The sequence below is a fragment of the Saccostrea cucullata genome, unplaced genomic scaffold, assembly GCF_032062105.1.
Source record: "Saccostrea cucullata isolate Sc308-1 unplaced genomic scaffold, CSIRO_AGI_Scuc_v1 ctg746, whole genome shotgun sequence".
In the NCBI taxonomy this organism is placed as follows: domain Eukaryota; kingdom Metazoa; phylum Mollusca; class Bivalvia; order Ostreida; family Ostreidae; genus Saccostrea; species Saccostrea cuccullata.
In genome coordinates, this window is record NW_026938715.1 from 77,827 (window position 1) to 222,005 (window position 144,179).

The following is a 144,179-nucleotide window of genomic DNA, read 5'->3' on the forward strand; positions in this document are numbered from 1 at the left end:
CTCACATACATGTAGTTCTTAACAATGAAACACGTCTTTGTTTTGATAGTATATTAATTTGTGAAGGAAGATGGGTAACCAAGAACTCATAAATAAATGACCTGCCATGAAAATTAATGTTTCCACCGACAGTTCTCTATTGTTCTCTATTGCTCATAGAGTTCATTATTCAGTATATGATTTTAAAAAATCATAATCGTTTCAATTTGCAAGGAGCATTATTTTATCCAATTTAAATTTTTAAAAATATTTTTTTGGTTGTAATTTATAAGTAGATTAAGTGTTTAAACGTTCCTTTCTTTTCAGATATAAAAGATTCTGAAGTGGATATGATGAGAAACTTATTTTCCGAACGTTTTCGAAAATGTGGGTGATTTTTGTAAAACATTTCTATTTGTTTTTGCCTATATATATCTCCAAAAAGTTACAATATTTTTCCCATTTTAAAGAAAAATAGGTACTTTTAGATATTTTTTTAAAAAATAGCCAATTTAAATTGAAATCATTAACAAAATATCCATATCAGTTCAAATTATTTGGAAAAGACAGACTAATATTTCAGTCGTATTTTTATTCCAGTGTTTGTGAATCTAAGACTGTGGTTAATTGTCGCCACAGTGCTGTTCCTCAACTTGATCATATTAGACTCTCAAAAAGAGGAACTGGTTAATTATTTCCCATCACTCAACATGACCATCTACCCATACGCATCAAAAACAAAATCATTGCCTGAGATCTATGTCTGTCCAACTTTTAAGGGCAGACTTGGCAATAATTTATTCCAGTTTGCGTCCGGATTTGGAATCGCTGTCTCCAAGGGTTTGAAATTTGTGATAGGAGAAAATGACGTTGTATACAAGATGTTTCAACTAAAAAATAGTAAAAACCTTTTGATCAGTAAAGAGAAAAGAGAATGTATCGAAGCAAAAGTTCGAAAAGCGCGCCGAATTTGTGCATACGATAAACGTCTAGTGAACTTTACACCAACTGAAACCTTCAGAGTTGGAGATTATTTACAGTCATGGAAATATTTTTATAATGCCTCAAGAGAATTACAAGAACAGTTTAAATTACGGGATCATCTTAAGAATAAAGTGGATCATATCATTAAAGATATTGTTGAAAAATTCAACACAACTCGAAAAAATGTGACATTAATTGCAATCCACATTAGACGAGGTGACTACTTAAGCCATGCTTCTACTGGCTATAAAGTCGCAACCAAGGCATACTTCCAGAAAGCTATGAAACTTTTCAGTTACTTTCCTAATTCTCTTTATATTGTTTGCTCCGATGACTATAAGTGGTCAAGGGAAAATATTAATAAGAACTACAGGGTGGAGTTTATACGTGGGAATAGTCCGGAAGTTGACTTGGCTTTGATGGCCTCGTGTGATCACATGATATCATCTGTGGGTACGTATAGCTGGTGGGCCTCTTGGTTCAATAAAGGGATAGTGACTTATTATAAATGGCCCGTAAGAGAAGGATCTAACCTTCGTAATCATTTCAGCTCAAATTATATGGATTATTTTTATCCACACTGGTTAGGGATATGATAATTTTCATGCTCCAATGTACATGAACATTAATCGAATGGATACCTGGATTGTATATACGTATTTTTGAAGATATTTAAATTGGAAATGTCGCATTTACATTGTATTCCATTGATTTTTCTTGAAAAGTTTAAAGAAATTCTTATCTTCTTTTAAGGACATACAATACAAACAAAAATTGGATGCCTGGTTTGATTTATATTTTCTGACTTATTTTGGTTGTAAATGATGTGACTAATGAATTATTAAATTATTAAGAATTTTTAAACCTTCTATAATGTTCAAAATGTCAACCTCTCTACGACCTTCCTAATTTATCGATACATTTTTGTTGCTTTATATTCCATTAATGTGAAAGTTTGAATGAAAATTTTCAAGCAGCTGTGCGGTTAAACGTTTTAATTTACTCTTATAAATACATGTATAACTGCTAATTTCAGGATATTTGTTTATAAAAGTTTGTTTGTTTCGTCTGTCTTAAACATAACACATTGCAGTTTATTGCATAATTTTGAACACTCATAAGTCATACATTTGCATTTTGAAAATTTCTTAAAATGTGTATATATTGTACATGTATGAGAAATCAAAATAAACAAAACAAAATATAGTTTCAAAGTAAGTTTTTGATAAGTTTAGTTTTTAGGACGTCACAAATTATTCGGATTTTGTATCATTTTTCAGGAAGAGGACAATTAAATATTTACATTCTTTTAATAATATCTTTCTACACATTATATCAAAATATTGAGCTGGTTTAAACCTGCACTCGGTAAGTTTTACTCAAAATATCGACAGTAATATACCCCCATTTTCTGTAGAAATCATGAAAATTTTAAGAACATAATTATATACTTCTCCATCAAAGTGTGATTCTGGTGGAAAATATTGGTCAATTCAGCATAGACACCTTAAAAGATATTTTCTTGTAGTCATCCTTATATATCTAAATAAGATTTTGCTAGTTTAAATCACATTATTATTATGAACTAAAAAAAAAATAAATATATGCTATAATATTTTATATATTTCACTGATATAAATTTTTTCATAGATGTTATGTTATTTGTTATTCTCCTGATTTTAGTAATATAATATAAATATTGGATGTAGTTGAGTGTAACATTGATAATTTTCACCCCAAGAAAACCATTGTCAACCGAGGCCCAGAAGTATTATTATATAAATATTGGATGTAGTTGAGTGTACATGTAACATTGATAATTTTCACCCCAAGAAAACCATTGTCAACCGAGGCGCAGCCGAGGTTGACAATGGTTTTCCAGGGGTGAAAATTTTCAATGTTACACTCAACTACATGCAATATTTATTATATTATACTGAATGTTTTATACAAATACATATTACAGTGAACCGTACGCGCAGAAATTCCGCGCAGTCGCTATTTTTTGTAATACCACCCGTCGTCAAGCAATGTTGACTGTTGCTACGCAGGAGGGCGTGGCTTCATTATTCAGCGGGTAGTAGTGTTTTTATCAAATGTTTCTCGACGAATCAGATTCAAGTAATTTACATTCAGAATAATATTATATTATACTGAATGTTTTATACAAATACATTAAACAGTGAACCGTGCGCGCATAAATTCTGAACAGTCGCTATTTTTTGGAATACCACCCGTCGTCAAGCAATGTTGACTGTTGCTACGCAGGAGGGCGTGGCTTCATTATTCAGCGGGTAAAAGTGTTTTTTTAACAAACGTTTCTCGACGAATCAGATTCAAGTAATTTACATGAAGGCACAAATATTCATGGGGGATTGAATTTCGTTTATTTCGTTGTTATCAAAATTCAACGAAATTAAATCCCACACAAAATTTTATCTGACTATATGTTGAATAGGGTTAGTTTTAAAACAACGAAATTAAATGCACACAAAATTATTTTTTATGACAAAACAACGAAATTTTATGCCCATGAAAATTTGTGCTTCTACAGTATAATATTTACATTAACTGTGCAAAGAACATGGTTCATTTTCGCCTTATTTGGCCCTGTGAGTTTCTGAAAAACTGAAACTGCATAGTTTTAGTTAACAATGCATTAAATATCACTTAGATCTTTGGTGACTGCGTATACATAAAAATGACGTCATTTTCTGGCTAGTCAATTTGATTAAAACGTGAAGATATCCCTTTATATAGTTTTTCTTACTACTCCAATTTACAGGTGAACAATATTTTAAAGTTCACTGAGGTAAACTGTTAGTAATAAATAACATGAATAAGAATGCAAAATATTACTTTTTTTCATTTATGAAACTACACGTAGCCTTCATCTCTCACGTCACGTTTTTGGTTTAAATAAATATACAAAAATTAGATCGCAAAAATAAAATAGCTCATAGCACAAATAACAATATTATCGATATTTTTTCCTAGGATTTCCTAGAATACAGGCAAGTTTGTTTTACTACAAATCATAAAAAAATAGTTAAGTAAGAACTGAATACTTTATTTTATAGTAAACGTAAGCCAAGCTATAACGTTCTTCATATCTACTTAACTAGTTATAACTAGAAAACAAAAAAAAAAATTCAAAAGTCACAACAAATGAGTCATAACAAGTAAGTCAAATTCCCTCCAGGGCTTCAGAACGATGGTAATCGTGAAAACATAATATGGTATATGTTCGTTTTTAGTATTTTATTGATTCAAATGACTACATTGTACTTTCTTCGTATAATCCTGTTTTTATTAATAAAAAATATTTTATTAAATAAAGATAAGACTTTAAGTTAACGAAGTACGGCGTAAAGACGAATAATGACCCCATAGAATAACAACGACAGAAAATGACCCTCGGTCATTATTCGATCTTAACTTTTTGAAAACCTGGCATTAATAAAATGGCATGGTCATATATATTTACTATGTGTACTTATTTCAAATTATCCTAGACAGGTTGCGAAGATTATGTTTAATCCTGAATCATTATTTTCCTCTGAGGTTGGAGGTATAAATGTTGATAATAAAGCAATATGAAAGAAGATGGGCGTATTTGGCGTTTGATCTGCAGGAATCATTTGTACGAAACATTTATGGTTTACATGTCCATGATTTGGTTGGCTGAACATAGCTGGTCAGATTTTACAAACACGTCCACAGGTTTTTTTTTTCATTTAGTTTGAAAGACCATTTGAGATTGTAACATTTATGTCAGGTTTTTCTAGGGGGTACTATATTATTGTAATGTTTTACAAAAAATAATCACCTAAAATATTTACCGAATATACTCGCCTATAAGTCGGTTGTATTTTTTGACGTTATTTTGGTGGAATTTGCTATTGACCCGCTTATAAGTCAGTACAATTTTTTGCCAAAATTGGGCGACAATTTCAAGTAATTCCATTGTTGTTTGAACGGTTCCAATTAACAATTTTCGAAATGACACTGATATTTAATTTTAAATCATGAAACAAAAAGTCAATCATCACTGAAAATACAATTAAAATTATTAAAATATATAGATATTTGTACTTTAAGTACTCTAAGAATACATAAATAATCACATATATTCAGACATTTTCTTTGATAATCGTCAGAAATGCAAATACTACATTTCAGCCTCCAGAAAAATACCAATCTCTTTATGACTCGCCTATAAGTCGGACAGAGAGTTTTAGACCAATATTTAACTCCCAAAATACCGACTTATAGGCGAGTATTTACGGTAATGCATAGATGCATGACACGTGTACATGTACATTATAAAATAAAAGATTGGAATTGATTTCGCTCGATATTGACCAAACTGATCCAAAATTTATCTAATTCAAAATTTTAATACATCAGTACATAAAAACGAATCTGACAAAATAAATGGTTGTTTGCATAAAAAAAAAGTAACGCCCCATGCCAGACTCGAACGAAACTTTTCACTTCGAGTGCACGGAATAGGTAGCCGTTCTTTCTGAGCTATTACAGCTGATTTAAAAAGGACAAAAAAAGCACCACATTCACACATTTGGATTTTTGGGGGGAAAGTTTTCGTTTCGTTGAATTAAAATACACACAAATAACGTTTCAAAATCATGGAGAGAAGACCCAGAGATAGAAAAATTTTAGAAAAACGTTTTTTAAAATGTATCATTTTGTATCAAATGTCTGATCTGGCCAATTTTCAAGTTATTTTTTTTGGCAAATCAAAGCTCAATTTCGGGAAAACCAGATAATTAAAAAAAAATTATAAAATGTCATGTGACATGTCGATCAAATTTTCATTTTTTTCAATTACGCCCAGATTCCTGCCGAATGCCAATCAAAAGCGCCCTCGTTCTTTTAATATTATACAATTTTCTAGCACTTCAGGTCTTTATTTGCGGCCCTCTGCCAGTTAAGTTGGCTTCGCAGAATGGGTAAAAAGTACTCAAAGGGACGTTGAATGAGAAACAAATAGTAAGGTATCAGCAACAATCTATAAAATGTAATCAAATATAATTGAATAGAAAATGTCCTTTATCTACTCAATGTTATGAAAATCCAATTACATGAAATACAAATTTAAGATGATTATTTTTTAATTTCGGTTCTACTCTGATTAATGTTTGGAAAGGAAATTTGGTTGTTTTTAAGCATTGTAGGTGGCCAAATAAGGAGTGTTCATTCATTCAAAAGAATGGAATTCAGTACCAAAGTCAAAAACAAAATAAAACTAGAGGTACTGTGAGCGATGAGCTCACTAAATGATACCCCCGCCTCCTATAGTTATAATGACAAAGTCCATGATTTGCTGTGGCCGTGAAACCCAAAAAATGTGTCGGATCAAAAAGTAAAATAGGAGGTGCACAATGGCAATAAGGAATAAAGATTCTGTGAAAGTTTCATCAAATTTCATTCAGTGGTATGAGAGGAGTTGCGAATAAGAGATGGGTACCCCAAAGCGTAACAGACGGACGGACGGACGGACGGACGGAATTAACTATTACTATATACCCTCCCGCTTTTCAAGCGGGGGTATAATTATGCTAAAATAAAAGGTGTATTATGGGAAAAAAATATGGAATGAAATTTAAAGTTATTTAGTTATGGAAAAATTTGGATGACAAAATTTAAATTATGCTACAACAATGATAAAAGAAACACCGCTGATTTAACGGTCGCAAACTGAGTTTTACCGGCGACGCGTAGCACCGTTGATGTCAACATGCATCAAAAGAAAGTAGATTGTGTCCAAAAAAAATTTTCTATTTGCATTTTTGAAAACATTATGTGACAATTGCTGGAGCTACATAGAGAAAACTTCTGACTGAAAGTTTAAGACCATGGGATCTCTTTTTTCGGTGGCAGAAAAGAAACACGTGCTAACGTTAGGCCTAGGGAAGTTGCAGATTCATTGTTGATCCATGGTAAGTTAAACCTTACTAGGTAGGAATACGTGGCATAACATAAGAAAGCATTATTGAAGATGTTAACGGAATCTTATAACAACTACTTAACTGCTCTTTACTTTTTTCTGAAAACGATTTAAGGGGGGGGGGGGGGGGTAACATCTGTCTTCAACTAGCCAATACAGGTTCCTTGATAAAATAAGAAACTTCTTTGACACATGCGAGTCTTTTTCTTGCTTTTAACGATATTAGTGCCCTTAATCATTCATTTTATAAGGGCAACAATTTTCAAAAATAAAAGTTTCAATAAAATAAAATCTTGAAGCAAGTGATCGTGTCAAAACCGGAAGTGCTATTGATAAATCATTTACCAGTTGATAAAGCCTAAGTTTATCCAACGGCCTTATCACCAATACGTATGAGAAAAATAGAACATCTATAATTGTATGATTTGATATTGCCTTATTTGATATTAACGAGCTGAAATGGTGTATATTCGCTTGGCAAGCCTCACAAATATATACATCAGTTCAACTTGTTGGATAAAGCCAATATCAAATCACACAATATAGATATCCTCTATATATATTCACATATTTTGCATCTTTAATTGAAAAGTTGATAACAAATCGTTTTGAGAGAAACCTTTAAAAAAATGAAGTACATTTACTTTCTCCGCAATTAGCATAAAAGGGCAAAAACTAATACGAGCTACATCTAATTATATAATTACAGATTTTTGTATATTACATCGATAATTATACATTTAGCAATAGGTTTCACTGTTGAGAATTACCGGGATACATGGTCAGCTAATTAATGATTATCAGAAGTAGAGAAGTAGATAACGTACAGATGACAAGCATTCTGTTTGACCACCCTGTCAATCAAATGAGAGCCCTTGTTGTTGAACCAACGAAATAAGGAGAAAAATTTAGAATTATAGAAAGCAGTGCACGTAAACACCCAATGTCATGTGTGATATGGCTTTTGTATTTAATTATGACATCAGAAGACACTCAGCTTCAGACTATAAACTAAAAAAATGTTCTATATATGATGTATATTTCAAGATGGAGGGTAACGGAACAAGGCAGAGCACTCTGGTCCTTCAAAATGCAGTGGTACCATCAATAGTGGGATTCTTGATTGCCATGATTAATTTATCAGCGATAATTATCCTTGCTCAGAGTAAACGGATGAATAAACAGATTAGGTTTTTGTCTATAAATTTGGCCGTCACGGATTTTTGACGGGGTTGGCTATTTTAAAAGATGCATTTCTACCTACGATGTTAGAGGAAGGATTGTGTCGATTCCTGATGTATTTTTACTGTATTTGCGTGGTGGTTTCTTTTCTTACAATTACTGGTATTCTTGTCGATCGGTTTATTGCTTTGTATTTTCCATTTCGGTACCTTGAATTTCTTCGAAAAGAAAGGAATTGCAGTATAATTTTCGGAATTTGGTTCACAGGTTTTGTACTTACTGTAGTTAACTTTCTAGGTGGATTTGAAGATTACAATCATCAACAATTTGCAGTCTGTGCTGCATACATTATTAGGGGTAAAACAGGTCTATCCATTGTAACTACTATATTTTGCTTCTTGATGTTTCTAGATGTTTTTCTCTATGTATTGATGTTCACAAAATTGCACAAAATATCTTATGTAACCTCTGGTTTGAATGATGTAACCCGGAAAATGCAATTCAAATATCAAGCAAGGATTTTTATCAAACTATCAGCAATTCTGGGATGTTTTATGTTATTTTACTCACCATTGTTGATAATGAACATCATCGACCTCATAAACACAGACCCAGCCAATAAGAAAACAATTGTGACGTGGCAAAGCTTCACGGGACTTCTGCTTCTTCTGAACTCTTTAATCAACCCCTTTTTGTTTGTGTGGAGGTACACAGAATGTAGATATACTTTTCTGAGTATGATATGCTACTGTAACAAAGAAAAGAGAGAAAAGTACGAGTCACTGAAGAAACGGTTTTTCGAACCATATTTGGCAAGGACTACAACGACCAGAATAATAAGTAAATTGTTTTTACTTGTTTAATTGTGTTTTCTTAATAATTCAATTTGATTCTTAATTAATATGCAAGTACATAGATAACCAAATTTTAAGTATGATTATTTTAAAATAGCTGCATATTTAAAGATGAAAAGAAATACTACGTATCCCTTCTTAAAACGCAGAAATAGACAATCCCACAGAAAATGACGCCTCAGCAGTATAAATGGATGCACCCAATTAGGATCAAAACAGGATGCAGGTAACAGTTTACATATAAGATCATAAGAATACACTGAATTTTTTTTTTTATCGGAGACAAGTAAATTTGTTGTAATTAAGTCTTAAATTTTATTATTTTAAATCGCATTTTTTTCGGTCTTTTTTTATCAATTTTAGTATGCAGTAATACTTTGACAGTACTACGTTTTGTAAATTATTTTCAGTATGCCAGAATACCCTCTTTTTATACATTCAGAATACTCTTTCTAATATGCCTACATTGTGTAGGAAAAATTAAAGGCTTGTCCTAATAATTATTTGAAATTCCAAAAAAAAAAAATTCAAACGGTTAATCTAAAAAAAAAAAAAAATTGTCTTTGGAGGTATGGAAAGTTATGGTTATATAGCACAGGCACTTGTTTCTCTAATAAATTTTTGACCCATAGTATAATATTAACACAAGGTATCTAACTCCGACTTACACTGAGTATCCCCTCCCTTATAACCGCGCTCATTTACACTTTCAGAGGAAATGTACGGGTAAACTGTTTATACCTATGTCTTCTACGATAATTTATCTACACAACCATATCTGCCATGCTTGTCTTTATTTTCTTTTATCTCCGTAATCAGTTCCAAAACTCTGCTCGCCGAGTGGAAAGTGAAACTCAACCATAGAATGATATGTTCTAGTCTCGTACAAAGAATTAGACCTCGAATTTGATTGGCTAAAAAATAGTAAAAATCTGTTTCTAAAATTACATTGGAAAAACATCGTAGTGTTTTTATGGAAAATAAGACACTATGAAATTTTATTTATTCATTGCAATATTTAAAATCTGGAATTGAATTTTTAAACTCACGCATTCTTTTATTTTTCTCTTTGCCCGAGATTAGTACATACCGTTTTATTGTTTAATTCGACTTTTCTTCTCAGCGAGTAGAGTTTTGACGCTGTTTACGGAGATAAAAGAATACAAAGACAAGCAAGCCATGTTACAACGCACTTTGAAAAATTACGCACTTTGAAAAAAATTTTCAAAGTGCGTTTAATTTTGGGACCAAGTCAACGCACTTTGAAAAAATAAAATTTCTTTTCAAAGTGCGTTAATATGGACCATATTAACGCACTTTGAAAAACTGTGTATGGATTTGTTAATATTCCTGCAAATCTTAGGTATGATAAATAATTGAACCTGTTTGATAATTCTTCTGTGAAGAGGTCACTTCAGGATGTGAAAGTGAGCGATTTAGATTTTTCCATACTTTGAAAATTCTTTCTCGCTTAAATGCTTTACTGTACTTATTTTTTTTCAAGTTTGCATGCATTTTATGTAAACTTAAATTTATTGAAAGTTTTCAACGTCATACCAGTTATGTAAACACATATATTTGAGAGTAGCATAGTCATCAGTACCGGAAAGGGAGGTTACATGTAGGCATATAAATATTTTGCAAAAATATACATAATATATTGTATGCATTACGAATTGGGGCTTACCTGTGGGGTCAACTTTCAATTTGCTACCGACGGCTATGTACAATGTTTAAGAAAAAAAGAGTTTGGATGAGAGACCTTCTACTCGTCTTCTCCTTGTTCTCAATGAGGTTAAATGAGTTCATGTAAATTTTAAAAAGTTTTTCGAAAGATATAATTATTACAATTTGATTTCCTCTATTACTAAAATCTAAGTCTAGAATTTTTATTTTCATATATATCTTTTTTTCAAAGTGCGTTAAATGCCTCCATGGTAAAAAAAAATGTTTATGTGCATTCTTAACGCACTTTGAAAAAAAATTTTCAAAGTGCGTTGAGTGTGTCCAAAATTTAACGCACTTTGAAAAATTTTACGCACTTTGAAAAATTTTTTCAAAGTGCGTAATTTTTTCAAAGTGCGTTGCCACAAAGCCATATGTGGTTGTGTAGATAAATTATCGTAAATGATATAGGTATAAACAGTTTGCCACTGCCTTTTCTCTCAAAGTGTAAATGAGCGCGATTCTAAGGGAAGGGGGTCGTCCGTGTAATTTGGAGTTAGATACCTTGTGTTATTATAATTATAGTACGGGATAAAATTTATTCCCGAAACAAGTGCCTGTGTTATATAGATAGAAAGATATCCCTGCAGTACAACAGTATGTAATAAAATCTCCTTTTTATTCTGTTTTTAGGTGGAGACTTCTTAAAAAGTTGATGCTACAGGGTCGCTAAATTTATACTAAATTTATACAGCAGAAACACCGTGTTTGTTGAACCTGAAGAGGAATGAACAATTCTTTATTCATATTTAAGCTCAGAATTTAAAGTCAATATTGTATTATAATTCAAGCCAGAGAAGCATAACATTTTGTACAACAATTTTTCTTGTACTAACTTTCATTTAAGAATAAAGTTTTTATAAGTGATAAAAGTATGTTGAACATGTTATTTTATAAAATTTTAACTGTATTCTAGACAAAGTTTTCAAATAATATATTATTAGGATCAATATAATATTGTGCTTTTGTGCCTATTTTTCCACAAGTTATTAATTTTTACCCTCGTGACGTAATTCTTAGAGTAGGCACGCGTCACAATTGTTTCAATGGAATGTTAAGCTTGAACTATTTTATCTCCATATTTTGCTCTATTAACTATCATTAAATTTTTACGTATGCTCTTATGTAGTTTTTTTAAAAAAGATGTTTTGCTACAAAAATTAATGTCCGAAAAGTGCAGGCATTTAAACTATTTACAACTTTCAAAGGGGCATAGACACAGTTTCGGCTAAAAAAAATTGCAAATATTTAACTAAGGTCTTTCTAATGATCATCAAAAATTTTAACTTCAGTTGTCGAGATACAAGACAGATTTAGAGCTCCAAACCTTTGTTATGTAAACAGGGTCCGTGTCATGTTTTGTTTACATAGATTAATATACTAATATATGTTCGATCAAAACAGATAATTTCAAAAAAGAAGTTAATTATAAATACGATGAGACAGTTTTTAGTGAATTGCTGAATTTCATTTTGTTATATATATGATACTTTCTTTATGTAAACAAAAAACAAGGCACAAGCCTTGATTACATTTTTTCTGTCTCTTATTTGTTAATTAATAAATGATATTCAAGTTTTTGCTAATCATTAGATTATGCCTTAGCTAGGAATTGTAAGCATTAAAATTTGTTTTAAAGATTCAGTCAGTTGAAACTGTGTCCATGTCTCTTTAAAAAGAAACTTGAACTTTAAAGCTCAAATGCAAATTGATAGTTTGAATAACATGACATATATAGAAATATCGAACAGTATTCAAGTTTAGAAGTCTATAAAACAATACGAATTAGGAGCAGAACAAATACAGACCTCTAAAATATCAGAGGTGAAATCAGGTACCATGGAGGAATGAGCATGCCCCCCGCCCCCCCCCCCATTGGGGGGTCATCCTATTTATGTAATTACTAAAAAAAGCACATGGTCATTAATAATGACCGACTTTACGTGTAAAGACATCGAAAAACTCGTTGTTTTCTGGGAAGGGGAAGATGACTTATGGAATATACATATATCAAGCAGTACCTACCACAAGAAAGATGCTAGAAGTAGAGCTGTCAGCAGAATTCAAGAAGTTCTGAACATGCAGAGAGACGGGAAGAGAGTTTTCAGGTTCTAATAATCTTTCTCAAACAAATTCTGGAAAGTAACATACTGTTTAACCTATCTTCCATTTTTATCATTTTGGCAGAGAGAGAGATTGGCGAGGGAAAACACATGGGAATACGTATGGGGGTCATCTCTACTAGATAATATAAAAATCTCATTTTCTCACATATACAGGTACCAATAAAGAAGTTAATTCTAAATACAATTAGTTTATTTACAATGTTTTACAAGAATGTGTCATAATACAAAAGTATTATAATAATATATTATGTAATTATATATCATAATACTTGTATTATACTAAAAATGTCATCGTGTATACCGGCCTTAAAGGTGGGACAGATATATACATCGGAGGAGTGGTCTTATCCCATCACGCATCCGGTCACACACCCGTGAGCACCATGGATTGAACAGTTAGACGTAATTTTTTGCGTACTCTAATTTAGTATTAAAATGGAGACTAAACAATTCTTATCAAGAATGTTGGCCTAAATATGAACCAGTGATTAGAAAATATTTGCTGACAACGTCCATATAGCAACTAAAGAATCATTGAATGCTGTCTTAAAATGCTTACTGTTGAAATTCCCGTAGCGACAACTTTTCTGTCAGTACCCTACCTCGACTTAAGGTCAAGATCTAGTAAATGAAAGGTGCCTACAGATTTATCAAACTTGAGAAATAAATTCAAGAAGCTCTGAACAGAGAGACGGGAAGAGAGAATCTTTCTCCTTTCTCAAACAAATTCTGGAAAGTCATTTTTCCTTTCTTCCACTTTTATTAACAGAGAGAGAAACAGTTTACAATCTTATACAAGAGTATTAACCTTTATTAATGCTTTACAACTTTAGCTTGGTCAAATAAGGTGTTTCGGGGCATAATTTGTAGGTATACAAGATGAAAAACTGTACTTTAAACTGTCATTTTCAATGAAAAATTAAGAAAATCAGTCATGAATATGGGAGTTTTTTTTTTGTATTCGGCAAAGGAAATGTATCAAGATTGCCTACAGTCTCTCAGAAAACGGTAATTAGTATGTTCATGGCCTCTTCTTTAAATCAATATCAAATTCAGTATAGGTATCCAGTTTACTTTTCATATGATTTCAAATTGAATGACATGAAAACACCTTATTTTCTACATAATTCTGCAAAAGCCGTAAAGTACGGGAAAAAGAAAGTCGAAATTGATTATGACGTCATAATGGATCTAGCATCAAATAAAAAATAGTCTCAAGTTATTTAACTTATCTTGACCTTAAGCCAAATAGGCTTAGATGCTATTAGGGAAGGAATGAAAAATAATAATAATTTTAAAAAAATAATGCATCTTTTCCACTTTTTAACACTTTACATACCATTTTACATGAATTTTCTATTTAAATTACAGCTTTCTTTATGAGAGAGCTACAAGTTTGTTTGTTTGATTATTGTTAAACATCCTTCTATAGAATTTTTCACTCAAATTTTTAAGCCACCACTTGCCGATTGAGAGCTGGGATATTTTTTTTATCTATATACGACACCCAGGGCCATGGAGAAGTGAAGGATCTTTTTCTTGGCAACATTTATTGTGACACAGGACCTCGGTCTCATCCGAAGGACCGGACTCCACGTCGGACAGTCGGATTCGAACCTGCAACGTGAGGATCAATTCCTTACTTTGCGACTCTTCCGCAGACGCTCTAACCACTGCGCCATGCGAACAACCACACTAAAGCATACAATAAATCTTCATCAATTATTTTTCTGAATTTTTTCGTAACATTTTTTTTCGGTATTTGTGAGCCATTTTGACATCATAATAAACTGGAATGTAATATAAGAATATACATGTATGTACTAAACACATTTGTAGGTCATCAAGTGTCCATTGAACAGGTCATTATTTCAAAAGCAAAACCAGTATAATTAATGTGGCTTGTAGACTTATTTCGGACAGTTTCTATCAGAAATATATAATTATACAACACCATTTTCCAACTACAGCAAAACTCGGTTATAACGAAGTCGCTGGGACCTATGAAATTACTTCGTTATATCCATAATTCGTTACAACCGTATAAGAAAGTCATAAAATATATATAGCTGGGGATCCAAGATGACTTCGCTATATTCGTAAATTCGCAATATCCGTGTTCGTACTAAACGAGTTTTACTGTAGATGGCAAGGAGGCATAAAGATAACATTTCCATGGTGTTTCTGACATAATTAGTGGTAGGTTTCAATGTAAAAAAGAAGTTTTAATTTATCACATTTTGCTTGTACCTCATTATCACAATTATTTCATTTTCTGTGCTTTCTTTAGCTAGTGAAAACCCGACACTTTCCTTCGGGCCTGAGACTTCGAAGTAATAGCATCCCTTTCAACCGTAGATATTTCATTTTCACTAAGTCCTTTTTAAAATGAGGTTAACTAAGTTTAGATCTGTTGTTCAAATTTGTTTAAGATAAATAAAGACCTTATATTTGGTATGAAATGTAAAATGAAATTAGGGTTATGAAATTAGTAGTCTTCAGTTCAGTTAGATATATCAAAGTCATCTTAACGATCATAAAATGTTTGAGAAATCGTTTGACATCAATTTATCTAAATCGGATTCAAATCGTACTCGTATACAATGTTATTCTTTTGTCACTCCTGCAATGACTTTTCTAAGTCTTTGATTTCTTAAATTTATAAGAGTATTTGGGCTATGATTTTCATCTGAGCCCCCTGCACCTATAAAAGCTTACATTTTCAGCAATGATCCCATCAAATTAAAAGGCTCAATCCCCCAACAAAACGTGATGGAATCACTTGCAATCTACACATTCTTGGACGAAACAAGTTCTAACACACCCACATAGACACAAATAACTTGATCTACTCCTGAAAAGAAGAAAGAACGTTTTATTATTTGATTTTATTATATGATTTGATTTTCTTGTTATGTTACACAATTATTTATTTATTCATATTATTTCTAAATTTATTTTTGTATGATCTTTTAATCCTTCAAAGAAAAATGGACAAAAAATTTGTTGATAATAATTATGTTTATTTATCAAATTTGATACTACCATCAATGGCAATGGCAAAAAATAAGTTGAATTTTAAAATTAAGTTAAGGAATTCATAAAAAAAATTACAAACAAGTGGAACTTTTTGTTACATTTTCTTTTGATGATTTTTTTTTTGTTTTTGTGTGTGTGTGTGTGTGTGTGTGTGTGTTTGTGGGACAGACATGTATCAATCATCATAAAACAATCATTACTTGTTTAATTAATTTCCAAATAAAAGTCATGTTGAATAAAAATAGAGATTTAGAGCGTTTAACGTTTAGCACCATTCCTTCAACACGATTTGCACTCTAAATTCCTGAATTTATTCATTTTGATGTAAGTGTGCATATTTTATGCAAACAGTTTTCTATTCATTGTTAAAAATCAATCTTGTTACATCCAGTAACAACATTCCTTGTCAACATAAGGAGGTTATCTCTGCTGAATAAAGAGGCCCTACAATGAGAAATTTGATTCTTTTTGCAGTGTTTCTTGCTTTCATTCTTCAATTGGAATCATGTAAATGTCTATCCAAACATCCTCAAAGGCATTTTTGTAACTCGAATTTTGGTAAATAATCATTAATGTGAGTATGAAATGATAAACTTGTTTGAACTGAACCGTTGTTCCTTTTATTGATACAAACAGAGTAAAAAAAAAAATAATTCATTTGTATCCAATTACCTTTAAAGATATTAATTACATATACTTTTATTACCTTTATCATGACTCTATGCAATTGTGTTAGTGGAGCTAATTACTTTTTGTTTTGATAATTAAATCTTATTTCCTGTCAGTTGTTCACGCAAAGGTGATTAGTCGGTCGCAAAGGATCGTGAATAATGGATTGAATGTGCGTGTTGCATACACTGTTCAAATACTCCAAGATTTCAAGGTTAATAATTTATTTATTTCAAATCATAACGCACTATTATTTACATGTAATAATCTTTGATATTTTTCGCATTTAATACTCTTTAAACACTTTTTAGATATACAGCATTTTTAATTTCAAAATGGAAAAAAATGACAATTTTATAATGCTCGAGCTAAATCGAATTTGTTTATTTGTTACATTACATTATTTAATTCTCTGTTTTATATTTTACTCTTCAAATGTCTTTATCTTAACAGATTGACGAAAGAAGATTAAGACAGCAGAAACCAATCCGAATAATCAAAACCAGTTCTAGTTCATACTTTGAATCCAAACAAAGAATATGTCATTTCAGGTATTACTAAAACAATATTTTTTCTGAGTTCTTCTTATACCCCATTCATACGACGAAAAACTGCTTATGTATGCAAATATACTCATGTGTAAATTTACACATATATGTAAATTTACACACATAAGTAAAAGTTAATTTGCTATGCGTTCATACGAGATTTATGTACCATAAGTAAATCCTTAAATTGTCATAAAACATAAGGAGATGAACTGATTTAGAATCGAAAAAGGGTATTTTCTTTCTATTAGACTAACTTTTAAGTGTTCCATAAAGAAAGTAGAAAAAATCTGATCCACTAATTGGTATGACGAAACCAAACTTAACGACTTTAAGGATTAGTGTGGAAATTTTCACTGAAATAATGAAGGAAGATGTCTTAAAATTTTGCTTTAAAATGCTTTTGCCTCGTCCTAAAAGACTCTAGAAGAGTAAAGAAAAAGTTAGTTATTGCCATCTACTGGTTGGCATCTTCAGAGAAATATAGGACAACTGGAAATCTTTTGGTCTGGGGAAATCTACAATGGATGATTGATGGTAGCCGAGGGAAATATTCAAACGGAATACATCATGCGAAAAATAACTACTAACGAATTCAAAATCTTACCTCAAACAAGGTTGTCAAAATCTTTGTAACATCAACTTATCTGTCAGTAGCTTGCCTCGGTTATCAAGAGCTAAAATGTGGTAGGGCTGTATCTTTAGAGACATAAACATATGTTTGCCAGGAAGGGGCATGATGCCCATGTTTTTTGAAAATTCGAAAAAAATATCTAGGAGGAAATAATGGCTTCTTGTTTCCAGAGTGGAGATGGTCGTTTCGGGGATAATATTAAGTTCTGCGACCAAGCGTATCCTTGAAAGACTTGGCTTTTGAAGCCACATACCAACATATTTACCCTTACAAAAACTCAATTCACTAAAAATTATCGTTTGAGTAGAACAAGGATTCCCATTTAAAATCCGTCTTTTTAGAGCATTGATATCTAGCCGCCATATTTAACAACTGATATTTTACACTCCATGCAATGCATATACAACAGTAACAATGCTTAAGATGGGGATTTCTGCTATAAGCAATACAAAATACTTCAACAAATAAATTTGCTGTGTTCATACGACAGAATAAACACACAAGAACTAATAATTTGCAAAAACATGCATGCAAAAGTTAATTCGCACCTAGTCCTGACCAGGTGCAAATTTACTCAACTGTGCAGAATTTGCATGTGAGCAAATCAGTTCATACGACAAAAATTGCACATGTATGTAAATTTACATATGTGTAAAATATACTGAGGTATGCTAATCACTGATAAAAAATGGGGTAAAAATTTAGTTCCTATTTGTAATCCAGATTACCTTTTTTTTTTTTTTTTATATTACGAGAGTTTTAAATTATCGAAAATATTATATGTTTTGTACATGTACGTATGTATTGCATTATTATATGTCTTGAAATGTATAATTGTAAATATTGTCTATGAGATGTATGTCTCTTGATTTCAATGAACTGAACTGAAGAATATATGTACTAAACACATTTAAAGGTCATCAAGAGTTTATTTTACGTGTCATTTATTTATTCTATAAAATCAGTATCATTAATATGTCTTGTTAACGTCTTTCTGGTAGATACATCTAGAAATGATTATACAACACCGTTTTCCAATAAGAGGGCAAGGAAGCACAAACATAACACATTCATGGTGTTTATTGACACAATTAATGGTAGGTCTCACTGACGAAAAGAAATTTTAATTAATCACATTTTGTTTGTACCCCATTATTACAATTACTTTATTTCCATGCTTCAAGTTGAAGTTCATTTATTTCACTCACACAAACATCAGTGGTACATATGGTATATAAATTATATAAGTAGCTTTCTCTAGCTACTAAAAACCCATCAATTTTCATAAGGTCTGAGGCTTAGAAGAAATAACATCCTTATCAAACGATGACATATCATTTCCACCTAAGGTCTTTTGTAATATGCAGGCAAAGGAAGTTTTATTAGATTAGTTTTGTTGTTCCAATTTGTTAAAAATAAATTAATGCGTTACATCTGTCATATTTGCAATCAAAGTCATCTCAGAGATCATAAAATGTTTTAGAAGTCGTTTGACATCAATTTATCCAAATGGGTTTCAAGTTGATTGTACTCGTATACAATGTTAATCTTTTGTCACTCCTGCAATGATTTTGTTTCATGTCTTTGATTTCTTAAAAGTTTACATTTCCCAATGAAACCAGAAGTCTCTGTCGAGACTGAAGCTCTACTGGTCTGTACGTACAGCAAATGAGGAGAAAAGTTTTTAAGCAGTTGGGAATTGAAACTTTACCACAGCAATAAAAAGAATAATGATCCTTGATTAAGTCTCTTTATGTCCTTAATGTAGTCTACTTGCATGTCACATTATATTATAATAATCAAACTGTATTTGGAGTGGCATTTTGAGAGTATTTAACAGAAATTTCTATTTTTAGTTACCACGGCAACACCCTTCATCGAAATCAAAAACTGATACACAGAATTATGTGTTTTAGTGTAGTCTACTTGTGCGTCAAGTTATATTGAAATCAGACCAAAACTGTAGGAGGAGTAGCATTTTGAAAAAATTTCAGAAATTTCTATTTTTAGTAACCACGGCAACACCGTTCCTCAAAATCAAAAACCTATACACAGAATTATGTATCTTAGTGTAGTCTACTTGTGTGCCAAGTTATATTGAAATCAGACCAAAACTGTAGGAGGAGTAGCATTTTGAAAGAATTTCACAAAAAATTCTATTTTTAGTAACCACGGCAACACTGTTCATCGAAATCAAAAACCGATATAAAGAATTATGTATCTTAGTGCAGCCTACTTGCGTGCCAAGTTATATTGAAATCAGACCAAAACTGTAGGAGGAGTAGCATTTTGAAAAAAATTCACAGAAATTTCTATTTTTAGTAACCATGGCAACACCGTTCATCGAAATCAAAAACCGATACACAGAATTATGTATCTGAGTGCAGTCTACTTGTGTGCCAAGTTGTATTGAAATCAGACCAAAACTGTAGGAGGAGTAGCATTTTGAAAAATTGTTTACAGACAGACAGACGGACAGACAGACAGACGGACAGACAGACGGACGGACGACGGACGCATAACTATCGCATAAGCTCTTCTGGTCTCTGACCAGTAGAGCTAAAAAAAACGGAGAAAGTTAGGTCTTGCTTCTGTGCATTTCTTTTTCTTTTCTTTTTTTATATTCTTTTTATTTATGAATGGTAGAATCTATTGTTAATTGAAAATACATACCTACAATGTACCTTAATGAGTTATCTGGGCTATGCTTTTCATCTGAGCCCCCTACACCTATAAAAGCTTAAATTTTCAGCAAATTAAAAGGTTCCATCCCCAACAAAAAGTATTATAGTTACATGTAAGTATAGATTACTATAGTTAAATATACACAGCACAGTTAAGGTTACAGTAAGGAGGAGGGGCCTAATTTATATGGGAAATATTTAATTTGACGTCACACAAAATATAAAGTCTTCAAAATACCATAAAATGAAATTATTTGCTATTTCAAACTGCATCGATCGCAATGCATTTGTCAAGTGACGTCATCTTGCAAAAATGATGCAGTTTGTACACAGTGATAGGCTGATCTAGTTACTTTTACATTGAAGAATGTCTTGTTCTCAAATAAAATATTATTTGCACTTAAATAAAAGGGCGTTAACTTGGATGCGATGTTTATTTTACTATTTTATTTATAAACTGTCCGTATATTCTCCAGACAAATGAATCTGTCGTGTGTTTGTATGCAGATTCATTGAAAAATTAATAGAAGGGTCCTGATAAATCGACTTATTGCATACCCTCAATGTATCTTGGCAAGTTTTTACACATAAACCCAAGAAGCATTAAGATAATTTAAAGGTGCTGCGAACCTCATGAAATCTTGCAAAGAAATTAATTATAGCTATATTTAATGTAGTTGACCAGCAAAATATTCAATCTGCCGTCCAACAAATTAAATTTTAACAATTAAATAAGGGAATCTATACAGGTTCACAGCACTTTTTACAAACTACATATAGTGTTAAAAAGGATTATAAATTCAACTAAAATTTTTAAATTGGTTATGCCCTTGCAATATTGGAATTTATAGATGACCTTTAAACTGCAAGTATAATTGATAAAATCGTGACATCGACATCACGTGACAAGTTTAAATAAAAATTCTGAATGTCCTCAACATGTAGACTTGAATCACATTACATTTTTCTGATATCAGTGAAGTCCTAAAAAGAATCGCCCATCCTTATAAAGTATGTATTTTTTTTATCTTAAAAAAATTGCCAATATTTTCATTTGTAACCTTAACTGTACTGCGTAGTAAATCAAAGTTTCCAGATTTGCGCATCAAAGTATTTTTACTATGGATTTCATTTAGATATATTTTACTTTTTTAAAATTCCTGAAAGTAATTTTAAACGAACTATTCCTTTGAATTATTACATATTTATTCTCGTTAAAAAGTATCATTAATGTGTAATTTTAAAAATATAAAAGCTCTAAATTTAATTTTCAAAAGTAACAGAATTAAGTTTCATAGTAAATCAAAGTACTTTCTATAATTAGCGATAAAAAATTACATGTATAGTTAACTATGGTAAATTTTTGTTATGGAGGTAAAAAAACTGAATCGTCACTGCATGAAAGAACCTAATACTCTGCACTTTCGCCCAATTTAAATTTAGGAGGAGTTCATTTGTTTTTGTTTTTTTACTCACAAAAGTAGCTTATTTAGAAAAAAAATCATAAATAAATTTTAAAATCATATACTTATCGAGAGAATATAAGTCTATCGGTGGATTATCATCTAAATATTTCTTTTGAAAATTATTTCTTACAAACTTGCAATCTGGACATGCTGAATATTTTTGGAAGAAATCCATTAATGAAATGATGCAGTCACGAAAGCTTTTCTGAAGCATATTCTAATATATACTAGACTAAATAATAAAATAAAAATTGATCGAGGCAAATATGGATAACGATCAGAAAAAGTTATTTGATGATTATATTTTGATCCATATGTTGACTGCCTTTTTTATATACATGTACATTGTACTGGAAAGTTGTATGCTACCTCCCCGTGTATGAGTTGCAATGCATGCAAATATACCTGGTGTCATTTATTATTAGCCATCACTGTAAAGATGTGTAGAAACAGAAGAATTCTAGGATGAAATACAATATTTCCTTTGATTAATCCCCAGAATTCAGATTCCCTTGTTTTCAATCCTTCACATGTTTACCAAATCTCAACTTTGTTTCTGAAAGGGAAATGAAAAAAAAAACTTCATAGGTTAAAATATTTGCAGGAAAGGAGTAAATTATACACGTGAATGAACTTTTGACGCGTAAATACAATATGATAAGAATTTTTATACAGAATGTAACACACACACACACAATCTCTCTTTTATTACACACACAAATTGATACTCTGAAAAGAAGAAGAAATTACGTTAAGTTCAAACACACATTTTAAGTACGCTGTAAACACATTTTATTTTATAATATATTTTCATTTCATCTCTTAATTATTTCAAGGAAATATCGATGGAAAGAAAACGTTTCTGCTGGCAATATGATTTTTTTTATATTAATTTAAATTTTTAGAATTAGTTTGGAATTCATGGAGAAAAAATTTACATACAATTGGAAATTTTGGGGGACATTTACTTTTAACATGTTTTTGTGGAGCAGACATGCATCAATAATCTTTAAACAATGACTTCTTGTTTAATTAATTACTTTAAAAAAATCAAGGTGAAAACATATAAAGATTTAAAGCATTTAACGTTTTGTACAATTCTTTTAACACAATTTGCACTCTAAAATCTTGAATTTATTCCTTTTGATGTACATGAGAGTGTGCATAATTTATGTTAACAACTTTCTGTTCATTGTTAAAAATCAATCTTGTTAAATCCAGTAACATAATTCCTTGTCAACATAAGGAGGTTACCTATAGTAAGTTAAGGGGCCCGACAATGAGAAATTTGATTATTTTTGCAGTGTTAATTCTTGCTTTCATTCTTGATTCGGAATCATGTAAATGTCTACCCAAACATCCGCAAAGACATTTTTGTAACTCCGATTTTGGTAAGTAATCATTATTGCAAGTATGAAAAACACAAACTGGCTGGAATTGAACAGCTCTTTCTTTTATTCATATTTAAAAAGGGTTAAAAATTAGTTTATCTGTATCCACGTACCTTTGAAGATATTTTATTTAATTATATATATTTTGTTACTTTATATTATTTATAATTATTATTCTTTTATTTGGTAACCTTTATCATGACTTTATATTCTTTTGTGTTAGTAAAGGTTATTAAGTCTTGATAATTAAATCTTATTTCCTGTCACTAGTTTTCAAAGGTGATTAGTCGGTCGCGAAGGATCGTGAATAATGGATTGAATATTGCTTACACTGTTCAAATACTCCAAGATTTCAAGGTTAATAATATATTTATTTCAAATCATAACTCACTATTATTTACAAATTATAATCTTTGATATTTTGGTGTTTTAATACTTTTTAAACACTGTTCAAATACAGCATTTTTTTGCTTCAATATTGAAAAAAATTGACAATCTTATTTACAATTCGATATGATGCTCGACCTTTATTGAATTTGTTTATTTGTTACAATGTATTATTTAATTATCTAATTATATTTTACTCTCTAATTCTCTTTATTTCGACAGCTTGACGATAGAAGATTTAGACAGCAGCCGCCAATCCGAATTATCAAATCCAGTTCTTCTTTTGCTGCCTGTGGTTCATACTTTGAATTAAATAAAGAATACGTCATTTCAGGTATTACTAACGCAGTATTGTTTTTCTTAGTTTATTAAGAAAAAAAGAGAATATCTACTACCTCTTATTATGATCATATATTGTATCTTCTGAATGACGTTATATTCTGTAACTTGTAATATATAATTCAAATATACTTGATAAATATGAATCTAAAAATAACGAATTGCATACTTCATGAAAGCCGAAATCTTGCACAAATGAATGCACAGTACTTGAGGCCTTTTTTAGATTGATTTCTGAATTCTTGATGCACAAAATAAATTATACAGCCACTGCTTACAAATCAATTTTAGTGAAACATGTTATTTTTCATGAACAAAATCATTAATTAGTGCCCATAATGTACATCCACATGCTTACAGCTGCTAAGACATATATCGACTGAAAAAAGAAGGATATGGAGATAACGAAATGTATTCAATATCAAAGTCCATAAAACAATACATACATGTTTATATTATTATAACAGTAACTTGATTCGAAGGTTCGTATCACGTCGAATTGACAGGCGTGGATCATCAGATCAAATCACACGCGAAGTAAATTAAACCTAAAAAAGGTACTTGTGTTAATACACATCTTTGGGCTTAATTATTCTGTTATAATGATAAATTATTATATACTAGTACCCCCTTATAACTAGCTAAATATAGCAAAATAAAACTTTAGAGATTCATTGTATAATATTTATACATAAAACAAAGCTTATTCACGATGGACTTTTTAACGTGCAAGAAAAATAACGTCATGTATCTGCGTACTACGTCTTCAGTTTCAGAGAAAACCACAGTGCGGTGATCCAGAAAGTAGGATCACAAAGTTACATGATTGCGTAAAATCATCAATAAATTTGAATTATTCGCATTAGGTATATGATAAAAATAGGAGCAGAGCAAACACGGATCTCCAAAACAGCAGAGGTGGGATCAGGTGGCATTGAGTAGTGAGCATCCACTGCCTACCGGTCACACCCGCCGTGCATGTGCTCCTTGTCATGATCGGGAAATAAAAATCCTATAATATGTATAAACACGGCGGGTATTATTTTCTTTTTCGTGTTATGAAATTGTCTTTTTAATAAATGACTACGTTATAAATAATTACGAAAATCTGCATTTGCAATTTTAAAAGTGATAACAGTCAACATAAAGCACACAGAAACCTGTGGAGTGCAACAGAATACTTAAAGGAGATATCTTTGGGTTTTACAAAATAATTTTTTGTTTAAATTTATTTCTGTACAAATAATAGTCTAAAGTGCTATGTTTCAATAGATTAAACATCGTAATACTAATGTACATACATCCGCCATTATTCATCATTATTGATTGTCACAAAAGATCTACATCGAAAAAAAGTTTGGTAACTAAAGTTGACATACATAATATTCATTGGAAAATGAAAAAAAAAATCTCAGCTCTACATAGAACAATTAGAAAAACATTTATTTTCTTAATGATAAATCTTGTTTTATGCTTTCCTACCTATACCTCTAGATATGTTTTATATACCTAGTACATGTATGTAAATAAATAACTGATCATGCTTAGGTTAATTTAAGCAGCTTTTAACAGATTTAAGCAAGCTTCGCGTGAACATTCCCTCAGTGGAATATTCTAGTTGGGAAAAGTCCTAGTTTTCTTTTGTTAATTCTCTTCATGGTCTTTTGAGATTTTTATTGCAGCCCGGAGGACCGGGCTGCTCTATCCATATATATATACGTTTCAGTGTTGGTGTATGGGATTGTGGTAGAAGTTATTCAGAATTAAAAGTTAACTTATCATTTTAAAAAAATTAAACGTTAGAATGGTGTTTACCTTTATAAATTAGGAGATACACAAAATATTTACTTCCATAAAGTGAATCTTTAATATAATTTTTATATTTAATATATAATTATAAAGTTGTTTACCATTCACTATCGAAAAAAAGACAGGCCCCTCTTTCATATTTTATGCAGCCAACATTTACTTGAGGAATTGATAAAGTTTAAAAGGGTATCGTCTATACATGTAAGTGTTCAAGACTATTGTCTCAATTTAGACGCATGTCATTTTCACTTATTTCGAAGCTGTTTTTGCATTGTCCATTGTTTACTACATTCATTTCCTAGGCGACAATTAATGGTTACATCAATGTTTTGTTGTCTTACTTGATATTCATTTCATTCAGGTTCCAACATTAGGGGCGAATGGGAAACAAATTTATGCGCATGGAATGATGAAGTAGATTTACTCACACAATACCAAAGAAATGCTCTGGATCTCGGCGTTTACAAAAACAGTTGTAACTGCCAGGTAACACGGGCGTTATTCTTAATTAGTCGTTAATACTGTCAAATGATAAGTACCCAAGTGAAAATTTTTTCAAACAAATCACTTACAAATTGCCTACAAATTGCTTTAAAATCACTTAAAAGTGATTTGTTTCAGTGATTTGTAAGCAATTCATTTAACAAATCATGCTTAAATCACTTTCTACCAAAATGATGACTATGATTTGCTTACAATTTGTTATGAAAGGGTGATTTGCTTGTGATTTCTTTCCCATTTCAGACAATTTCTGAGTGATTTGTTAAACTTAGGAAATTGTTACAGTGATTTCTTCATGATTTGTTGAACTTAGCCGTTCTTCAAGGTGATTTGAAAATGATTTCTGGAACTAGTCTTTCTTCAAAGTGATTTGAAGATGATTTGTTAACTTAGTCTTTCTTTTGGATGATTTGTAAATGATTTGTTGATCTCATGGTCCTTCTTCAGAGTGATTTGAGAGTGATTTACTTCACAATTTCCGCCTGGCTTGCTGATTGGTCAGTATTAGAAACTCTACCGCCAATTTTCATTTATCAGATTTGAATTGAAATGAAAGGAGCTAGATTGTGCTGTTCTAGATTCATACCTCTTTTCTTTTGTTGAAACTGATGTTTTTTCCATAACCATGCAAAATATAGTTTTAAGGTATGTATAACTGTATTATGCTATCATTTCCTCCTTAGATTCAGTTAATATTCCATATGTTTACATGCAATTTATTGTTCTTCAGAAGACCAACAACAAAGTCGGTGGCAATTAATGTTTAAAACAAAATCTATGTAAAGCTATAAGCTTCAGCAAAGTACTGGCTTTTTCAAAGTGTCTACACAAATATTAAATTAACATTTACCAACTTCTAAAAGTCAACAGTTATATGCTTATAGTATATTCTGAATTTGGAGCCAAGTAGTCATTTGTGTATATCTAAAATACATGATGCCATCTTAATAAGGACACATCCTAGTAAAAGTTTATATTTTAAAATACTCTTGCCAAAAGTATTTTTTGTTAATATACAACAAATATGCATGCATGTGATTTTTAAATAGTTCAGGGATGGTTACATGAGCATCATGCACACACGTGTGTATGCACCTGGAGTGATTTGAAAGTGATTTGTTAAACTGAAGTGATTTGTTTGCAATTTATTTGAAATGATTTGTTTGCAATTTATTTGGAGTGATTTGGTTGCGATTTGTTCAACAGAAGTGATTTCTACACAATTTATTCAAAGTGATTTCGTTGTGATTTCAGGGTGATTTGCTTACAATTTGTTAGGAGTGATTTGTTGGCTCATTTGCATGGGAATTTGCATCACTTACAAATCATCTTCAAATCACTGATTCATAAGTGATTTCTTAAAGTGATTTGTTTGAGGATTTTTTTCACTTGGGTACTGTATCCAGGGAAATTTTCACCCTCTTTTATTTTCACCCCTTTCGCCCTAACCTTGGTTGGGTGAATTTAAAACGGGACAAATTCAAGCAATACATTATAATTTCTTAATCAGAACTGTGACTGGGCGAATTTAAGACGGGACAAAATTGTTTTCAAGTGTGAACGGGCGAATATAAAGCGTTGCAAAAATAACCCTTTACACAGTAACACTTTTAATGAGGATAGTATTGTTTCTTTATAGGTTTTGGAGTGCGCACCTGACGTGATGAATTGCCCAGCTGCAGGTAGAAATGAATGCGTCATCAGATCAAATTTTAACTGCCACTATGGCATAAATACTTGTAGAAGAGTTAATTCGATGTGCATGTGGACTTCTCCATGCAATCTGTGACATGCCTTTGCGGTTTTAAAATCATGAAACAATGTGCTTAATATGCTTAATAAAACTTAATATATTAAAAATCAAAATTTTGACTCAAATCTGTATTGACGGCTCGTAGTCTTGTTGCAGGGTCTTTGACGCTGTTGAGACATACGAAATACTGACACATTTCCTTTGTGGGGGCATCTGATAAAGGAAATGGCATAAATACTTGTAGAAGAGTTAATTCAACAATAACAAACAAAATATTTATTGACTGTGTTATCGGCTAAAATGCGTTATGTCGACTCTCTAACCAAACTGTTTGACTGAGGCCTATTGGCCCCGGACATACCGGTATGTTTCATTCTTGGGTCCGACAAAACGCACGTTGCCTTCTAACCCAGTCAATAAATGTATAATATTCTAACGGAACAATGATTTCCTGATGTTAGTAAGATAAAATTATTCTCTGGGTACGGAAGAGACGGTTCGAGCTTAAGGTTAACAATTATATACACTAGTACTATAAAGGAGCATATGTGTCTACACTGTACAAATGAATTTTATATCAGCCACAGCTCTAATAACGTCATCTAATTATAGTTTTGTCAATATTTCTCGCGCTAGCCGTTTGATTCTGACGATTTGTACTTTTCTCTAGTATACATGTATTAGGAATAACAAGTTGCTACAACACAAGGACTACAATACGTGGACCATATGCATGTATTTCTAACCGAAATTATATTCAAGACAATTTCTAGGTTTAGTGAATATTCATATAGGTTCGTTCACATTTTCTATTATAATCTGTCTACTTTGACTGATAGTACATGTACGTACTTTCATAGCAAACTTGTTAAATGTAATCTCCGATTGGCCTATATAGTTTTGTCATTTTAAAAATCGGGATATTTTTGATGCATTTACCCCATAATGGCTGGGACTCCACATCTGTTCTGGCTTATAAGGAAGAAATCTATAATTGACAAAAATATATCTGATTTTTTTTCAGAGCCCCCCCCCCCCCTTTTCCTCCACATGGAAAACTGTTGCTACAAGCCTGTGTCACGCTGTACCTGGATTGCTGTATTTCAAACTATTTTTGCAAGTTTGATGCACAAAAAAAATGCCGATGAAGACGAGTTCTTCTTACTTTTTAATATGCATCTGCCTTTCAGACTGGCTGAAGTTGTTTTTCCGACCTCTGACGGAAAGACCCGATATGATGCGATTGCAAACTCTCGAGCATTCTCGCGCATGCGTAGCCTGTCGTTTGCCCATGACATCCGGTTTAACCTCGCTTATATATTTACTGCGTGGACCGCAATGACTTGTTACTTTTTTGGTACATATATAAAGTTTGATATGTGTGCACAAGTACAGAAAAAAGTGAAGAAGAGGAGAAATACTCATTAAAAAGAAGAAAAGATTGTTGTTGTTTTGTTTTTTGATTTTTTTTTTTACAGATACATTGCATTTATAAAGTATAAAACTATATAACGCTTAATATTGATTATGATAAGCAATTATATATTGCAAAATTTAGTAAAAATATGATGAAAGACATAAACAGAATATTTTTTAAATTATGTTTTAGAGTAATGTATTATACCTCTATTAATTTTTCACTGTATAAGAGTAAATAGGTATATATATTTGCTGATTTCCTGAAAATCACCGTAAAAAGACTGATTCCCTCCAAAAACGTGCTTGTTTGATGAACTGATTCACACTATGTTCAGACATATATGAAAAGCATGTGTTCCAAATGATACAGTAAAACTCGGTTATAACGAAGTCACTGGGACCTATGAAATTACTTCGCTATATCCGTAATTCGTTATATCAATATAAAAAATTCGTTAAATTTATATAGCTGGGGATAAAAGTTAACTTCGCTATATCCATGAATTTGTAATATCCGTGTTCGTACAAATCAAGTTTTACTGTATCATGAATATTCATAATGTAGCTCAATTAAAGTATACACTACACAAAATTGCTTACGCACCACTTGTTCATTCTTTTTGTGAATTGAACATTTGCCGGATCGGTACTAGTATATACATACATGTAGTATGCCATTACGAAACAGTCGTTGACTATCATACATTGCCTAGTAATCATTTCGTGCTTAAATGTCCATAAAAATAAACTAAACTTCCGGTTGACCCAGTTTTGTGGAGCAATTTTCGAATTTTTGTATTATTCTAACCTAATCTCTTGGCTATCTATAGTAAACATTTTTATGATTTTTAATCTATTTGCAACAATTTTTCATGAGAAGAATCTAAAATCTTTACATTGTTTTCTTTTTTACGGATTCCTGAAAAGGAACCCTCTGCAGAATGAGACGTCATATACTGTCTGGTTAAGCACGCTCTTCTAGCGTCAAACACCGCATAAGGTGTAACTTTTTTTCTGAGTTTTTAATTAGTACAAATGTAAAGAACATAAATACAAAGAAAATTTTTTAAAAAGAATCTTTAAAAATGGAATTGACACAATTTTAATATTTTGCCTATGAATTGGTAACGCTACAGTAAACTTTGAAGTTATTTTTAAGGTTTGACAAATTTACGAGGGGTGATCAAAAAGTTCGCGAACCAATTGAATAACTTCCATAAAAGAAACAATATTTGGTTTCAGTGTTGATTATATTTTTCATTAGTCTTCTTTGATTTTAATACACATCTGCCACCATTCTACTCATGCGCGAATCCCCTGCGTAGCGTTCTGTCACAAAAGCATAAGGTTTTTCTGAGTTTTAAAGTTCTCTCTATGTACGTTAATTTTCATAATAAGAACAATTCATTTGTCAGAAATGGTCAAATCTCGACAACAGAATGGGTGGATTAGAATATCCTTTCCAAAAATAAGCATGGCGACCATCAAAACCCGGATCTTCTGTCTCGGGAGAGACGTTTATTCAAGGTGGATAGCGAATGGGTTCCTCCTTTTTATCATATCTAATATGTTTAAAATCTAAAGTAAACGATATCTTAGGTATTAAATAATTATATTATTATTAAAAATTCAACTATTTTTCAAAGTGTACATCGGATGTCTTTGATAGCTAATTGCTTTATTAAAAGCACATCACTTTTCAAATTTGCTTTCACTGGACAAAATAACAAGTATCATTTTTAACCATCTGCCTTCCTTCACTAAAACGATCAATCCAACCATTAATTGAATTTATAGGAAGGCATTTGTCTTAATACACTGTGTACAAATTATTATACGCTACTTTAAAGGGATTTCTAAGACATGTAAGATATACCATAAATTGTACAGTCGTTCGTTGAACGAGTACGACTGAGACAACCATTTTTCGTCACAAGTGACCTACATAGTGACGTCATTTTTACATTGTGACGTCACAAACAAGGAGCAGAACTTTATTCAGTATATGCTATTTATAGAACTTGTGTATGACTATGTGTGTACCAATTTTTTTTCTAATCTGAATTGCGGTTTTGTAGACATAGAGATAGTTCGCGAACTTTTTGATCACCCCTCGTAAATACCGGTCTTTTTTTTTATTTAAGTATCATAATTATAAATCAAATACACCATAAACAAGTTTTTCAAAGTAAAATATTAATTCTGGCGGTGCGTTATAGCAATTTGTCTAGTGTATATAAGGAGGCAGGATCTAAGTTATACTGGAATGGGTAACTTGTAAGTGTTGTGACGTCAACATGGTAAACTAATGTGCAGAGCGAGCTAGATAGAGCACGGTGTTTTGAACAGTGTGAACTGTTCATAAAATAATTAAAACAAAGTTGCTTTTTACATTAAAATATTGTATTTTACAGACTCTTGAATCTATGGTGGCATATTTCTGCCCCTTGTGTGCAAGTTATTTTTCTATCAAATATGTCGACATGCAAGATAGATATGTTGACATGCAAGATAGCTATGTCAACATGCAAGATAAATATGTTGACATGCAAGAAAATTGCAATCAAATAAAAATTATAAAAAATCTTCAAAAATCTAAAATATTGCCCACATGTGACATCCAACATGCTAGATGCTACTTATTTATGCTAACATGCAAGATAAATATGGTGACTTGCAACTTAGATATGTTAACATGCAACTTATTTATGTTGACATGCAACTTATTTATGTCGACATGCAACTTAGATATGTTAACATGCAACTTATTTATGTTGACATGCAACTTATTTATGTCGACATGCAACTTAGATATGTTAACATGCAACTTATTTATGTTGACATGCAACTTATTTATGTTGACATGCGAGATAAATATATTGACATGCAACTTATAAGTTGCATGTCGACATAAATATGTCGCATGTTAACATAAATAAGTTGCATGTCAACATATTTATCTCGCATATCAACCTTAGTTGCATGTCAACATAACTAAGTTGCATATCAACATAAATAAGTTGCATGTCTACATAAATAAGTTGCATGTCGACATAGCTATCTTGCATGTCAACATAACTAAGTTGCATGTCAGCATAAATAAGTTGCATGTCAACATAAATAAGTTGCATGTCAACATATTTATCTTGCACGTTCACATAAGTAAGTAGCTTCTAGCATGTTGGATGTCACATGTGGGCGATTTTTAAGATTTTTAAGATTTTTTATAATATTTATTTCATTGTAATTTTCTTGCATGTCAACATATTTATGTTGCATGTTGACATAACTATCATACATGTCAACATATCTATCTTGCATGTCGACATATTTGATAGAAAAATAACTTGCACACAAGGGGCAGAAATATGCCACCATATGAATCAGATGAAAAGATCCTTAGTTTACTTAATTTATTTATATGTATACATTCTGCGTAATAAATATTTCCTAATCTTATATTAATTTTGCGTTTAAAATTGATTACAGTTACGGGTTTTGAAAATGTCGAATTTTGTCATCGGTTTAAAAAAAAGTTGATATTTGCGTTGTAATTGTACATACAGAAAACACTTGCCACTATAATAAACCATTCTTACTTAGTTACTTATACTTACTTACTTATTACTTACTGATTTAAGCACCTTAGCAAAGATGCTGATCCGTGTGGTAACCGTGATTTTGAAACTTCATAAAGCATTGCTAAATAAGAGTGTTTGTTCCTCCTTGTTTGTCTGTTATATCACATGAGGAATAGATAAATAATTGAAACTTCTCTAAAACCATAAACCAAACTTGTCAGTTTGGAAAAGAGTGTTCCGAGGAATATTTTTGCCCTCTGCTTTACAGCATCATAAGAGAGGCAGCAAGTCAATGAAACATATGGAGATAAAAACGCACAAAATAATGGACTAACGATTAGTATGACTGAGATATATACAAACTCCGTATGCAGGTGATGAAGGTATATTGCTGCATAAGTAAGGGAAGTTGACGATGGAAAAGTTAAAAGTCATCACGTTTATCATAGAGCTCGGTTGTTAGATTACCCTTAACGGCCTTTTCAAGTAAAATATCCAAATATGAAACAGATGTGTCAGATTCTGTGGTATCTGTAATGAGTGTACCCCCCCCCCCTTATGCTTTTTATTTTTACAATAATGTTATATGATGCAGTGTAACTTATTGTTTCATCCATGACAGAAGTTACTTAACCATACTACTATCAATGACTGTAATATTTTGCTATTTTTGTACGTACTTGGAGCGGGTTGATTTTTCTATCGAATAGAGTCAATGACTGTAATATGATATTGTACATTGTAGTGATTTGGAGCGGGTTGAAGTAGTTTTCATACACCCAGTGCTTATAATTAAGATAATAAGATGTAAACAGTTTGTTTTTCAATAATACGTTTGTGTTATGACATGATATAGAAGTCTTGAATACGAGTTATAGTGTATCAGTATACGTAAACAATGTCGAGGAAATTCGGACTGTGCATGAATTCTTCTATTTTATCTTTTGTTTCGTCTTGATTGTTGGTTTGAATGATATTATTTTGTTGTACTTAATGTGTTGTTACATTTAATCTAACTTAATTAATGTTACCTTTGTTATTTGGCCTAAATGCGAAGTGTATGTGCAGCCACATGTTTTTCTGTCTGCTCGCTTCCGGTTAGATCACTGTTAATGTAGTCGATAAATTTACGCTCGAATGTTGATTGTTTGATGTGGTCAAAAGTTGGTTTAACGTTATGTATTATTGAAATTATCGATTGAAAGTTGTTTAATACGTATATTATACTCGATGATTTCATTATTGTCTTGTTTATATTGTACTATATACGGAGAATTAGAAGATGTTGAATATTGATAAGTTTATCATGATAAGTTTATCACTTATTTACAATGATTTCTTATATCACACGTTAGGTGGCGCTTTTCCAAAAGCGATTTTTTTATGTTATCCTATCACATGTCACAATTTTGATCACATGATTGATTATCGATATTGCCGCGATATTTGACTATCGTTTGGTATTTGGTATAAATACAGAGGTTTGTCATTTGGCAGACACTTTTTTACCATTGGTTTTAGGAGATTAGTTGGTACGTTTTACGTTCCAATTTTTTTTTTTTTAGTTTTTTTTTAATTATTTTTGTTTAGGATTAGGTTTTTATTTATTTAAATCGTAGGGATAATGACTGATGCAGTGATTTAAGGTAGTCCGATCCTCAGGTTTATAATATTAGCAGTTAAGTTATCAAAAGTACTCATAAAAGTATCTCTGAATCCACAAAGTTATGTAAATTTATCCACAGTGTTTCTTTAAAGTTCAAGATTAAATTTAATCATATTAATATAGGGAAAATCGTCAAATCTCCAATATTTTTGCAGAAAAAGCCAATAGGAATATCGCCTATGCATTTTCTTATTGCAACTTGATCAACAAATATATTTTAGGTTAAAAAACGATAGGTATCCAGGCATTCAGAGAAATTGTCATGCCTTTTATACTTATTTGGTATTTTTTGTCTTCTGTTTCCGTCGTGTATTCTATAATACATAGTGTAAAAGGCTTTTGCTATCACTGCAAGACACCACAAATTGCTTCTTATTTCATATCATGCTAATAATCATTGGCATCTAAGGCTAGATTCAAGAAAATCTTATTTCTCTAAAACTGTATCAATTTTTTTCCTTTTATAGGGTACAAATGTCAACTTTTATAAAACCTTTTCTAAGACTTCCAAAAACCTTGAATCTTATAAAGATGAATATAATGAAAATTGTTGCATGAAAAAAATTCATTTTCAAGCTTCATTTTGATGCATTTCAAATTAAATATGAATTTGTGGAGTTATCCTTCCTGGCTGAGGATCGGATATCCTTAACTGCAAGTTATTTTTTCCTTGGTTATTTTTTTCTTAGATGGGATATTTTTCGGAAATTGACTGATTTTTATAATTTGATTGAAATTCATTGAAATTTTTATTGATTTTTGATTGAGAAATCTTTCAAGATTGATTCAGAGTAAATATAATTATTTTGAGTAAACTTTTGATTTTTATTTTTAGTCATATTTTTCTGTTTAGAATATTTGACAAAGGACTTACTAATATTAACCATACGTATATCAATGCAGTAAATAAACTGTGATATACACTGTGGTCTAGTTGTTATTTATTATTTAAGGAGGGATAACCATGTGAATAAAACAGTAATTTAACTGTATGTTCACTTTGGTAATTATAGAATCTGTAAACGTATTTATTTATTTCTGATAGGTAACCATAGTGAACAATTGAGTAATTTAACTCAGTTCACAAATGGTGTTTATTAAATCCTGTTTGCATTAAATAAAATGTTTTATTACGGGATTATTCAAAGAGTTATTCCCCTTTATCCAGTCCCTTTATTTTGGGAGGTTTCATAGAAGTTCTGGTGATACACAATTTCAATCCTTATAAATAAATAGATTTAAGGAATAACTGTCTTATTTTTCGAATTCATGAAGTGATCAATGGATTGGCTTGTGTGATAATTTTTTGCATAAACGCCTTCGGCGTTTATGCAAATTATCACACAAGCCAATCCATTGATCATCGTCATGAATTCGAAAAATCTGACAGTTATTCCTTATATTTACATGCTTTGATTCCGCCAATCCACGGGCTCCAAGCCTGCTTCTCTCTAGGTGTTGTTTCGCCCTACACGTGGTTTTTTTGGAACCGCGCCAAAACATTCATGAGGAAATAAATTACATTTACAATTCGTAATTTTATCTCGGACAAAGACATTGGAAATGTAAATATTTAATTATGAATGAGTGTGATGTGTGAGAGAATATTTGATCTGTTGTTGATTACATATAATTATATGTTATTGAATAAATGAATTATATTTTTGAAACGTTAATTAATCTTGATTATATATTGAGTTCATGGATTCTGCACAGGTCTGAGAGAATTGACATTGATTATATTGCGCACAATTTTTATATCTTACAAATTTAAAGAGCTGCTGCGCTACTTAAGAGCTTATTAGGTTAGCTATAAATTATTGCTATCCCGGAGCATTACAATATCCTTTTTCTCAAGCTCACCATGATAAATCTTATCGACATAAGAATGAAAATTACCATAACTAATTGACAATGCATCGTCGATATATCTAATGTCGAGTAGAAAGGCCACAGCAAGTTCTTTTTTTTTCTTTTCACGCATAAGATTTTGCACGAATTCTTATACAGTACAGACAACGCAGATCCCGTATTAGACCGTGTCCCCTTCATATATTAAGTTAACTGTTTGTTTTTAGTCACCCATTCGCGTCCTTGCCTACTCTCCCTTTCATGACTAACCCAACTGGTATGTACATGTATTGTATATACTGTACTAAGTCTTTTAAAGTTGCCTCCTGTAGAAAGAGTCTGGTGACTAAAAGTTTGCATTGGAGACTTTCACCCATTCTCAATATAAGGGCTCAAATAATGTCGCCTCATTTTCATTTAAAAGAAATACCACTGATGTAATTTTTAAATCAACATTATAAATAGTCATATAACAATGAATAAGAATTCATATAATTATCGATCTGAAAGGGTGTTTAAGGAGTTCCAAATTCAAATATAGTAGCCTATTTGAAATGTACGTTACTGTCGCCGAGGCAAATATTGTTCTGAATCCCCTCTGTGTAATATATAGTTTTGATTCTTTAGTAAAAATTTTCTGATAAGTTAAACCTTGTATCATATATATTTCTTTTCATAACAATAAATACATTTTCTTTCTGATAATAAATAATTTTTATTGTGCAATGTCCCTGTCGCTTAATTCTATTTCAACCACATTAGAAGCAAACACAAAGATTATGCACCTGATAGTTTTGTTCTCCTTTATTTATTGCTGGGCTAAATTTGAAATTTCAAAGGATTAATTACTCCTACTTAGATAATGTAACATGAAATTGAACAATTTGAGCAACTTTTATAAATATGTTTACGGAATGAAAGACACTTTCAATCGTAGAGATAAGAAAGAAATGTACGTTACCTATATTCTTCCTTTAAGAATATATATTAAGTAGAAAATATGAGACGACTCTGAATAAGCAACCCCTTGTATCCTGTAAACTGGCAAAGACGTTTTGCTTAACACAATTAAAAATTATTTTTTACATGAAAAGTGATCATTTGAAATGTACGTGACTGAAATGTACGTTACCATGAAATTCAAATTAAGTGAATCTCGCACGAATTTTCATGTATTCTTATACTTTCACACACTCGAATGTGTACACAAAGGAAAGTTTCAAAGGTTGGAGGTCGGCTAAATCCCAAAACTATTGAAAAGAAACGTTTCTGCTGAAGAAAAAAAAATATATTAAGGTCAATTATATGTAATATAATTTTGATACCTGGTATATATTTCTGAATACGAAACCTGTATGATGCATTTCTTATGATATGCAAGTTCAAATAAAATCAATATATTGCGTGTCTAACGTACGCTTTTGGAAGAGAATTGATTTTTATATTTGAAATGTACGTTACGTATGGTAACGTACATTTTACGTATTTCTAACTGACATTTTTTTTCTTTAGTTAATGAATTGCGTTTACACGAGCGAAACAAAATTATCGTTACAATCCATTTGACAACTGGCCACATAAATCCATCTAAATGCACCCCCAATCCTCGTAAATGTTTTAGACTGTTACCACATGCTAGAAAATTTATTTCTAAGTGTCTTAAATTCATCTTTGGCAACCTTTTTGCAGTTTGTTTACTTTTAATATGCGACCATTCGTCAATATTAATTTAACTTTTTTTATAATTTAAAACAAGGTATGCATAGGCTTATAATTGGTAAAAAAAAAAAAAAAAAAAAAAAGAAATAGAAACAAAACAAATTAACCCAGAACACAAGACGGTCACGTACATTTCAAATACTGAAAGGCACACGATACTCAGTCTTGTTTGAATCATTGCATTTTGGGTTATATTTTTCCAGATCTGCTGAAAAGCACGTATGTTTGTGTTTTAAAAACGATGTTGCAACATACTAAATGAAATTGTTAACAAACTGTCGATGGATATATTCGGAATAGATTTATGTTAAGTTTCAATGGCCAAAGACGAACATTTGTTAGATCATAGCAAAAAACGTCTGACTCATATTTTTTTGTCTGTACCCTTGCACACAGGTAGAGGTAAATAGGCTACGACCGGTGTCAATTTCAGCGAAACAGCACAAAAGAATTGTAATGAACTGAGGTGGAGGGGACTCCCCAATAATATGTGAAATGAACGTTACCGAAGTGACGTGACATTCATGTAGTTGATGACAAATAACCTCGTTTGTTACATTATGATTTCTTATATTACTGCCTTAAAACGCTTCATTGAAATGATTTTCATGTCAATAATTGCTTTTTTTCAATATTTTCTTATAACTAATTTACATATTACAAGCTTGAAATGTACGTTACCTACTCATATTCTGAGGCGATCGTGTCTTTATAGTGGTGATTGTGACATATAACACAATGTGATTACAAAGAGAATCTTTTTTGGAATAAACTGAAACAAAACGATGAATTTTTAGATGAATTTTAAGCTTTTTATTAAACAGAAATTTATCTTGAAATGTACGTTACATTTACGTAGTTTTCTAAATCGGCATGGATATATGTTAAAAAAGACAGTAACTAAAAAATAGAAGTTTACTACATGTACATGTTAGGATCCAGTATCTATGGAAAATGACAAGATTCCAAACTGATCGCTCTAAACAAAACAGAGAGAAGAATTTAAAGCATATATTTAAAAAATGTTTTTATACATCTGGATCAAAAAGTAACCTTTGTTTTTTGAAAGGAAAAATCAAACGCACGTTCGTATGCCGAGAAAATATGTTGCTGACAGAGTTGGTAGGATGTGCTGGTGTTAAGATGAGATATTCCAATTGTGATTTTAATGACTACATTTTTTTGACATATCTTTTTGGACATTGAAGAAAGAGTAACGTACATTTCAAGCTACATTTCTGAATAGAATCACCCTCTACTTTATCGTCTTGTAATTATTCCTTGTATTATAATTTGATGAAAAAAAAATCTGGAAACAAAATCTTCAGATACTTTCTTTCAAAGGTATTTAATAGAAAAATTGTTATCTTGAACTTCATTTTTTATTAAAAAATCAGAGAGGCATTTGTGCCCTTATATTGAGAATGGGTGTTTATATCATTGGGAGCCAGCTGCCACCAAAATTTTAAAGGTCTTACAAACAAGGTCTTCTATTAGCTCATTGACTTTCAACTTCCGGACCATATCTACACTTCTGGGGAACACATGGTCCACTACATTTCTAGCGGAACCATAGCGGGTTAACTTCTGCTTAAGTTCTCATATATCTGAGCATACTTAAAAGAAAGCATAATCATAACCCTTTAAAACTGACATGGAATCGAAATTCATTTCTAACTGATTTCTTTCTTTTAAAAAAATGACATATTATTTTTTATGTTATTCACACTGGCCTGGGGGCCATACATCTTAGACGAGCTCACTTTTGATCCCAGTCTCACTTTTACAAAAGGAATATATAGTTGAAAAGTGAGACTGAGATCAAGAGTGAGCTTGTCTAAGTTTTATGGCCCCCAGGCCTGGTTTGGATAAGTGGCACAGCAAATGTTGTTGATATTAAAGGCTAGGTTAAGATTATTTTGGATTTTTCAGTTGTGATACTAAGTGAATACCCTTTAAGTCAGTCGGCCGGGAGAGGACAGGAATTTTTTTTTCCTCTTTAAAGGTTCTATTCACTGGGTGTTTCTAAAACGCGGAACGGAAAACGGAACAGAAAGCGGAACGGAACGGAAAACGGAACATATAATTTTATATTAAATCACTTAAAATACACAATTTTTATTATAAACGATGTATTCATATTAAATCCCCTTTTATTAAAAACAGATTGTTAAGTCATGTTCGGTCTCTTATTCACGAAAATCGTTGACATAGCAGTCACGTAGAATCGAATTTGAAAGTGGGGGGGGGGTTAAACTTACTTGAAAAGAGTCTGACAAGCGGAAAGGACAAAAAGACAATTTTTGTTCGAAGAAGGGGGGAGGTATGTTCTAAGTCCAACATCTTTCAGTACTTTTTAAACACACACTCAATCTTACTACATAAATTGCATTAACAAAAACTGTTGGGTTTCAATGAACATTTCAATTTCAAGTAAAAAGGTTTGGAGCTTATGTCAAAAGGGGAAGGGCGGACCTTTTGCAATTTTTCAGCCCTTTCCAAAAAACGGAAAAATAAACACAAATGTTTCACAATTCATATCCACCCTGCCCTCCACATGCATGTACCACATACAAACTATAACTTCATTAAATGTAAAGATGCTACATTTTTAACACAGAAAACAACAAACGAACATTACGTATTGGAAGTGCTAATCCGAGCTTGCCGGAAAGGTCTGCTCTAATTGTAATCTTAGGAATTGTTTAAACATTTTCTTTCTCTTTAAACGTGGTTTGTCTATAGGATATAATATTATCAAATACCCCCCCCCTTTTTTCCAGGCATAACGTTTTTAAGCTCACCTGAGCTGAAAGCTCAAGTGAGCTTTTCTGATCACATTTTGTCCGGCGTCCGTCTGTCTGTAAACTTTTTACATTTTCGACTTCTTCTCAAGAACCGCTGGGCCAATTTTAAACAAACTTGCCACAAAGTATCCTTGGGTAAAGGGGATTCAAGTTTGTTCAAATGAAGGGGCACGCCCTCATTCAAGGGGAGATAATTGGGAATAAATGAAAATTTGGTGGCATATTTCAAAAATCTTCTTCTCAAGAACCACTGTGCCAGGAAAGATGAAACTTATGGAGGAACATCCTCAGGTAGTGTAGATTCAGGTTTGTTCAAATCATGACGCCCAGGAGTAGGGCGGGGCCAAAATGGTCGACCAAAGTTTTACATAGAAATATATAGGAAAATTCTTTAAAAATCTTCTCAAGAATGACAAAACCATAATTCATCATATTTATATGGAAGCATGTTCAAGTAGTGTAGATTCAAATTTGTTCAAATCATGACCCCCTGGGGTAGGGCGGGGCCAAAATGGCCAACCAAAGTTTTTGAAGATGTATATAGGAAAATTCTTTAAAAATCATTTTCTAAAAAATAGCAAATCCATGATTGGTCATGGGACTACTTTTGGATTTAAACTTTACAAAAAACCATTTTCTACTTTTTTCTACCCTTAGTGCTCAGGTGAGCGATGTGGCCCATGGGCCTCTTGTCTTACTATGGAAATATTTAATGAAACCTCCACAATTTGTTAATTAAAGTAGTAATGTACAATTAAAAAGTATTGAATAACATTGGATCGAGTGGGAACTGATTCCCCCTTCCGAATCATATATTTGTGTTTTTTTTTAGCTTGTCAAATTCTTTTAAGATAAGTTTATCCCCCCACCCCCCACACACACTGACAAATTCAATTCTATGTTACTGCTACGTCAATAATTTTCATGAATGAATGATGTGGAGATAACGAACAGTATTCAAGATCAAAACTCCATAAAACAATACAAAATAGGAGCAAACACGGACCCCCAAAACATCAGAGGTGGGATCAGGTGCCATGGAGGAGCGAGTATCCCTTGTGAACCGGTCACACCTGCTGTGTGGTCTTTGTCATGATCGGACAATAACGGAAAAATCCGTCGTCAATTCAGTATATAAAAAATTAATTAACACTTAGTATGAAAAACGTCAGTCAGCATTTGACTCAATGATAAATTTTATTTGCTGACATGGTCACGGGTGAAACACAATATAGGGCGCATTTAGAATACCACATTGTTATACATGATTTTAAGAAATGTTATTTTCTTTACATGCAATTTATTGTCATTCATTTATAGGAATACTTATAAAGGACTTGTGTGCAAAATTTTGTTGATCTAGCCTTACCAGAATTTAAGTAAATGCAAAAAATGTACCCCCAAAATGACTATTTTTCAGCGTTATGCGGTTGCGCTTTGAAATTACAGCATTTTTCAATTGAAATAATTGTTAAATATCATAAATTTTCATGCCAATGATCATTATCAGACTTTAGAATTTATTTTACAAATTATTTTGGTGCTTGAATTTTCAGAATTGAATAACAACTTTTGAAGATATGAAAGAAAATGTAACAGGGGTGCAATGTTATACATTTTTCACATAATTTTACCCCTCTCATTATACCAAATAAAAATAATGTCCATGTTATTTAATTTTTCAGATTTCTGTCTAAAATCACAGTATTAATGCTCTGTTACTTACAGAAAAAAAGTTGGGTTATGTAAACATTGTAAAGAAATTTCATCATGTTTTAATGTGGAAAATTAAGTTTTTACAAAAAACTGTAGTGTCCGTAACCACTTAAATTCTGTGAAATTGGAAGGCTCTATAAATATCTTAACAAATTTCCTAGAGAGGCATATCATATAGATGCTGAGATGTGTTGTAATTTTCCTGATCATCACCACTGTTTCTCTGTTATGATCACAAATGTGGTTACGGACACTACAAAATCCTGTAGTGTCTGTAACCTGTACTTGAGGCAGTTTTAAAAAAAGGCTGTGTTAAAACACTAATGCTAGTATATTCACAAAGGTCAGAGGTTTGTTTAACAAGTTAATCAATGTACTTTATTTTCTTTCTCATTTTGATAATGCAACTAATTTGGGAAACCCAGATTGCACCATTCTATATACAAGATCCTTGGTGTTACATCACTTTGATATTGGCAGATGCTATTGACATCCTAGGATTTAAGTCAAATAGCATTTCATTATTTTTTCATTGTTTAAGTCAACTGGTGTTACATTTAAGAAAATCTTGTTAGAATTCCTCTATTTAAGGTTAAGTTTTATCCTATTTTAAATAACTTGTATAGTGTAGTGTCCGTAACCCAAAAGTTGAAAAATGAATATCTTCATTTTTTTCTCCATAAAATTTACAGATAAATTTTTGAACCAGTGAATTATTAAATTTAGAGATAAAAAGGTGTTTATTGACTGGAATTCTTTTAGATTAGGTGGTTTTTTTCTTTACTGCTAGTACTTAAAATAATGACTGGACACCCAAAATGACATAAAAATAGTTAAAAATTATTATCATGAGTTACAAAATCCAATTATTTCTTGTAATATATTGCTTCAATTGTCTAGTTGCTTATTAGGTAATATCTCAAAATGCAAGTAAATTTGCATTCAAAATGTTAAACAGTAGGGAAGTAATTTGGTTACGGACACTACAAAAAAATTCAAAACAGAAAACAACTAAAATTACACCGATTTCAGATAAATTGTTGTATATTTAACTGTTTGAAGAAAAATAGAATGCTTCATAGAATAAAAAAAAATAAATTAAAGAAATAAAAGTGAGCTTTACTCTTCAAGGTTTGACTTTTCTACTTGCAAATAACACCTGTATAAAGTTACATGTGTATATATTTATTCAAAGTATATTGGTTATGGTATGCTTTTATCAGATGAAGTTGAGATCCGAAGAATAAAAAAAATCGGGAGAAACAGAAACGACAAATAAAATCCTGAAAAAAGTTAGGAAAAGGGTGAAAAACAAAAACTTCCTCCTCAAGCCTGTGAAAAATTTAAGTATTGTGTAGTGTCCGTAACCCTTAAATTTGGTTAATTGACTTCGTTGATCAGTGCACCTATATTCTAAATAGTTTTCATAAAACTTTAATGAATTAGAGAACTTTTCTTCTGCACTTCAGTTATATAGTTACGTGAAAAAAGGAAGTTTCAGGATTTCTTAAACTGGATTTTTTTTACTATTGGCATTACTTCTGCGAGTGAATTGTTTTTACTTGAAGCAATATCTAATTTTCATGCATTTTGTATTTAATAATCATTTAAATCTGATTTCTAATAGTTCAGAAGTTTATAAAATGTTTTTTTTTACCACAAACCAAAAGCCAATCATAAATATTTGGGTCTTGTAGTGTCCGTAACTTAATGAAGCTATCAAATTATTTTAGAAAATAATAAAAATGATATTTCCTATTTTAATGGAAGTATTTATATTTCAACAAAGGCATAAAAAATGTTATTCATACATAGTTCTTTCTTTATTATGTTCCCCAAACGGAGTTTGGGAACATATTGTTTTTACTCGGTTTCTTATTATGTTCCCCAAACGAAGTTGGGGAACATATTGTTTTTACTCTGTTTCTTATTATTATTATTCTTATTATTTTTCTTCCTGGGAAAATTTTGTCCGCGAGTAATCTTGTAAACTACACATCTGACTTAGGTGAAACCTTTTTAGGGTAAGTAGGCATGTAATGTAGATTTGCGGAATCAAGGTCATTTTGCGCGCACGTGCTTGCAAGAGCGCACACGTGCAAAACTTAAAATGACCAATATATAATGGATATAACCGTAACTTTTCTATTTTGTGACGAAATGTTTTGAAACTTATAATGTAAGGATATATTAGTAGTATGCACAAGATGACAAGGTCAAAATAGCAAGATTGCACGCGCATGCACGTGTGCTTCGCTCTGACTGGCTCAAACTAAAGTCTCAATATCTTTTTTGTTTTTTGATAAAATCATTTGAAATTTTGAACATAGTCATACATTAGGGAGATCTACAGCCTGTAATATAAGATTTATCATGAAAGCATGTGCATGTACATGTGCTTGCAAGAGCTCGCACGTGCAACACGAGAAATGTCCAATATAATTGATACAGACGTAACTATTAAAATTATTTATGAAATGCTTTGAAACTCATTTTATAAGTATATATTAGAAGCATAGACAAAATGACATGGTCAAAAAAGTAAGATCTCACGCGCATGCACGTGCGCTTCTCTCTGATTGGCTGAAACTAAAGTCTCAATATCTTTCTTGTTTCTTGTCATAATCCTTTGAAATTTTGAACATAGACCTGCATTATGAAGATCTACAGCGTGATATATAAGAATTTTCATGAAAGCATGTGCATGCCCGCGTGCTGCAATCTGATTGGCTGAAACTTTAAATGGCTATATCTACTTTGTTTTTTGACGAAATGCTTTGAAATTTAAAATATTGTCATGCATTAGGATATCCTACAATATGACATAGAAAAAAAATCATGAAATCACGCGCATGCACGTGTTCTGCAATCTGATTGGCTTATACTTTAAATGGCTATAACTCCCTTGTTTTTCAACCAAACAGGATGGGATTTAGAATATAGATAGATGTAAGGGACTCCTACAAGAAGGTATGGTCATCATGCACGTGTACGCACGTGCGTGCATTTAGAGCGAGTGAAATGAAAAATACGCTTTAAAGAGTGATTTTTCATACTTTTGGACTGAATGCTTTAATATATTGTATATTAAAATATGAAGATAGTGTAGACAAGATGATATGATCATAACGCACATGCATTCACACGCGCACGGGTGCAATGCTAAAATTTGAATATAATTGGTATCCTTCTGAGAAAACGTTGTTAAAGTCAAAATGCACAGAGTTTGTCTTATTTAATGAAGCTTACAGGGAATATGGCACCAAAAAGGAGTTGGGGAGCGTTTGGGAACATCTGTAACGGTCCCCGTTACAATTAGCACTAGTTATTATTATTATTATTATTTTTTTTCTTATTTGTTCTCCGGTACTTTTTTGTCCGCGAGTGTTCTCAGAAACTGTTCACCCAACTGACCTAAAACCTTTTTAGGGTTAATGGGTGTGTAGTGTAGGTGTGCGGAACGAAGGTCATTTTGCGCGCATACGCATGCACGTGCGTGCGCGTGCAACACGTGAAATGACTTGTATACTTAATATAGCTATAACTTTTACATATTTAAATGAAATGATTTGAAACTTATTATTTAAAGATATATTAATAGTGTAGATAATGTGACACTGTCAAATTAGCACGAACTCACGCGCATGCACGTGTGCTTCGCTCTGATTGGCTGAAACAAAAATCTCAATATCTTTTCTGTTTTTTGACGAAATACTATGAAATTTAAAACATAGGCATACTTTAAGATGTTCTACAATATGATATATAGAAATTGTCATGAAATTACGCGCATGCACGTGCGCTGCAATCTGATTGGCTAAAACTTTAAATGGCTATAACTCCCTTGTTTTTCAATCAAACAGCATGGGATTTAGAACATAGACAGACGTAATGGACTCCTACAAGAAGGTATGGTCATCATGAGCATGCTTGCACGTGCATGAATGTGCGCTTCGCTCTGATTGGCTGAAACAAAATTCTCAATATCTTTTTTGTTTTTTGACGAAATGCTTTGAAATTTAAAATATAGACATGCTTTAGGATATCCTACAATATGATATATAATAATTTTCATCAAATCACGCGCATGCACGTGCGCTGCAATCTGATTGGCTTAAACTTTAAATGGCTATAACTCCCTTGGTTTTCAACCAAACAGCATGGGATTCAGAACTTAGATAGACATTATAGACTCCTACAAAAGGGTATGGTCATAATGCACATGCATGCACGTGCGTGCACGTGAAATGAGTAAAATTACAAATACACAAGATTAAACATATTTTTTGATTAAATGCTGTAATATTTAGTATATTAAAATATATGATTAGTGTAGACAAGATGATATGGTCATTACGCACATGCATTCAAATGCGCATGCGTGCAATGCTGAAATTGATTACCTCTGGGAAAACTTTGTTAAAATCTTAAATGTATCGCGTTTGTCTTATTTAATGAAGCTTACACGGAATATGGCACAAAAGGGAGTTGGGGAGCGTTTGGGGAACATCTGTAACGGTTCCCGTTACAATTAGCCCTAGTTATGTTCCCCAAACGGAGTTTGGGAACATATTGTTTTTACTCGGTTTCTTATTATTATTATTATTATTATTATTCTTTTTTTTCTTCTTTGTTCTCCGGTACTTTTTTTGTCCGGGAGTGTTCTCAGAAACTGTTCACCCAACTGAGCTAAAACCTTTTTAGGGTTAATAGGTGTGTAGTGTAGATGTGCAACACGAAGGTTATTTTGCGCGCATACGCATGCACGTGCGGGCGCCTGAAATGAGTGAAATGACGGATATACTTTATATAGCCATAACTTTTACATTTTTTGATGAAATATTTTAAAACTCATTTAATAAGAATATATTAATAGTGTAGATAATGTGACACTGACAAATTAGCACGAACTCACGCGCATGCACGTGCGCTTCGCTCTGATTGGCTGCAACAAAAATCTCAATATCTTTTCTGTTTTTTGACGAAATGCTATGAAATTTAGAATATAGGCATACTTTAGGATGTACTACAATATGATATATAACAAATGTCATGTAAACACGCGCATGCACGTGCGCTGCAATCTGATTGGCTTAAACTTTAAATGGCTATAACTCCCTTGTTTTTCAACGAAACAGTATGGGATTTAGAACATAGACAAACAAAATGGACTCCCACAAGGAGGTATGGTCGTCATGCACATGCATGCACGTGTGCTTTGCTGATATTCGCTGAAACAAAAATCGCAATATCTTAATTAATTTTTAATTTAATTTTTGACGAAATGCTTTAAAATTTTAAACATAATCATGCATTAGGATGTCCTACAATATGATATATAACAGTTTTCGTGAAAACATGCGCATACACGTGCGCTGCAATCTGATTGGCTTAAACTTAAAATGGCTATAACTTCCTCGTTTTTCAACCAAACAGGATGGGATTTAGAACATAGACAAACATAACGGACTCCAAGAAGAAGATACAGTCGACATGCACATGCATGCACGTGCGTGCATGTGAAATGAGTAAAATTACAAATACACTAGATTAAAATGTATTTTTTAATACTTTAGGATAAAACGCTGTAATTTCTAGTGTATAATTAGTGTAGACAAGATGATATGGTCATTTAACGCACATGCATTCAAATGCGCATGCGTGTAATGCATAAATTTGAATATACTGAATATACTTCTGGGAAAACATTGTTATAGTCTAAAACGCATAGAGTTCGTCTTATTTAATGAAGCTTACAGGGAATAAGGCACCAAAAGGGAGTTGGGGAGCGTTTGGGGAACATCTGTAACGGTTCCCGTTACAATTAGCCCTAGTTATTATTATTATTATTATTATTATTCTTTTTTTCTTATTTCTTCTCCGGTACTTTTTTGTCCGCGAGTGTTCTCAGAAACTGTTCACCCAACTGAGCTAAAACCTTTTTAGGGTTAATAGGTGTGTTGTGTAGGTGTGCGGAACGAAGGTCATTTTGCGCGCATACGCCTGCACGTGCGGGCGCGTGAAATGACTGAAATGACTAATATATTTAATATAGCCATAACTTTAACATTTTCCGATGAAATGCTTTGAAACTCATTATATAAGGATATATTGATAGTGTAGATAATGTGACACTGTCAAATTAGCAAGAACTCACGCGCATTTACGTGCGCTTCGCTCTGATTGGCTGAAACAAAAATCTCAATATCTTTTCCGTTTTTTGACGAAATGGTATGAAATTTAAAATATAAGCATACTTTAAGATGTCCTACAACATGATGTATAACATTTGTCATAAAAGCATGCGCATGCACGTGCGCTGCAATCTGATTGGCTTAAACTTCAAATGGCTGTAACTCCCTTGTTTTTCAACCAACCACGATAAGATTTAGAACATAGACAGACACAATAGACTCCTATAAGAAGTTACGGTCATCATGCACATGCATGCACGTGCATGCACGTGCGCTTTGCTCTGATTAGCTGAAACAAAAATCTCAATATCTTACTTGTTTTTTGACAAAATACTTTGAATTTTAAAACATAATCATACCTTAATACGTCCTAAGCTACGATATATAAAAGTTTTCAAGAAACCACGCCCATGCACGTGTGCTGCGATCTGATTGGCTTAAACTTTAAATGCCTATAACTTTTTTGATTCTCAACAAAACAGGATGAAATTTAGAATATGAATAGATATGACGGATTCTTACATTATGCTACTATCAAACTTGAATGCAAGGACTTGCATGCACGTGTGCGCGCGCAATGCGTTAAATGACCGATTTACTTGATATAGTCGTAATTTTTTTTATGAAACGTTTCAAAATTCAAAGAATAGAAACACATTAAAAGTGTAGTCACGATGATATAGCTTTCATGCATTGCACCTTCGCGCGCGTGCAATGATCAAATGACTTGTATACTTGATATGGCCGTTACTTTTATATTTCTTTATGAAATGCTTTAATGACCTTGCCCTTTGACCCCTTGACCCAAAGGTCACAATTCAGCTCAAGTTCGTAGATGTATTTACAAACTCACTTTAACAAATGCTTAGAATAAAAAAGTCAACCCCCCCCCCCTTCTCCTTAAAAAAAAAAAATCAATAACAACGTAGAAAATTTCTCTGAAACTCGATCAACACCTGGGATCGACATAAAATTTCACTTAAGGTGCAGAAAAGACTTCATAGAAAGTTTCCTGAAAGTTTTACGGTAAGTCTCTAAAGTATATAGAAATTATGAATTTTTACGGCAAAAATTACAAATTCTGTCGTGTTTGAAATTTAAGTGCAGACGAACAAAGATATGATATAAACCTTTTAAAGCCTATTTCTCCAGATGTCGTTAATAGCATTCAATTCTACTGATATGAATTAATATTTTAATACCAAGCATTCTTTTTTTATTTCACCATTGAAATTTATCTGAATTTTTTTTAGAATTACACAATCCCCAGAAATAGCGAGTTTCGGTATATTAAAAAGCAATACACGTTTCTTTCCAGTAAAACCTCACGTGTTTGAATTCATGAAAAAATATTGATAAGGGGGTGTTAAACAATACCTGTCACATTAGCTGACACCAAAAAACCAGGGTACGTACACGACATTTTCTGATTTATTTGCATATGCAAACAGGGCTACCCTCAAATCCACGTGTTTTCCATGTCTTTATAAACATCACAAAAGCACCCCAGGAAGTAGCCTCCTATGCCCTGGAGAAATAGTTCCTGTCAAAAAACTTTATTTATTTATAGAGTAGATAAAATTTCCTAGGCACAGGTACCAGAGTTGTCAAACTGGCCTGGAAGGAAATTAAAAAAACTCTCAAAAGAAAGGAAAATCGGCTTAATGTATGGACCTACAATTGACTAAGTTCATTTTGATTGGTCAATTACCGGTGTGGTACCCCTAGTCGCCTTGAACCCAGCCCTGTCTTTCTGAAGAAAACCAACTCCGAGCCCGATGTAAAAATCTTAGTAGAGAAATGAGAATTTGAATTTTGCTGCCTTATTATGTTCCCCAAACGAAGTTTGGGAACATATTGTTTTTACTCTGTTTCTTATTATTATGTTCCCCAAACGAAGTTGGGGAACATATTGTTTTTACTCTGTTTCTTATTATTATTATTAAGGTCTTCCGTCTTCACGGAAGACCTTATAGTGATTCTACTGTTTCTTATTATTATTATTATTATTATTATTATTCTTATTTTTTAGACAATTTTTGTGCACGCGATATCTCGAGAACTATTCATCGGTTTTTCATCAAACTTTCAGGGATGATGTGCTCTAATATGCCCTTGTTACATTTGGAAGAATTTTGGAACAAGTCGCTTCCGGTGCCAAGTTATGGCGATTTTCCTGATTTTAAAATGAAATTTTGTCAGTTCGAGATCTAAGGAACTACTAAAGATATGAACTGGAGACTTGTTGGAGAACATAGGACATGACTTCTAGATATGCGGAATGTCCTTTTCGTGTGTCGTCGGTACTTCCGGTCGCTACCGGAAGTGAATTAAAAAAATCAAAATTTTCAACTTTTTTGTTTTTCATTATTTTTCTTTGATTTTTGTAGTGTTAATAGAGACATTTTATAGAATGAGAAATATGTAATTTGTTTTTGAATTGATAAAGCCAATCTCGAGATATTCGCAATTAAAAATTTGAAGCGGCGTTCCCGATGGTGTAATGGATAGCGCGTTGGATTTTTACGCGGGCGACCTGGGTTCGATCCCCCGTGTGACCGAAATTTTTTTATGACTTTTTGAGCTAGATTTTTCGCTTTTTATTTCAGAATCGGACGGAAGACCTCTCGTTGCTCGCAACGAGATCGTTTCTAGTTATTATTATTTTTTTTCTTATTTGTTCTCCGGTACTTTTTTGTCCGCGAGTGTTCTCAGAAACTGTTCACCCAACTGACCTAAAACCTTTTTAGGGTTAATGGGTGTGTAGTGTAGGTGTGCGGAACGAAGGTCATTTTGCGCGCATACGCATGCACGTGCGTGCGCGTGCAACACGTGAAATGACTTGTATACTTAATATAGCTATAACTTTTACATATTTAAATGAAATGATTTGAAACTTATTATTTAAAGATATATTAATAGTGTAGATAATGTGACACTGTCAAATTAGCACGAACTCACGCGCATGCACGTGTGCTTCGCTCTGATTGGCTGAAACAAAAATCTCAATATCTTTTCTGTTTTTTGACGAAATACTATGAAATTTAAAACATAGGCATACTTTAAGATGTTCTACAATATGATATATAGAAATTGTCATGAAATTACGCGCATGCACGTGCGCTGCAATCTGATTGGCTAAAACTTTAAATGGCTATAACTCCCTTGTTTTTCAATCAAACAGCATGGGATTTAGAACATAGACAGACGTAATGGACTCCTACAAGAAGGTATGGTCATCATGAGCATGCTTGCACGTGCATGAATGTGCGCTTCGCTCTGATTGGCTGAAACAAAATTCTCAATATCTTTTTTGTTTTTTGACGAAATGCTTTGAAATTTAAAATATAGACATGCTTTAGGATATCCTACAATATGATATATAATAATTTTCATCAAATCACGCGCATGCACGTGTGCTGCAATCTGATTGGCTTAAACTTTAAATGGCTATAACTCCCTTGGTTTTCAACCAAACAGCATGGGATTCAGAACTTAGATAGACATTATAGACTCCTACAAAAGGGTATGGTCATAATGCACATGCATGCACGTGCGTGCACGTGAAATGAGTAAAATTACAAATACACAAGATTAAACATATTTTTTGATTAAATGCTGTAATATTTAGTATATTAAAATATATGATTAGTGTAGACAAGATGATATGGTCATTACGCACATGCATTCAAATGCGCATGCGTGCAATGCTGAAATTGATTACCTCTGGGAAAACTTTGTTAAAATCTTAAATGTATCGCGTTTGTCTTATTTAATGAAGCTTACACGGAATATGGCACAAAAGGGAGTTGGGGAGCGTTTGGGGAACATCTGTAACGGTTCCCGTTACAATTAGCCCTAGTTTATATTGGTTTTAAAGAGTTCACATAAATTGAAATACTACCATTTTCAACAAAAATGAACGAAGTAAGAACTGTTTTCATTTTGAAGTATAATGCAACCTTTTTTAGTACAACTTTTGTCCATATTTTGTATTTTTATATGTTGTTTGTTTGTGAGCAGTTCAAAAAATTAAAGTTTATAAGCAGTTTTCAATATTTATTTCAAAAACAACAACATTTGTAGTGTCCGTAACCTGTGTAAATGAGGCTATTATCAGCTTGTAAAAAACAAAGTTCTAATGTGAATTTCACAAAACCTTTTATGTTTCAGATCCTTGAGATAATCTACTTTTTAGAAAAAAAAATTTTGGGCCAAAATAAAGACATTAATTTTTTATCCTCAAGTGCAACCTTACTGTCCCCTTTATTGTGTTTCACCCGTCATTGTATCGACCATAGAACTTACGAGATGATGTAGACTGCAGATATTCTTGTTTCATCAACTTGTTTGTCAAAAAAAGGTGCCTTTTTGATAATATGGGATTGAATGTGTTTAAAATATGTTGTTCATGACAAAATTTGTGTACTTTAAGTGATTTAATCTAAACAAATGTATTCCGTTTTCCGTTCCGCGTTTTAGCAACACCCCTATTCACTGAATAATAATGATATTTTATAGAATGATTTTTTTTTTTTTTTTTTTTTTTTTTGCTGAAAGTAACAGTATTACGGATTTACGCGTATCTACCAAACAGGTTTTGTATTCTTTTGATTGTGTGTACTTCCTGTCAATATCGCAGCCTGAAGACGGTGAAATGACAAGAACCTGACGAGATTCTACACTGCTAACAAGTAAATCATACAATTCTGGTCATTTTTATATGCTTTATAAAATTACCAGATTATATATTTTTTGTTAGCAAGTCGATAGTTTGTAAGAAATGTAATTACTAAGTTATTGGACAAAACGAAAGTAGATCAAAAGCTCTGAATGTGGTATAACTCGTATTAACGCTTTAATGTGATAGTAAGGGTAAACATTGGTAAAATTTGATATTAAACTATGAATACATCGTTTTTATCTGTTTCACGTCTCTTGTAATATTAACGAGATTCGTAGGGACTACAATTTTGGTCTGGCGTCCACACGAATATCAGAGCAATCCCACACAACTAGATAGAATGTTCTATGTTAAAATGATAAATGTCCTACAGACCCAATTTCACATGTGGTGAGGGCTTGTCCCGAGACACAGTTAGATTATTCTAACTACTACACAACATGATTCAGGCTTTTTTGTCCCAACTTCGACTGGTTATTTCAATCAATAGAGGCTGAAATGAATATGCTGCCCACTTTAACTTTTTCCCTTTGACATCCTTTTAAGTCTCTATCACTATACATGGGCATCGGAAGCAAATTGAAAGTAAGGGGCTAATAGAAAGGGGGGGGGGGTTAACCAACAAAAAAAGGTAAACCCCAATTTTCAATGTATAGCAATTGTCTATATTTGCAAAAAAAGGAGGGACTTCCAACTAAACCCCTCCCCCTAGCCCCCAGTTCCAACAGTACCAACACCTATGCTATAAAACATTCGTTTCTTACCTTCAAAAGGTTTAAATCCAGCAAATTATAAAGTTGTTTATTTTTTCATGGCTGTTTGCTATTCATTTTAACCTCCAACACTGAAGAGGTCCGCAATAGTCTGCATCAAATACTTCGTATTATAGTTCATTCCTATAGGAAATAGTAGTAGAACAAATTATTGGATTGCTCTGAGATTCTTGTGGACACGAGACTAAAATTTTAATCCCTATGAATCTCGCTGAGATTATGTCTCTTGCTGTCTCTTGCACCTCTCACTTTCGTCGTTTAAGTTCGTAGAATGAAACAATGTAAATTGTTCATTTTCATAAATATCCTAAGTTCCCAGGTCCAGTACAATCTCTTGATGAAATTATAGTAGACATCTTTTGAAAAGTTTTGTATCTTCTTTGATGATGAAGACGTCAATAAATCATTTCTCTGTTTTACATTGTAAATTTTAAATATATAGAATCAATATCAATTGTAAACTGGTGGAAAACTGATAATCACTCAACTTTGTAATTCCATAAAATAAACATTATTTTACTCATTGTGAAGCTTCGGTAAATTTTTAAATCTTATAAAATCTTACGTTTCAGTTTTTAGGCATTTTTGTGTTTGTTTTGTTGTTTTTTTTTTCTTTCATAAAATTTTAAATGCCATATTTTACCAAGCACTAAAGATTTATTTCAATTGATATGCCAAATCATACTATAAATACTATTATTTTATTGTTAATCTATAAAATATATCTCTTATATTATTCAAAAGACTAAAATAGATAGATATTCAAAAGTATTCATTGATCCAGTTGGGTACATTTACGGACATTGCTTTCTTACTTGCAGTGATTAGCCATGTGAACTGTATAAATGTTATGAACCTAGAATTTATTTTCAATAAATATTAATTCTTATAAAGTGTTTTCTTATTTTACCTTTCATTATTCCAGTTACAATGATGACCTAAACTTTTTTATTATTTGAAGCTTCAAGATGCCCAGAGTAATTCAGCCACTTGGTAATTCTGATGAACAGCGCATCAAGAAGAATTGGAGTTTTTTAAAAGCACAGCTACAACAAGATGAAATTAGGGACGCATTTATGGATGAAGACATCTGGGACCTCAATGACTTTGATGAAATCGATGCAATGCCCACTCCCGAAAAAAAGAACGAAGTTTTTCTGAGGCTATTATTAAAGTCTGGTCCCAGGGCATACAAAGTTTTTGTTGATGCTTTGAAAGCAAAACAGTCTGATCATATTACAGATAGACTTGATAATACACCAATTACAGAAATACAACAGCCAGTGCAAGGTAATTTGTCTAATGATATTTGTATAATGAAGAGTTCTAATCTGAAAAGAGGATATCTACATTATTTAATTTGTATTATTATAGGATTATCCATACAAAAAAGTACTTAGATTAACACAAAGAGTTAAAATGATGATGCTTGCATAGCAAATAATTATAATACATCCTGAATGAAACAAACTTTAAGATATATAACATAATATAAAGGCTCTTTTTATCTTATTGTGTTTTAAAAATATTAATATGTTAAGTGTAATAAGATTGGTTTTGTCTGTATCGTTGGCACATTGTACATCATTGTTTTGAATTATTTATCACAAAATATGATGATTTCTTCAAAAAATTATTCCCCTTTTTACACATTGTGTTTTAAGTGTCTGCAGTCAATTTTTTCCCCAAACATTTACTATTCCGAGTTTCAGCCTTATTTTACTTGATTATAGCTTCAGACTAGTAATTTTCATTGCTGTTCTGTGGAATCTTTTTTTTCAAATATTGATGAGTTTATTAAAAAAAATGCTCAATTCCTCTAAAATTTAAATCCTTCTCATTCCCTACTAGGAGCCTGATTTGAATGAAATTTGGGACAAAAGTAAAGAAGATCAAGACTTATGGTTCTGTTTAAATCAAATTTTAAATATCACTGAACAGTAGTGTTATGGGTGGCTTTATTAATATTATAAAATATGTTGAAACATTTTAAATAGAACGTACTCCAGTTTTTGTTGGATTTCAGGTTTGAATCTTGGTCTGATGGTATATGTTCTCCTTTCCTTATGATTTTTTGTACACATCTTTTGTATGTCTTTTTAGTGAACCGCTATGCAGAACTCACAGATGCTCAGAGATCACTTTACCTCACGGAACAAAACCTTCTCAAATTCAACAAATGTTTTGGAAGTGATGTAGAAATAGTTGGGAAAGCTTTGCTCCTTACACAGTCTGATATTGATGTTATAAGAATGGAAAATCCATATTCTGCAATCACTCAGATTCATAAAATTATTCTCAAATGGAAATACAGAAATGGAAGAAATGCAACTTTGGGAGAATTAACCAGGTGTTTTATGGATGCCGAGAATGCTGGGGCAAGAGTGGATTGGGACATGTTTGATCAAGGTGTTAACTATTTGACAGAGAACATGTAGCTTAGCTTAGAATATTGAACATTTCGCAGTATTTAAGGACACATGCAACGTACATTACCTATTAATTTCAAACTATACTGTTTATGTCCTTAACCTAGTTGAACGTTTAAAATATCTCAAATATCAATAAATTAAATACCATGGATATGTTGAAGTGTGATGAAATCTTGTGTTTTTTCTAAATGTACTTTTACATTTACATCTTGTCTGTTTTTCTCAGTTCCATTAAGTTTGAGATAATGAGATTTATGTGTAGATTAAACATGTTATGTATAATTCTTCTCATACTGGATTGACTAATAATTTCATAGAATACAGAATTCAAAAAAAAAAACAAACTTTTATTTGAACAAAAAGATGATTGAAATTCTACCAAGGAATTTATAGTAGACTTTACATAACTTCATGCATTGATCCTTTGGGAAGATAACACAAGTTTGTAAACTATTACTCAAAACTTTGTCATATTTTTAAGAAGTTGGACAAAATGTTATGTAGACATAAAATCTAAAAGATGATTTTGCTTTTTATTTGGAGGGGATGGGGTATAAAAAATGATCACAGTCTCAGAAATTGGACTTTAAAAAAATAGAAATAATAGAAATGAAATAAGGGCACAAAGTTAAGTCTTTACTCTGTATATATATGAACATCTTTGAAGAAAAACTGTATATTGTATTGTATGAACTAGAATATACTCATGAGTATCATGGTGTGCAATTTTTTTTAATTCAACCAGTAACAAGAAATGATGTTTGGATTTTGAACAGTTAATTCTCAGATTATTCTTTGATATTTCCTATATCTTTGATATGTACTTTATCCTTAAAGGTAATTAAATGTTTGGCATCCTTTGTTTGCTATGCTTTTAGATAAAGAACCATTATTAATTGCATGTCTCTTCATATTGGTGACTAACAGATCAAATCTAAATGATCATTCCAAGAATCAGTATTTTTAGCCCTTGAATTGTTGATAGGATTTCTGAGTTAAATATCTTTGCTATCTTTGTATTTTTCATTTCTTTTTAAAAAACTTAATATCAAATAAGTTATTTGCTCTTTTGGTGTTTGTTAGGCCTATTCTGAATACCTAAAGAATATTTTGTGAGAAGAAGTAGTTTGAGATCCGTCTGCATTGGCCAATTTTCCTGCAAGTTATAGCCCTTTGACTTTGAAAAATTCTTGTTAAATTTTTGTCTTCCAAACATTATTTTCGGGCTGTGTAGGACAGTGCATGGTGAGTTGATTTTTTATGAGTAAACTTTTATTGATGAATAGCAGGATTGAGTTTAAATTCTAGGTTAATTTTACCCATTCTAACAAAAGTTCTGAATAAATGCTTTTTTTAATGTTCACACTTTTTCATTTTTTTAATTGTTTATGTAGATTATGATTTGAATTTAGTTAGTACTTCTAGAAAAATGACATAGAGATCGATTGTCTTTTTTATGAATATTGTCAACTTTCAATTTTCACATCTATAATGAAGATTTTTATTGGCTCTTCTATCGCAGAGATTTATAAATGATGTAAATCAAATTACCTTTATGGAGTGTTTTTTTTCAATAAGTACAAATTTAAGTATTGATTGACTGAATATTTTTGCAAAGGCAAAATGTAACTTTTAAGAATGAACAATATTGCATTTCGTACTGATTAAGTGAAAGCTATTAACAGATACACTTGGTCATAAATCCCACCAGCTCCTTTTTTCTATTGGATCTATGTTTATTTTTTTTCCTTTCGTGTATTGTACATGTAGTATACATAACATGCTATAATAATAATTTATTTAACTCTTTTGCCTCTATGAGATATTTGTAAATGCTTCATTTTTGACTTATATGTAAAAATATTTTTTTTAAACAATCCGATGCGTTTTTCCGATTTGTTTTTAAAAGTAAAATTCATTAAAGTTATCCTTTTGTTTTAAGGAAAGATTTCTTATAATTTACATATCATATATTATAAATGCATTACTTTTTCTGTATTCCCCTTACTGAGCATCAGTTTACACTCAAACCTCTGTTAAGAAGCAACATTCGAATATATAAGGCAGTAGGTGCTGGCACTGAGTGCCGAGGCGCATAGGAAAAAATTTGCAGCTCTCCACCGGCAAATGGTGGCTTCTCCATAGGAGTGAAAAATTCTCGAGAGGGACGTGAAACAACAAACAATCAATCATCTTCATGTTCATACATGGACCATGGGAAGACATTTCAAATCCGCTTAATTAATTGCCATCGGAAAGTTAACGTTTTCCTTAAAATTCCGATAACCCAAACTCGGACCTTTTAATCCTTCATCTTTAACACAAAAATCTTTTTTTACAGAATGCAACAACTGCAGAAAAATACATATACATGTATAACCTAAGGCGAAGCAAAGAAAGGAAAAGGAAAACATTAAAATTTTATTGATCATGCAAGACAAGTTCTGTACTTCACCTTCCATCAATTTCCATATTATAAAAACAACTACACATGAAACATATGAAGAAAATGAAAGTATTCAAGATCAAACGCCCATAAAAATACAAAGTAGGAGCAGAGCAAACACGGACCTCCAAAACATCAGATGTTGGAACTGGTGCCATGGAGAAGTGAGCATCCCCTGCCGACCGCGGTCACAACCACCATGTGCTTCTTGTCATGATCGTCAATTAATGCAGTGTATAAATAATGAACTATCAATTAGTATAAAAAACGTCTGACCGCATTTGCCCCAATGATAAATTGTATTTGCTGACAAGGTCATTGTATCGACCATATAGAACTTAAGAAATGATGACTTTAAACAAGACTGCTGATATTCTTGTTTCATTTACTGGTTTGTCAATGACTTACCTCGTTTTAGAAATTGTTCGTACGTAGAGCATGTTCTTGCGTATCGAATCAACTGACATATATAAACTCTGTATGCGGGTTATGAAGGTTCTAGTATATTGCTGCATAAATAAGGGAAGAAAAGTTAAAAGTCATCACGTTATCATAGAGCTTGGATGTTAGATTACATGTACCACTAACGTCTTTTTCGAGTAAAATATCAAAATATGAAACAGGCGTTTCAGACTCTGTAGTATCTTTGATCTCAAGCTCACCAGGATATATACAATCTGTACAGTATCGACATAAGAACGGAAGTTATATCATATGATTGTTGATTAACAAATACGTCTTCGATATATCGAAATATCGAGTTGAAGGCCACAGCAAGTGTTTTCTTTTCATGCATACGATTTTGCACAAATTCTGTTTCATATGAATACAAAAACGGTCTGCCAATAACGGGGCGCAATTGGTACCTATCAGTGGCGTAGCATCGGTTTTGAAAGTGGGGGGCCAGGCAGAGAAAATTTTTTTTTTATTTACCTGAAAAAGTTGACAAGCCAAAAAAAAAGAGGAAAAGGTTGCCCAAAGACGAAAATCCTATTTCGTGGGGTGGGTGGGGGGGATATAGGTAAACTTTTTCTCTGTCAACTACTTTTAGTACCAATTCTTATACTACATTTCCGGTACACTTCTAACAGTGGGGGGGGGGGGGGGGCAACCAGGCTTTAAATTAGGGGGGTAGGTAAACTTTTTCTCAGTGTCAACTACTTTTAGTACCAATTCTTATACTACATTTTCGGTACATTTCTAACAGTGGGGGGGGGGGGGGGGGCAACCAGGCTTTCAATTAACATTTCCTATAGTGTAAGTTAGGTTGGGAAAAAAAGTGGGGGGCCAGGCCCCCCCCCCCGGATACTACGCCCCTGCCTATAGATTGTTGGAAGTCCTGGTCTCCAAAAACAAGATAGACATTGTCAATCAGAAGCTCAAGCATCATTTTGATGTCAACTTCAGAGTACTTGTGTGTACAATTAGAATGGTTTTTAATAGATAATTTTGCAAATGACCAATGGCAAGTTAAGTAAATTTACGAGTTTCATTTTTATTGAAAAGCAGCTGTCAATGATATCAAAAAGCCTAGACTTGTGTATAACGTTGATAGTCGTAAGTTTTTAAGCTGTCGATTTTGGAAATATCTTGTGATTTCAAATTGTCCAAAAGTTCCTTGGAATTTTTAAGTATCCATATGTGATTTACACCACTACTTGAATATACTGTTGCAAAGTACTCTTGAAGTTTCTCCTTCATAAATGTCAATATCTTAGTGAGGAGTAAAGAAAGGGGCTTGGTTGAACATTTACTGGAAACCGCTCTGTATATTTTTATGTCACCTGAGTAAACCTATTGCTATCGGTTTTCGTCCGTCGTCGTGCGTCGTTCGTCGTGTGTCGTGTGTTAACATTTGAACATTTTCAGCTTCTTCTCTGCAACCACTCAACCAATTTCCACCAAATTTTACACAAAGCATCTATGGGTGAAGGGGAACAAAAATTTTGAATTTCATGGTCCCTGCCCCCCTGGAGCCTGTGGGGTGGGGCCAAAACCACTAAAATTAGTGCAATCTTTAAAAATCTTCTTCTTTACTCCTGGACATCAAGCAGTCAAACTGTTAGCATGAATGTAATGACCATTGAGTCCTCTACCAAAATTGTGAAATTCATGGCCCCAGGGTCAGGGGTTGTAGTGCTAGGGCGGGGCTCTATTGATCATATAGTGAAAATGCAATATTTCTTTAAAAATCTTCCTCTCTGCTCCTGGGTATTAAATAAACTAATTAAAGATATAATTATGATGAGAAAGAATGCCTTTTGCAAAATTGTGAATCTCATGGCCCCAGGGTCAGGGGTTCTAGTGTTAGGGGGGAGGGGGGGTCTATTGATTATATAGAGAAAATGCAGAATTTGTTTGAAAATCTTCTTCTCTGCTTCTGGGTATTCAAAGAATTAACTAAGTATATAGTTATGATGAGCAAGAATGCCTCTTCCTAAATTGTGAATTTTATGGCCCCAGGGTCAGGGGTTATGGTGTTAGGGTGGGGCTCTATTGATTATATAGAGAAAATACAGAAATTGTTTGAAAATTTTCTTTTCTGCTGCTTGGTATTCAACGAATTAACTAAGTATATAGTTATGGTGAGGAAGAATGCCTCTTCCAAAATTGTGAATTATATGGCCTCAGGGTCAGGGGTTCTAGTGTTAGGGTGGGGCTCTATTGATTATATAGTGAAAATGCATTAATACTTTGAAAAATCTTCTTCTCTGCTCCTGGCTATTAAATACAATAAATAAGCCCATAGTTATGATGAGCAAGAATGCCTCTTCCAAAATTGTGAATTTCATGGCCCCAGGGTCAGGGGTTCTAGTGTAAGGGGGGGGGGGGGCTCTATTGATTATATAAAGAAAATGCAGAATTTGTTTGAAAATCTTCTTCTCTGTTTCTGGGTATTCAGCAAACTTACTAAGTATATAGTTATGATGAACAAGAATGCCTCTTCCAAAATTGTGAATTTCTTGGCCCCAGGGTCAGGGGCTCTGGTGTTAGGGTGGGGCTCTATTGATTATATAGAGAAAGTTCATTAATTCTTTGAAAATCTCCTTCTCTACTCCTGAGTATTAAATAAATTAACAAAAGATATAGTTATGATGAGGAAGAATGCCTCTTCCAAAATTGTGATTTTTTATGGCCCCAGGGTCAGGGGTTCTGGTGTTAGGGTGGGGCAGCTGGGGTGGGGCTCTATTGATTATATAGAGAAAATACATTAATTCTTTTAAAATCTTCTCTGCTACTGAGTATTAAATAAACTCAATAAGTACATAGTCATGATGAGGAAGAATGCCTTTGTGAATTTTATGGCCCCAGGGTCAGGGGTTCATTTGTTAGGGCGGGGCTCTATTGGTTATATAGAGAAAATGCAAAAATTGTTTGAAAATCTTCTTCTCTGCTCCTGGGGATTAAGCAGTTGAGCTACCTATATAGCTATGATGAGCAAGGGCCATTCTTCCTGAATTGTGAATTTCCACACCCCTGGGTCAGGGGTACCATAGAGGGTGGTGGTGGTGGGGGGGGGTTCTACTTATATACTGAAAATGAATTAATTGATTGAAACCTTCAACTTTGAATTAATCAAATATTTTTGATAAGCAAGGGTGCCTTTTCCAAAATTGTGAAATGTGTGGACCAAGGGTCAGGGGTTCATGTATGGTAGTGGCACTATATTGATTATTGCTGAATATTACTGATTAGTCGAAATGCATTTTTTGTTCCCCTACTCTGTCTGTGGGTATTAAGTAACCAAACTAAACATGCTAAGTGTATAGTTATGATGTCTTTTTCAAAATTGTGAATGCCATGGTGTCTAGTTTAAAACATGAACCAATGTCAATCATTGTAAAGTTGTTGCATGATGCTCAGGTGACCTATAAGGCCCATGGGCCTCTTGTTGTTTCTAAGGATTCATATGAAGTTTCGGAATCCAATATATATGTAGTAGTTCAAATTCATTTTGGTTCTTTGGGATATTAAAAATATTCAAAAGTGACATGATTTTGTAGAATTTCCTCCTGAGAAAGAAAGGGAACTATGAGTATAAGCTGGATTACCACTTGTAGAATTAAATCCAAGTTATTCTAAAACACAATTTATATAATAATGAGCCTTACAAACAAAGACAGACAATGTTGTTACTTGCTTTGTCAGCACGGACCAGTAACTACTGATCATGTAATCTAGCTACTTATTATCACATCTGGATTTTGAATACAGAAAGATAGATGGTTTCATACTGCCCCTGAATCTTTTAATACGCGATTTTGACATGGACCTGACACATTTAATCCATTCTGACAAAGTGTCAATGTTTTATTTTTCATACTTGGCCCATCGCCTGACGTAATCCTCAACAGAATTCATAATATTTATGAAATTCCGACGCCAGTTGAAGAATCAGCGTTCCCTATATTTAGGACCTTTTAAAATAAGTGCTTTAATGTCCTCATTATTTACTATATATTTACATCACCTGTAACAACGTGTCCAGCAGGACTATGGTTATATAGGGTGAAGAAGAGCATGAACACGATGGAGGATTATGTTTCAGATGTACTCGATATTCAGGTTATGTAAAGTTTTTTGTGATTAAAAAGTTTGAAACCAATAGTCGGCGTATACTTGTAAGAAATACAAAGTGTAGTCTTTAACTTGAAATATGGTTGTATACAAGGCTGGACCCTTTTGTGACTAAAAATATACCTTATATAAATTAATTCCTTTATTGGCATATTGAAGTTTAAAGAAAAGACGGACTGTATTAGCTGCATTTTCGTCAATAAAACGTGGGGATTTAAAAAGTCTCTGATTTGCAATTTCCATAATCACAGATCCTAGCCTTTATTCTGGTGTCAAGGAATCAAAAAATGGGCGTTCCGTGACCTTTTCAAGAAGACTATTTAAAAGTTTCAGAGGGACAGAGTAAAGTTTGGTGACAATATGATGTAGATCTAAATGTTGATTTACATAAGGTAGTAATAAATCAAAAGAGAAATCGTTTATTAAAGGTTTATTGTAAGACCGATGCCCATGACTGCTTCATATTTCATAGAGGGCTAAAATAGGCTTTGACTGTTGCCCGATCCCATTCACTTTATGTGAAAAAAATAGTTCATAGAAAATAATGATAGCGTTAATTTTTTTTCATTTTGCATATTTCCTTCCTTTTTTCTGGAGGCATTCAACTATCTCTCTGCGGCCAGTCTTCCTTTCTCAAGAATCTTGGTTTACTTCCGACCGTTCACCAGACATAAAAGATACAGGAGATTTTTTTTTATTTTTGTATCTCTTTTCCGCTCAAACTTGAACACTTGTCTTTTATCTTTTATTTATGAATTCCCACTATGTTTTCTTTTTTGAAATTTCAAATAGTCATGAATATGAGCATAATTGTTTAAATATTCAATTGAAAAAAATATAGAATACACTGCATTTCATAAATTTCGATCTTATATAGGACTTACATAAATCTACAAAACAATGTTGTTTTTGTTTTTGTTTTTTTATTAAGCTTTGCCCTTTGTATGAGGTACATGTAGGATTATATTTTTGTTGAATCGTGTTGAACAAACAAACCGCATTAACCTTCATCAAATCTTCTGAATATCAAATAATTACACAATAATGACATCATAATTATAACTATCAATAATTATAATATAACATAATTATGACATACAAAGTGAGACCCCAAAGATTTTGTTAATAGGCATTCATAAACACCGTCACACTTATTTTCAAGTAGTGGTTGGAACCAGCTAATCACTAATTTCTTTTGGAGGTTAAACTTTCGTTGTCTTCGAGGTATGGAGAGACCAATGATATAAAATTAATACTAAAAGTAAATACTAATACCCACATATCAATATTTTTTCTTAAATCTCGAAAATTTGCATCCACGAATAAATGTGATTTTACTATATTTGCTCTCAGAATATGAGTCTAAGCTATGAGTCTAAGCACATGTTTTTTTTTTTAATTTCAACTAAACTATCAATAAAAAAAACTTGGGTCCTTGCCTTTTTCTAAAATATTCGTAAAATAAGTTTTAGCATATTTGGTTTCGGGTATTGATAATGCATAGATCATATTATAATCAACTATTTTGAAACGATGAAATGACAGAAATAAATTAGGTACATGTACAATATCTTAATTGATCAGAGATGGACAATGCAAGAAATCCTTTGGGGTTCGTCAAACTTAAAACTCTTTGAAAAGATCTAATGGCACCTTGGACATCACCACAGATTCTCTGACATACACCTAACATATACCACGATATATCGGTACATCCACTAGGTATGTGTTCTCCCTTGTCGAAATGCACCAAGAAATATAAACTGTGTAAGGAGTCGAATCGTTTTGAATCATTCATACGGTTATAGCAGAACAGTTCCAGTGTTTTCAAGATGATTAGAGGTGGAACTTTTAAGAACTCTACATCGTTCCCATATTTTTCCGTTTCCTTGTCATTGAGTAAGTCCCAGAACATACCCTCGAATAAAATCTTGTGGGGTACAAAAACATCTGTCAGTGAAGCCTTCATAAATTTAACAAAAAGAGACTTTCCTGCAAAAGTTTCTCGATATTTTGATATGTTGCCGGAATAATTGTAAAGAATATAGGGCTGTGCTAACTTGGATTTGGCCCTGGCAATGATGGAGAGTGTTGTTCTGATGTCGTTTCTCTCAAATATCAAGATGGCGTAGTATAACAAGGTTGTTATATCCGAAAATCTCATTACGTCATGATAAATCTGAAGCAATCGTCCGTGCATTAAATACACTCGGTTTCCTTTTGGATATTTGAACAGTTTCCTGTAGATAAGGAAGAAAAGAGATTGCGAAAGATATTTTGTAGTAATAACAAGATCACTGCAAACTAACTTATTTCTACGTGACAAACCTGCTATGTTTCGTAGAGTTCCATGCAAGTTAACTTCTTTTAAGCCAACTAATCCAAACCTTACAAGATGAAATTGATCAATTTCTGAGAAAAAATGAATATCATTCTGAACCTCAATTACCTCAGCTTTGAAATTTAGTGCACGATTAGGATTAAATAAATCCCTATCATTCAAGAAGGAACTCACAGTGGAACTATTGAAAATGCAACTGTAACCTTCCTCATACAAAGAATTGAGCCTAAAAAGTAATGAATTTTTTGCTACTACGGATAATTTTCCACAAAACATATTGTTCTCTGGTATGAAAAAATTGGGACAATATTCCTCGTGCACCCAATGCACTAATCGTTTAAAGCAAGACCAAAAGCAATGCATCAATGTTTGCACCGACCAAACGTATTTTTCTTCTTGAATTTCCCAAAACATGGCTGTTTTCAAGAAATAAGAACAGAGTACAGGGTTGTTGTCGTCTTTGTTGATCACCTCTTTCAAGAACAATTTCATCAGCCCATATGTTAAAAACTGACAATGGTTCATAGTTTTCACTAACTTATACTCGGCCAATGAAAAGGATATTCTCCATTCCTTATCTTCCTCAATCGACTGTTTACTCCCAATTGGAACAAGATGGCAGCCACTTGTTAAGATTTCATGAACAACACTCGCTGGTGGCCAGTTCTTGCCTCTCGATGTCCAAGATGTCGATGAAGGCCAAATATTGCATTTTAAACAGGAAGTTATATCAACGTCAGTGCAATCATATTGTTTAATCTTCATGCATGGCCCATGAGCAGATGACTCGAATCCCAAAGAAGTGCGATGGAGATGAATATTTTCCCCCAATTGACGTAGACCTGAACTCAAAAGAAATACATTTCCATCGTGTACTCTGAGGTTTTCTGGTAACAATAATGGCAATAAAGGATTATTTATCATCTCTCTATAAAAACTCCAGGTACTTTCTTGAGAATTTATTAATTTCCATAAACTCTGAAAAATCGATGGCAACAAAGTTTCATCTATTGAAGGAATCTGAAGGAAGCAAAATCCAGGGCGACTATTCACGAATTTAAGAACTTGAAATCCGTTTTCGATAGCTTTTTGAACCAAACCTTTCTGTTCCTCCTCTGTTAGTATAAGAAAGTGTGGTGAATAAAACATGACGTCAAAATCGGAATCAGAGAATACAAATCCCTCTCTTCGGCTTCCCATAAGCATAAAAACTACGAAATCATACAAGCATTGAGAGGAATTATCATTATTTGAAATCATCTCCCCCAGGTCCATCGCAGATCTTCTTATTTCGATCTGAAACGGTGATCCCACCTTCTTGCACAATCCATCGTACACCCCCTCTGATAAAACACTGATACTTTGCCTTTCAACCTTCAAAACAAAGAAGGTAATTATTCTGATATCGATATTGACTGTTTCAGTGATTTTATTTCCCCTCATTTCCCATTTTTTAGTCATTTCCAATAGTTCATATGAAAAGAAAACGCCATACTAGGTATAATGGACTATAAGTCTATCATTAGTACATGCTGTACGTGACATGACATGTAAGCATATTGGGGTGTAGTTACAAAAATTGACTTTTATAACAAAAAATACTAGTATGCTCTCGCTTGAGATATAGTAATAATAAATATATTAGATACATATTATTGTGTGATAATTAAAGGTAGCTGCAGAACTGTACCTCTTCGAAAAAATATATATTGACAGACCGAATATATTTTTTTCGGAGAGCTACAGTTCTGCAGCTAAATTAATGGCGCGGGGGTAAACTTTATGTATGATAATTATTGCATAATATTTTACCAAATTTATGCATGATATACACTATTTTAATATTAATATTCATTAGACTTTTACAGAGTAACATTCTAGAAAAAAAATGGTTCAAAGTTCAAACGAAATTATGTCTTTTAATGGCTTTGGAAAGCCTAAAATTGATCTTTTCAAAACATTCACAGAAAACTTGAAAAAGTGGGACTTGACCCTCTCTCTCTCTCTCTCTCTCTCTCTCTCTCTCTCTCTCTCTCTCTCTCTCTCTCTCTCTCTCTCTCTCTCTCCTTTATTATTTTTTTTTATTTGTTGCAGATTTCAGTTTCAAACCAAATTATTTTTTCACTATCCGTAACTATTAATCTCCGCAGTGGGGGGTTGGACTGAGAGACCTTTCACCAGTCTGACTATTTAAAGTCAGCTTCTATACTTTTTCACTTCGAACGAAGTGAAATAGTAGGGCCTGGCTTTAGTCAGACTCAGACCGAAACGTTAACCTGACTTGGGGAGAGGCAAAGAACATTACCAAGAAGAGAGCTGAGAGGCGAAGTCGTGTGTTGACCTTACGCTCCACTGGGATCGAAGAGGATAGGTTTTGTTATACTTATAGTTACATGTAGTTATCAATTCTCTGAATTTTAAAACTTTTAAATGTAACAAATATATTTTAATAGGTCAAATTTTACATAAACTATAGTTTTGTTATAGTAATATTGTATGCATTTTTTTTTAATTAGAATTTTTTTTTGCATATTTTTCTTATAATATTGTATACATTTTAATTAGAGAACTTTTACATATTTTTGTTATACTAAGTAATATTGTCTTCATTAAATTTTTAATCAGTTAACTCAATTTTTCTTATACTTATAGTAATTTTGTATACATTTTTAATCGGTAAACTTTTATATATTGTGTTCTAAATAATACAAATGTATACTGCATCACATTACTTAGGGGCAAATATATAGTAAGTACCGGGTTTTATATTTTATCTGAAGTATCACATAATTTTGCGTGCAAGATGCACATTTCTTTAAATTAAAAAAGTTACAATTTACTGGTGTAAACAATATTTTATCAGATCCAAAGGCTGTATATATTTTATTTATGAAGTATTTACTTACCATTGTCGTTTTACATGTATCAAGGCTATCTCAGTAATACAGCTGCCACTAGTTTAAGCTGAAAAAAACCACATATAGATAAATGTATGATACCGGCTATAACATGTATAATTGAGCAGTATCATATCTTGTTTCATTTGCTATATATCACATTCTTTAATATATACAATATTTTGATAATTATACTTAATAAAACATTTCTTTTATTGGTGTTTATTTTCCCGACATCCTTTTTATTCCATTCTATTGGTCCATTTTTCTTCCGGCTTTAACTTTTTTCCGTCTTAATTTTGAGGGGTTTCACGATAGCAATGAGATCGACTGTGATCAAAAGACGTTTTATTTTCTATTTTTGTATTTTATCCCTCCCCGTGTAGACCGTTTTTATCTTTTAAAATTTCCGTTCAAATGCAATCTATACCAGTACATGTTTAAAGCTTATATTCTTTACAATATCACACTGCATGCTACCATTGTTACAAATTAGAATGCACTTTGAAAAATAATGCAATTTGAATAAAATTAAATTAAAGACAGATGATACAAACAAAAAATGGATGTCTGGTTTGGTATATATTTTTTGGCCTAATTTCATTGTAAATGATGCAAATAACAAATTTCTAGAATATAATGAATTTTTAAACCTTCTATCTGTGATGTTCAAAAGTCTGTCCTTCTGAAACCTCCCTTACAAATCTATACAAATATTTTTCACTTCAAATCCAATTTTAGTGAAATTTTGAATAAATTATTAAAAACTACGCTGTGCAATTATTCATTTTACTCATTTAAACATGACCCAAGTTGTTATTTTTATTTTTTTTGACATAAATTTGTTTGTATCATCTGTCCTTAAGTGCGATAAATCTTATTTTGAACCGCTTTGATAATGCTTTAAATATAGAAATATAAGATAATTATTCAACACCAGCAAATTTTAGCCATAGAAAAAAACCCGTTAAAAATGTACATTTGTACGGATTTTAGTCAATCTTACTATTTAAGCCAAACCTCTATTTACGCTATGTCGTGTGAACGATTATTTTGATTCGCATTAGTTTACTTCGCATTGATTTACTGCGAATTTAACTCGTCGTGTGAACAAGGCACAAGTTATATATCAAAATATGAAACAGATGTTTCAGACTCTGTGGTATCTTTTATCTCAAACTCACCAGGATATACAGTATGGACAAAAGAAAGAAAATTATATGATTGTTGTTTGCACACCAAACGTCGTCGATATATCAAAATGTCAAGTTGAAGGCCACAGCAAGTGTTTTATTTTTCTTTTCACGGATAATATTTTGCACAAATTTTCTTCAAATGAATACAAAAATAGGTCTTCTAATAAGGGGGCGCATTTGGTACCCATGGCAATTCCAATAGATAGTTGGAAGACCTGGTCTCCAAAAACAACATAGATATTGTCAATCAGAAACTCAAGCATTATTTTGATGTCAACTTCGGAGTACTTGTGTGTACAATCAGAATGCTTTTTAACAAAATAATTTTGCAAATGACCAATCAAAAGTTAAGTAAATTTACGAGTTTAATTTTCATTGAAAAAGCAGTTGTCAATGATATCAAATGGCAAAAAGTTTTTAAGCTGTTGATTTTGGAAATATCTTGTGATTTCAAATTGTTTAAAAGTTCCTTGAATTTTTTAAGTATCTAAATCTGATTTTCACCTCTTTTTGAATATTCTGTTGCACAGTACTCTTGAAGTTTCTCCTTCTTTACTGTCAATATCCTAGTGAGGAGTAAAAAAGAGGATTGGTTGACCATTCACTGGAAACCGCTATGTACTTTTGTTTGTAAGGTTTCATATGAAGTTTCGGAATCCAATATTTAAATGGTAGTTCAAATTCAAAACTGACATACGATTTTGTAGAATTTCCTCCTGAGAAAGAAAGTAAACTATGAGTATAAGCTGGATAACCACGTGTACAATTAAATCCAAGTTCTTCTAAAATACAATTTATATAATGAGCCTTACAAACAAAGAAAATGTTATTACTTGCTTTGTCAACAGGGACCAATACGTACTGATCATGTAATCTAGCTACTTAATTCTTTTATCACTTTTGGATTTTTGAATACAGAAAGGTAGATGGTTTTCATATTGCCCCTGAATATTTTCATACTCGATTTTGACATGGATCTGACACATTTAATCCATTCTGACAAAGTGTCAATGTTTTATTTTTCATATTTGGCCCATCGCCTGGCGTAATCTTCAACAGAATCTATAATATTTATGAAATTCCGACGCCAGTTGAAGGATAGGGATTCCCTATATTTAGAACCTTTTAAAATAAGTGTTTTAAGGTCCTTATAATTAACTATATACATCACCTGTAACAACGTGTCCAGCAGGACTATAGTTACTGTATAGGGTGAAGAAGATCATGAACACGATGGAGGATTACGTTTCAGATGTACTCGATATCCAGGCCATGTAAAGTTTTTTTTTTGCGAATAAAAAGTTTTGAACCAATAGTCGATGTATACTTGTATGAAATACAAGATGTAGTATGGTGGACTACAAGACAGGCCCCTTTTGTGACTAAGAATATTACTTATAAAAATTAATTCCTTTATTGGTATATTGAATTTAGGAAAAAAGACGGACTGTTTTAGCTGCATTTTCTTCAGTAAAACGTGGGGATTTAAAAAGCCTCTGATTTGCAATTTCCATAATCACAGATCCTAGCTTATACTCTGGTGTCGAAAAATCAAAAAATGGGATTTTCTTGACCATTTCAAGATGACCACAGTGGAGTCGCCAGTTCCGGGTCGTCTCCAATTCCGGGTCACTCGCGTGTATTTTATGCCTAGAGCTAAAATTTAAGCGCAAAAAACTTAATAAATACTCTGGTCATGAAGAACTGGTCATTCTGTATGTAATTAATTAAAAAAATTTGAATATAAACTTTAAGAGAGCATCCGACAATCGAAATTCTGAAACGCACACATTAAAGACTTGAATGTTTCTGCTGCGGTGACGGGCTATTTTCGTTTTTGTTCGCTGCAGAAAGGCTGATATAAAAGTTCTTGATAAATAATGATAGTTCGAAAGTATGGCAAATGCATTTAGTTTTAACTCAAAAATCAATCATAATGATCGCGCTGCTCCAATAAAAGAATAATTTAAATCAAACTGTAGTAGTTTCTTTAATTGGAGGTCACGAAATCTCGTGGCATGAACATGTCAAAATTCTATGTACAAAACCAATTGACAACCATGTATTTACCCTGATTTTCAAAAGTAATCTAACTGGAAAATATTTTTTTTAAAATTAAAATCTAATTAACCCTTCAAATGCATTTAATTTAAATGAATTTAATTTTATTATTTTTAATTCTTATACATTTTTTAATTCAGCATGTTTTGTTGTAATTGTTTTGAAAATATTTTAAACATATTTCTGTGGTTGTTTTACTTTTTTCCAAGCTGCATGAATTGTTTTATTTTTCAACATCATAAAAATCGTGTTCCGAAACGTTCCATGAATATTACACGACCGTAAAGTCACATGACCCGGAAATGGAGAAAATGATTCGTAACTGGGGAAGCTAGGCCTTGCTGAAATACCCCTGTAAATATCGTTCCCGTGCAACTACTTTGAAAACGAAAAGGTGTTTGGATGACTCACTATTTGTTCTTTCAATACATATATTGCATAAAATAAAAATTGAACAGATTTGCAAATTATTAAAGAAACACCCTGACGTGACCCGGAATGGGGCCCGTTTCATCAAAGGTCGTACGCCCAGTCGTAGCGCTACGCCGGTGTAAAGTCGGGACTAGCACGAAGAGTTGCGTTTCGTTAAAGAGCTTGAGCCCGTTTCACTAAAATGCGTACGCCTGTCTTAACTCTACGCCCGGCGTAAGTCCGGACTTACGTCTAACATTTGGACTAAGATCCGTTTCACTAAAGGGCGTAACTTTGCGCCCGCCTTAAGTTAAGACAAAAATCTACGGCTGGTCTAAGGCAGGCGTAACTATAGACGTAAACATTGGATAATGGCGACTTTCTGGCTGCTTCACAGAAGAAGAAGGGAAACACCTCGGCGAGAACGCGTTTTTCGGGACCGAACCAACCCTCTCGAGTATCTTGATGATATAGATCTCGTAAGTAGGTATAGGTTCCCGGGAAGAGTCATTCGAAAACTGATAAATGATGTTGACCCTATTGTGAGGCGACCTACATACAAAAGTCATGCCATTCCCACCCACATTCAGCAGTCCAGTCCAATACGAAAATTCGTAATATTACAAGTTATCGTAATCTAAAACTTATATTACAATTTTTCGTAATGTAATTAAATTACGAATACACGTAATATAGCAGATTGTAAGAGACTATATTACGAGTTTTCGTAATCCAAGACAAATTCAAGTATTGCAAGAAATTGAGTGGTGGGTAGCAAAGTATGACGTCAGTAATATATCAGATTTCACATTTACTGATAGCACGCGGTCAGTTTGGTCAGTTACGCCTATCAGAAAGCATGGAAATTCAAGAAGAAAGTACCGCCAGCGATGTGTGAGTGGACAATTTCGTTTTTTTTATTCTTTTATAGGAATTTTCCCAAGGAAAAGACCAATTTTCCAGTAAATTTCAATATTCGCTTAAGCATGTCGCATTGGTCTATATCACCCGAACTCCCTACTTTTCTTCCGAAGTCTACCCTAAAAATCACACCCTCGTCTCATAATTCAACTGTTCGTGCAATTCTTATTGAAATACATGCAGAATTCAAATCTCAGTAAGAGTCGTACAAGTTATCGCCCGTGACATCTCGTAGTAAACGTCATACTTTGATACCCGCCACTCAATTTCTTGCAATGCTTGAATTTGTCTTGGATTACGAAAACTCGTAATATAGTCTCTTACATCTGCTATATTACACGTATTCGTAATTTAACTACATTACGAAAAATTGTAATATAAGTTTTATATTACGATAACTTGTAATATTATGCTTTCTCGTAATCTTACGTTTTTTCGTAATATTACGAATTTTCGTATTGGACTGGACTGTTCAGGTACATGTATAAATTATGTGAATGCTTACTGTAGCATTGTATACTTCTTAAATATCCACACATAAATAAACAAATACTGACGCATGGAATCACATGATATGACAAATATAATGAGTTTTACAATGTACCTATTAATATAATTAAACTACATTTGCATACTTATTTATACATGTATATATAAAGATACACATAAACATCTTACAGGTAATTATCACCTTAAGATATCTGTCAAAGGCAGACTTCTTTTCGGAAGTAGGCGACCTTCATGGCGTTTCCAGATCATCCGTATCCCGAGTAGTACACACAGGTTGTTATACTTCATTATTTTAAATTTAAAATGATATTAACTCTATTTTTATTAAAAAATATTGCAGGCACGTAGCATCGTTGATGTGGAGATTTGACCCCTTGAATGTTTTAACATTTTGTCCCCTGCATTCACAAATGATAATAAAAGAAAATGTGAGCAAGTTAACACATCCCACGCCCCTCCTCTCTTAATATTTGACAATGTCATGCAAAATAAATGGCATGTTACACATTAAATACACACAAGTAATTCAAAATGAGGCATAATTCCAAAGTAATCGTTACATGTATTAAAACTCCGTGCAATTATTGAGTCTTTATTTTGTACAGATAAAATGAATATACCGGTAATAAAAAGTACCGAAATTCCCAGAAAAAAATTGAAGCGGAATTTCTTTGTAATATGCGCCTACACAATGTGTTCTCAATAACTGCAAAGTTTCACGAAATTAGGTTTAGCAGTTTCAGAAAAGTGACAATTGCAAGTACTATGGGGTATACTGATAATAATAATTATAATAATGATATGTACATGTTTGTATACACTATCCTTCATGTTTCCACATGCCTGTAATACATTTAATCAGTTGTACATTTCCTTTCCAAATATTCTTTATATATATCATTAAGGATTTTAACGCAGATTCATCATATTGTTATACAGTGTGCAGTGCAATAAATACAACAGTGGACAACATTAAGTTTCCAGTTACTGCCAATGAATTACGCCATGTAAAATCTGAGTTCTATGACATTGCCAAATTTCCCAATTGCGTTGGTGCAATCGATGGTACTCTAATACCAATTAAGGGCATGAGTGGACCACAGGAGCCTGCTTTTGTATGCAGAAAAAACTTTCATGCCTTAAATATTCAGGCCGTAACAGATTCCAATATGAGGTATAAACGGTATTGATTAAAACATAAATACGAGCACATCATTTTTTTTGTAATAGAAATACCCTTGTATACGCCAAAACTTCAACAGGAGAAAATTAAAATATTTAATATATCGTCAAAAGGGTTTTATGAAATAACAACCTTTGAAAATGTAAATGTTGTCAATTTTAAAATAAATTATTGCACCAAATATAACCAAACAAATATAACAAACATAAGAATGCTAATTGTTTGCTTACATATGCATAAAGGATGAAAAATTGGTTGATATTATTTCAGATTTCTTCAAATCAATACCTGTTTTCCCGGGGCAACTCACGACTCTTTCGTTTTGAGCAACTCGGGATTGTCAGGTGTTATGGAACATCTCGAAGGGGGTGGGTGGTTACTTGGGGATTCTGGCTACCCTCTCAAGGAATGGCTCTTAACGCCATTCTTATCCCCAGCAAATCAACACGAAGTGAATTACAACGATGCCCATGGAAAGACTCGTGTTGTCATAGAAAAATCGTTTGGGGTATTAAAATCCAGATTTAGGTAATTTAAACGCAATTTTTCGTTAAATATCTTTATTACATATGTCATATTTGCAAGCAAATATTTTATTTCAAACGTTCATTACGATAAACGCGACCTTAAATTTTTTTTTATTTGAGAAAAAAAAACGTATATCTATTGCAACCATAAATAAACATTGTTACAATTTTATTGTGAATTCATTTAAAATTCTGTGGGCCAAGTTTTTTAGATTGTGGATTTTTTTTGGTTATTTGTGGAGATGTAATTTCGTGTATGGGTCGGTTTTCATATTCATGCAGTAACAAAGATATCTCTTTCTAAATTTCCTATGAAGATGTAAATTCGTGGTGGTTTGGGGGGAGGGGGGGGGGCTACCAACGAATATCACGAAAATTGAGCCACCACGAATTCTAATGATTCTACAGTATTTACATTCAAGTAAATCTTTGCAGGTGTTTACATCGAACTGGAGGAGTACTCCCCTTTTCACCAAGTAGATGTTCTCAAATTATTCAATGCTGTATCCGGCTTCATAATTTAGCGGTTTCAGAGAAAGTCCCCTTACTTGAGGGTGGGGTTGTACAGAACATCAATGACAATGCCGTGTTTAACGCAAACGCACCAAGGAGAGCACAGGATGTGCGCATTCAAGTTGCAAATTTATTTTAACAATTCATCTATTCATTAAATCACACACTTACATTGTAATAAAGAACATGACTACTTTATCATTTTGTGTTCAAATTTATTAAATGCCAAATTTGTTTTCAAATGCCGCCGCTATTCTCTCTAGGGCATCTGCTTTTCTCTCCTCTGCGATGGCTCTTCTCTTCTTCACTTCTATCAAATTCAGCATAAACTCAGCGTCGGGGTCGCTGGCCGTGTCTTCATTTTTAATGAAAAGTTTTATAATCAGAACAATGTCAATTGAAACAGAAGAAAATCAAATAAAATCATATGTGTAATATGAATAGTTAAAAGTGCACGAATGAAGTTGAAACAGTTCACTAGGGTTTTTTTCTTAACAAACGTAAAATTACGCGAAAAATTAAAACTGAAGGAATGTTTAATACATTTTTAATTCATTTTCATAGCGTTGGCATTGTTTCTTTTTTACCTTTACGTTTAGATCCATACAGAGTTGAAGCAAAGAATGTGTCGGTGGAAGGCCCGGACACATGTACACTTGGAGCTTCTTCCGGAACGTCAACTTCTTCTACTATATACATGTACAAACATACATTTTTTAATTTGAAAAAAAAATCAATATTTCAAATCTACACACTTATGTGTTCCGCGTGTGAAGAAGATGCATATCAAATTTTTGACAATCTATTATAATAATTTTTATGATTTAAAATTTTATAAGTTTATTATATAATATGTATAATTATACAAACCAATCAAGGATGGAATTCCAGCGGAAATTTCCGATGTGACTGCAGTGCATGATGAGGCTAAGCTATCTGTTACAAAGAAATACTAGTATTTAGATATCTTATATTTCAATTTTTTATACTATAACTACTACAATAATATTAAATATACAAAGCATGGAAAATCAAATAGTATATGAAGCAAAAGTCGGGAAGGCAACATTATGAGGTTATTAAAATACATGTAGTGAACGTATGTTTACAATGCAGATGCATGTACCATGTATTTATACATACTTGTTTCAGAATTACTGGCAAAGGCAGTATCAACCCCTCCCTCAATCCCAGAGATAAGTTCATCCGGTATAATTGACAAAATCTAGCAATAAAAACAAAAAAAATAGTTGTTGCCTTTTTCAATTTATTAAAATAATAAACGGTGCGAAACATTCATGAAAAAATAATTATGTCAGTATCGGAAACTCATCTTAGCAACGATCGAAACGTTTTTTTTAATACATAGTACATATAATTATATCAATTTTAGGTAAATATTAGAAAACACATACGTCAAGTTCCCATGCCTTGAATACAGATTCCGGGGGAGGCCCTCCGCCCGTTCTCTTCGTCTGGTATTTTCTACTGGCTTCTTTCTTCTTTACAATGGATCTTGCATCTTTCCATTTCTTTTTTATTTCTTCTGTTTCCCTCTTGCACAAGGCAGAAGAAGAATTTATTCTGCAGTAAAAATTTAACACTAAATATATTTTTGAATCCCCAGTCTACTTTCATTTGTATATTTTTTGTTAGAAATTAAAAAAATATATAAAAATACACAAAACCTAAATAACATTCCTATTTTTGCCAATTTAGTTAGGTTTTTGACCATAAATATACATTATATGTAACATGTAGACATGAACAAATTGTATGTAATCAAATCGGAGATGTTATTAAATTTTTGTTGATCGTTATTTTAAAAACCTAAATGCTTACTGCTTTGTGATGTCTTCCCATACAGCTTTCTTTTTCTCGTTTGTCACTGATGACGACAGTTTTGCAAATAATACATCTTTGTTTTCAATTACACAAGATGTGAGAATTTTCATTTCATCATCAGTCCAGTTTGGCTTACGTTTTTTACTCTCCGAAGACATTTTGATTGTGCAGAGTCAATAGCGAATATTGCAGACGACAATATCGATATTAACATGTTTGTTTGTTACGAAATTCACATTATTTAAGAAAACGCCATGGAAATCAACATGACAGATCAGAGAGAGAGAGAGAGAGAGAGAGAGAGAGAGAGAGAGAGAGAGAGAGAGAGAGAGAGAGGTTTCTTAAATTCTTTATTTCACTACAAAACACAGTTGCGAATGTATTCCTTTCAACATAATTCAATCTACGATATATTTTCAATCTAAATATGTTTCAACGCTTTTAAGTTTTTATTATAGACATCAAAACAAATATTGCAATAAATAATAAAGAAGAATATGTGATCTTTTCCATACATCTTTTCAATGAATATTAAACAAATTTCTCTCTCTCTTCTCTTTCTCCCCCCTCTCTCTCTCTCTTTATGATATGTATGCGCATGTGCATAAGCTCGTTGTCAAGGACGTAAGTCTGGCCTTAACTTAGTCCGATACTAGTATTTACGGTCAGGCGTACGCCTCTTAGTGAAACGCAATTTACGCCGGACTAAATTTTGGCGTACGCCCCGAGGCCTAACTTAAGTTTGGTCGTATCTTACGCCTTTTAGTGAAACGGACCCCTTATCGTTACGCCTAACTAAATTTAGGCCAAAATTTTACTACTCATGGGTAGGCGTAAGTTCGGGCGTAAAGTTGAAATTAAGCAATTTTATTGATTTTAAAACAACCTAGCGAGTTCAAACAACACATATTATTCAATTATACATACTATGAAGGGGGGGGGGCTGCTACAACCACTTGGGGACGTAGTTGATTGAAGTAATAACATTCTTAATATTTTTATACATTTCTTCTGATCATGAGGAAAAAAAAGATGTTCTTTTTAGAGATTTCTTACGTAGTCCATGTCGACAATGCATTCGTACCCATTTGATTGTTGTATTGTAGGTATTGTAAATCGACTATACATATTCTATATTTATTCCCCCGCTTAAAAAGCGGGAGGGTATATAGTAATCGGTATGTCCGTCCGTCCGTCTGTTAGGCTTTGGGGTACCAATCTCTTGTCCGCATCTTCTCTTATACTTTTGGATGAAAATGATGAGATTTTCACAGAATCTTTATTACATATTTCCATTGTGCCTCATTTAACGTTTTGATCCGACACATATTTTGGGTTTCCCAAAGCAAAACAAGGACACTGCCATTATATTCATATGGGAGGCGGAGTGTATCATTTAGTAAGGCCATTACTCAAAGTACCTCTAAGTATATATTCTGTTTCATTCACTAAAAGACCCAATAAAATTGTCTATTTTGAAAAAAAAATCCCAAAAATACATTTTTAGGAAAAAAAATGGTTTCAAAAGCACAGTAATCCTCCATCTGGTAATTTTCTACATTAAGAAAAAAATTAATTCATCTTGAAAGCAAATATAGGTTTTTTTATCATGTTTGAATAGTCCATTTCTTATTAACTTCTCGTCCACATGAGTTAAACTAGGGGGGTCGGAGAGAGGGTCCAAAACCACCTGAATTTGCAGATTAATGAACAGTTAATGTACAGAGTTAGGGGTAAAGGTAATTATTTTTCTAGTTATCTGGAACAAGTGAAGTCCCCAGCAAATATAAGACGGAAACCGGGGAAGGGGAGGGGGATCTCATGGACAATAAGAGATTTTTTAAATGAGGAAAATATTTAATTTATTACTTCTATTATACTAGTATTGATGTAAGACGGTGATATTTACACAGTTAATTTCAAGAAATGAATTATTCCTAAAAAAAATTTCTTTTTTCTCAGACAAAGATTGATACAGTAGATATTTTTATTTTTCATAATTTCGTCTAAAACTAAAAAGAGTAAATCTTAACTAGTATTAAATAATCTTACTGCATGTAAAGCACGTATAAGATGAAAATATACATGTTTTTTTTAAGTCCCGAATAACTTAATTAAGCATTGAATTCACGCGCGGTATTCAATTTATCGGCACGGCCAGGTGTATTATAGGACCGAAGACAGCCAAAAAGATGAATTCAATGCTTATATTTACATCCTTTAATTTTCCTTCTTCATAATTGCTTATTTCGTTAATCTTTAATGTGATATTAGCGCCCTTCAAAACTGACGTGGTTAATAGACGTAAGAGCCGCTTGTGACGTCAGATGACGTTGCAAAGTTAAATAACGCAAACAAACATTGCGGAGAAAAAAGTGACAAATTAATCTGAAACGCATTTGTGTAGTATTTTTACGTTAATTTAACAGGGTTATAGTTTTTAATAAAATTGAGTCAAAACATTGTACATTTTGTTGTTCCTAGATTATAGAAAATGCATGTAGTTCCTACTGTGTATTCTAACGCGCGATGACAAGGTTTCGCGTGTGTTATAGAAATTTGAATGTCGTGGATTTCTAATGAATTTCATAAGGAAAATTATACGGAATGTAAATATATTCTTATGAAAAACAAAATAAAGACTAACTGCAATTTATTAATTTTAAAGACAGAGAACACAAAAGCAGAGGATTTTTTACGAATATATTTGTAGTCATTCTCTCTCTCTCTCTCTCTCTCTCTCTCTCTCTCTCTCTCTCTCTCTCTCTCTCTCTCTCTCTCTCTCTCTCTCTCTCTCTCTCTCTCTGCGTACTTGTAAAACGGTACATTAAATTCAAGCTGCAGATAGTAAAAAAAAAACTATGATAGCATGCACCTAGAATCTAGTATTTCTAAATTATTTTCTGTACATTTGTGCCATTTCAATAAACAATAACAATATTAGAATGAATCAGTTGAAATGACAAAATTTCAATAGACTAAGAGAGGATTATCTTAAATGTACCTTAGAAGTAAACTGTAAAAATTATTTCTTGACTCAAAATATGTAAACCGTTTCCATTTTTTTTTTTTTTTTTTTATTTGTTTTTCTAATTTTTTTTTTTTGCTTGCAAGTATACATTTCTATACATTTTTATGAAAATAAAGCTTTCAAATCTTATTCTGTTATCATCGTCAGTAGAATCAGTATTTATCATGAAATTGATTATCAAAGGCGAAGTCATTAACCTGTATCAATTTCGGGAAGAGGGGGAGGCTGTAATTTAAATTCCAAAATAAATATACAGTTTAACTTAATTCTGAAATACTTTTTGGATCCTTTTCTTCCTTTCAATTTCTAAGACTTACATTGTATTATTGAAATGTTGTTAAAAAAATAAATAAATAAAAATCGATTTCTTATAAGATACATGTCTCCTACATGACCCTATAAATCCTTGCATGTTTCACTTAGTGCAAATATTCATTTATCTATAAATTGTATTATTCTGTACTTTGACGTGCTACAATTTATCCATGTTTAGAGTACGCATTGGACATATTGGACAATATTTACGTTTTTGCGCCTGCGCAATGCAACGTTGTCAAGGACTTAGTCCTGCGACTAAGCATATCGTTTACGACTAGACTTACGCCACTTGGTGAAACGCAAATTACGCCCGACTAAATTTTGGCGTAAGCCCCCCGGAAGTACACCTAAGTTAAGGCTTAACTTTACGACTTTTGATGAAACGGGCTCCAGTGTATTTAAAAGCTTCAAAGGGATAGAGTAAAGTTTGGTGCGAATATGATGTAGACCTAAATGTTGATTTACATAAGGTAGTAATGAATCAAACGTGACATCGTGTATTGATAAAGGTTTATTGTAAGATCGATGCCCATGACTGCTTCATAGTTCATAGAGGGCTAAAATAGGAAGGGGGCTAAAATAGGCTTCGCCTGCTGCCCGATTCCATTCACTTTATGTGAATAAAATCTTGTATAAATAAAAAAATATTACATAGAAAATTATGATAGCTTTAATCTTTTTTACATTTTGTATTTTTCCTTCCTTTTTTGTGAATTTTAAGGCATTCAACTATCTCTCAGCGGCCAGTCTTCCTTTCTCAAGAATCTTGGTTTACTTCCAAGATCAGACCGTTCACCAGACATAAAAGATACAGGAGATTTTTTTTATTTTTGTATATTTTTTCCGTTCAAACTTGAACACTTGTCTTTTATCTTTTATTTATGAATTTCCACTATGTTTTCTTTTTTGAAATTTCAAATAGTCATGAATAAGAGCATAATTGTTTAAATATTCAATTGAAAAAATATAGAATACACTGCATTTCACAAATTTCGATCTCATATAGGACTTACATACAATCTACAAAACAATGTTGTTTTTGTTTTTGTTTTTTTTTTTATTAAGCTTTGTCCTTTGTATGAGGTACATGTAGGATTATATTTTTGTTGAAGCGTGTTGAACAAACAAACCATATTAAGGTCAAGATCTAGTAAATAACTTGAGACTAATTTTTTGGTGCTAGATCCATTATGATGTCATAATCAATTTCAACTTTCTTTTTCCCGTACTTTACGGCTTTAGCAGAATTATGTAGAAAATAGGGTATTTTCATGTAATTCAATTTGAAATCATATGAAAAGTAAACCGGATACCTATATTAAACTTGATATTGATTTAAAGAAGAGGCCATGAACATACTAATTACCGTTTTCTGAGAGACTGTAGGCAATCTGCATACATTTCCTTTGCCGAACACGGAAAAAAACTCCCATGTTTATGACTGGTTTTCTTAATTTTTCATTGAAAATGAAAGTTTAAAATACAGTTTTTCATCTTGTTTACCTACAAATTATGCCCCGAAACACCTTATTTGACCAAGCTAAAGTTGTAAAGCATCAATAAAGGGTTTTATTTCTCAAGTTTCATAAATCTGTAGGCACTTTTCATTTACTAGATCTTGACCTTAACCTTCATCAAATCTTCCGAATATTAAATAATTACACAATAATGACATCATAATTATAACTATCAATAATTATAATATAGCATAATTAAGACATACAAGTGAGACCCAAAAAATTTGTTAATAGGCATTTCTAAACACCGGCACACTTATTTTCAAGTAGTGGTTGGAACCAGCTAATCACTAATTTCTTTTGGAGGTTAAACTTTCGTTGTCTTCGATTTATGGAGAGACCCATGATATTGAATTAAATACTAGTACCCACATATCAATATTTTTTCTTAAATCTCGAAAATTTGCATCCACGAATAAATGTGATTTTACTATAATATTTGCTCTCAGAATATGAGTCTAAGCACATGTTTTATTTTTAGTTTCAGCTAAACTATCAATAAAAAAACTTGGATCCTTGCCTTTTTCTAAAATATTCGTAAAATAAATTTTAGCATATTTCATGATATTAGGTTTCGTGTATTGATGATGCATAGATCATATTATGATCAACTATTTTAAAGCGATGAAATGACGGAAATAAATTAAGTACATGTACAATATCTTAATTGATCAGAGATGGACAATGCAAGAAATCCTTTGGGGTTCGTCAAACTTAAAACTCTTTGAAAAGATCTAATGGCACCTTGGACATCACCACAGATTCTCTGACATACACCTAACAAATACCACGATATATCGGTACATCCACTAGGTATGTGTTCTCCCTTGTCAAAATGCACCAAGAAATATAGACTGTGTAAGGAGTCGAATCGTTTTGGATCATTCATACGATTATAGCAGAACAGTTCCAGTGTTTTCAAGATGATTAGAGGTGGAACTTTTAAGTACACTAAATCGTACCCATATTTTTCCGTTTCCTTGTCATTGAGTAAGTCACTGAACACACCCTCGAATAAAATCTTGTGAGGCACAAAAACATCTGTCACGGAAGCCTTCATAAATTTAACAAAAAGAGACTTTCCTGAAAAAATTTCTCGATATTTTGATATGTTTACAGCATTATTATAAATGACATACGGCTGTGATATCTTGGATTTGGCCCTGGCAATGATGGAGAGTGTTGATCTGATGTCGTTTCTCTCAAATATCAAGATGGCGTAGTATAACAAGGTTGTTATATCCGAAAATCTCATTACGTCATGATAAATCTGAAGCAATCGTCCGTGCATTAAATACACTCGGTTTCCTTTTGGATATTTGAACAGTTTCCTGTATATAAGGAAGAAAAGAAATTGCGAAAGATATTTTTGCGTAATAACATGATCCCTGCATTCAAACTCATTTCTACGCGACAAACCTGCTATGTTTCGTAGAGTTCCAAGCAAGTTAAATTCTGTTAATCTAACGAATCCAAACCTTACAAGATGAAACTGATCAATTTCTGAGAAAAAATTAATATCATTTTGAACTTCAATTACATCAGCTTGAAATCTTAGTTCACGGTTAGGGTCATCATTCAAGAAGGAACTTACAGTACGACTATTGAAAATGCAACTGTAACCTTCTTCATACAAAGAATTGAGCCTGACAAGTAATGATTTTTTTGCTAATACGGATAATTTTCCCAAAAACATATTGTTCTCTGGTATGAAAAAATTGGGGCAATATTCCTTGTTCACCCAATGCATCAATCGCTTAAAGCAAGACCAAAAACAATGTATCAATGTTTGCACCGACCAAACATATTTTTCCTCTTGAATTTCCCAAAACATGGCTGTTTTCAAAAAATAAGAACAGAGTACAGGGTTGTTGTCGTCTTTGTTGATCACCTCTTTCAAGAATAATTTCATCAGCCCGTATGTTAAAAACTGACAATGGTTCATAGTTTTCACTAATCTATATTCGGCCAATGAAAAGGATATCCTCCATTCCTTCTCTGCATCATTTTTACTCCCAATTGGAACAAAATGGCAGCCGCTTGTTAAGATTTCATGAACAACACTTGCTGGTGGCCAGTTCTTGCCTCTCGATGTCCAAGAAGATGCCGATGAAGGCCAAAAATTACATTTAAAACAGAGAGTTAAATCAAGGTCAGTGCTATCACATTGTTTAATCTTCATGCATGGCCCATGAGCGGATGACTCGAATCCCATAGAAGTGCGATGGAGAAAAATATTTTCCATTAATTGACGTCCACCTGAACTCAAAAGAAATACATTTCCATTGTGCACTCTGATGTATTCTTGTGACAATAATTGCAATATAGGAATATCTATCATCTCAGTATACATGGTATAATAACTATTTCCTTGAAAATGTTTTCTTATTTTCGATAGACTCTGAAACATCGATAGCAAAGTTTCATTAAATGAAGGAAGCTGAAGGAAGCAAAATCCAGGGCGACTATTCACGTATTTCAGAAATTGAAATCCGTTTTTGATAGCTTTTTGAACCAAATCTTTCTGTTTATCCTTTGTTAGTATAAGACAGTTTGTTAAACAACACATCACGTCAAAATCGGAATCAGAGAATATAAATCCCTCTCTTCGGCTTCCCATAAGCATAACAACTCCGGAAGGATGCAAGCATTGAGAAGAATTATCATTATTTGAAATCATCTCCACCAGGTCCATCGCAGATCTTCTTATTTCGATCTGAAACGGTGATCCCACCTTCTTACACAATCCATCGTACACTCCCTCAGACAAAACACTGATGCCTTGCCTTTCAACCTTAAAAAAAAGCTTGTAATTATATTTTGATGTTGAAAATTTTCTGTGGATTTTACTTTTTCCTCATTTCCCATTTACTAGTACATTCTAATTAGTAAAATTTACAAAGTTATGTCATACATACATGTAGTACAGCAGTATTTGAAATATTGTATGCATTTAATTAGTAGCAGTTTACATATTTTGTTATACTTAGCAATATTGTATACATTTTTATTACATGTATTAAGTTTTACAAATTTTTGTTATATATAATATACCGGATAATATTGTATAATTTGTAAAATTTACATATTTTTGTCATAAATACATGTAGTATACGTAATATTGTAAACATTTCTTTTAGTAAAAGTTTATATATTTTTAGCTCACCAGAGTCGAAGGCTCAAGTGAGCTTTTCTGATCACATTTTTTCGTCCGTCCGTAATATTTGTAAACTTTTCCGAAGGCTCAAGTGAGCAAATTTTGTCTGTCTGTCCGTCTGTAAACTTTTCACATTTTCGACTTCTTCTCAAGAACCATTGGGCCAATTTTGACCAAACTTAATACAAAACATCCTTGGGTGAAGGGGAATTTAAATTTTTAAATATTGTATACATTTTACTTGGTAAATTTTCAAATATTTTTTGTTATACACCTGTACATAGTAATATTGTATTGCATTCTAATTAGTAAAATTTACATATTTATTACATATTTTTGTTATACATAACATATTATATTTTAATTTAATAGAATATTTTAAGTATATATTTTTGTACATGTACTCTGATATGTCTTATGTAACAAAGAAATAAACAGGAGAAGGCGCAGATCTGCACATTTATATATATTCCTGCTACCCAAACCTGAATAATCATAATAAAATTTTGTTTCATTAAAAAAAAAATGAAATTACAGAAAATTCTATTTTCTTCCATGAATATTTACTCATCCTGAACTTATTAAAAATGGATCTCTTTTTAATATCTGGATCATCAATATTATTTTCAATGAGTGAAGACGTGTTGAAATTAAAATGTTTCACATTCAAATTTGAATTCTTCATTTATTGTCTACTGTTGCATTAAAATTCTCTTCCATTATATACTAGTACTTTAGGGACAAATAATATATGCACTTGGTAAATGTATAAATTGCATTTTATTGCATTTTATCTGAAGTAGGACCAATAACATAATTATGCATGCAAGTTGCATGTGAAAAGTTAAAAGACTGCATGTAATTCAAATAATCTTCTTCTTTTAAAAAAGATATGCAAAAAATACTCCACATAATTATAAAAAGGGTTACAATTTACTGGTGTAAACTATGTTTTATCAGATCCAAAGGCTGTGTATATTTTATTTATTAATTACTTTACTTAATTACCATTGTAAAATGGTTACATGAATCAAGACTATGTCTGCAATACTGCTGCCATGCACTAGTTCAAGCTACACAAATCGATAAATGCATGATACCAGCTAATATTGAGCTATATCATCTTGTTTCATTTGCTTTATATCACGTTCTTTAGTATACACAGTGTGCATTATTTTGATAATTATACTTAAACATTTTTTTTTCTGAATATTCTCCCGACATCCTGTTTTGTGTCATTCGATTGGACCATTTTTTCTTCTTCCGGCATTCACTTTTTCCGTCTTTGTGTAGACCGTTTTTATCTTAATTCCCGTTCAAATGAATTTTATCTACCAGTACAGCATCCTCCCAAGTCGAGTTTCTGATCCGCTCCGCTCCACCTAAACCCTTGACCGAATAGGCTAAGTTTGACAGGGTTAGAAATGCGTCCTCTGATTGGCCTCATGCTAGTTTGCATGAACCAATCAAAACATAGTTTATTTAAACTGAAACTAAATCATAAACAGAAACACGCCAGTTTTTGTCCCAAGGATAACGTATTTATCATTAAATAGCCCAGTTACAGGTTTGTCTCAGCTTTTTAGTTGAGTTGTATTGAATTTATTACCGACTACCAATATTATATTTCGAATTCGCTGTTGAATTCGTTTACTCTGATTGGCTAATAGCAGAGGTCAGTAGAGTTCAAAATGTGTGATCTCACTAGATGGCGTGACAGTAAACCCCGTCAAACTTAGCCTATTCGGTCAAGTGTTTATGTGGAGCGGAGTGGATCAGAAACTCTTGACTTGGGAAGATGCCAGTACAGTGGAGTCGCCAATTCCGGGTCGTCTCCAATTCCGGGTCACTCATTGTATTTTATGCCACATTGTTAAAATTTAAGCGCAAAAAACTTAATGAATACGCTGGGACAGTCATGAAGAACTGTTATATCTATATGTGATTAATTAATTACAAAATTTTGAATATCAACTTTAAGAGAGCATCCGACAATCGAAATTATGAAACGCACGCATTTAAGACTTGGATGTTTCTGCCTACTTTCGTTTTTCTTCGCTGCAGAAAGGCTGATATAAAAGTTCTGCAGTAGATAAATAAGCTCGAAAGTATGGTAAATGCATTTAGTTTTAACTCAGAAATCAATCATAATGATATCGCTGATAAAATTATAATGATTATTAAATCAAACTCTAGTAATTTCTCCAATTGCGGGTCACGTAATCTCGTGGCATGAACATGTCAAAATTCTATGTACAAAACCAATCGACAACCATGTATTTACCTTGATTATCTAAAGTATTCTAACTTGAAAATATTTTTTCTAAAAATTAAAATCGAGTTAACCCTTCAAATGCTTTTTTTAAATAAATGAATCTAATTGTATTATTTTTAATCCTCATACACTTCTTTAAATTATGCATTCGCAATTTGTTTTGTTGTAATTGTTTTAAAAATAATTTAAACATATTTCTGTGGTTGTTTTACTTTTTCCAAGCTGCATGAATTATTTTATGTTTCAACATCATAAAAATCGTATTCCAAAACGAAGTTACATGACCCGGAAATGGAGAAAATGATTCGTAACTGGGGAAGCTAGGCCTTGCTGAAATACCCCTGTAAATATTGTTCTCGTGTAGCTACTTTGAAAATGAAAACGAATGTGTTTGGATGAAGCTAGGCCTTGCTGTAATTCCACTGTAATATAGTATATATATATTGTTACCCGTGTATACTATTTGAAATATAACTTATACGTGTTTACAGAATTACATGGGGAGCGCCTATGCTTTTTCCCTCCTTCCTCTTTGTATATACTCTGAATATGTAAAACCAAATATCATAAATAGTATGTTATCCGCCCCTGTTCACTGAACTAGTTTGATCAAAACTGTTGCAAAATAATCCGGGAAAAATAATGTCATAAATTGGTTTTAAAGCTTATCGAGGGCATGTGGTTTCCTGCTTGAGTTTCTGCACGATGTGATAGTTTACTTCATGATGAATGCCAATAAAACGAAGTATTCGTCTATAAAGAAGTGCTATTTTAGAGTTAAATTGTAAGTGTAGATTTTTTAAAGGAAAATTTTATACCTGTAACGGGAGGAGAAAAAATGCAGCGTACAAGAGATGGTTTAGACCGGGATTCGAACACGGCATCCGTGATCTGAATATCCACCTATCTTCCACCTGAGCTATCTGGTCATGACGATCGAACCTGACACCACAGTCCTCCCTTCTTCAGGTCTTTGGCCCCTGTAAATACCATCTCTTTGGCCCCTGTAAATACCATCTCAGGCCCTTCCGTGGCCGGTATTCTGTTTGAACTGTCACTTCCAGGGCATGGCATGACACCAGTTGTTACAACAGAGAAGAAAATGCAGCAAACCAGACCGGGATTCGAACTTAGGTTGTCACAGAATATCCATTCACACTGCTGTATCATTACTCAGCTATCTGGTGACTGGCAAATGAACCTTTTTAGTTTTTATGTTATAAAAGGACAAATAAATCTGGAGTCACCGTGACTTCAGATTTACTGTGTGACATTGTACTTTTTAAGGTATGGTTCAAATCACAGTCACCAGATGAATAGTTAGTGTAATCCCCCATCTGAATTTTTCAGACTTTATAACTACTAAATAGCAAATATACATGGATCCCTAGTTTATCAAACCAACCCCTTTAAGGACTCAGGTGATTGCTGTGGGCTATAGGAGTTCAGTATGTTTACTTATATTAACTTATGAATTCTTAATATTATTTAATAACAACTATTTTAACCTAACCTTATGTTTTGTAGAGAATTTGAACATATTGGAGACAAAGACATTGGACCGACAATGTTCAACTTCGTTGTCCACCAAGCTGTTAAAAATTTATTTGGAGAGGTTTGTACAAGGATCTTCTTTATTTTATTTTTTTTTATCTTATGCAATTGTTTTCAAAGAAACACAGACCTTGTCAATACTGTTCAAGTCAGAACTGTTTTTTTTTCACAATTTTACTTATCAATTTTTATTTTAAATAACTTAAATTTATTTTATAAGTCAGTATTATATTCTCACTCACATCATTCAGCTAAATATAAATATATTTATAGTAAATATATATTTATTTGCTTCTTTACAATAAAAGCCCATATTTTACTTTGATCTTTACAATAAATACCTGTAACGTTTGAAGCTTGAACATGTTGAATTGTTTTATTAATTAACAGATTGGGGAGAGTTGTGTTGATGTTATCAAGTATGACCCGCTGTTTTCAGAAGCCATTATAGTGACCAATGAAAGGTGAGCTTTTTTAATTGTATTATTTAATTAAGATTTACTTCAAAATTGAAAGCAAATCAAGGTTGGGAAAGGGTAGGGACAGAACAACCTTCTTGATTTTGCAGACAAAAGACCCACATGATCAAAAAAGAGTTTATTATCCTTTTGACCTCAAGCAATAGGTGTCTTCCAATTATGGCCACAGTTGTGTGAAAAATATATCCGCGAAAACTAAAAGGCTTCCTGAGGTATCAGGTGGAAATGAAACATTACAGACAGACAGAAATGCAGGCAGACAGACAGACCAAAATTAATATCCCCCACTTTCAGTGAAAGCAAGGGACAAAAATCTGGAATCCTGAATTTATATAAATATAATGGTCAAGATCTTGGAAATTTCAAATTTTATAATAATTATTATTTCTCTATACTGTATAAGTAGAATTTTTAGCAAGGATGTAATTTTGGCATTATTAGTGAGGATACTTACATCGCTAAAATTGAATATCGCCAAAAATTAATTGCCTTTTATTTATAAAAGCTTCTTTAGTAAGCATTTTAAAATCGCTAAAATAACTTCTCACTAAAAATAAAATACCAATTTGTAAGGACAAATCGCTAAATTTGCGTCTCGCTAAAATTTCCACTTACACTGTAATTTGTCCAGGGACCTATATACATGTTCTAAGTTAGTATATAGGTCCCTGGTTTGTCATATTATTTAATATGTATATTTTAAGCATTTTATACCTTGATTACCAGAACAAGGATATTTCATTGAAAAAAATGAATTCATGAAATCAAATCCTTTGAATCATGACAATTCAAATTTTACTGTGAAGTCTGTGTTTATTTTTTAGCTAGATTTTTTTAGGTTCTGAAATCTGTAATTTTCTGAAACCTAATTCTTTTAAGAATATGCGAGTTTCGAGATTGTAACTCTCCTGCGATAGAGTCGCAAAAAGTATCCATTTCAGCATGGAGGTGGGACAGTTTGTTTATGTATACAAATGTGCATAAATAAATGAACGATGTTTATGGCTTTTAAAATTTATTTAATGTTATAGAAAGATAAAAATGTTAAGCAGTGATGCATTTTATGATTTTATCAAGCTTAACTGTGTATATTTATAAATCTACTTTCAATTATAGTGTACTTGAAAACGAAATAAACGTCGTGGTCTTCATAAAAAGTAAAAGATTTTCTTGATTGTACAAACATTCTCTAAAAAGTTAGTAGGTTTTTTGAAGTTATAATAAGGTAAAAAATTAATGTGTCATTTAGATTGCCGACTTGTAATGATCAGATTCATGTTTACCGTATTTATTAGAGGTCCATATATCTCTTTCCTCGTCTGAAAAGTCTCACATCCATTGACTTTTCTTTTTTGTTCCGATTTTTTTGCTTTAAAAAAATGGCACCTTTACTTTAATTCGGTTATTTTCAAGTTGAACAGTGCATCCTTACAATTATATAATTACGATAAACCACGTTTATCGATGATGCGATATATCCAATAATGAATATCTGTCCCACCTGTTTGTTTACGCGGCAACCAAACTCCCCTCCTCAACGAAAGAGCGCACCAAGGGAGATTATCTCGAAACTTGCGTATTGAATAAAATTTGCATGACATGTGATGATGTCTTACAAAAATTATACTTTTGTCAATTCATGTTTTTCAGCCACAACATCTCTTTAACAAACCCTTTTGGTTACATTTGATGAAATTTAAAGAGGATCAAGATCATAAAGAACTATTATTATGATTTTTTTTTACTTTCTAGTTTTAGAGGACAGCTGCACAGTGCTTTAACGTTATTTGGATGCTATGACAACAAAAGATGTGCCTTTAGAGTAATGCAGGTTATTTTTTTAATACATGCATATTGTACTGGAATATACTCTACTTATCTTAACTCTTAAATGAAATATATTGTTAAAATTTCAAGCTCATACAACACAGCATTTTGTTAGCCTAGGGTAAATTTTGCTCTAGAAGCCTCCCCACTTTTGTTCCTCTAGTATTGAGCACTGGCAAATTCTAGAATTTGGACAGTTTATTTTTTTCAAGCTTTTCAAGCTTAGTCAGATTATTTTAAGAAGTAATACCCTTTTGAATCCTTTGCTATGGGTCTGGATTTTAAAAGTTTTAAAAGTTATATATGTTGAATGTTGTCATAATATGTGTATGATTTGCAGAATAATGTTATGTATAATTATTTGTTTATCTGTATTACAGATATCCTCAAGTCTTATAAATTTGGCAAGTGACAGCCGGCAGCTGAGTGGTCCAATGAAATCCAACATATGATTTCTTAGTCGAGGAGATAACCCCTGACTCACAGACATCTGAAGCTACTTATTTTTCTTTTAATAAAAAAATACATTTACCCATACCTAATAATAAACTTTTATTAGGTATGGGTATATTTTTTTTATTAGAAGAAAAATAAGTAACGTCAGGTGCCCATGCCCCGACTGTGTTCAAGTACATGTATTTATACAGATGCACAATTATGCCATTATGAAAATTATACACGTGTTCAATATACATGTCAGTATTATATAAGATGAGGTCTATTTGCCTGTTTAATTGTTTATCATGTTGAAAAAGAAGATGGACAGTTGAAAATCAGTGATGTAGAGTAACAATTCAGATAGCTAACGTTAAAAAAGAGATTATTCTATTAGTCATATATATATATATTCATTGTTGCATGTAAAATGTTAAATGAAGCACAAAGATCATGATACATGTACATGCATAAAAATACTACATGTAAATAAATTTTACTTAACATATAAATGTTGTTTTAAAAAAAAAATGGAGGAGTTGCACTTTTTTTTCAATTTTGTAATTATAATTAAATACCTTGTTATTCTTTTGCTGATAATATGATTGAAGATTCTTAGTCTTCATTAGATTCATTGGCAAAGATCCAATATTGTAGAAAAAATGCACTTTTCTACTTATGTTCTTAGTACTTATGTACTATATGTGACCTTCTAGGTGAACATAAGGATTTATATTTTTCTGTATTAAACTAAAAGGTACCCCTCCTTAAGTCTGATTGCAATATTGATTAATGCTGTTTCAAAGTTTCAAGTCCAAATGCTACTTTTCTCTTCCTTACTTATAAGTACAAACCAGTAGAGCTGCGTCTCGATAGAGACTTCTCATTTTTAGCTCACCTGAGCCGAAGGCTCAAGTGAGCTTTTCTGATCACATTTTGTCCGTCGAAAAAATGCACTTGTCTGTCTAGCTGTCCGTCTGTAAACTTTTCACATTTTCGACTTCTTCTCAAGAACCACTGGGCCAATTTTGACCAAACTTGGTACAAAGCATCCTTGGGTAAAGGGGAATTAAATTGTTAAAATGAAGGGACATATCCCCTCGCTAGGGGAGATAATCAAGAAAAGACAAAAATATGGTTGGGTCAATAAAAAAATCTTCTCAAGAACCACTGGGCCAGTAAAGCTGAAACTTATGTGGAAGCATCCTGGTATAGTGTAGATTCTAAATTGTTCACATCATGATCCCCGGGGGAAGGGCAGGGCCACAATGGGGAATCAAAGTTTTATATAGAAATATATAGGAAAAATCTTTGAAAATCTTCTTCTCAAGAACCACTGGGCAAGAAAAGCTGAAACTTATATGGAAGCATCCTGGTATAGTGTAGATTCTAAATTGTTCACATCATGACCCCAGGGGGAAGGGCGGAGCCACAATGGGGTATCAAAGTTTTACATAGAAATATATAGGAAAAATCTTTGAAAATCTTCTTCTCAAGAATCACTGGGCCAGAAAAGCTGAAACTTATTTCCTGGTATAATGTAGATTCTAAATTGTTCAAATAATGACCCCCGGGGGAAGGGCGGGGCCACAATGGGGAATCAAAGTTTTATATAGAAATATATAGGAAAAATCTTTGAAAATCTTCTTCTCAAGAACCACTGGGCCAGAAAAAATGAAGCTTATGTGGAAGCATTCTGGGGTAGTGTATATTCTAAATTGTAGGAATCATGACCCCCGGGGGAAGGGCGGGGCCATTATAGGGAATCAAAGTTTTACATAGAAATATATAGGAAAAATCTTTGAAAATCTTCTTCTCAGGAACCACTGGGCAAAAAAAGCTGAAACATATGTGCCCATGGAAGGATCATGGGGTAGTGTAGATTTCAAAATGTCTAAATTACGATCAGTGGGGTAGGGTGGGGATGCATTATGTACAACAAAGGGGAGATCTGGTAAAGAACAGAATGGTCAAAGCTTCTCAGGTGAGCGATGTTGCCCATGGGCCTCTTGTTAAATTTTAATTTTAAATTAATTTAGCTTGAAAATGGACATTGAAGATTGGTTGCCCCATCCATAATCCCCCCCCCCCCCAAAAAAAAAAATCACATATATTGGAGCCCAGCTCGGGGGAAAAAACACACAACTCATTGGGTTAAAAATTATATTCAACCACAAGTCATGTGGGATATCTTTTTATCCTGTCAATATTATTTAAGGAAAACAAGTATATACTGACAAAACGTCAGAGATACTCAAGCTGTAGAAAGTCAACTATAGGAAGTGTCATTAATATCCTAAAACATGTAAAATGGTATAGGATGAGGGGTATTGAGTTCAATCTTCTGTTGAATAAAATACATATACATAAAACTTATATTGAATTTAATGAGAATAAATATAATTAATCATACTAATTTTTAAGATGAATTTACGTTACTCACTTTCAGGAATATTTTATAAAGATGTTATACTTCAAACTTTATATATGTTTTTTTTTAATAATTATTATTGCGTAATGAAGTACATCTATCACAGTTTAATATACATCAATCCAAATAACTTGTTACAGGCCTACAGGTAAAAACGTTTTTCAAAGTGGATGGGGGGGGCTCTCTCGAGTCGGTTCGGCTCCAAAAAATCCACGTGATCGCGGGATCATCTGTGCGGCATGTCCAATATATATTCCTTTCGAATCCAAAAGAAGTTATATAGCTTCCGTCACCAAAGCTGAAGATAACTAGTGCGATATTTTGAAATTTAAAAAAACAAACCTACGAGGGAGAATTTAACATTAATGTGCTATTGTTTTACTGTCACTCAAAGTGCACATGCACTTCATTCTCAGGCTCGTGTGAAACAATTTAAATATGGGGGGGGGGGGGGGGGGGGGTTCAACCATACATTTTCTGGTTATGCATAGTAAAATTTGTTAACGATGGGTACCCTGCGTCACCTTTCAGAGTAAACAGTGGACTCGTCCAAAGATGCTCTGTCGGCGTCTGTGAAAGTTACCTGAGATTCCTACGCAAAGGAAAGCGCGAAATATCTGTATAAAAACTGTTGCGGCTGCGGAGCTTTATTCATTGTTCATTCGCCATAGAAAAGAATCCGACATTTAAAGCCTAATATCTTCGAATATAGAGACTTTTTCAAGATAAGCTTCATTTTTGTTTCTAGAAATATTTTTATCTACAAAAAAAAATCTTTTCGTGTATTTTGACTGAGTAAATCGATGACCTAGCATCGTTTTAGATAACTCAAGCCCCTCTAGGGCTTGAGTAAAAATAGAGAGACCTAAATGAAAATTGTTTCAAATCAATTTTCTGAAAAAAGTTTTGATTTTTTTTTTTTGTAATAAAATTAGTCTATAGGATATTTTCTCACTTTCCATGATGCATGTATACATGTAAATACTCTTGAAAGGAAAAAGTAGGTCTTGTTGAAAATCCGGAATTAATTAGATTCCTGACCGATTGGGATTTTATCGTGTACGAACAACATCCTAAAAAGAATTGTTTACCTTTGCACCTTATCTGTTCACTGTTGCTTTGGATTTTCAACCGGAGATTAAACAAAATTAGCCAATTTAAGAATATAGATATATAACTGAGTCGACAAAGCTTTAGAGGTGTGTAAATTTTGGAGAATCATACAGTCGTTCGAATTTCCTCGTTAGAGTAAGTACTATCAATATCATGACTAGTCGAACCCTCAAACGGGGTAAACGGATGTTGGAAATCCGTACCCTCAAACGGGGGTACGGCGCATGCGCAGACACTCAAAAAGTGCCGTTTTTCACGGAAAAATGTGTGGTCCACAAAATATGCTCGTGCAAAGTGATGGATTATTTCGTAGCTCTGTATGTACTCAAATTTGATAGATAAAAGATGTTTAAAGAGATTGTGTTGCGAAAAAGTATATGTTAATTGCAAAAATCGAGACTTTTTCTCTCCCAAAGTTAGCGTATTCTGTGCCTTGACCTCCATGTTTGATACAACAGGATTTTTTATGCATAATTTAATAAAATGGATGAATAAACAAACAATGTTTTTTTTTTAAGTTAAACTACATACAATTCCGTTCCCCGGTATTACAAATTTTGTGTAATGAACATGTTATTTATTATTTTTCGACACTTTCTTCTGTACCCGTCCGAATTTCCCCTGTCTTGTAAACAAACTTTTGTGCTTCAGAAATGAGGTAAATAAAAACGAAAAGTAATTTATTATTTTTTTAAAATTGAAAACAAAGGTGTAGATGAATCATTTTTGCATGTTTGTGATTTTTTAAATATATATATATATTTTTTAAATAAGAAGAATTATCGTTCTTGAATTTCGTGCGTTGCATTAAGGGAAGGAAAACCCTTGTTTGGGGGTATACCCCCGTTTGAGGGTTCGACTAGACTGCTAAAAGCATCGTCGGAAACCCACGGGTGATCTTGTCTTTTACTTATATAATACTTTGATAAGTAAAAGACGAGATCACCCGTGGGTTTCCGACGATGGACTAAAAGTAGATACTATTACTTGACTTCAATATTACTGTATAATGATTGTTATTATCCATATATAATTTTGAAATTCATGACTAAATTTTGTGGCGTTAACTATCCTTTTTATGAAAAACCCCATTCCTATATATACAACTTGAATAACAAGATAATGGATTAATGCACAGGGGCCGGTAACATACTGTTTTTGATTTTACGTAATCACTATTATACAAAAAAGGATTTTTCTTTTTGTATACATAGATCTATAGTGATTACGGAAAATCAAATACAGTATTCAACATAATTAAGTGCATATCCAGAAGAAATCCCCAGCTTATTTGATTAAAAAATTTATATATATACAATACCCTTTACACAACTTTGATAATTTTATTGTAGATATATTATATTTATCTTTCCAAAATGATGCCTAATTCAATTATACTTAAATATTTTTAAAAACTCAAATAAATAAATAAATATAATATGTAATTTTTTTTTAAATTTTTTAAATTAATATTTTAAAATAATTAAAATTCTCCTGAATACTATTATAACAAAAAGCATGAAAAACTCTTACAGTTAGGAAAAACACTTCTTAAACAATTTTTTTCTTGCAACTCGATCTGCATTCATTTGTGGCAGTCAGGCGGGTTCAATCGCCGGTGGCCAGATAGCCTAGTTGGTAGAGCACCTGACCGGATTTTCAGGGGGCCCGGGTTCGAATCCCGGTCTGGTCCGCTGCATTTTCTCCTCTCCCTTTACGTTTGGTGCCGTGCCATGCCCTGGAATTGACATGTGAAAGACCTGTCAGGGATGCAGAGCCTAGGTTGGGGTCTTAGGAGGGCCAAGACCTTTAAGGAGGGAGGAATGTGGCGGTCAGCCGGGTTCGATCGCCGGTGGCCAGATAGCTCAGTTGGTAGAGCACCTGACCGGAGTTTCAGGGGGCCCGGGTTCGAATCCCGGTCTGGTCCGCTGCATTCTCTCTCCTGTTACACATTCATCCAGTGTATGCAGGCCTAAAATGTGAAGGATGGGGATTCCAGAATTTGTAAAGGGTAGAGTCTTTTTAGTTAGATGATACTAAGGATGGAGTTGGATGATATCAGGGGTGGAGACTCAAATTGCAATTCAGGATACGGGGGCGTAGCTCGACCTTCAGTTATAGTTAGTCAAAACTATTGGGCTGGGGGTCTGGGGGCTGTCTTAGGCCAAGGCAGGTCCAGGGCAGAGCCCGGGGTGGGGGGGGGGGTCATAGGGGCAAAGCCTTCCGACGAAAATTGCATTTGTTGGTTTTAGAATGTAAAAATGACACTTCTCCTGGACAGAAATTTTATAAAGTAACATACATGTATGTACATACTGTATTTCAAAGTATTCAATACAGTAAATAAAAATGTTTATTCAAACTAACACATTTTCAAAAAAAAAAAAATACATCTTATATTTATTTGTTTGTTTTTAATATTTAAGTATACCGTATATACTCGCCTATAAGTCGGTATTTTGGGAGTTAAAAATATTGGTCAAAAACTCTATGTCCGACTTATAGGCGAGTCATAAAGAGATTGGTATTTTTCTGGAGACTAAAAGGTAGGATTTTATTTGCATTCCGACGATTATCAAAGAAAATGTGTGGATATATATATAAGATAATTTATGTATTAACAGTATCATATATATAATGTACAAGTATTTGCATATTTTAATAATTTTCTTTGTATTTTAAGTGGCATTGCACCAAAATAACGTCAAAAAATACAACCGACTTATAGGCGGACCGACTTATAGGCGAGTATATACGGTAATTGAATTCGGCATCATTTTGGAAAGATAATTTATGAAAATAGTGAATAGTAGAAAACTAGCGTACTGTATAACAAAACAAGTGCCTGTGTTCTTGTGGTCCTTAAATTATTTTCCAAAAAAATACCTATAGGTTTTAGAACTACATAGAACTCAATCTCATGAATTTTGATCAAGAACCAGTTTCTGATCAAGAACCAGTACACTAATCTATAGCTTTATATAAATGATAATTAAAAACAATTAGGTTTTAAGAAATAAATTAAATATTTTCTGCGATGTAGACTTCATTAATGAATTATAGGAAGGGGAATGTTGCTGAAAAATCTAGTGAGGCAGTTCATTCATTGCCACAATGGAAGCTACATCCCTGGGATAATTCAAGATAGCATTTGCTTATCAGATCTGTCAATCAACTTCTAATTTTCTTACTGTCAGAATGCCACATTATGACAAAAAACAGCTTCAAATTTTTCTATTTTAGTGCTTTATTGTCATCGTTTTCTTTATCAAAGAATGAGACCTTTAGATGGCATAGGAATATATGTTTGTGCTTTTGATAAAAAAAAATTATTAGTATAAGATAACAAATGCTGTGTGAAAGGAAAACATCTAAACATATTGGTTAAAGATTTATGTCATCATTTTCATGAAATATTATCCTATAGTAAATCATGATTTATTGACAGATTTGAATAGGTTTTAGGGTCTTAAACTTAATGAAAGATAGGCAAAAAATTTACTGAGCCCCTAACTGACATTAGGGGCTCCACCCTTTGCACTAGTATTCTGCGACACTTCATGTTGGATCTACCATCCTCCGCATTCTACACCAAGCTGTTTATACATTGACTACATTATACATCCTAAGTTTATCAAAAGTTGTATTATGTAAATATATTCTGATATACAGCATGATGTCTCTGTACTCTTTGTAATAGATGTGAATTCAGCTGAAGAATCATCATCAAAAAAAGTTGAATAAGACAGAGGATTATTAGTCCAACACAACCAAATGAGATGGAAGAGGTAGTCTCCTAATTTTATACCCAGACGATGTTAGGCTAAAACAGGAATGGAAAATTCAACAGTGCCTGACCAACAACAGGCATATCATAGTGAAGATGCAAATCAAAACAGATCACAAAATGAATCAACAGAAATAAAGGAGTCAGGGGGACTGAAGGAATTCAGTTTACCAAAAAACAAGGAAATGGATGAACAGGAGAATAGACTCGATTCTGGAGATAATCCTCATGTGGAGGAGGAATATAATCCTCATGAGGCTGAAAAAGATAATCCTCACCAGGAGGGCGAGGAGGAGGATCGGGGTGGGGGGTCAGGTGAGTCAGAGGACAGCAGTGAGGGGACCGTGGTCACTAAAGTCAAGTACAGAACTTGGCAGAACACCAGCTCAGAAAGCTGGGAGTCTGGAAATCCTATATCACCAGTAGAGGCAGAGGAATTAGAAAAGGAGGCACAGGAAAGGCCAGGCCAAGAGGAGGGTGCAGAGGACGAGGCCTCCAGTGCCTCATTGCCTAGGCCAGAGAGTTTGAATCTACCAAGGCCACTGCAGCAGTATGAGAAGAAACGTAGTTGTAGTGATGGAGTGGCCATTGAGTGTTATAACCATTTAGCTAACATTCCAGGCAAGAAAGACTCTGAATTTGAAAATATTGAAGAGACAATGTTATCTAAGAGCATGCCACATGGAGTGGTTATGAAGAAGGGGGAGTTGTTTGAATTTGTGGCCGATGACCTGCAAGAGAAAATCCGACAAAGTAGCCCTCTACCTAAAACTGGTAATAAAATATATTCATCATTTCATCATTATATATATATACCAATCTTAAAAATTACATATGTATGTGCAATAACATATATATTCTTACTATAGAATTACATGGACTTAGGTACAGAAGTTTTTGGCTATGAATAAAGCTTAATGCATACATTTCTTGCTCTGCATGTAATAAATATGCCATGCTTATTATCATATTCCATTTGAGATATATGTTAACAATCAGTTAACATGTCAGTGCCAAGTGATAATTAAAGAATTGTGAAAACACAAATCAGTATAATTATCATAAATGTTTACCATGATTATATGCTTTCTAACCAAATATGTTCTCCATTTCTTCCCTATTAGAATCCAGTGGTTTAAGCAGTAGAACCTCTAGTTCAAGGAGTATTGCCAGCATTTCCAGTGGAAACTCTTCTGCCATGGGAACATCAATGACCTCTGAAATGTCAAGGTCACCGAGTACTCAGTTCCAAAACAGTCCTATAGACATTCCACCTATTGACCCCATGGCAGTGATGGAGCTGGAGATGGCAGCCAAACGGGTGGCAGATAATGTAGATCTTCTGATGGGGAACCTCAAGTCAAATCTTCACAAGGTAGGAAAGTCAGATAAGGCCAAATAAAAGCATGTGATTCCAGTTATGTGACCTCTAAAAATAGGGAAATCAGATAAAGAAAACAATGGTCTAAGAGCACATCAAAGGATAACATCAAATATTGGTCTGACTAAAGCCAGCCCCTTCTATTTCACTTCGTTTGTAGGGACCCTATGAACAGAGTGAAATAGTAGGGGGTTGTTTCAATCAGACTGAGTTAAATGTATGCATTAAGTCTAGGGATAATTGGGTAAAAGAATTGTAAGTTTCTCTTTTTCATATTTTTGCTACCCAAAGGTTTATGTACTTAATTTTACAAAATTAACTTGCAGAGTAAACGTGCAGGTTTGAAATCCTTTGTTATAAAAATGCTGTTACCACAGTTGTACCTTTCTAAGGAAAATTTTCATCTATAATATATGTTTTTACTTAATTTTTACGATTGTCAACCTTTACAAAGGTCACTATAGTTACTTACCAACCTGAAATATGAGCTGCATTTTCATGTTATTTACAGACATGTTCTCTCTCTTTTTAGATGTCGGCCATTACTGTCGGTTGTTTAGATGCCTACAAGAAATCTGTAGATGCCACTTGTGATTCTGTGGACAGCAGTATCAAGGTATCACCAATACTTCTCACAATTTTAAAAATTAATAGAATTACTTTTAGTCAGAATTTTCTAAGTGATGATGATCTGTAAAATTATGAGTCTGGTAATATATTTTTTTCATTTCAGTCAATGTATGCCCTGATGGCCAAATGTGAAGAACTGAGCAAAAGCATGCAGCCAGTGTACCAGCTAGCAAACCAAATGTATCCTTTCTATATAGTACATGTATCTGAAAGTGATATTATACTTCAGTAAAACTCTGTTATTATAGCAAAGTCTATATGTTTATATAATGAACACAGTAAAATATGCTTATAATGAAGTGCTAGGGACCAACAATTTTTTTTGGGGGGGGGGGGATATTTTTAGTACTTTTTTATTTAGATTTAATGATATTAATTTTATAAGATAAACTGCCTTAACTCTTATCTAGAAAAGAAATCAAGAGATTGCTGGACAGGTTCGAGTCCCAACTTTCGGAAAAAGCCTCTAAAACAAAGTCAGGATAATTCCGTTCAAAAGGAAAAAGCTTTCAAAACAAAATCAGGATAATTTAGATCAAAAGGAGAAAGCCTCAAAAACTAAATCAAGATAATTCAGTGAAAAAGCCTCCAAAACAAAATCAGGATAATTCAATTAAAAAGCTGCCAAAACAAAATCAGTATAATTCAGTGAAAAAGGAGGTTTTAAATCAGGATAATTTAGTTCAAAAGGAAAATTAAATGTACTTTCAGAATAATGTGTGCATGTCATGTGCATATTGCTAATGTATGTCTGGAAAACACATGCTTCTGAGTTCTGATAGTAAAAAAAGAAAACATATGTAACATTTTTTGTGTAAGATTTGATAGAATAATACTCCATATGATGACTTTAATACTGAAAAAATTTAAATGTATTATTTATTTCAATCACTAGCTGTGAAAGATATTTCATACAGGGTAATGTGCAATATCATTGAATTTCCCTTTCTCAGGATATTCAGAGAAAACGTTGATATTTTTGTCTAAATTAAGACAATAAATTTCTCCAAAATATTTGTAGTTATTTTGGATTTTCTATTAAATCTTAACAACTCTTCAATGTTTGTATTTGTACCTCTCTAACAATGTGACTAGGAGGATCAGTACATCTGGATTAGGGGTGAAAAATATTGTATACAGGATTATTTTTGACCCACTTTATTTTTGCCCTTTTAATCTTGCAAATAATTTTGCCACGTCTTAAATTCGCCCAGTCACAAATTTTGTCTTGATATGGTTATTTTTTATATAATATACTGTAAATCTGGAAATTTTTACGTCGATTTTATTTTGCAAATGACCACTGCTTTGTTTACATTTTTAGGTCACCTGAGTAAACTCAGGTGACCTATTGCTATCCGTTTTCGTCTGTCGTCATACGTCGTTCGTAAACTTTTGAACATTTTCAGCTTCTTCTCTGCAACCACTGAACCAATTTCAACCAAATTTGGCACAAAGCATCTATGGGTGAAGGGGAACAAAAATTGTGAATTTCATGATCCCCCCCCCCCCTGGGGCCTGAGGGGTGGGGCCAAAACCACTAAAATTAATGCAATCTTTAAAAATCTTCTTCTTTACTCCTGGACATCAAGCAGTCAAACTGTTTGCATGATTGTAATCAGCATTGAGTCCTCTACCAAAATTGTGAAATTCACGGCCCTGGGGTCAGGGGTTCTAGTGCTAAGGCAGGGCTAAATACGTATATAGTGAAAATGCATTATTTCTTTGAAAATCCTCTCTGCTCCTGGGTATTAAATAAACCAACTAAGTAGATAGTAATGATGAGCAAGAGTGCCTCTACCAAAATTGTGAATTTTATGGCCCCAGGGTCAGGGGTTCTGGTGTTAGTGCGGGGCTCTATTGATTATATACAGTGAAAATACATGATTTCTTTGAAAATCTTCTTCTCTGCCCCTGTGTATTAAATAAACTAACTAAGTGCATAGTTATGATGAGCAAGAGTGTCTTTATCAAAATTGTGAATTTTATGGCCCCAGGGTCAAGGGTTCTGGTGTAGGGGCGGGGGGGGGGGGGGGGGGGGGGGGGGGGGGGGGCTCTATTGATTATAGAGTGAAAATACACGAATTCTTTGAAAATCTTCTTCTGTGCTCCTAGGTATTAAATAAACCAACTAAGTGCATAGTTATGATAAACAAGAGTGCTTTTACCAAAATTGTGAATTTTATGGTCCCAGGGTGAAGGGTTCTGGTGTTGGGGGGGGGGCTCTATAGATTATATTGTAAAAATACATGAATTCTTTGAAAATCTTCTTCTCTGTTCCTATGTATTAAATAAAAAAACTAAGTGCATAGTTAAGATGAGCAAGAGTGCTTTTACCAAAATTGTGAATTTTATGGTCCCGGGGTCAGGGATTCTGGTGTTAGGGCGGGGCTCTATAGATTATATAGTAAAAATACATGAATTCTTTGAAAATCTTCTTCTTTGTTCCTAGGTATTAAATAACCTAACTAAGTGCATAAGTTATGATGAGCAAGAGTGCTTTTACCAAAATTGTGAATTTTATGGTCCCAGGGTCAGGGGTTCTGGTGTTGGGGGGGCTCTATTGATTATTGTGAAAATACATTAAGTCTTTGAAAATTTTCTCCTCTGTTTCTGGGTATGAAGCAGATGAACTACCTATATAGTTATGATGAGCAAGGGCCCTAATCTTGCAGAATTGTGAATTTCAAGGCCCCAGGGTCAGGGATGGGGGTTGGGCTCTACTTATATACTGAAAATGAATTGTTTGAAATCTGCTCCTTTGTATTTATAAAACATTCTTTTTTTTTGATAGGCAATTTTAAGGGTGCCTTTTTAAAATAAACCAAGGGTCAGGGGTTTATTTCACAGTGTTAGGGGCACTAATGATTATTGCTGAATATTACTGATTAGTTGGAATGCATTTTTGTTTCCCTACCTTGCATATGGGTATTCAGTACCCCTGCGAGGTGATCATGAATAATTCATGAATTTCCTTGAATTTTTCGTGAATTTTATTCATGAAATGTTCATGAAACATTCATGAAGATCCTATGAACTTATTATTGGACATTTTCAAATCAATAACCCAAGCTAAGCAACTGCTAAGTGTATCATGTGTATTGATATGATGATCAATGGTGCCTCTTTCAAAATTGTGAATGCCATATATAGCATCTGGCTTAAAACATGAATCAAATTCAATAACTGGAAAGTTGTTGCAGAATGCTCAGGTGACCTATAAGGCCCGTGGGCCTCTTGTCTTATTGGTAATTTATTTTTAAGAAAAATATTTTTGCGAATGCAATGAACTTGCAAATTTGCTAAAAATTTATCTACAGCAAAAATTTACGGTATTTTGAGAGAAGGAAACAAATCCAACATAGTTTCATTTTTTCTTTTGCTAAATCCAGTCTTTTAGCCAACGTGTAGATTGACTTAAAAAATTTATTAGGATGAATTGATTGTAAAAGATTATTTTACAAACTATTGTCCTAAAAAAATGCTGTTTTTATACCCCCCGCAAACGAAGTTTAGGGGGGGGTATATTGGAATCACCATGTCCGTCTGTCTGTCTGTCTGTAGACGAGATTTTGTCCGGACCATTACTCAGAAACTATTGGAAGGATTTGTCTGAAAATTTGTACACATATTATTCACCATATAAAGTTGTGCCTGAAAATTTCATCTTGATTCGATTATTACCGGTATTTTGAATTTTACAGGTGTTTTTTTCATTTTTATTTTGTGGTTTTGTCCGGACCGTTTCTCAGAAACTATTGCAAGGATTAATCCGAAAATTTGTACACTTATTATTCACCATATGAAGGTGTGCACCTTGAATTTTCAACTCTTTTTGTTAATTTTTTTGCATTTTACAGGTTTTATTTTTTATTTTAATTGACTTGTTCATTTTGGGCTCATGTATAAGGTTTGAGACATAGAATCTAGAATATCTGTACAAAAATACTACAGCTTAAAACTACTCATAAAAACTTAAAAAAAAGAAACATCATCAAGTGTTAAAAACAGTTTTTACATTGCACAGAAGATATGTAATTTCATTTGTCTCTTGGGAATAATGACTGGACATGCATCCAGTTAAAGATAAATTAATGAGTTTGGTGTTGGAAGTTGTTAAGGCATATCTCTTATCAAGCGTGTGTGTTATCTAATCTCCAGGGAATAAGGCACAAGAATTAAAGATCTCTCTTCTTTTATTCTCTTAATTGTAATTTATTGTCTGTCAAAGCACTTCATTACTGGATGACCAGCTCTTTATTTTCAAAATGAATTTGATATAAAGTTATCAAGATTAATTTGATTTTGTATAATGTTTTTTTTTCAACAATCAGTTTGCAGAGTGACATAACACATAATTGCAGTATATTTTTTTAATGCAGAAATAAAAAAAAATAAAATTAAAAAATAAAAAAAAAATGTTACAATGGAATTACAATATATTAGTATTGATGTTTCATTTGGTTGCACCTTTGTTTCATTCATTAAGAAACATAATGAGCAACTAGAGCAAAGCTCGTTGCAAAGCAACGAGTAGGTCTTCCGTCCGGTTTTGACCGGAAGTGCCGGAAGTGACATCAAAAAAGAAAGCAATGAGCAATGTCGTCTCCAGTGACTATATAATTTCAATTTTGCATCCAAAACCTTCAAAATTAGCTATTTTTGGCTACTTCCGGTTTGACCAGAAATGACGCTGACGGACGAAAAATTAATTTTTATGCTCCCAGAGACATGTGTTATCCAAAAACTTGTCAAGAACGGCAAAAATACGCGTTTTCCAACTACTTCCGGTTTCGCCGGAAGTGACGACGCCGGACGTATTTTGACGACTGCAGTAGATAAAGCTTGACATTTTGAACAACTTTGCTTCTTTGACGTATTACAAATTCTCAAGACTTTTTGAGATATAAGGAAAAAACTTTCGGCCCCTCTAGGCCCTTCATTTTAGGGGCCAGCCCCTTTTGCAATATATCATTTGAAAGATCTTGGAATTCTACACTTCTTTTGTTCTATATATTTTAACAAAATGTTTCCAGGTAAAAAGATATCGTAGAAAAGGTGTTCAAAAATTTGAAATTCGCGATACGACTATTTTCGGGCCATAGCGAGCGCCGACGTACGTCACTTCCGATAAAAATGAAATACGTTATACATATCTATAGACTTTGGTCTATCATACCTGAAAGTTTCATGTTTCTATCTTAAGCCATTATTGAGAAAGTCTGGAGACAACATGACCCTTCAAAAATCATAAAATCGACAATATCTCCTAACCGGAAGTGACGTCATCAAATCGAAAAAAAATGCATGAGGTTCAAGTAATGCTATATAAGTCCTGAAAGTTTCATGGAAATCCATCGAGCCGTTTTCGAGAAATCGCGTGCACAAAATCGGTAAGAAAAAAAAGAATAATAATAATAAAAGTGAAAAAGAAACCTAAGAATAACAAGAAGGTCTTCCGCTGAAGACGGAAGACCTTAATTATATTTCACTGCAAATTTTTGTAAGTAAATTGTGAACACCTCTAGATCCATAAAGTATTTGTGAATTGGCACCTTCTCTGAAAAACCCAGCGGGGGGTATTTGTCCCTATTGGACAGTTCTAGTTAGAATTTAATTTTTTTTTCATTCTTCAGACACACAAATCACAAATGCAAACAATTGCAGTTACATACAAGACAAGTAAAAATGTGTGTAAAATTTTTTAAGAGATTAAGGAAAGACAGAAAAGAAAGAGTGGGAGGGAACAATATTTAGAAATTATGCTGAGTAGAACAAAAGCCAGACCAATCTGTCAATAACCATGATAACTATCCCGACAGATTTCTTTGCTAGCAAATACCGGTATTGACTTTTGTTTGTATGCTAGCTACCAAGGAAAAATGCATATAAATTTACTTGTACATCTGGCTGAAAAACAGATCTACATTGTATGTAAGCATAACTCAAAGACGTCATTTCATAATTTTAAAGGTGACAAAGAATTAAAAACAACTCTATAATAAAAGATATTTTACTTTATTTCAATTGCTATAAAAATAAGCAAAGAGCGCTGTCAGATTATGAAACATTTTTCATAAAACTGCAGCAGTACACCATATTTTATACAGAATTTCAACTTTTTCTATGCAAGAAGTCATTTTTTACCAGTAGTTTAATGTACACTGTACAAGAAGCATTTGTTTACAATGAGACAATTTTTTAAATCCATTACTCTCAGCACCAGATTTACATACATGTACATGAACAGGTAATTCATGATTTTAAAGCATAGAAAGTTTTAGAATTTATATTTCTTTAAAAAAAAATATATTTTTCTCAAATTTTTACATCACTTCATTGGCTTTAAAACTGCAGTGTATTTTTATGGATTGGAAAGAATGACTGTTTCTCTTCAATTGATTCCATTATTGTGGATATTAATTGGTAACTAATTCTTTACAACTCAGATCTTTCAATTTAAGACTGGTATTTTTTAAACAGTTGATCAATTTCATTTGAATCTCTTTCCATATTCACTGTATGAGATGTACCATAATAAATATTTCTTCTCTAGCTGTCTGTCAAAAATTTCCGTTTTCGAGTCGTATTCATGTAAGGCCTGTACACCCATTCAGTGTCTGCTGTGTCTGCATTTTCTATGGTTCCCAGAATTATCTGGTAAACTGAAAAAAAAAATAAAAAGAGAAACCTGAATAGAACTGCATTACTAAGTTCCCAAATACAAAAGATAAACAAGAAAAGTGCAAGTAAAATATTGATGTTATAACAATAATTTCCAAATCTACAATACAGTATTGAATTAATTACCTTTCATTTCAAATCTTGGTCCAACTTCTTGGAGTTCTATATCTCTCCCTTTCTCTGTCTTTTTGTAGATGTGATGCCTGAAAAAGTGAATGACAACATTGTAAATGTGAAAATACATTAACCTAAAGATATTAAAGTTTGAAGGTTTTAGGGTCATCCAAAGGATCAAAAGATCCACAATTTTCAAAGTACTGAGACTGTAGAAAGATCAGTTATTCCCTATTTTGCATTGACTTATTTATTGCAGCCATGGCATGAACCCATGGCCTTCTGAGCAGGAACTCTACAGTGAGGGTCTAACCTATGTAGGCTGAGACATATACTTAACAAGAGATGTTTGTAAAACACTTATCCCCCCTCCCCCAAATAACTGAAATTTTTCTGTGACCAAGGGGCATAAATCTGTCCAAATAGCTTGATTGTATCCAAAACAGAACCTGACCTAGATATTCTCATAATAATTCTGTATAAAAATTTCATATCAATACGTGAAACCTCGGCGAAGAAAATGAACGTAAACTGATGGTGGACCGACCGCCTGACAGACAGCAGCAAAATATTATGCCCTCCCTTCTTCAAAGGGGAGCATAAAAAATTGTGAGCTAATGAATATCACACAGACTTTGAAGACATATACACAGAACTGATTATGTATCATTTCTTACCCTGTGCATAAATTTATACATGGGCATAATGGATTTCAATCACTTCTCACCTGAATGAAATGAAGTCCTCATCGTTAGCAAAGGTAATAACTCGTTTACTTTCTTCTTTAGGGACAGGAAACAAGTATTTCAGAATACTTTTCACCTGTAAAATTAAAATGCATCATAATTGCCATTTAGTTATGAAATATTTGACCTTAAATATCATTTATTCATTATTTGGTCTCGCAAGGCAAACACGTATATTAGATGAGTGATAATACAGTAACTGTAACACAATTCTATGGCTTTACTTTTTATATATTCAATCCTTTTAAAAAAAAGTTCTTTTAATCTTGTGGAGCATCCATTGACCAATATTTTAAATTACATGTAAGAATTATTAAAATACTGTTGATAATAAGAAAACCTGACTAAACCTTTTCCAAAGCCTTGAGTAGAGGTTGTGGAAGATGACTTACCCTGTTCATAGAGCCTTGAGGAGAAGTTGTGGAAGATGACTTACCCTGTTTCCAAGCCTTGAGGAGAAGTTGTGGAAGATGACTTACCCTGTTCACAGAGCCTTGAGGAGAAGTTGTGGAAGATGACTTACCCTGTTTCCAAGCTTTGAGGAGAAGTTGTGGAAGATGACTTACCCTGTTCACAGAGCCTTGAGGAGAAGTTGTGGAAGATGACTTACCCTGTTTCCAAGCCTTGAGGAGAAGTTGTGGAAGATGACTTACCCTGTTCACAGAGCCTTGAGGAGAAGTTGTGGAAGATGACTTACCCTGTTCCCTAGCCTTGAGGAGAAGTTGTGGAAGATGAGATGAGGATATTGTTCAGACATAGTTCCCACATCAGGAATATCATGTCTCATTACCACATTAGACAAGGTAAAATAAGCTGTGGGTCCAAAGGGGAGGTGACACACAATCAGGCCATCTAAAGAAAGACAAAAGTAAGGGTGCATTATACTCAGATTCTAGTGAACTTGGGGACAATTTACACATGCACATGTACCTCACACAGTTGAACTTTGCTATCTCAAATATTTTGATAGGGTTGGAAGTGAGTCCCAAAGTTTTTTTTTTCCTTATATACTAGCATTAATTCTCAATGACTCAAACCATTGGAAATTTTAAACTATTTTGGTCCCATGGTCCCAAGTTTGAGATAACAAGGTTTGACTGTAGATCAAGACAAACACATGTTGTGGAAGTCATCTCATATTATGATGAGTATTCGTCAAGTTTAGCCATAGACCCTTTTCCTATGACATATTTTGTATAGGAGTTATTCCCCTTAGCCTCCTTATTGTAGGGCAACATATCCAGATCCCTTCATTATTCAACCAATTTCAATTTGTTATACTGGTTACTGAGGTAAAGATAACACTATTTTTCTTATGAATATACGTTTGTCAAAGCCTCTATTAATTCATAATTTTAAGATTGTAAATATTTCCCCCCATATATTTTTTGCATGCATGTTTAAAATTGGTTGCTCAAAGAGGTAAATTCACTACTTTGCCCTACAAGATGGCGGCCAAGGGGAATAACTCCTAGGGAAAATATGTCGTAGGAAAAGAGTCTATTTTGGTGCAGCTTGACTCTTATAGTAAGATTTTGAAATTTGTTCTAATTGTTTAGTTTACAGGATCCTAAAATTCTGAAAACAGTTCAAAACATTAAATATTTTTATATTAATTACCAGAATTTGAAATGCAAATAAATTCAATTTTGACATCATTCATTTGGCAATGCATTTCAGGTCCTCTTAAGCAGAATTGCCTTCAATAAACACGGATTCCACAAGACTTAAATTCACTCACCAGGCACACCTCTGTGTTCATGGAGTAAGATGAGATCTGATACATCATTTGACCTGCAGGCTTCCACCAGCTGCTTCATTTCATAGTTACCACGATTTATTCTCTGACTGTTTGGGAAAATCAATCGCACTTCCTGTAAGGAGAGAACAATTTTGTATAAATCCTAGTCTAAGGATATTTCTTTAATTTAAACAAATGATTCCTTTGTGAACTTGATCAAATTTTCACCTTGCATACAACAATTGTGATGTTTTATGGTACTGCTGTATGCATCATACCAGTTGTCACATTTTAATGCTAGATGCATGGTTTGATAAATGGAAATATCATTCTAGATTTTTTTTTTGGTAAAACAATGTGTATACACATTGGGAAAAGTTGTTTCTTTGGCTGATTTTTAAGTAAAGTACATTTATCTGATTACAATATTCTTTTTTACTTGTTTTATTGAGTCTTATTTTTGTGGCCATGTAAAAACATGACACAAGTATAAAAAGATAAGAAAACAACACAAATCTCACAGGTATGTGGAAAGAGATTAATAAACTTCAAAAGTTGGAAGTTAACCTTGGCAAACTGTTTGAGTTTAGAGCTAGGGTCCCTGGAAGTGGTGATCATTATTTTGGGATCCTCCACACCAGCCCATTTGTACTCATCATCCACATGGTTCACAATGCCTGCAAAAGAGATTTATCCATAACTACTTCATTATGCAAAAAAGATGAGCTGGGAATTTAATGATGAAAGATGGATACCAACCCTCTGCTCCTGGGCCTTCCCAGTCCAATGTCTTCTGGATATCAATAGCATCCTTCCGTAAGTCTGATGGAATCTCTTTGTTTTCTGAAATATTAAACAAAAATATTTTAAAGATGACATTTGCTAAATGTACATGCAGTTTACTGTTATTTTGCTTTTTAAAGAAGTATGAAATGTTATTTATACATATATACATGATTTTTTTACATTTCTTGGAGGACATGTATTTATGGTTTTCTTAATAAATGAAAATAACAAAAATAAATCCCTACAAAAATTACAAATTTTACACTTATTTTACAGTATTCTCCCATGCTTTACCATCAAGAACCTTTGCAAGTCGTTGTTTCTTTTCTAGGATGGTCTTGTCTCTGTCTTCAATAGTCTTCCTATACAGGTACTCTCTCCGTAGACGAGCTTGTCTTCTTAACTAAAATATTATTTATTAAATTTGAAATAAAATTTAAATGTTTTTAGTTTGATGAAGCTGAAAATTTTAATTTCTAATCACTCAGCTGGTTCATATAAGTCCTAAAACAATTAATATATCCTCAAAGTTAATATCATTAAGATATTTTTAGCTAAATGTATCTGGGAACTTAAGCTATTGAAGGTAGCTTCATTTCCCCTCTTCATGGACAGAACTAATAAATGATTTCATAGGGGCTTGTCTTGCAGATTATACTGCTAAAAATAAAATGACTAATAAACATGATAAATTGTTTGTAAAAAGGAAAGAGTTAATCTCAGTGTCTCATCCAGATATCTGACTTCTCAAGACCATCCTTTATTAGCCTTTTAGCTTTATTCAAGGTTCAATGCATTTTGCACATATTTTACCTTAGCATATATACCTCCTTTTCATTGTTATTGTGATATTTCAAGTCATTCAAGTAAATTTTATTTATAGTCGGCACATATATACAGTTCAACAGAAATAACATGAGCTGTGGTTAGCTGCAGATCTGTAGGGTTATGGTTATATAAATTGTGTCTTTGACCATAACATCACAGTAAAATATATGAAACCATAAACCTACAGATCTGCAGCAATGGTAATCTCTTTAACCGACATTAAAGAGTAAAACTCTACTTTTATAAGAATCTAAACGTGATGATACAAACACTTCGTCATTTTGTCTACTTTTAAAAAACACTATACGACAAGCTGACACGAATCTTACCATTGTTGGTTCAAGAATAATCACACATTGTGCATTTTAAAAAGACATCAAAGATCAACACAACGTGTTCAACAAGAGGAAATGAATGTCGCATGCTAAACTCGGAGTATGGATCGTCAATGTTTCACATTCCGGATAAAGGCTGCAGGAAATTAAATAAGGTTTTTATCAGCCATCTAAACTAATAAAAGATCGTTCTCAGTAAAGACAATTAATATATATCTGTTGGGTTTATGTGATTCATCATATAGAATTAAAAATGAATATAATTTTGTAAATGATGAATACGGATAAATTCCGGTTCTGCAACTTATTTTGATTTAACTTTATCCGGTAGCGAAACGTGAAAGACGTACAAAGCACGAACAATGTTCTTTTTTGTGAGAAATGGATAATATATTGCTTCATATGATCATAGAATAGATACAAACCATGGTAAGATGGATAGCGATTAATTTACGTTATCAAAATTTTGATTTGTTGTGTGTTATTTCACTTTAATTCAATTTAACAAATAAATTGCAAAAAGGGAAACTTTTAAATCCTCTTATTGTTTTGATGCAGCAAGTATATTAGGTACAGATGTATAACGGGCATTTTATATTTGCAGGCTAGAAATAGTGAGAAGGCCATGTAAGTATAGACAATATACACAATATGTATATAAACAGGAAGCACAGTGGCTTGCTCTTTACAAAAAACAAACAAACAAACAAAAACAAAAAGAAACATACCTTTTATATAAAATATATCTTAATATGTTGGCAGTGCAACTGTTAGGACAAGCGCATATATCTATTCAGTTTTATTTTAGATAATGCTTGTCAAATCGCACGTGACATTAGCTACATCTAGACGTCATTTGTATAATTACCAAATCAAAGTTTGAATAGTGCCAATTTTAATAAAGAAACACATAATCTACTATGTATCTGCTATATATACATTAAAATCAAGGTTTTTTTTGATTGACTTACCGTGAGAACATAGTTTGCAGCGAGATGCATTTTGCCAAGGATTATGAGACCACAGGTATTTGCGGGAAAAAAATCATTTGGTTCAATGTGCAAAGTTTTAATTTTGTCCCCTCCCAGGGGTTGTTTTAGGAGCTCGCAGTGACAAGCCCTGATTGCTGCACTCACTAAAAATCTATTATATTACCCAAAAAATTAATATTTACACTCTGGAATGAAGGGAAGTAATGCTAAAAACTCATTGTAGTATTTGAAACAAGGTCCCCCCACCCCACTTCTCCTTGAGTGGCATGAAGCCACTAGGACCGAACATGCAATCATGCAATCAGGGCAAAGACAGCTGTTTCCCACCCCCAAACTGCTGTAGCACTAAACTATTTGTGCACTGACAATTAAATCTGCCTAACTGCTACATCCCTTTCAAATGTTTAATTCCTGAATATACCAACCTAGTTTCTTCTCTGGCAGGTGTAGGCACCAAATTACTGGGTATTCAGAACAAAGCTTTTTAAAACTTTATAACAGATAAATGGAAGTATAATAATAACAAAACAAAATCAAGCACCCCAAACACTTTGTTATAAGCAAGTTTAACTATATTTTGTTTATTTTAGGACCACCTTGGCCAGGTGGAGGGCTGCTCATCTGGAAGACAAGTCAAAAGAACAGGTAACATAAATCATGCTTCATTGATCTGAAGTATGCAAGGCTGAATAAGAACTGAGTTCTGTACTGATTCCCCACAGAACCCAGAGGCTTTGTCATGCTTTCTACACAGTATCGAGGCTTTGTGATTAATTATCTCCACAAGCAATATTTGACATTGTGAAAACTTTTTTGACATTGTAAACTTGTAACTTAGTTTTAAATTGAAATAAAATGAGGATACTCTTATACTGCTTTCAATGAACATAGCATGAACTTAGAAATTTTGAGCAATCGCAAGTGCCAATCTCTACACTGCTCTAGGTTGTAACAGTCCTGTAGAGTAGAAGGCATATGTAAAATTCATTTTTGTAAACTGAATTGCCTTTTAAACATTTTAAAAGCAGTTTCAGTTAAATAAAAGAGAGGAATATATATATATTAGGAAAGAAGGCCATACCTTGCTACAGAATGTGATGACTTGAAGAAGGCTGAGAAATGGAGGAGACAAATCATCGGGGAAATCTCAAGGAAGATGGCCCAGATTCAGAATGGTATGTAAAACGTTTATCAGAACAAATCAGTAGGCAAATCACTAGGGATATGGAACTTTATAAAAAAAAAATTAAGCTTTTTCTCTGTAATGCAAAATTAATTTCAACCAGTGATGATATTTGAAGCATTTATGGATAGAGGGTGCATGCATAAGCATGTTAATTTTATGGCTCTATTTCCAGATATTAGACTTTTTTCCTGCAATTGCTTGCTTTAACATCTGTATCCAGACAAGTTTTGTTCTATGTTAAGTACGATATTTTTACTGCCTACAATGTTACCACTTTTACTTTATAGCTGGTCTTGGAGAATTTAAACTGAGAGATCTGAACGATGAAATCAACAAACTTCTACGTGAAAAGGGACACTGGGATGACCAGATAAAGGCACTAGGTGGACCTGATTACAAGGTATTAGTTACTGTATAAAATCTCTGTGTAAGGGCGCACCAAAAAATTTGTTGTTCGTCATACCCGCGAGCTCGTATTTAAACAAAAGTATACAAATAATATTAATTTAAAATTCCCGCACCATGGGAATTTTGTGCTGTTTTCTGTTCTATTACCGCTCTATTCATCGTACTTTTAATCTACTTACTCTGAAAATCAGAAAAAATATAAAAGTTTTTCACTCCCCGCCTATAAATTTTGCCTACCAAAAAGTAATATTATTATTATTGAACCGCTAGCCCGCTTGTACTTTTTTTCATCAAATGTCCTACGAACAAGAAATTAAATTGGCGTGGCCTAAAGAAAGCAGTTGATCACAGCAATACTCCTCATTTTGTTGGTCATTGTTCATTGCATTCACTTAAAAAGAAATCAGAAGCTTTAACTTTTCCACTTTAGATTTACATGTTTTAAAGTCATTTCAAAGGAGATCCAGTTGTGAAATGGTAATTAGGAGAAATAGATTCACCGTAAAATAGTGGTATAGGTTGCTGAACTATGCAAATGAATGAAATGTCTAGTAGGGATATATACATTTTTTTAATTCACACTTTGCTTAATGAGAGTTTCATGTGATAATTTTGCTTTTGAATAGAGAGTTGGACCTAAGATGCTGGACAAAGAAGGCAAGGAAGTCCCAGGAAACAAGGGCTACAAGTATTTTGGTGCCACGCGAGATCTGCCGGGGGTCAGGGAGTTGTTTGAACAAGAGCGTAAGTACGAACTCTGAAGAGTAATAGTATAAGGAGGCCTTTAAAGGAAAAAAGTAGTGTAAAGAGGCCTTTGAAGGATGTAGTTAACTTTGTGTTAGATTATTCTTTTGAACAATGAAAATTACTTCAAAATTTTTTTTGTAATTGTAATTGCTCTTTGAAATGCAAAATCCTTTTGAATCAGATTTTCACGAGCAGTTGTTCTTGCATAATAATGTGAAAATAAAGTTCTCAAGGAGGAAAATGGATTTACTTTTAATAGCAATGTAAATGTTTCTCTAGATACAAGATTAAGTTACATGTATCTGATTATGAATTTACATGTACCTGGTTTTTTTTTCTATTTAAAGAAAATATGCAAAGGCTTGCTCAAAGAAACACACAATATTGTGATTTTGTTTACAGAGCTACATTTATAATTCAATTTTACAGCTCCTCCCCTCCTCAGAAAAACCAGAGGTGAGCTGATGAAAAATATTGACGCTGATTACTATGGTTACAGAGATGAGGACGATGGTCGTATTCTTCCCCTGGAACAGGAAATGGAGAAAAAAGGTTTTAAAATCAGCAGTGTTGCTTAATATCATATTTATAATCATTAAAGATCTCAATATGAATATTATTTCTAAACTGTTTAGCTTACATGAAATTTTTAGATGAACAAAACAAAATAAAATGAGTATCGCTTATAAAAAATTCAGTTTCAATATATTTTTGTCAGTGTACGATTTGACAGATTTATAATTGTAATGCATTTTTTTTAGTAATGGCCCAGAAAATAAGAGAATGGAAAGAAAAAAAGGAATCTGTCAGCCGAGGGGAAACTCAGGAGGAGAAGGAAATGGAGACAGAAGAGGAGGAACCACTGTACCAGAAAGAAGAGGTTTGTTAAGGTTCATTGATACTCTGATAAGAGAGATAACTCTTAATGACATAAATGTCTATTATTCCTTTATGGTTTTGCCAAGTTGAAGTGTCTTTTTTGTCCAATTTTGCTCCACAAGTTATGCTATAATTGTTTGTATTTTACTTATAGAATACATTTCTTTTGGAAAATCATTAAGGTTCAAGCAAAATTTTATATGAATGAGCAGAGTGTTTATGAACCTTAATTTGATATGATGACGAGCATGAAAATATTTTTTTGCCACCTGTAATTAGTTGTAGGAAATATTTCCGACCATTATATTTTCCCTTGTTTTGCAGTATGTGGATGAAGTAATTGCAGAACCAGAAGAAGAGAAAGCAACAGAGGAAGAACATTTTATTGCCCATGTACCTGTCCCCTCCCAGAAAGAGGTAAGATAATGAAGGCAACAAGTTCTAATTTCAGATCTGAGTCTAGCATTTTCTAAACAATAGAGTTAATGCTTTGAAAAGTATGCATACTTGGTTTTTCGTTTGCTAATATTTCATTTATTTTGTTTTGTAGATTGAAGAGGCGCTCATACAGAGAAAGAAGATGGAGCTGTTACAGAAATATGTCAGTGATGACCTTCAGGCAGAGGAGGAGGAGTCAAAGAAAATGCTGGGCTTATGATTGGTGGACCAAAAAAAAGACTTATTTCTATTGGTTGAATTGTCAACCAATCTCTGAATAGTGTTCTCAAATTGAAACCTTGCTGGGCAGCAATATAACAAAGTGCTTGTTTTTGACTAATTTGAATCTGGACAACTATTGAAAAATATTCCACTGGTGTAGAAAACAATTTGTCTGAACCATATGTGTAGTTCATACTCTATATGATCTTAAGTACCAGAAACCTGGCAAATTAATACAAAAGAGTGGGATTTAATATCACTGTACATATCATCAATCAGCAGAATAGAAGGAATATACTTGTATAACATACACATCTCATTTTTCATGCATTTTGTACCTTGTACAATTTTATTGTATATACAATGCATATTTTCATAAAACTATCTTCAAATAAAATTTCTTTGTTTTATTTTATGCAATGACTTGTGAAAAAAGTGCAAATTTAGTTTAAATGCATTTTACCTCTCCTGAATGAAGTTGATATGAGCTTTTGCTATAACCCTGGCATCAGCACTAGACCCATGGCCAGTTAAAGTTGTGCCAGGTGGTATACATAATATACATGTAGTATATTATGGAGAGAATTTTAATACCTTCGTAATCGAAGATGTGGGGCTATATAGTTTTTGCCCTGTCTGTCCACAATATATAGTTTTTGAACCCCCCCCCCCCCCTTGTCTGTCTATTTGTCAAAAATATTAACCTTGCTCATAACATTTGAGTGGGAGGGCTAAAAATTTTCTATCTCACAGGTGTATTTCTTGTGATGACCTTTCTTTGAGTACCACCAATTTGACCTCGGTATTAAAGTTTGACTTTTACAAAAAAATATCAGACTTTCACCAGTTGGTCATAAGTTTTGAACAATAGGTGCAAGGGCTTCTCATACTTCCCATGTATTATATTCATTGTGACAAGGCTTTTCAGTGGGTGTAAATATTTTTGACCTTGGAGTTTGACCCACTTAAGGACGCTCTAAACACTGCACACTAAAGACCTGTATTTATTGTGTGTCGGTCAGCCTGGTTCGATCGCCGGTGGCTAGATAGCTCAGTTGACCAGAGTTTCAAGGGGCCCGGGTTCAAATCCCGGTCTGATCCGCTGCATTTTCTCCTTTCCTGTTACATTTGGTGCCTTGACCAGGATTTGACAGGTGAAAGACCTGCGAGGGATGAGCCTGGGTTGGGGTCTTTGGAGGGCCAAAACCTTTAAGGAGGGAGGAATGTGGCGGTCAGCCGGGTTCGATCGCTGGTGGCCAGATAGATCAGTTGGTAGAGCACCTGACCGGAGTTTCAGGGGGCCTGGGTTCGAATCCTGGTCTGGTCCGCTGCATTTTCTCCTTTCCTGTTACATTTGGGTAGTTTTATGCAGTTAGAGTGATCTGCCCTTAGATGTAAGATTAAAGAAATTTTTATTCACCGTTAATAACATAATTTTTAATAGATTAAAATATTTTTAGCATTATATAAGACCAAGAGTAAGAAATTTAATTAATTATTTTCATTAATTTTCCCATTGTAAGTAAACAACAGTGATTTCTGCTCACAAATAGTCCATTGTCTTTGAACATTTTTCCTGTGCAAATTAGGCACGTATCCATGTTCTGAATGAATGAAAGAGTCTCAATATGCGTATCTTTTTTTTTTTATATTTTTTTTCTCTGAGTCCAAAAAACACTTTCTGTTAGTGTTTAGAGCTTCCTTAAGAACTTTTTCACTTTTGATCAGTTAGAACCAGGGCTTTCAATATTTCAGAGGTATATGAGAAAATTCAACCCTCACCATAAGCTGCCATAAGAGGGTATCAGTATTTCACAAACACATCTTGTTTATCTATGAAAAGAAAGGTTGAAAACATCCAGTGCCTACGGATCAAAGATGGAATTTTAATTTGGCCTCGACATCTTGCATTTCCTTGTTCCTCAATATATATTCACCCTTCCATTGCATTTATTGTACTTGTCAAATAATTACAAGCAAAACAACAACACAAGGTATAATAAATCAACATTTTATTCTTCACCAAGTTAATATCCTGATGCAAGTCTTGTGTTCAACAAAGGTAAAATGTTTGGGGGATGACAGAGAGTTCACAGATAACAAAAAGACATATCAATGTAAAATCCAAGCTTAACCAAACACTCAAAACACCCTGCTAACAGACATAACATTTCCTTTTAGACTAATACTGTAGAATTTATGTGCTTGTATTGGTGCATATTTTTGTACTAGCACGGCTCCACTAATCTATGTATTAAGTCTGCCAAATGAATATAAATCTCAAATAATGTGGGAAAAATATTTTGGATTACATATTCAAGACTGCTGAAAAATGTACATATAACTCAATGACATCAAAGTATGGGACACTGTAGTGAGAATCCAATGATAATGAATTTGTGGAGACTTTATGTAACGGGAAAGTTTCAATGTTGCAATTCATTTCTTTACAATTGTCATCTTAGCTTGTTTAATTTTAAGAAAAACTAAATAAAAATCTGTAGAATTAGCTACAAATAGGAAGAAAGTAGGTAAACATAGATATGTGATACATGTATGTGTAGAAGTAAAAAAAAATTCCACTGACAATTCAGCTTCACTGACTGACCTTCTATAGAAAAGTGATTACACAATAAAATACAGTACAGTTGTATATAACTTAACACTAATTAACACTAATAAACTTATTCTGCTACCCTAACCCCTTAACATAATAAATTCTTAACAAGGCTTTATTCACTTGATACAAATGTCAAACTCACTGGGAAATCTGGATTCTTTTTTTAAATTAAATAAAAGAAATAAAAGATAACAAACAAAAAAAATACATGTACATGTACTTATAATTAACAAGAATCATTTATACAAATATTGAAAAGGCATAGTCTGCCAAAAAAAAAGAGAGAGGGAGGGAGAGAGAGAAAATTGACTGATATGATTATATTCAGGAACACAGGGTTTGCAATCAAACAAAAACAATTATAGTTAAAACAGGTAAACTTATGTATCTTGAACATCGACAAGTCAAATACACACTACCTCTGGGTATTTTTCAAAGTGAGTTGGAAAGTCCTGCAGACTTTACAATCTCAACAAATAACTCAAACATCTCAAAAAATATCTCAAACATCTCAAAAGTTTTAAATCATCTTGTCACGTAATGATGTTCGAGCAGATGGATTTTTTAATTACATAATCCAGGTCACCTTGACCTTCACATTAAAAAATCTCCCAAGGTCACAAATACTAAGAAATTGTAATAAATAAGAACTAAACTACACATGGATAATCTCTTAAGTGACTCTACAATACATCTGAGTCACTTTAAATAACAAGTTTCAAATTCTCAACAATTCCGTAGAAGAAAATAAAAACTCCACCTGTTTCTTGATTATTCTGTTAAAGCTCTCACGATTCCATTGTCAGAAAAATCAAAAAATAAAATTGGCACACACATATATTTTGCAAACAGAACTTTTACTCCACATTTAGTAATACATGTAGCTTTATTTTACTACAAGCACTTTTAGTATGGCGCAACAGTAGAAAATATATTCTCTGTAAAAGTATTCCACTTCAATATGGATCAAGTTTGTCAAAATATAAATAGCACTATCTCTTCAATCATTATTAACACTTCCTTTCTTCTCACACAGTTTTTCACATTTGTTTTCTTTTCACAGACAATGGAACAAAGCAAATAAGTTCCCCGATCATTGATTCAGCAGTCAAACATTTAAATAGAATTTTAACATTCCCTTTCTGCTTTTTTGCAATTTCAGCTTTGTATAAGAATTAATTCAGTCTGTCAGTTTGTTCTTTGAAAATTGCACGTTACTCTTCACTTTTTGGCATACACAAGTCAAGCTTACTGCATTGACATTAGTAACCATCTTACATTCTACTTCAAAGTGAAGCTTGTTTCATTTTCTGTTCAAATCTGAACAATATAAATGTCTTGTAGCAATTTGCTATAATTAATAATATTTAATTAATTAAATATGTTAATCATTAATTCGTTAAATATTAAATTTATAAATCACAACACTTCATTTTGCAGATCTAGTGGGGGTCAAATGTATATGCAACACTAAATACCTTTAGAATGCTTTCACATCCACAAAATTAATAAATACATGTAATGTATCACTATTAATGCATGTAAAGAATAATAAAAACAGTACTAAAAAAGAAAAAACAATTTGTTCGAAGCGTAACAAAAAATGATTCTTGTATGAGACCCAGACTCACTTCTATGATAAAGTCATGCATGCTCCTGATTTAAAACTTGTGTGATATTTCTTATAATGGCACTAGGATGAAATTGGTAGATGACAAAAGTAGAGAATGAATTGTGTGGTTAGTTATATAAAAAAAAGTCTTGGAGCAAGCTAAAAATAAAAACAAATAAATCGATTTCTTAACACTTAAATAGCAATATCATCATAAGAATTTCTCTTTTTCAAGTGTGAGTCGTACAGCGTCAAATACATTTTCTGTCGTGTGTTTCGGTTTCACGAGTTCGGGGTCCAGGACGAAGTCTCTGTGGTTACGATGTGATGCCGTGTGGCTGTTGCTGAATATTCCTGTACACACCAGAATGGAGGAACAACTAGTGGAGTAATTGCCCTGCCCTCCTTCCTCGGAAACTAATTCCTCATCATCATCCTCAAATTCAAAGTCGGCCCCGCCCCCTCCAGCAGCCATTTTGCGCTTCATTTTCTTCTGGACTTTGTGGGCCTTTCGCTTTTTCAGGTAACGGTCGTAAACATTGGCACCGTATATATCTGTGTTGGGGTTATCGCTGTAAATGAACCATAAATATTTTTTTTAAAATAATGTCCACACATTTATTATAATAAAAATATCAAATGTTTTAAACCAGCAAATGCTTTTTAAAATAGTTTATGATTGAGATACACAATGTGAAATCACCAATTCTCATGAGGGTTTAATTTTTCGTTGTTTTTGAGTGCAATAAGACTCTAAATTTATATCCCACTTGAAATGTTAAATTTTTATGTATATAAATTATTCAACTCTTCTCCAACTAGGAGATCAAATTTCTAAGAATCAATTTTTCTCCTAATAACTATTTTTCTTCTTAAATTTGAGCCCAAAATATGTGAGTTTATAGTAACTCTTTTCAAAAACATATAGTAACTCTTTTCAAAAACAAAGTTTTAAAAGAAATCTTTAATATTCTTACCCCACACAGTATATAGATTTCAAACTTCTAAATCCCAGTTGCTTTGCATGTTTCCACAGAACGTTGTCTGCATAATGATAAGTAAAAAGACTAGGCTTTCCGAGTAAGGCAGAGTACTTCAGTTCTCTTCCCGTGTATTGCTATGAATGAAGAAGCAAGGTTATTAGTATAACTGTAGTTGAAAATCTCTAATAGTGTCACTGTGGAAACAGTTGATTAAAGTTCCACCAGAGTTAGATAAAGAATGATAAAGATAGCTGTCTTACTTGATATGCAGTTTCCAAAAAGGTCAAAAACATTCCATGGCCAAATCTAGAGAAAGAAGTGTAAATTCCTATTATGATCAAAATTATTTATATATACTTATCTGAAGTTGCAATAATTAATATCTTTCTGCTTTTTACCTCTGCTGTTTCAATAATTAAGGTCAAGGAAATTAAAATACCCATATCAAAATTGTAAAAACAAATTTTCAAAGGAACGCAATCCTGTGTTCAAATATTCCAACAACGGAATCTATTTCTCAGTTCTTGAACAGCCCTGTATAAATACCAGGTACAGTAAAACACCCTTGTAATGAACTGCCAGGTATGGGCAATATTGCTTCATTATAAACTTAATTCGTTATATCTGTTAGCTTTACAATACATTTCAAAATCACGGGAATGAAAATCACCTCACTAAGAGCATCATTTCATTATAAGCGTGTTCACTATAAGTGCATTTTACTGTAAAACACAACTATTACGCTTATTGTTACCTTGGTATAGGAACTTCTGCCATCCAGAACAAGTCCATGTTACAGGCCACTATAGGGAGGTGGGTGGAGGGGAACTCTTTGGGGAGATGAGAGGGCATTCCGTTACAGACCAGCACGTCCACGATAAGCTGTAGCTTGGAGTCCCATTGATTGGGTTCTCCAAATAACACAACCGCTGAAGAAAAAAAAATTGGATTATTATTAATTTATATAGATCTATGAATGAAACATTTATGCATTTATACCCCCGTATTTTTTTCTAATCTTAGTTCTTTAGTTTTTTTTTTATTTTTCATGTCAATGGTAAAATTTTTCATATCAGTTTCATTACCACACACTTTTTTTTAAAATTAAATCATACAACATGCTTTAGACAAGATTTCAGAGTTACTCCCCTTTAAAGCATCAATTACATATAATTAAATATAATTATTACCTTCAATTGGTTTAAAGTTGGCAAATTTAACTGGACAAGGCTGAAATTATAAAATTAAAAAGTCATTGGTTTACAGCATTCACAATATAACTCTGCTTACTAAATGACAAAATCAATATAACAGTGCTGTGCAGGGCTTAACTTCTGCAATTAGGCTTTCAATATGCTAATCCAAGCAAAAATAAACTCCATACAGACTGAAAATCTACACCTCCCTAATTCTTACTGAATAGTGCAACAAAGGGCAATAAATACTGAAATATTAGCAATAATATCAAAAAATTTTTTTTTGTTGAGTGAATTATGTTTGCACTTGAAAAAAAAAATGTCTTGCTAATTTCTGGGGGAAGCCAGAAATGCAATCAAATATGTCGCAGCAATGTTTGACAATAAACATGATGAAGTCTTACAGTGAGATTAACCAAACATAGATGAGCTAATACTGGAGCAATCCAATGAAGAACTTGAATATTTCTCTTGGAGAACAAAGGAGCCCCATTCATTGCAGGAACATCAATTCATATAATCTAAGACTATGTAATATGTTTATTCTTTTCAGTCCTGTTTAGTAAATAGCATATTGATCGCAATAGCTTTTCTCCTTTCCTTGTCCTCAACCATTTTCCTTTTCTTGCAAAAACCTTTTTTCTCCAAGAGAAATTTTAATTAGACAAGGTAATGCAATATGCCCCTTGTGTACATTTGAATGATGAAATATCTAGAAACGTACAATATCCTATAAAAATTTACAGTGAAACTTGTTTAATCCAAATGTTGTGCATTCCGAAGACTTGCTTGATACAATGTAAATTTTAAGTTCATTTCAGAAGTTTCAATTGTGTAAAATTAATGTCTTTTATCATATACCTAATGTGTATCACTGAATTTTACTGCTGATTTTATGCAATCACGTGACATCGTGATCCGAAATTCTGGATCACCACACTGTGGTTCACCACTCTCTGAAACTGATGACGTAGTACACAGAAACATGACGTTATCTTTCTTGCGCGTCAAAAAGTCCCTCGTTATTATGCTTTGTTTTATGGATAAATGTTGTACAATTGATCTCCAAAGTTTTCTTTCGCTATATTTTTCTAGTTATGAGGGGGTATATTCGTATAAGTTCAGGCGCGGATCATCAGATCAAACTCGACGCTTCGCATCTGTTTGAAATTCGATGTGATAAGACCCTTATCAAGTTACTGTTATAATAATATATATTTATTATATACCTAACGTGTATCACTCAATTTTACTGTAGAATTAACGCAATCACGTGACGTCGTGATCCGACTTTTCGGATCACCACACTGTCGTTTTCTGAATCCATATCACCACTCTCTGAAACTGATGACGTATTACGCAAAAACATGACGTTATTATTTTTTTTTGCACGTTAAAAAGTCCATTGTTTTTATGCTTTGTTTTATGGATAAATATTATACAATTGATCTCTTAATTTTTATCTTGCTATATTTAGCTAGTTATAAAGGGGTAAATAATAAATTCATCATTATAACAGTTTCCAAAGAATTTTTACGTTTCAAAAAATTTTGTTATAATAATATATATATCTAGAATGTTGTCTATTCCAGCCAATTTCTTTGGAACCAGTGGTCAAGCCGTAAATCTGGAAATTTTTACATCCATTTTATTTTGCAAACTCGGGTCAAAATGCTGTTGTTTAATTTTTACGTTTCAAAATTTTGCAAATGACCACTGCTTTGTTTACATTTTCTTATTGCTAATTTATTTTAAAGAAAAATATTTTTGCGAATGCAGTGAAAATTTATCTACAGCAAAAATTTCCAGATTTATGGTACACGTTTTGCTGTAATCCACAATTTACCTCCACTTTCCTGTGTGAATGATCCACCATGTCTAAATATGGAAACAGTTCCCTGAGTTGATCTACAGTAGTGATGTTGGTGAAGCCCAGGTCCCGGGCGATGCCCTCGATGGGCCCCTGCCCACAGATCAGGGTGTGCATGTTGTGGAAACGCTTAAACATCTTGAGTGGACTGTGGGACATCACAAGCTGTTCTGTACTAATCTACAAAACAGTCAGAAAATACATTTAATGTCAAATTAAAAAATATTAAAAGATTAAATAATTAAACATTCAATACAACAAATGTACTTAGCTATCAAGACCATGTATATTACCGGTTGGCAAAAAAGTGCATCAATAGCAAACTTTCAATTGTTCAAATCAAACCTCATGATAAATTTACAGAAGAAAAAATACAAATCAAATGAGAGTCAAATTGCACTGTTTACAAACCCTTTCCAACTTGCATAAAAATGTGCTATTTCATGATGCACACATGCCAGCATCATTGATTTAAAAATTCATCTACAATCCAAGAGGCTCATAGGACCTTTTCTTATACACCTTGCTTGGGTCTCTAAGGCCTAGAAGATGAGATTCTGAGATTCACTGACTCATGGATAGGGCACAATTCCACTGCTGGTTTACCACCCCCCACCCCCAACCCCTACCCCCATAAGAGTTGAATGAAGACAACTGTACACAACTACAAATGTCCATAAAGGGGTTTGAGCCAGTGACTGATCTTTACAATTACTGGCCAGGTACCTAATCATTGATCATTTATGCCTCACAATCAAATCAGCCTTTGTTATACTTTTTTTATCAATGGCATAATTTCTTTATTTTTAAATAAAAGAATTATTAAAAGTACAAAAGGAAGATATGTGAATTAATAATATCATGGTACTTAATTTTCATTTAATTCATATTTTACAATATTTAGTTTTTCAGCCAGTGCAAGAAATTGTTAATTGAATAATTGACACTTAAAATTTATAAATATCTAATGGTCATAATTAACATGATAAAGTAATGATCAATATATTATACATCAATGAGCACATGATGAGTAAAACAGGTATTATGTCACATCAACTAAGCTGCCATCATTAACTTGATACAGCATCCTATTAAAGTAATATTGTCAGATATACTATAGTACTAAGTACTAACGTACATTCACTCTAATGATTCACCTATAGGTGTAAACAATGTACCGTATACTATTACTTCATACAGTCATTCATGTAATAGTTAGATCATATTAAGTAAAATTTTAGTGGTTAAGAAGGGGCGGAGGGAGCGAAGCGACCGAGCCCCCTTCTTAACCACTAAAATTTTAGTTAATAATGATCTAACTTACTTAGAACCTATCGCGCTTTTTCATTGGCTAATTAGTCAGCCCGCGGAGATACTGCGCCAAAAAATGGGTTAGAGGTCAGTTGAAAACAATTAGGCCTAAACATGGCAGGTTCTGGTGACGAGAGCGACATTTTTAAGGATGTAGACTTTTTACTCTGTGACTTTTTACCGGATGATGATTCAGATGGTGTTTTATCGCAAAGCCTTGTGAATATTCCCACTCAGCAGCTTTTCAAGGTAGAAAATGAGACCGATCATGTAAGATTTGCATCGCCCGTGTCGGGAGCGGATCTCAAAATTAAGCAAGCTGCCGGGATTCCGAAAAAGACTCGCCAAGCAAATAATTGGGCAGTCCGTTTATGGACAGATTGGGCTAGATTCAGAAATACAAGACCCGAGACATATATGGAAGGTGGTGTTATTTCTGAGAATATATGCGGTCTTTCAAATGAAGCTTTGAACTTTTGGATGCAACGATTCATAATAGAAATTCGCAGAAAGGATGGAACGGCTTACCCCCCTAATACGTTAACTCAGATTGTAGCTGCATTACAGCGGTATCTAAGGAGTAATTGCGATGACAGGCAATTTAATTTTTTTAAAGACGACGATCTTGTTTTTCGGGATTTTAGAAAAACTCTGGATTCACATATGAAAAGCCTGACTAGTCAAGGTATCGGTGTAAATAAGAAGAGGTGTGATCCTGTCACAGAAACGGATGAAATGAGGATGTGGGAGACAGGAGTATTTTCTTTAGAAACAGCGTCAGGATTGAGTAATGCAATTTTTTTCTATAACGGTAAATGTTTCGCATTCCGTGGAATGAGTGATCATAAACAATGTGACGCAGACCAGTTTGAAATCGGATTCGATCATGAAAATTCTCGTAAGTATGTTAAATATACTCCAAGGGTAACAAAAAATGTGCAGGGTGGCTTAAAGCATCGCAGAATTGAGATAACACCTATAAAACATTATGAAGATAAAAACAATCCAAGGTGTCTAGTTATTCTGTATGAAAAATATTTGTCTCTTATTCCACGTGTGGGGCCACTTTACAGAAAACCTTTGGATTCTACCGGACCTCATGGCCCGAAATTCAGCGCCAATAACATTCCCATGAACCAAATGTCACAGATGTTCAAAAAGTTTTTTAGTCAAGCCGGAATTGATACTTCTGATAGGAATATTTCAAATCATTCAGGACGAGTAACGTGCTGTACAAGGCTTTACAATAATGGATTTTCTGACAAGGCTGTTGTGAGTCGAAGTAATCACCGAAGCAACGCGGTTCATACGTACCAAAGAGAACAGTTTAAAATTTTGCAGGATATAAGTAATACGCTTGCGCCACCCGCACCTAGAGATAACGCTATTAAATCGGAACCCGTGTCTACTGTTGTAAAATCTGAATCTGCACCATTTAATAGAGAATCTGTCCCTGCATCGGAACCCACCCCAGCCATTCCATTTGATCCTGAGAACAGTGAAAACAACACACTAACGGTCTTTGTTCCTTCTGGAGTTGACTGTATCAAAATTATAAAAGATGGCAAACACATTTCTCTAAATATTTGAATTCTGAACAAAATATTTGTATTTTCTTCAATAAAATGTTTTTTTCTTCATCATTTACTCTCATGATTTTTTGTTTCACAGCTGGCTGTCAATCAAAATGTCACGTGACTAAAGATTTAGACAAAAAATCTTAACAATTAAGTGATCCACTTAATAGAAAATTTAGCAGCTGCTGATTGGATGAAAAAGCGGGTTAGGTTCTAATCAATAATAAACACAGATTGAGAATTTTCTATTTAGATAATTCTGAAACATGGGTGATGTTTGTTATTGATCAATGAAAAGGGAAGAATATCTGTTTACATAAATGCATGTCTATCATCTGTTGTTTTGTTTTGGACATTTGGATACATGTGATATTATAAATGTCACATTCCACGATTCGGAGCTTGTTTACATCGTATAATTAATTCAAGCTAACATTTGTGTTATCATTATTTTCATAATATTTATGACGTAAATTTTCTCTCTACAGTACTACACACTTTTTTTTAAAAAGGTCAATGCTATAAGTATTTTTCATTAATACATAACGATTCCTGTTTTTGCTAGAAACTCCAGTGTGCATAACCTTGGTATTGCTGATATGGTATAGGACATTTACCTTCACAAGTAGAACTAGAATTATCCTGTTATTTTACTTGTATAAGTACTGACAATCTTTATTCAGGTGCCTTTTTTTACCTAACAATTCTATTTTCAGCAAGTAAGCCAAATTTATATATGCAAGACAGCTAAAATGGCCTAGGTATTCATGTATTTTAATGTCACATCTGACAAAAGAACAATGTCGACAGTTTGTTTGGAGCCTTCATTTCCTTGAAATTTTTTTAGCTGTCAAAAATAATTGTGGCTGTTTAACTTCTACTGAATAACATTTCAGTCCTTATATTTTAAATATTTTGCTGAATAATGATTTTATCTAAAGCTACTAAAATAATTTCATTAGCAAATTTAACATGATTCCATTTTAATTCCTTTAATGAATGATAAAAAAGAATCTTCCTTCACCAATTTTCCTTATAAATACATGTATATATACACTGTGTTGTAATAAATAGGTGTGCGTTTTAAAAATCTGTTGAAAGAAACTAGCTTATAATTCTCTTTGTGAGAATGGTGACTGGTCCACTGCACAGTAACTATTTAGTCTTAGATAAAGATTTTGAAATCTTGTCTTTACATTGATGAAACTGTATGTACACATAATCTTTTCAAATCTAACAATAGCCAAAGTTTTTCGTCTAACTGAATGAAAATGAGGGTAGGGAAAATAACCATCTGGTACACTATCAAGAAAAACATCTGTCTGCCTACCTCTGTAACTTTAAAAATTGGAAATCAATTCAAAACATGACCTATAATTTGGAGGGGGGGGGGGGGGGCAATTTTTACTTCAAATAAGAGGACAAATTTCTTGCCATTAAAAAGTTAAGGTCAAAATTAAAGTTAATTTGACCAATGACCAGCGTTCAGTGGGTCACTGTCAATACATCTCTTTGTCCCCTTTGAAAATATGGCTATGACAAGTATAATCACTTTTCTGAAAATCACCTTGAACTTGTATTGTTAATCTTAGGTCAAGATCTTGAAAAACTCTCTAGTCATAAATACAGGTGTCACTGTCAATACACCTCTCCCTCCCCTTTTCAGGCCATGAAGAAGTAATATTTAATTGTGTGAACTATCTTCTCAATTAAGAAAATATGGCCAGAACTTTTAAATTTATCTCCCCTATCAAAGGGTCATCCCTCCTTAACTCCTCACCTTTATTCCTAAAAGTTCAGAAAGCTCGTCAGCTTTGGTTTGTCTAAATGTGTTCCCTGCATTCGTAACAAATACAACTGGTAGTCGAAACTTCCCCGATTCGTCGGTCAGGAGCTGGAATGCCTCACGGGCTGACGGAAGAATACGCTTTCCTCTCTTGATCACGCCATCAATGTCAAATAAAAATCCGAAATCATGTCCTCTGTTTGACTGAAATATAAACAAAATGAAAATTTAAATAATGTATATTCTACTTATCATGATGCTTATATATGTATTAACTGTATATGGTCAAATACTTCAACTTGTTCAATCTGTACGTTTAAAAAAATTAGTAAATGTTAAGGGGAGACAGGGCACATGTCACATGACTAAAAAGACATATTACGTCATAATCGGTGATGATATACATGTTAAACGGTGTAAAATCAACAGTTCTTGTGTAAATTTATTCTAAATTCTAAATTAAATTGTTTTTTAAACATTTAATTTTAGAAATTATTATTAATAATTTTTTTAAGATCTTGCCATCATTTAGATATTTTGAAGTTGCCGAATCCACTCATTTGTTTCTCTTTACCCTGCAGTCTGACGTCAGTGACGTCATAGACGTAGTGTTTGAATTCTCAGTGCAGCGAGATCAAGTACACACCCGTTGTGATCAGTTTTATTTCTTTATAAACAGGTCACAGTCAATGTATCGTGATAAATTTCTGAAGCAGATTTTTTTAACAGGGCTCTCGATTCTCTATGAACGGCCCCGTTCCCAATGCAAAAAAGGTACCTTTTTTCCCAAAAGAAAGGTGTAAATTTCCCAATTTCCATCCAGAGTAAAATATTAATTAAAAAATAAAAGTCCATCAAAACTAATCGCAAAAAAAAAAAACCCAAACAAAACACATTTGCAAATGAAAGTGAAAATGTACTACTATTTTATCAGTTCGCGCCAAATGCATTCGTAAACTGGTTCGGGGAACCAGGTTATTGTTTTTACAAAAATGTATACAACTATGAGTGCAGAGTATCTTGTTATGTAGTTTCGACAAAAACCATCATTTTGGTTTCAAAAATAGACATTTCATTTAAATATTAGTAAGCTGCACTTAGAAACATACCCGCGCTTTGGCATGTTCAGTCTCGCGCTGTATTGGTAAGCAAAGTTGCCCATGTGATCGAGGAAATTCAGGACTGTGTGACTAGCGACTGTCACGCAGTACGACATATAACCGCAATATCAACACTCAAAGATAGTAATGACAAAGCTAATGTACTTTCATAAATTGCCTACGTTATGACCCATATTTGTTCTGTTTAACTGTTTATTCAAACCAGAGTTAGCATTGATGATAAAATGCTAGAAAAGCAAAATTTGAGGATTTTTTTTTAATGAATTTGTGTTATCCAACTTTTCCCAAAATGACGATAATTTTCCCAATTTGAACGGCCCCGGCCCCAGTCCCAAAAAGTGGTGCGAGAGCCCTGTTTAAATTAATATTTTTTCGTGTTTAGTAGCAAGATTCTCTCTATTTAGATAATTTTGAATGTTTATGTTTTCGTGTGACGTCACAATTGATTTCCCGCACTCGGAAAATACAAACATGAAGCGTTTGTATCATGTTTACGTCTAATTCAACGATGTCCTGTGCGATATTGAGGTAAGCTTCACCCTGTGATATTTATGCAGTAAATAATTACGATGAAGGACTGACATTCAATCATAAATTTAGAAATATTTATTGACAGAATTTTTTCCAAATGAGGTTTTTGTCGCTAAAGCTGCCTTGAAAAATGTAGAAAGTATCCCAACCAAATACTATATAAAATTAGAACAATTGCTTTCAGATAATTTAAACACTATGAATATTCTGAAATATTTGGGTATATAGTGTTATCAATCATATTTATCGTTTGTGCGTAAAAAATTCGCATTATGGACTCCGTTATCATGGTTATGGGCCACTAAACATGAAGTATCTAAACTCCATACAATCTCTAAACAGGGCGGTATTTGTGGGGCGATATCTTTTAAATAAGTCAAGAAATCCCATGACAGGACCGTTTAAAAATGTTTAGAACATATTAAATTAGTAATATAAAAAATACGAAAAAAATTCAGTGACAGGATTTTTTTCAGCTAAAGGTCCTGTTCCTCCTTAAGGAATTTCAAAGCTGACTTCCATTAAAATAACACAACCATATTTGACAGTTGTCATTGATTCTGTACATCAAGTTGAGGAATGTGGTTATCAACATATTAGTTTTTGAATTTGTGAAAAATTAGAAGAGCTTCCAATTTTTTCTCTATTCTTTTTATTTATTCCACGTTTGAATTTAGTAATCATGGTAATAGGCACATAATAGATCATATTTAATCTTCAAAACTTAGAAAGCAACAATATCATTTTTCTTATCATTTATTGTTAATTAGAACAATTAATGGTTGAAAGCTATAAAATGCCGAAAAGCAATTTCACACTCCTGAACCTAGTACACTGGTGGCATTTAGTAGTGATACATCATATATGAGGCCTATGTGTACATTATAATATTTATATTTAAAAACAGTGCAGGTCTAACATTCTGAAATGCAAGCTAGCTGTCATATGATATGTTAATTTCTTTGAATTTAAGAATTTGATATAGTTCACCTGGTACATGTGGTACAAACAATGAATCACAGTTTCAACATGTACAAGGATCTAGTTATATAAGTATACAAACACCCAAAAGGTTCTGATAACATCACTGAAACTCAGGTTAATTCATCCTACCCCAAAAACATAGTGTGGTCAGTATATATACCTCTAGTTACCATGGTTACTTTCCATGGCCCTATTAACCGCGGAAATGAGGGGGTTAATTTTGCCAATATATTATAGAATACTATAGATGAGACACGACATTTAGATTTTGAGCATGTTGAGTTGACATGGTTACCAGTTAACATGGTGGCCGGATGGGGGCCGGGTGTTTATAGTATGTATTCTAGATTAGTAGATGCCAGAATTTTTTTTTAAACATACAGTAAGAAGTGTCAAGTCATACTCCTAATGTCTATCTATTCATGCTCCTTGCACTATTTGTAAATAAAAAAGAAAAATACCCAAGAGTTGATGATGCAATAATTTTTATCATGCATGAGTGATGATGCAATCAATCCCCAACAAGAAAATGCAGATGAACAGTATACAAAATGTAAACAAAGTTAAACAAACCTCGTTTGTAAAACTATGGTAAACTTTAAAATTTTCAAAATTATACAAGGTTTGAAGTCCGAAGGTCGCGACGCAAAATAACATAATAACCGTTTTAATTCATTTTAAAAGACAGTTGTTGTTTGCACGTCGGAAAAAGATGTCTAAAAGTGGTCTACTACTGAAGTTTTTCATTTAAAAAGAAAATAAATACTTAATTTATGAACACGACGGTAAATATTTTAGCTTTTTTTAAACATCATTATTATTATTCCGGAAATCAGCTGTTTTTTAAGGTCAAGTAAAGTTTGAGTTTTTCAAACCTGTTTTTCAATGAAATTTAATGTAAAGAATTAAAAATAAACCTACCTTATGATTAATATGTCTTCTAAACATTCGCTTACATATATTAGTCGACACTTTTCCACTTAGTAAATCGCCTAGATTTAGAGATTTTACTAAAATTCTTCCACTGAACGCCATTTCAGCTCAACACCAAACCGTGGTCGACCTTCACCTCGATGTAGGTGTGTTGCTATTTCGCCAATGAAAATCCACTGACGTCACAACTGAACTGATCACGTACACTTCCTAGACGAACGAAAAACAAAATGCGCCGAAAACCGCTCTAGATGTTGAAGAATAGATGTACATAACACTGTTTCAGGCGTATTTTGTTTATTACTATGATTACTCAAGTTTGATAATTTATAAAATTCTAAATATATTTCTCAAAACTTCGCAGCTGTGATTCAAGATCGGATTAAATTAATTTAAGCCATTTTGAAAATCAATTTAAGGCACTTTGAAAAAAAATTAAAGTGCGTTAAAGTTGGGACAAAATCAATGCACAGTGAAAATGTTTTTCAAAACATATTTCTATATCAATACGTCATGTACATTTTAAGCATATTAACACAATTGGTATATGACATACTTGAGTTAATTAACATAAAAATATATGGAGAAAAAAATGAAATAAGCTTTCCGGCGCGAAAAAAGAAAAAGAAAAAGCTAGTAATTAAAGAATTATAAGAGTCTCAAGGACCATGTCGCTGATCTAAGCCGCCGTTTACAAAACACGGACAGGTCACGGAATCACGGATGCACGGAAATATAGAAAATAGTACAAATCACGGATTGTTTTTTGCACGGAAAAAATACATTAAAAAAATCCGTGAGATCTATAAATAAAAATAAAACAAGTATCGGGAGAAAATGTTACAATATTTAATAACAAAGATTTATATGATAAACTTAGTCTTACAATTACATTTGATGGTTTTAGACTTTCTAATTTGTTTTTCACTAAGTGTTGTATGACATCGTGGATAAACCACTGGCGACACTTAGTGCAATTAAACATGAATCCATGTTCAGGCATTCTGCACGTGCAGAACAACTTCATATCAAATGTAAACTCTATTGACTGTTGGCGTTTACACGGAGATGACGGAAACTTACGGAAAATTCCGTCAGTGATACATTTCATTAAATGGGGCCTCATTGCTTCAGTGTGGAAATGAGTATTCTCTGGAAGTCCACCGAAACATATCTCTTAACTGCATTTGCAATGGCATACAGTCCACAGTCGTTGCCATTTTTCTGGACATCAGAATTCATAAAGTGGACTGTAATGTTTTCCTCTGGAGAATGCATTATATTAGCAATGCTTTTAATTGCGCTATCATAAAGTTTAACGCAAGATGCAAATTTTACATTCATAGTTGTAAACATTATCCAATGTTGACCACCAGTTTTAGGGTGTGTATGTACAATTTGAATAAAAGTCAACAACTTGGACGAAAGCACGGCTTTTATAGACACAAAATCAAGTTTGACAGCATCGATCAAGGTATCGTGATCCGTTATCTACGGAACCATTAATCCGACCAAGTGATTCATCCGTGATTGTTACACCCACGGATTCAACACTTGCACGGACATCACGGACATCAGCTGTTTCCTTTTGGGCGAAACGGCATTTGTGAATTATGTTCTTTATATAATATTAAATGTTTAACATCTCTAACACTTAGGCTAGAGTGCCTATTCGAAATTATAGGTTGAACTTCTGTAGCTTTATCGTCATCCATCTCGCGCCAAATCCTAGCTCTATTTGTGACGTCACCGTGGATACCATTGTTACGTATATAGTAAAGCTATACGGATTTCCGTAAATAAGTAAAATACTGATAATAATTACCGAATAACAGAAAAAATATTATGTAATTTAAATTTTCCGTATTGTACATAAAACTTTAATTTCTCGTATTTTGTAAACTTATTTCCGTATTCCGTGCATCCGTATTCCGTGACTTATCCGTGTTTTGTCAACCTCCGATCTAAGCAACAGTAGCCAAGTTTTAATTAAACCAATTGACTACACTTTGTCCAAAGTACATGTAGCTTTACAAAATCAAATACAGTTCAGTGATGTTGCATCAATTTCGAAAGGGGTGGGGATCAGAGGAAAAAAGGAAAAATATATCCAAACTCGAAATTTCTATTTTGTGTGTGCAGGGGGGGGGGGGTGTATAAAGGCCAACTTCTTTCGGTACCATATTTTTTATAAATCAAAATACTACCGGGTATGTTTATTTCACTAAACTGCAGCAAAAAGTTGAGCTGGCCATGGGGTGTGGAACTGGACTTTTAATGAACATTTATTATACCATAAAGGTGCACATATAGCACTTCTACTGCAGCAGAACTGTAGCTCTCCGAAAAAACATAATTGACAGACCGGAGAGCTACAGCTCCCAATTGAAAATACTACATACATTTATTGCGCACAACTGATGTAAGAATTTGGAAGAATTAATACAGAAACCAGTGGATGGCACTGTAGCTCTGGATCCGGTCTGTTAATATATGTAAAAGGATTTTGAAACCAATTTGACATCCCCGGTTGAAAACCTTATACTGCGATACAGGACATGCACTCGCCTTGACATTCCATAATATATGAATGTCAATGGGCTATAGATAATACTAGAAAATAATGTAAGAGAAAAGAGAAGTTCATTGAACTTAAGTATTTTGGTTTTAAAAAAAGAATGCGTTTCTGGTATAAAAAGTGATAACAAATTCTGAGACCTTTCTGCACATTTAACATTCCAAAACATGGAAGGACCATAGGCGCTTGGTTACAGGATGGTGTATTTTGTGTATTATGTGTTTTTATATACAGTAAATATGACATTTTAAGAATTTTTATTTTTATTTTAATGAGGGTATTCAGACACACCTAGAAAAACATATAATACACGAAATACACCATCCTGAAACCAAGCGCCTATGGGAAGGACTACTTACACTCGAAAAAAAAATCTGCAAGAGGAGTTTATGGAACCTGAATTTTATTGGAAAACTACATTTGATGTTGAAAGAAAATTTAAATTTTTCTACATTCACGTGTGAAGGAAACTCCAACATTTACATTAATTAAGGACAGATGATACAAACAAACTTTTGTCCAAAAATTTGAAAACAACTTGGACCATGTTTTAATACTAGTAAGTAAAGTGAACTGCGACAAGTTCCACATGTACTTTTTATTTTTTTATTCAAAGTTTAGATTTGAAGTGAAAATATTTGTACAGATTAATAACGGTGGTTTCAGAAGGGTAGACTTTTGAACATCACAGAAAGTTTCCAATTTCTTTATATTCTAGAAATTTATTTTTTGCATCACATGCAATTGAAATTAGGGCAAAAAATATACAAATCCAGGCGTCCATTTTTTGTTTGTCTCATCTGTCCATAAAGTATACTTTGGATTTTTCATCCAGAAAGTGGATGAAGGTGAAGCCCGTCCATTCTCTAAATAGAATAACTTTGGGTGTACAAGGGTTCTTCAATGACTTTTTAAAAAACAAAATATTTGTCTATGACATATTCACAACGTTTTACTACTGAAAAATCCAAAATTTAAGCTAAAACTAGCCTTCTATAAAAATCATACACTCTGATACTAAAACCGAACCTGGAATTCTATTCGTAATTTCATAAGTTAATTTATCAAGTTGGATTCATGCATCACATAGTTACACAATAAAGAAAGAGGACCAAAAGCGAAAAGATCGTTTCATATTGTTACAGTGTTGTAAGAGCGATAACTCGAAAACAAAAATCTCAAAGAATACGTGAGTTATCTATCTTTGATCAGTACTCTCCAGTGAATTTTTTGATAGCGCGCAATATTTATGCACGGAGCACACGGATTACATCAAATGTGAGTATTAATTTAAGAGTGAGAAACAATCTTTGTGAAGGATTTTAATAGGCTATTTAGTACGATAAATAAACGATTATTTAAACAGAAGCAAACAATAAACACGAGTCGTCTGCTTTCATGCACATGTAAACAAACCTCGCGAGATCGCGCGAACTGTCAAAGTTATATATGCTGAAGAAACTTATTTTTTTTCCCCAGATGAATAGAAAGACTACACCTTTAGTACCAATTTTCAACTGCAAGAAAAGAACAAGAGAAGCCATCATTGCTGAGGAGGGTGAAAATTACGCATCTTCATCCGATTTGGTCCATTATGGACAAGGTATGCAGACTTCACCAACGTCTTGTAAAATAATTTTATAATTTTAATCTATCAAAAGGCCTTTTTCTGCATAGGCGTCGGAACAAGGGGGGCTTAGCCCCTAACTTTTTATCCAAATATATTTGTATAATAATTTTAATTTATCATAAAACCTTATTCTGGTAAGTTCATGTACAAACCTTGACACATATAACACTATGTATGGGAAAGTTATTGACCAAGGTATACTTAAAAGAACTGTTAAACAGGTAATTTACCACCAAAATGATTGTGTTTTTTCCCCTTATTTCTAGGTGATTCACATAATGATGAAATGCAACATATCAGCTTTGACCACAACAATCAAACGGCACCACATTCCTACCAGAATAATAAAACATGGGAAAGTGAGCAAAACTTTAATTACCAACCCCGGAGTCAAGGGATGGACAATAACACAAGGTACAGCATGATGAATTTAAGAACATTTTTTTGGTTTGCATTGACTAATTACAGTTTTCAAAGTGACTAAGATCACCACAATTAAAATCGCCCAAGCTCCCTGATTTTATAATTTAGTTAAAATTAAGCCACACATTACATCGTCTGTAACTTCTCACATCTGTAGCCAAAATTAACCACTGTTCATGCTGTTAATTTGAAGAAATGTATATCAATCTGATTAAAATCAGATCCTTTGATCCGCTCACTTAGATCGCTACACAGACCTTGTGTAGCGATCTATGTGAGCGAATCAAAGGATATTAAAAAGATTTTGGAAAAGAAATGTTATGACTGTACATGAGGGTTTTTGTTTGTTTTTGTTAAACTGTTATTGTGGAAAATTTAGGTTTCAATATCAGCAGAGTGCCTCACAAATGAACAGAGGAAGACCAAGGAACTTTAATCAGAGTTCCTTTCACAGTCAGGCAAGAAATTCCCAGAGATCAAACATGGACTTGATACCCCCAAACCCTCCAAATCCAAAATCAGCTAAATTCACTGCAAACCAAAGATCATCAGGGGCAGGAAACAGTCAGCAAAACAGACCCACAGGAGGGGGGCAGGGCCCCACTAACAGAGGGGGGTATGGGAAACAGGGCACTGCTAACAGAGGAGGGTACAGACAAAATGCCAATAGTAAAGGGTTTGGTGGAGGCAGCAGTTATGTAAAGAATACCATGCATCCAAGTGCTACTTCCAGTAGTTCTTATCCGAAACAGGGTCAAAGCCAGTGGGACAAAAGCAAACAGTGGAATAGCAGGAGCAACCAGGGAAGCAGTAGTAGCAACCAATGGGACAATAGAAGCAACCAATTGAAGAGCAGTAGCAACCAACAAAATCATGTTAACAGCCAATGGAGTAGTGGTAGCAACCAGTGGAATAGTGACAACAATGAGGGAAAAAGTTGTAGTGGTAACTTTGACTTAAGAAATAAAATAGGTTCAGCAGAAACAGGTTTTTGTAGTGGAAATCAAAGTTGGAGTCAGTCAAGAATTGGTGTGCAGAGACAACCAGAGAGCCAGTGGGGTAGAGGTGGTCAAATATGGCCGGCCATTGACATGAGTGGCAGTGCCAGCAATATGGACAAAAGATATGCACCAATTGCTTCCTCATTTCAGGTACTAGATTAAAAATTTTAGTGTTTTGCAGAAATTTGCAAAGACCTTTCTCTTGCAAATTTTGAAAATGTATATGCAAGTGACTTCATACAATTAATTAAAATGCATTTAGAGTACCTTTATTTTTAACTACATATTGAATTATAGATTCCCAATGCCACTGGAGATGGTATTCCCCAACATACTGTCAGCAGTGACTCCTGGCATCAAAATGTGTGGACAACACAGCAGCAGGGGAATGAAAGAGCTTCTCAAATGACCAAAGCCCCAAACACAGCTGAGGTACAAAATAATTCCTTGATTATTAAATCTATTTTAAAAATTTACACAATAAAGCTTGGACTAATCTGGACGTCACTGGTCAATTAGATGTGTGCCAGGTTAGACCTTGAGGTGGTTGTGACTACTTCAAGGGGGAGAAATACTCCTTGTAGGCACTGAACCCACATTTGGAATTTTCAAGGATCCATTTTGTATACCCTGTTCATGAATTTATATTTCTTACAGTTTTTTTTAGATCACACATACACTTTTCTTCATCTTGGTCATCTCCATGCACCTTTTTCATTACTGTAGAAAATTGAAGAATATTTTACAAACTTTTATGTTATTGTATGACCCCCCCCCCCCCCCCCCCCCCCCCCCCCCCGTGTAAAAAAATTGTTTAAATTATGGTCTGATTTCACACTTTACTGAGTTTATGTCAAAAACAATACATCAAAATTGTAGTGTTTGTAGTTTACTTGGTATCCATTCTCTAAAAATTTCATTTAAACAATATATTGCTTTCTTTGTTTGTTATTACTGGAATTAACGGAAGCAGCTGTTGCAGAAAAAATACATAACCCGCTTATGCGGGTTATGTAAATTTTTTCTGCAATAGCTGCGACCGTTAATTCCAGTAATAACAAACAAAGAAAGCATTTTATTGTTTATATTTATATCTGTTTAAATAATCATTTAAAGTAGGATTAAAAAGATTGATTATTGTATTAATGATGCGAACGTCTTTATACGTTTCATTGATGGAACAGCCACTGATCAATCTGAAATCTGTATTCAGTGGATGAAATAAAGGAGAAAATATATAGTAAATATAGATTGATGAATAGATAGCTGCAATTATTGTGTGGGAAAATGATATTCTGGTAAATTTTCTTTCCTTTTTTTTTTTTAAATTTATTAGTTAATTTAATCCAATTTTTTAAAATTAAAAAGTTAATTTATTATCTCTTTTTTTATAAGACAAAGACAGCCCAGAAGCCAGTGTTGGACAGATCCCTGAGAATCATAACTACAGACCTAGCTGGGATACAGAACTGGGAACACCTCCGAGGGGTGTTCACTTTTCTGTTTGAGATATTTGGTAAGAATATATATTTAACTCAAGTTTGATGTATTTTATTGTACATTTCTTAAAATGAATACTGCAATAATATTAACAAGTGATTGGTAAAAGCTTTATTTAAAAAGTTACAATACATTTAAATGTTTTCCTTTATTGACTTTTTTTTTTTCAAAAGATTTGAATTGCATAAATTGATTTAAAGATACATGTAGATTTAAAAATACTATTATTTTCTAAACTTGAAATATTATTATTATAAGAAATTGATTATCTATATTTGATTTTTTTTTTTATTCAAGCCCAGGTGAATTCTGCAACAGTTAAGGTTCCAGATGTTGATGCCAAAAAGTTTTCAATCAAGGAGGATAATGCATCTATGAACTGTATCTTCTATGAAATTGTAAGGTTTACAGTACTAGTGCATCCTATAACAAACTTTAAATATACATGTAATATGCATGATTTGAGCATGATTGGTTTCACTTAACAAATTTTTTGCATAATTTTTAAAATACAACATTATGATTAATTTGAATTCAGGTACCATAAGTTTATAATATTTTAATTCTTATTTTTCTCACTAGAAACTATAACCAATTGCTATAAACCAAGAGTAAACTTTTTAATTAAATTGATTATTGTGATAGATTTGATTGATACATTGTAGGATCACTGTCTACCAAAGCTTACCAGAGGAAAAATATACAGGTATTTAAAACTTAAAAAAGACCTCCTCCCTGAACACTTTTAAGAAAATTACCTAACATACATAAAGTCCCTATATACACAATATTGTATTTTATACACATAACTGAAGATTAAAGAAAAATAATTTCATTATACCCCCCGCTTCAAAAGCGGGAGGGTATATGGTAATCGTCCGTCCGTCCGTCCGTCCGTCCATCTGTCCGTCCGTCCTGTTGTTACGCTTTGGGGTACCCATCTCTTATCCGCAACTCCTCTCATACCACTGAATGAAATTTGATGAAACTTTCACAGAATCTTTATTACATATTGCCATTGTGCACCTCCTATTTTACTTCTTGATCCGACACATATTTTGGGTTTCCCGGCCACAGGAAAACATGGACTTTTTCACCAGTTAAAACCATATGGGAGGCGGGGGGTATCATTTAGTGAGCTCATCGCTCACAGTACCTCTAGTTAACAATTATTGTCATATACAAAAGCAATCATAATCCAAAAGTAGATGCATTGAAAGTATCAATTGTATGTATTTGTCAAAATGATAAGCTAAATAAGATTTATAGTTTCTGATCTTTTTTGACAGAATTGTGGGATCCTATGACAGCCACCAAAATTTGATCAAATGTGTGTCGATCCGAGAGGCCATGCAGGAGGAGCATGTAGCTCATCAGAAGAATGTGGAGGTGTGTGCAGAGTATAAACTGAAGCTCTCCAGTCTCGTCAGGGAGCAGTAATTAAGTTACCGTTACACACCTTATACTAAGAGTCTTGTCAAGGAGCAGTAATTAAGTTACCACTGGTACACACTTTATGCTAAGAGTTTAGTATAAACTGAAGCTCTCCAGTCTTGTCAGGGAGCAGTAATTAAGATACCACCGTTACACACTTTATACGAAGAGTCTTATCAGGGAGCAGTGATTAAGTTAACACCAGTACACACCTTAACCTAAGAGTTTAGTGTCAAAGCTTACATGAACGTCGTTATAAAGCAGCTGATTGAAAAGAAAAAAGTGTTCGTTTAAAGTGTGCACATTGTAAATCATTTCACAAGGAGATGTGATATTAAGACCTGACTATTGTTATTTGTTATCCAAATATTTGTTTTATTTAGAGGTTTTATTTATTAGGAACTTTTTTTAATTTAACAATAAAACAAGAGGTCATTGTTTTTAGGAATCCTAAGACCATTAAGAATACAGGTTATTTTGATAAGTTTTAATTAAAGTTTTTTGAATTTTACATACATTGTATTTCAACAAAGAGAACTAAACTGAATTGCTTGAAGCACCTGTGCTCACTGCTGGTTGACTGGATTTCAACATATTCTGACTGATAATTGGAATATTTGTTACTGGTTCAATCTTATTAGTATACAAGGATTGTATATACTTACAATTTATTTTGTTTCTTTTGAGATTTATAATTTGTTTCTTTTGTGATTGAAACTTCTGCCAATTAAAAGAA

The 144,179-nt window shown here is 32.9% G+C and overlaps 11 protein-coding genes and 1 non-coding gene across 15 annotated transcripts; 8 read left to right on the forward strand and 4 right to left on the reverse strand.

Moving 5' to 3' along the window:
- Positions 1-16,298: 16,298 nt before the first annotated feature.
- LOC134251038 (metalloproteinase inhibitor 3-like) lies at positions 16,299-28,157 on the forward strand. Of its 3 annotated transcripts, none has more exons than XM_062733402.1 (6): positions 16,299-16,418; positions 16,646-16,696; positions 23,557-23,609; positions 23,862-23,973; positions 26,149-26,273; positions 27,928-28,146. In XM_062733402.1, the coding sequence occupies exons 1-6, from the start codon at positions 16,310-16,312 to the stop codon at positions 28,075-28,077; spliced, it is 600 nt and encodes a 199-aa protein (XP_062589386.1). In that variant the 5' UTR covers positions 16,299-16,309; the 3' UTR covers positions 28,078-28,146. The 3 variants fall into 3 exon arrangements, with proteins under 3 accessions (XP_062589386.1, XP_062589388.1, XP_062589387.1); XM_062733404.1 differs by having other exon boundaries at positions 16,646-16,659; positions 23,532-23,609; positions 27,928-28,144; XM_062733403.1 differs by lacking the exon at positions 23,557-23,609 and having other exon boundaries at positions 16,646-16,743; positions 27,928-28,157.
- Positions 28,158-53,615: 25,458 nt separating this feature from the next.
- LOC134251063 (death domain-containing protein CRADD-like) lies at positions 53,616-58,444 on the forward strand. Its single transcript, XM_062733430.1, has 3 exons — positions 53,616-53,688; positions 55,413-55,741; positions 56,555-58,444. Exons 2-3 carry the CDS (start codon positions 55,420-55,422, stop codon positions 56,887-56,889), a joined length of 657 nt encoding a protein of 218 aa, XP_062589414.1. The 5' UTR covers positions 53,616-53,688; positions 55,413-55,419; the 3' UTR covers positions 56,890-58,444.
- Positions 58,445-64,324: 5,880 nt separating this feature from the next.
- LOC134251033 (ribonuclease P protein subunit p14-like) lies at positions 64,325-93,435 on the forward strand. 2 transcript variants are annotated; one of them, XM_062733396.1, is made up of 6 exons: positions 64,325-64,330; positions 89,330-89,394; positions 90,138-90,225; positions 90,555-90,628; positions 92,396-92,474; positions 92,851-93,435. In XM_062733396.1, exons 2-6 carry the CDS (start codon positions 89,333-89,335, stop codon positions 92,920-92,922), a joined length of 375 nt encoding a protein of 124 aa, XP_062589380.1. In that variant the 5' UTR covers positions 64,325-64,330; positions 89,330-89,332; the 3' UTR covers positions 92,923-93,435. The 2 variants fall into 2 exon arrangements, with proteins under 2 accessions (XP_062589380.1, XP_062589378.1); XM_062733394.1 differs by lacking the exon at positions 64,325-64,330 and having other exon boundaries at positions 89,277-89,394.
- LOC134251024 (uncharacterized) lies at positions 65,343-69,234 on the reverse strand. The gene is made up of 2 exons (XM_062733386.1): positions 69,155-69,234; positions 65,343-67,622 (listed from the first exon to the last, which is right to left on the reverse strand). Exons 1-2 carry the CDS (start codon positions 69,155-69,157, stop codon positions 65,460-65,462), a joined length of 2,166 nt encoding a protein of 721 aa, XP_062589370.1. The 5' UTR covers positions 69,158-69,234; the 3' UTR covers positions 65,343-65,459.
- LOC134251018 (putative nuclease HARBI1) lies at positions 75,183-76,606 on the forward strand. Its single transcript, XM_062733379.1, has 3 exons — positions 75,183-75,418; positions 75,698-75,955; positions 76,390-76,606. Exons 1-3 carry the CDS (start codon positions 75,333-75,335, stop codon positions 76,604-76,606), a joined length of 561 nt encoding a protein of 186 aa, XP_062589363.1. The 5' UTR covers positions 75,183-75,332.
- LOC134251041 (uncharacterized) lies at positions 76,686-78,470 on the reverse strand. Its single transcript, XM_062733406.1, has 6 exons — positions 78,333-78,470; positions 77,883-78,095; positions 77,611-77,692; positions 77,338-77,403; positions 77,055-77,156; positions 76,686-76,822 (listed from the first exon to the last, which is right to left on the reverse strand). Exons 1-6 carry the CDS (start codon positions 78,468-78,470, stop codon positions 76,686-76,688), a joined length of 738 nt encoding a protein of 245 aa, XP_062589390.1.
- Positions 93,436-96,436: 3,001 nt separating the features above from the next.
- On the forward strand, positions 96,437-103,259 carry LOC134251058 (BLOC-1-related complex subunit 6-like). The gene is made up of 7 exons (XM_062733423.1): positions 96,437-96,584; positions 100,150-101,010; positions 101,361-101,611; positions 102,150-102,233; positions 102,351-102,427; positions 102,658-102,746; positions 102,826-103,259. The coding sequence occupies exons 2-6, from the start codon at positions 100,284-100,286 to the stop codon at positions 102,731-102,733; spliced, it is 1,215 nt and encodes a 404-aa protein (XP_062589407.1). The 5' UTR covers positions 96,437-96,584; positions 100,150-100,283; the 3' UTR covers positions 102,734-102,746; positions 102,826-103,259.
- On the forward strand, positions 98,304-98,376 carry Trnas-gga (transfer RNA serine (anticodon GGA)). The gene has a single exon. It is a non-coding gene; the product is annotated as a tRNA-Ser (tRNA).
- Positions 103,260-108,249: 4,990 nt separating the features above from the next.
- Positions 108,250-113,573, reverse strand: LOC134251032 (U3 small nucleolar ribonucleoprotein protein IMP4-like). Its single transcript, XM_062733393.1, has 9 exons — positions 113,476-113,573; positions 112,613-112,721; positions 112,292-112,375; positions 112,100-112,209; positions 111,533-111,665; positions 110,489-110,643; positions 109,773-109,867; positions 109,058-109,134; positions 108,250-108,912 (listed from the first exon to the last, which is right to left on the reverse strand). The coding sequence occupies exons 1-9, from the start codon at positions 113,476-113,478 to the stop codon at positions 108,800-108,802; spliced, it is 879 nt and encodes a 292-aa protein (XP_062589377.1). The 5' UTR covers positions 113,479-113,573; the 3' UTR covers positions 108,250-108,799.
- A 303-nt stretch (positions 113,574-113,876) lies between these two features.
- On the forward strand, positions 113,877-118,750 carry LOC134251056 (pre-mRNA-splicing factor ISY1 homolog). The gene is made up of 10 exons (XM_062733421.1): positions 113,877-113,910; positions 114,086-114,108; positions 115,064-115,118; positions 115,540-115,648; positions 115,947-116,059; positions 116,694-116,811; positions 117,244-117,366; positions 117,576-117,694; positions 118,018-118,110; positions 118,244-118,750. The coding sequence occupies exons 1-10, from the start codon at positions 113,908-113,910 to the stop codon at positions 118,349-118,351; spliced, it is 864 nt and encodes a 287-aa protein (XP_062589405.1). The 5' UTR covers positions 113,877-113,907; the 3' UTR covers positions 118,352-118,750.
- Positions 118,751-120,348: 1,598 nt separating this feature from the next.
- LOC134251054 (haloacid dehalogenase-like hydrolase domain-containing 5) lies at positions 120,349-135,040 on the reverse strand. The gene is made up of 8 exons (XM_062733419.1): positions 134,866-135,040; positions 131,303-131,512; positions 126,611-126,814; positions 124,759-124,798; positions 124,323-124,497; positions 123,829-123,874; positions 123,563-123,702; positions 120,349-123,157 (listed from the first exon to the last, which is right to left on the reverse strand). The coding sequence occupies exons 1-8, from the start codon at positions 134,977-134,979 to the stop codon at positions 122,797-122,799; spliced, it is 1,290 nt and encodes a 429-aa protein (XP_062589403.1). The 5' UTR covers positions 134,980-135,040; the 3' UTR covers positions 120,349-122,796.
- A 3,648-nt stretch (positions 135,041-138,688) lies between these two features.
- Positions 138,689-143,650, forward strand: LOC134251017 (homeobox protein 5-like). Its single transcript, XM_062733378.1, has 9 exons — positions 138,689-138,733; positions 138,935-139,058; positions 139,352-139,499; positions 139,888-140,659; positions 140,807-140,941; positions 141,905-142,025; positions 142,307-142,407; positions 142,675-142,715; positions 143,299-143,650. Exons 2-9 carry the CDS (start codon positions 138,935-138,937, stop codon positions 143,447-143,449), a joined length of 1,593 nt encoding a protein of 530 aa, XP_062589362.1. The 5' UTR covers positions 138,689-138,733; the 3' UTR covers positions 143,450-143,650.
- Positions 143,651-144,179: the final 529 nt, after the last annotated feature.

Coding starts and splice junctions, on each gene's coding strand:
- LOC134251056 (XM_062733421.1), top strand. Junction 114,109..115,063: donor AGAAATAGTGAGAAGGCCAT/GTAAGTATAGAC, acceptor TGTTTATTTTAG/GACCACCTTGGCCAGGTGGA. Junction 116,812..117,243: donor GGAGTTGTTTGAACAAGAGC/GTAAGTACGAAC, acceptor TCAATTTTACAG/CTCCTCCCCTCCTCAGAAAA.
- LOC134251033 (XM_062733396.1), top strand. CDS start 89,333: ATGATGAATGCCAATAAAACGAAGTATTCGTCTATAAAGAAGTGCTAT. Junction 90,226..90,554: donor TTAAAAATTTATTTGGAGAG/GTTTGTACAAGG, acceptor ATTAATTAACAG/ATTGGGGAGAGTTGTGTTGA. Junction 90,629..92,395: donor ATTATAGTGACCAATGAAAG/GTGAGCTTTTTT, acceptor TTTACTTTCTAG/TTTTAGAGGACAGCTGCACA.
- LOC134251017 (XM_062733378.1), top strand. CDS start 138,935: ATGAATAGAAAGACTACACCTTTAGTACCAATTTTCAACTGCAAGAAA. Junction 140,660..140,806: donor CAATTGCTTCCTCATTTCAG/GTACTAGATTAA, acceptor ATTGAATTATAG/ATTCCCAATGCCACTGGAGA. Junction 142,716..143,298: donor ACCAGAGGAAAAATATACAG/GTATTTAAAACT, acceptor CTTTTTTGACAG/AATTGTGGGATCCTATGACA.
- LOC134251038 (XM_062733402.1), top strand. CDS start 16,310: ATGAGAAATTTGATTCTTTTTGCAGTGTTTCTTGCTTTCATTCTTCAA. Junction 16,419..16,645: donor TTTTTGTAACTCGAATTTTG/GTAAATAATCAT, acceptor ATTTCCTGTCAG/TTGTTCACGCAAAGGTGATT. Junction 26,274..27,927: donor AAAACAGTTGTAACTGCCAG/GTAACACGGGCG, acceptor GTTTCTTTATAG/GTTTTGGAGTGCGCACCTGA.
- LOC134251054 (XM_062733419.1), bottom strand. CDS start 134,979: ATGGCGTTCAGTGGAAGAATTTTAGTAAAATCTCTAAATCTAGGCGAT. Junction 123,875..124,322: donor GCAGAAGTTCCTATACCAAG/GTAACAATAAGC, acceptor TTCTTTCTCTAG/ATTTGGCCATGGAATGTTTT. Junction 123,158..123,562: donor AAATCTATATACTGTGTGGG/GTAAGAATATTA, acceptor GTTCATTTACAG/CGATAACCCCAACACAGATA.
- LOC134251041 (XM_062733406.1), bottom strand. CDS start 78,470: ATGTCTTCGGAGAGTAAAAAACGTAAGCCAAACTGGACTGATGATGAA. Junction 78,096..78,332: donor CAAACGAGAAAAAGAAAGCT/GTATGGGAAGAC, acceptor AAATGAAAGTAG/ACTGGGGATTCAAAAATATA. Junction 77,404..77,610: donor TGCCAGTAATTCTGAAACAA/GTATGTATAAAT, acceptor TCTTTGTAACAG/ATAGCTTAGCCTCATCATGC.
- LOC134251018 (XM_062733379.1), top strand. CDS start 75,333: ATGAGTGGACCACAGGAGCCTGCTTTTGTATGCAGAAAAAACTTTCAT. Junction 75,419..75,697: donor GTAACAGATTCCAATATGAG/GTATAAACGGTA, acceptor ATATTATTTCAG/ATTTCTTCAAATCAATACCT. Junction 75,956..76,389: donor GTATTAAAATCCAGATTTAG/GTAATTTAAACG, acceptor AAATCTTTGCAG/GTGTTTACATCGAACTGGAG.
- LOC134251063 (XM_062733430.1), top strand. CDS start 55,420: ATGCCCAGAGTAATTCAGCCACTTGGTAATTCTGATGAACAGCGCATC. Junction 55,742..56,554: donor AATACAACAGCCAGTGCAAG/GTAATTTGTCTA, acceptor ATGTCTTTTTAG/TGAACCGCTATGCAGAACTC.
- LOC134251032 (XM_062733393.1), bottom strand. Junction 112,376..112,612: donor ACTTGCAAAGGTTCTTGATG/GTAAAGCATGGG, acceptor TTAATATTTCAG/AAAACAAAGAGATTCCATCA. Junction 108,913..109,057: donor ACCAAGATTTGAAATGAAAG/GTAATTAATTCA, acceptor TTTTTTTTTCAG/TTTACCAGATAATTCTGGGA.
- LOC134251058 (XM_062733423.1), top strand. CDS start 100,284: ATGGAAAATTCAACAGTGCCTGACCAACAACAGGCATATCATAGTGAA. Junction 101,011..101,360: donor TAGCCCTCTACCTAAAACTG/GTAATAAAATAT, acceptor CTTCCCTATTAG/AATCCAGTGGTTTAAGCAGT. Junction 102,234..102,350: donor CTGTGGACAGCAGTATCAAG/GTATCACCAATA, acceptor TTTTCATTTCAG/TCAATGTATGCCCTGATGGC.